Source organism: Rhipicephalus microplus, chromosome 2 (assembly GCF_043290135.1).
Source record: "Rhipicephalus microplus isolate Deutch F79 chromosome 2, USDA_Rmic, whole genome shotgun sequence".
Lineage (NCBI taxonomy): Eukaryota > Metazoa > Arthropoda > Arachnida > Ixodida > Ixodidae > Rhipicephalus > Rhipicephalus microplus.
The window spans coordinates 292430972-292575150 of NC_134701.1; the positions used below are offsets into that span (position 1 = coordinate 292430972).

At 45.8% G+C, this 144179-nt stretch overlaps 3 protein-coding genes across 3 annotated transcripts; 1 reads left to right on the top strand and 2 right to left on the bottom strand.

The window, feature by feature from the left end:
* The first annotated feature begins 5717 nt into the window (after nucleotides 1-5717).
* LOC119178065 (uncharacterized) lies at nucleotides 5718-13195 on the top strand. The gene is made up of 2 exons (XM_037429231.2): nucleotides 5718-6845; nucleotides 12679-13195. Exons 1-2 carry the CDS (start codon nucleotides 5952-5954, stop codon nucleotides 12880-12882), a joined length of 1098 nt encoding a protein of 365 aa, XP_037285128.2. The 5' UTR covers nucleotides 5718-5951; the 3' UTR covers nucleotides 12883-13195.
* A 6568-nt stretch (nucleotides 13196-19763) lies between these two features.
* Prps (phosphoribosyl pyrophosphate synthetase) lies at nucleotides 19764-78300 on the bottom strand. Its single transcript, XM_037429221.2, has 7 exons — nucleotides 77897-78300; nucleotides 69299-69482; nucleotides 62124-62222; nucleotides 60357-60481; nucleotides 44957-45130; nucleotides 23752-23911; nucleotides 19764-20473 (listed from the first exon to the last, which is right to left on the bottom strand). The coding sequence occupies exons 1-7, from the start codon at nucleotides 78283-78285 to the stop codon at nucleotides 20381-20383; spliced, it is 1224 nt and encodes a 407-aa protein (XP_037285118.2). The 5' UTR covers nucleotides 78286-78300; the 3' UTR covers nucleotides 19764-20380.
* A 17470-nt stretch (nucleotides 78301-95770) lies between these two features.
* Nucleotides 95771-130552, bottom strand: Ubc4 (ubiquitin conjugating enzyme 4). The gene is made up of 6 exons (XM_037429243.2): nucleotides 130368-130552; nucleotides 129209-129361; nucleotides 127844-127926; nucleotides 122126-122289; nucleotides 107235-107299; nucleotides 95771-96430 (listed from the first exon to the last, which is right to left on the bottom strand). Exons 1-6 carry the CDS (start codon nucleotides 130428-130430, stop codon nucleotides 96359-96361), a joined length of 600 nt encoding a protein of 199 aa, XP_037285140.1. The 5' UTR covers nucleotides 130431-130552; the 3' UTR covers nucleotides 95771-96358.
* Nucleotides 130553-144179: the final 13627 nt, after the last annotated feature.

Sequence of the window (144179 nt, forward strand, 5' to 3'; positions counted from 1 at the left end):
CTTCGCAAATTCCTCCCAAGGGCGGAAAGTCGTTTGGAAGGCCTGACACCGACGAATCGGCCACTAAGATGAACTGCAGAGTGAAAAGACAGATGCGTAAGCTTTTCGTTGTTTCCACCATCGTGCCTCCGCGATAGCTCAACCACGATTACTAGTAAAATACAGTCGAAACGTCAATGAAGACGTGAGATTTTGTGACAGTATCATCATATACGTGTCAAGCTATCCTCCCTTGGTCCAACTTCAAAGCAGCTAAATAATTACGTCGGCGTGATTATAACTCTTGAAGTATTCGACTCCTGCTCGTTCACCTCCATTAACTGAATAATCCGTGCCCATGAGACGGTGTGTTATGCGATAATAAATACCAGTTGTCGATTTGTTACAGAATTATGTACCTTTATTTTTTCCCTCGCAACCATGGGATCAGCAATGGAAAACTCGGATGCTGTCAAAACGAGTAGTAGACAAAACTGGAAAGCTGCTAAAGGGGTTATAGAATTGAGCAGAGAAATACCATTGCTCTTCGCGGCGAAGAGTTCAGGAAATAGATATGCAAACTACTGGCCATACGCCGCATAAAGACAGTTTTACGCATATTTCTCGCAAAACCTAAAGAAATGGCTCAACTCATCGCGCAATAACCAAACCATGGAATGTGAGTGCATCTTCGCCTATATACGAATATTCATTCACATTATCAAATAGTCCAGTGGTACACGTAAGGTATGTGTGCGAACAAATACAATTACACCCACAGCGCATATCATGAGTCCAAACGCCATTTTTTGAGAGAAATAAGTTGTAATTCGTAAACTTATACATAACTAGATCAAGAGAGCATACTTCGCCGACACACATGCTACAACTCATAATTAAAAATAACTGTCAATCACCTGGTCTTCTTAACTATCGGTTTAGCTAGGGGCACAACACATTTGAATGACTCGATGCTTGTTGTCGAAAGTGTGACAATATGATGCATGCAAGCTCTAGGCCAACTCCATAGAACATTGTTTTGTTTTTGTCTGTCTGTGTGTGTGTGGGGGGGGGGGGGGGGGGGTATGAGCGAAGCGTACATCTCTTGCCACGGACACCGTAGCTGTCGTGCTCTAAGAGGACATGTCCTAGAAATATCTATATATAAAAGACCGGTCACACGATATCCTCCGTGAAAGTGCTCATCCCTCTGTTTACATACTTTCACGCTGCATTATAAAACTGCAGAAATAAGTACGAAAGATTATGCGTTCAAAGACAAAGCACTGAAGGACGAGCCACGCTTCCGCTGCTTGGCGACAATCACGTGCGAAGTAATGCGTCACAGAAAGAACTGGACGCGAGGCCCACCACTGGAGGAGCGCGCGCTGGAATCGCTGTGACGTGCAGTTTGTATAGGATCGCGTGATCTCGCCTCTCTCTGGCGATTGGATGCGTTGTTTTAGGCGCCAAGCTCTTTACTCCGTGAACTGTACGTCCTGTGTGTAATAGTAGCCACCTCTTGTTTAGTCCTTAGAATGCCCGCTGGATGGCGGTACTTATATATGATGAATATATGAGGAGCTTTTTTTTTTTTTTTTTCGAAATGGGCCAAATCCAAAACCAAAACTGGCTCAGATAAGGCTCTGTTGGCACATACTTTAAAATTCACTACGAACATTAATAATAATCTATTAACAATAATGAGTAATTTCTTATTACTGTTTTAGAAGAAAGTTGAAGATATGTGTGTGCCAAAACAGCCTTATTTAGCCAGTTCTGGTTTTGGATTTGGCCCATATCAAAAAAAAGCTTCTCATATGATGATAAGATGTGAGAGGGTGGTACTTGGAGTATTCACTAGATGGACGGACGGATGGACGGATGACAGACCAACCACACGGACAGACCACACGGACAGACAGACCGGTGAACGGACGGACAGGCTGACGGACGCTTCGCCCTACTCATCCTCATTCACTTCATGGATATGCTGTGATTTTTTTTAGCTGCGACTTCGCGGTGTTTTCACTTTTGAACAGCGTTGTTTGCTCTAACTTGATGTGTGCGGACTTCTGCAGACAACACAATCCAGCAAGTCACAGTAAAATTTATCGGCGGCTAGCCACAGTGACGGCCGCTAGCAGTGCGACTGTCACGTCTCTCTTCCTTCATTGCAGTGGTTGTGATTTAAAGCCCATGGAGTTCAAATGAGCACCAACAACGCATGTTCACATAAAAGTAGAACGTTTAAATTTTATTCAATGCAAAGTAAACAAAGAATAATGTTCACACTGAAGAGAGACTCACTCAAGTTCGTCGCAAGGGGGACACACACAGCGTCCGTCGAACTACTCAATGTCTCCCGCACTCGCACACACACATCCACACTATCACACGAACGCGCACAGCCTAGACTTGAGCTATTCGCCCCTAGTCGTGATGCATTACACAGGCGGCGTTAATTACCAGCTAATGCAATAGTTAGCAAGCCTTGGGCCTAATGAGTCATTCTACAACAACCGACGTCCGCCCAGAACCCAGCCTAGGCGCAACGAGGCAGCCGCAAGGAGACATCAGCTCCAGAAGATAACCCTACTGGCTTGATGCACATAGAGTTACTGCATATGCTACCTTTATCTAAAGGCAGCATATTGTTATGCCTGGAAGTCCACACCGAACGTCAATGCCTCTTCAAAGGCAATCAGCGTTAAGTACAGCGATCGAGCCCGCCTGACGCCATCAACTCAACGACGTCATCAAGCGGCGGCGCGGGTTTGTCACGCAACGCACTGCGGGCTCCCTCAGCCCGCGAGCCCGATAAAGCAATCGGCGCCTTCGAGTCTGGGTAGTCTTACGCAATGCATGGCAACATCCCTCGTCCTTGGATGCAACCACGCGCAGCAGCGGGCCCCCATTGGAGGGTTCGGACATCACGGCCAACGGCGCTTCTGGTTCGACGTTGGCGATGCAAAAGATCCACCCGGTGCCTATAAAAAAAGCGAAGCGGCGCGTCCCCAGCAGCTGACCTAGGCGTCAGGGGGAAGCCGACGTATGCGTGCGAGAGAAGGCATCTCGGCTCTTCGAGTCTCCAAGCTGTCGGTCCCAGTGCCGAATTTGTAACGTCTCTATTTCTATGCTGTACATAAACCTTGCCTTAACTCACCGTCGTCTCGTCCGCTCGTCTATCAGCTCTGCGCAGAAGCAGTCGCGAGCTGAGTAACACACGCTACCAAACGGCTGGTGACCTTGGCGGTGGAGTTCGGAGCAGTGGCGCCTTCGGGACCGTGTTGGCGTCGCGCCTTCGTAACAATATACAGTAACTCTAGCTGCACACAGCAACTTACCGAGCGATCAACGGCCACCGTCCCGGACGGTGTCACGACGCCCCGGCGTCGAGCCGCAAGACAAGACAGCAATGACGCTTGACCTCCTGAGCCCAAAGATATAGAAGAACGTAGTTTAAGAAAATCGGACCAACCACGTGGCTTGCTTACTCACTCACTTCGGGATTGGCCTACAATCCTTTGCTCACCCCAGGATGCAGACCGCATGGCTCTTGTCCCAACTGAACAACCTTCTTTAGAACCAACCAAGCAAAGAAACACACACTTGCGAATAGAAAAAAAAATACTCAAAGTGCCGACAAGTTCAAACACGTCACAGCAACCGATCTCCTCGCTCTCAACAAAGCACACCGCTGACCGCTAGCAATGAAAGTGTCCCCAGGCCTACTTTTCCCCAGCTTAAAAAATGGCTGTTCCGAACCGCGAGAACTGACGTTCGATGCTCCAAGAGCTTCCACTTTGGGCAGCTAGTGTGGGGTCTCGATGTGGAGAGCGCCACGCTCTCGGAACACGGACAGAGTAGATGCGGTGGGAATGAACCATGAACGAACCAAAACCTATGCGCGAAAAACGTGCGCCATAGAGGCGCAAACAACTTTACAGGGGTGTGGTGGTACTAGTGGCTAAGGCACTCGGCTGCAAAGCCCCGCCACGGTGGTCTAGTGGCTAAGGTACTTGGCTGCTGACCCGCAGGTCGCGGGACTGAATACCGGCTGCGGCGGCTGCATTGTCAATGGAGGCGAAAATGCGGTAGACCCGTGTGCCCAGATTTGGCTGCACGTTAAAAAACCCCAGGTGGTCGAAATTTCCGGAGCCCTTCACTATGGCATTTAAACTACCATATGATGAGAAATGAAAAAAAAAAAAGTTCAGCGTTTTTTCAGTCAGTTTTCTTATTATACAAATCTCAAATTTCTCAAAGTGGATACGCTCAGCTGGCAGCATCATGCATGTACGAATTCAATTGTTAATATTATTGTTATTTAGTCACTGTAATCGGATTGGCGCACAAGTACTATCTGCCAATTAAAGTAATCGAGCTTAATACCACAAGTATATTGTCTCTCACTGTCTCCCAGGTAATGTTTCTGAATGTTAAAGAAAACGCGCTGGTGCAGTTTCCATTGATACGTATACATGAGAATGTTAGTTAAAATCACGCAACAATATATTTACGCCACCCTAAACAAATACACGTTATTTTACTGTGATCACTCGGCAACCAAGACGGGCCCGATGTGTCGTCGACTGCTCACTCCGACGAGTGTTTGGCGCGCTCGGCGTTCACTCGTTCATTGAAGGTGGCCACCGACGTAGCCGGCAGCGCATCTCAGGCCGACCCTTTACGAAGTCGGCTACCGACAACATACCAGCCATGATCCACCCACCAGTCGTCGGCCAAGGTTGCTTGGGATCGCGACTGCAGGTCGTCAAACTCGCCCGACGGCATCACGACCTCCTCGTTTGTTTCGTCACATGACTTCAGGTTAGTGCGATAGCTATAGGCAAGAGTGCATATGGTTCAAATGAATAGCGATGTGTTTTTTATGCTTTTTGAAATCTAAACAGTAAGCAAACGATCTGGGTGACTGGGTTCCTGTTCTGCGATAGGAATTGTGCGAGCTCAGACTACGCAGAAGCAGTAATATTTATTTCGTTAATGCATTTATGTGCGTTGGATGCGTTTCTCAAATCTTGCAGATACTTTTAATTTTAATCGTGTGATGTGACTATTTTACTCAAAAACTGCAGAAAGGTCCGCAACGCACATTTAAATTACGCGCGTTGGCAGAACGTTTGATCGTGGCTCTCTACTGAAGGCGTCATCGCGAAAGCGACCACCACTCTCTCATTGGTGTGCTGTGAAAATGGTACACTGCTGTAACACTGCCTCATTCCAGTACATCATAGTAATGACCATAGTTTTGCCCCTCAATACGCTCGTGCCGTAGGGGCACAGGAGACACTGCCAAATGATAAAAATACACTGTAGCCCAGACAGTAGCCTCGTACTCATTTCCCTCTTTAATCGACAGCGTGGCCAATCCTCCTCGTGGCTATGAGCCAGTTTCCTCAAGTCGACAAAACAAAACGAACCAGCAAAAAAAAAAAAAAAGCGAAGCGAGAGCGGTTTTTTGGCCAAAAGCGGGTGAGAGCCTCAAGAGAGGATCAAGTATGGAGGAAGGAAATAACTTGGATCAAGCAAGCACGCACGCAAGCAAGTGGCTAGTGTCATTTGACGTCAGCAGGCTGACGTCAAAAACAGAAACCTCGAAGTGGCCGTCGTCGCGTGGGATGGCGCCACCGGACTAACCGGACCCATAGAGTAACACATGCCAAACCTCGGGCGGAAAAAAAATTTAAAAAAAAAGAACAGACGTAAGGCGACGTTGGTGGCCGCGGTAGTGTGTGGCAGCCTCGCGTAAGCAGGACAGGTGTCTAGCTAAATCTTGTGTTTGTCGTAGCCGCGTTGAAACCACCCTGTTTCCGCGACACAGAGAAAGTACGCGAGAAAGCCATGCGGAGTGAATATTGCTGAGATACCTGCGATTTGTCTGTGCTGTTGATGGATGCGCGCGGAGACCGTATGCAGCCATCGGTCCGCTGTGTTCAGGACCGACCAACATGTCTTGGAAAGCTGTCGTCGATAACAACGACGAGGACTCGCAGAATGACGTTGCTTTTTCCGACTCCGAAGCTGCCGGGTCGTCTCAGTACAATCAAGGTGATGACATCGAGGCCCCTTGCGGTGCTGCAGCGGTGAGGAGCCTAGACGGCGCCAACTCGGGCCTGTTGCCGCTGGAGTCGCCGTATCGACTGCCGAGCTCAAGTTTCTATGCTCGAAGAGTGACGCCTCCGAACGTCGCACTGACCGACGCGCAAGAGCCTCGAAACAGTTGCATGGAACAGGACGGCGAGGACACAGCGAGCAGCCCTCGTTCGAGCGTCACCGATTCGGAAGGTCTCTCGTCGCTCAGCGAGGGCTCGATGGAGGATTTGTCCGAGTCGGAGTCCATCACCGATGTGACACCGCTTCACTCGCCTTACATGTGTGACAGCCCCGTGCCTGCAGTGAAGTTGCCCGTTAGCAAACTGGCCATGCAGGCAACAGCTGCTGCCAGCGACAGCAGCAGCGGCAGCGAGTCCGACCGGAGTTCCTTCAGTGGCGCCAGACGCAAAAGCGCCGTGGCTGCTGGAAAGGTCCGCCTGGGAACCAAGCACCATCAGCGGGAACCCGTCGACCTGCAGCTTCTCGTGGATGCCATCAGGCGCCTCGAGGCGCATCAGTGCGAACAGAGCCGGGCACGCAAAGAAGCTCCGGTAAAGGGGCGCAAGAATATGTCGTTCTCGAACGAAGAAGTCCAGCGCATCGACCGCGAAAACCAGCGACTCTTGAAGCGCATCCTGGCTCAACAGAACCGACCGAGGCCGAAATTTGACTCAAGGACGCCGTCCCGTCTGGCGCCATCGGCAATCAACAGGCAGCGGCAGCAGCGGCAGATTGAAGTGGAAAACCTCGTAAGTTCTAGCGCTTCCACCATTCGCTCAATTCGGCTCTCTTGCCGAAGACTTGCATCGCTGCGTCAACGGAGCAAAGTGTCCGAGTGCCTGCCCACTAATGTGGTCGTTTAAGGAATTCCATGTGCAGACCCGATTGGCGAGAGCAGTAGGGAGGTGTCTGACGGTGCACAGCTGATTAAAGCCCGTTGGGCTAAAATTTCTCAACAGTGACTAGCTCCCCCTGCTGTGCAAAGGAGCCCACCATGATAAAGCTCGATATCCAGATCATGCGCGATCACAAGTGACCGTGTGACACCGATATAAGGTTTTATGTCCTTCATTCAAGCAAAGTGCGGATGTGCAAAAGAAGCTAATCGGGTTTACAAAAGTATTTCCGAGAGTGCATACAAAAGTACCCTTTGCATTACCCAAGTGCATAATCTAAAGCTTCCCAGTAGACCCGGGTTGAACACATCTGTTTTGCTTTATTGATTGTAGTTCTGCAGTGCTAGCCTGGTACGAATGTTGCTCTTCATGTTGAATTAGTATGGCAACGAGCTGTTCATCGAAAATGTGATTATTGAACTCCAGGTAAGTGCAATAATGGGTATCACTGTATGTTACTAAATTCAAAGAATAAATCATTATTCATATTATGAAGTCTGTATTAAGAAATTATTATACAGAAGGCTGCAACTAGATGCACTGTTGCATTTAAGATCAACCTGCGAAACTTTGTGCGCTCAATGACCGAGGAAGAAGGAGCCTGTCATTCTTGTCGTCCCATCCATTCCAAACTCAGAATTCAGTCCTACAGTGTGCAGCGAATCACGAATTACAATAAAGATGAAAAACAAAATGCAATATCAAGCATGCTTTACAAGAGCAATGTGAATTTCACTCTCAAACGTAAATTGACGAAAAATTTAGTTTGTTGGTAGACTACATGTTTACTTATTACTGTGCAAGTGCACGCAATAGACAAGGCCAGTGGACCCGCCACGGTGGTCTAGTGGCTAAGGCACTCAGCTGCTGACCCTCAGGTCATGAGATCGAGTCCCGGCCATGGCAGCCGCATTTTGGAGGCAAAAGTGCTTGAGGCTCGTGTGCTTAGTAGACTTAGGTGCATGTTGAAGAACCCCAGGCATCCAAATTTCCGGAACCCTCCACTGCGGCGTCTCTCAAAATCATATGGTGGTTTCGGGGCGTTAAACCTCAACAATTATCATTATTTACAAAGCCACTAGCAACACCGTATAGCGCAAGACATAACCGGAGGTGTACAGAATAGCACTGTAGTGACTTGCATGTTTAATGTTGATGTGAAAAAGTATTACCCATTATATAATCATCAACTCGCAATACTTTCACTATTGAGAGCACTGACAAGGCTGAACATTTTTGCAAAAGCATTGTAGCTGGACAAAAAGCCACGAGATGCTGCCAGCTCTGCTACAGCCATTAATGACTATGGTAGCAATAAGAAACATATACAGAAAGAAATCCTTGCACCAACAAAATTCCCTGATATTTGTTACTACTGATGTCCCTGAAGGCAATTGATCTGGGGCTTTTAACTTTTCTCAAATACATTTGTGTACTTTTCAAACAAGACAAACACAAATGCTTAAAATGATCACTGGCCTTGTCCCCAATTCCTTGTTTCTCACCATTTTTGTGTGGTCTGTACCCGACTTCAATAAAACTTCTACTGGGCCTAGTTTGTAGATGCACTTAAAGTGATAACTTTTGCACAAGCTAAGACGGAGCACAGAGAATGGAAAAGACACGCACTGGTGCTTACCGACAACTGCTTTATTCTTCTCACAGCAACGCATATAAATGCCACCACAGACCTCGCATACTTGTGCTAATAAGGCATGTTGCATACGTAAACACATTTCTCATGTGCTTGCATGAATTTATATTTGGAGGAGTAGAAAGATGTAGACATACACTGATACATTCAGCTCCCTTTCTCTTTAGGTGATATGCTTCTAAGGCAAGCCGCATGTGTTCATTTCTTCTGCCCTTCTGTTCTTTTTAGTCCGTCTTGGTTTGAACTAAAGTTTTCACCTTGAATGCTAAGTACGCAACTGCATAGAGCAGGTCTAAATGCTCTGTGCCAGCGATGACATTATCATATATCTGCGTGCTTAAGGAATAGTCCCCAAGGGCAGCCACCCACTGATGAGAAACGTAACACCCTCGCTCAAATATACATAGACTGTGCTGTTGGAAGACATAATGAGAACTGTCGCCAGAGAGTATAGCTGGGCATTGTTACCATGGTGCAAATCTTACCTACATATGAGAAAGCTGGACGATGCCATTTGTTGATGGCTTACTAAACAAAATCCGTGGAACTGTACAGTGTGCACACTCTTGCTGTGCACAGCACGAGACCAGTAAAAATGTGTGCATAACAAGAAAGGCATTGCTAACTATTCACGGCGAGAACGGGCTATAGATGGTAGCACTGTCCCCGCACAAGTGTCGATAGGCAGTTGGCGGCGCGTATACAAATACATGCAGAGACGCTTCGTTGCCTGCCGTCTGAGCCGATTGTCGGTGGATAAAATGCGTTGACTTCAGTTTACTGTTAATATCTATGTTCTCTACTGAATCGGTGCACTATGCCTATGCAATACTACACACGAGTAAAGCGCATTCGGCCTTACATAGGGATGCTCACCCTGGGTGACTCTCTTCAGGCTTTCGCGCTGAATCACGCCTTTGCTGTGTTGTTTGTACATGGTTAGTTTGTGTTCCACCTTCTACGAACTGCGGTACCGTGACTGTACTTACTTAAATTTTTGTCATCTGCATACTACAAGAAAGAGAGAAAAAAAATCGTAGAAAGCCCGCATATCTGTGCGATTCATTCAGTACCACCGTTCGCAGCTTATACACATGTTTTTTTTTTTTCTCTCTCATTCTGTTCACCGTGAAATGTGGGACAGTCAAGAAGTTTTGTCAGAAAAGCTTAGCGGCTGACGGCACTTTGCGCTACACTGCGTTTACCACGTGTACGCACATGTTCTTGCACCAGTCAAAATATATAAGAAATCGGCAGAAAGTTTTCATCGATGAAGTATGATGGTGCTACAAGATGCTACATGATGGTGCTACAAGAAAGGCCTGGTTAATGAAACAAGCGTGTTTTTTTTTTCACGCAAAAATTACTACTGCCTTCCACCGGTCATTAACAATTCCACACAATCGCTGAAGACAATCTAAAAAGGATAAGATTTTCAGTGAAATTATACGATATTATATATAAGGCATGCCGTCTGAATTAATTTTCAACGTCTGGACTCTTAAAATCTTTTTGAAAACTAAGCGCCGGGGTGTAGTGGTACCGCAGCCAGATAAAATCAACTAAGGCTTCTCGCATGACCGATAAACTACAGTGCCGTAGTTGTACACCTACCAACACCGTGCAAGGGCATGGCCTAGAGCCCGTTTTTTTTTTTTTTTTAACAACTGAGTCACTATAAAACGCTGCATTCTCACACCATTAAAATAGTCCTCATGTTTAGGAGGATGCCAAGAGCATTTTTTGATGTGCTTGAAACGGAAAGCAGCACCCACTTTGAAATTATTGTGGTGAATAGAGGCGACGACAATAAACAGCATTTTGGAAAATTGCACTCGCCGATCTCATTACAATGCATTAGAAGCTGAGCAAGACCAAATGCTTTCGTGCGTCGTTTCAGGCATACATAGAAACGATTACACTTGCGCTGACATTACCAAACGAACCACACTTGGAGAACGTGCATGACACACACGCACATAGAAACACGATGGGGCTAGCAGACGATGCACGGAGCACTCCACAGTACGCCACTTCGGCCAGTTGCCGCCAGGTGGCAGCTTTGCTCAATTTTGCGGCCAATAGTGCCACCATGTATTGAAACATTTGTGATCGTGTTGTTCATTCCAGTGGCTGCTTCAATGAAAACATGCATTCTTTTGCACTTCTTATTTGGGCATTTCTTGACACTGCCTGAAGAATTGCCAAATGCAGCAATTTCAGATTAGCAAGCACTGCTGCGTTCATGGACCAAGTTCTAGGGTAAAAAATGGCAGCTGTTTGTCGCTTAGTGCTTTCTAAAAGTTTGACAAAAATAACCTATCTATTCTTGCTGACTAGAAGGTCGCAGTATCACTGCCGCACATTTGCTTAGCACACTCCTGTACTATCGTGTACTACCTGCGGCTTACTGCTGGTACATAGCTAGCTTCACATATACCAAATTTGGTGTTACGTGACGTGGATGGTTAACAGAGGTATATTACTGGTGCAAACATGATAATCATGAGATGCGTCTCATGTACGAACATGCCTACATGCCACTCTCATGATGCGCTCGCAGCCGTTTCGCTAGCTTCACATATACCAAATTTGGTATTATGCGACACCAACGCATGAAAAAAGTAAATGACACGTCCAAACATGATAATCATGACATGCATGTCATGGCGCTCAAGCGGTCGTTTCGCTGGCTTCACATATACCAAGTTTTGTATTACGGGACAAGGATGGATGACGAAGGTATATGACTGGTGCAAACATGAGAATCATGAGATGATTGACTGATATGTGGGGTTTAATGTCCCAAAACCACCATTTGATTATGAGAGACGCCGTAGTGGAGGGCTCCGGAAATTTCCGCCTCCATCGGAAATGCAGCCGCCGCAGCCGGGATTCGAACCCGAGACCTGCGGGTCAGCAGCCGAGTACCTTAGCCACTAGACCACCGCGGCGGGGCCAATCATGAGATGCGTGTCATGTAAGAACATGACTACTGTGCCCCGCTCATGATGCGCTCGCGACCGTTTCACTAGCTTCAGATATACCAAATTGGGTATTATGCGACGCGAACGAACGACGAAGGTAAATGCTACAATCAAACATGGTCATCATGACATGTGCTTCATGTAAAACGAGACTACATGCGACTACAGTGCACTCACGGTCGTTTCACTAGCTTCAAATGTACCAAATTTGGTGTTACGTGACGTCAATGGATGACGAAGGTATATGGCTCGTGCAAACAGGATAATCATGACATGCGTGATATGCAAGAACATGACAACATATCATGCTCATGATGTGCTTGCGGCTGTTTCACTAGCTTGACACATACCAAATTAGGTATTACGTGACTTGAATGGATGACAAAGGTAAATAACACATCGAAACATAATAATCATGACATGGAAGTCATGTACGGCATAATTTACGTCTGCCTCGTAACGTGCTGGTTTTAAAGTGGCATATCAACCTTTCTCATTCGTGCTTGGTATATCATCGATTCCCACTGTACCTATTATAAAAAAAACTGCATTCTATAAAAATATATAAAAAACAAATATTTAAGTGTAGTTAATTGTGTTCTATCTTGTTACTTATATTACCTGTGTAACTTGCATTAGTTATGTTACTGTTACTGGTAGGAAGGGGCTGATGGAAGCTTGTGATGAAAAGATCCGTGAATAGGGGTTGTGTGTTCGAGCCGATGCTTCGAGTGAATTTCGTCTTCTTCAAGTAAGTTCTAGCCTTGAAGAAGACAAGTTTACTTGTCATACCATCGGCTCTAGCACACAGCCGGTTTGCATCTTTTGTTACTAGTTCACTTGTCAAAGCATCGGCTTTAGCACACAGCCCCTGTGTGGAAGTTTGCTTATGCTATTCGTTTTAATGATGTTATGCCAAGCAGGTGCATGCTAGCTCCTCTAGTTCTGAGCACACATGTCACTTATTCACACAAATGTGTGTGAATAACCGAGCTTATCCTGTGTTTAGACTCTCACACCATGTTGTTCTCTTCACAAATCTCAGGCACTTCTCAAGAAAATCGAGTCTGCCAAGCCATCCCGTGAAGTGGCACCCTCACCAGACCACCTACAGAGAGCACGATCGCATTCACTCTCTCTGACACGTCATACTCTGCAGACTCCTCCCGTGATGGTGGCAGCAGCAGCACCACCACCTCTGGCAGGGGTCAAGCATTTCCCACCGCGTCAGAAACATCACTCACACTGAGATGGCCTTTGTGTAGTGAAAAATGCATCCCACCAAAGTTCCTGTTATGGCATTGCTGCGGACCTATGTACGGCTATTCCCTAAACGTGCATTTGTGATGTTCTCTACTGTTGGTGGCTAGTGCTGTGAAACGGGGCCTGTTCCAAGATGGCGCCGATTGGTCGAGTTCAGTGGTGCAACCTGGCCGAGCTTACATTCTCCTGGCAAACACGCAGTCTTTTAATGGCACTCTCCGATTTTTTTTCCCCTCCAGTACCTTAAAGCAGCACTTGAAGGCCTGGCCATTTATTCACTATGCCAAACTATTTGGATCGTCTTGATTGTGTTAGCACAGATTTCCCACTAGTCATCTAACCATAGTAAATGAGGTACTGCATCATCTACAAGAAATGCGCATTTCTTCCCAGTTATCTATCGATTGTCCATTGTAGATCGCTGTTGGTGTTTATACCTCTCTTTCATTCAGATCCAAAATTGCAGGTATTCAGCGTTCACTGAAACAGTCCAACTGCTTTGGCTGCTCTGGTCATTGGCAACAGTATCATGGTGAAGCGGTTTGAAGTCTGTTCAGCGCTTTATATTCCACGTTTGTATCTCGTCAGAGCAATGATGCAGGTAGTGGAGCTTGTGAATGCTGCACTGTGATCAAGCTTACAATTTGGGCTTGCCCAAAAGTGTTGCCTGAAATGTGCATTGTACACCATGTTTTAGTGTTGTAATGGAGTGTGATCACATTCATTCCCTTTTTTTTGTGCAAGTGAAATTAGCCTGTGCATCTACTGTGCAACATGGCTAGCACACAGCTAAAACCTTGCACCATTGAAGTTGCTCATGTACAGTACTCTATGATTGGAACAGGACAATTTAGGGCTAAGTAACAGGCCTTACTTTCTTTTCCTCCATCTTCAGCCCGGTTATATCAGCATAGTTGCAACTCAAGCATGTAGATTAGAGCCAACATTAGTTTGAGAGACCAGACGTCGCCACATGGTGGGGCAAATCGTGCATACCAGATGTTGTACCAAGAAATCGAGTCTTGTTTGAATCCTTATGTACTGTTCATGGATTTGGTTTACTTACACGGTGTACCTATGCGTGGCTTTTTGCACAGCTCAAATAAGTTCCAGTGGCACAACTGTCCATGCTGAACGAGCTCTTATGCTAAAGTGCTAACGACGTGCTTTGGGGCAATGTTGGCTATAGGAAGACAAGTTACTCTATCGTGCTGACATTTCATTTTGTATTTACATCAGAGGTGGCTTAATCGGACCTCACAGTGGTGGCCACATGCAGTGTTGCTGTGGGTATGGAACAGATATTTTTGGCACTGTGCGAATAAGTCTTGTGTAAAAGGTGTATACAATGTGTTGAGAATGCTGTTGCATAGGCCATAGCAACTTGTAATGTGCATAAATTTTTATCTGCCCATCAAAAGCACTTGTAAATAATGCTGTCCAAACACTTGGCTGCGCTTGTGCTTGAGGCAGCTTCTTGGCAACTGCTTGTGAAGTGTACTTAGGAATTTTTTTTACTTTCTAGTAGCATGCATACTAGAGCTTGGTGTGTGAAGCCAACATTATTTTTGTTCATAGACTTGCCTTATGCTTGCATAAAGTAGCACCCAGGGTTCGCACTTTTGCACTGCTTGTGTGACTGCTATGCAAAAATTGGCGAGTAAATTATTTTGACATCAAATAAGGTAATGCAACTATCACAGCCATGAAGCGCCATGTCAACGCCAAAACTGAACAGAGTATTGTGGAAAGCCAACTCTCAGGGACACAAGTCCACGTGTACAGCTCCAACAAATCACAAACATTGTATTGCACAGCTCTTCCTTCAAGGTACATAGAAAAATCAGCAAGAATCTTGACACGGTTTTTGATTGTAATGGTGATTCTGCACTCGTTCTTGAAATGTTATGGTAACTGCACTTTTTCTGGCCAACAAGCACAGGCTAAGAATGTGATTTCAGAGGGGAAAAAATGCACGCATTTTCTTTGCTATCGTGCCCTTTGACCAAGATGCCAACAAAAAAGTAGAATGCATTTTCTTTGTGAGCTTCACAAAGGTAGGGAAACATTGTGTCAGTTTTAGAACAGAAAAACTATTTTTTGAGAGCTCACAGTCACTGCTAATGCCATTGTGGGTTCATTATTAGAGGAGGAAGTTGTCAAAATTTTGTGTTGGATTTGCACACCTTTTTTTTGGTGCACTTTGGGCGTTGAAATCCATTGCATCATAGCATAACCACCATTTTAATTTAAATCTTCTAAAATTTGCCATGTTAAAACCATGTGTCTCTTGGAACACAATGAACATCTTTAATAACAAACAATAGCGTGTGCCCAAGCAGATGCTGTCCAAGTCTACAATGTCTAGGTTCTCACTTACCAAGCGTCTTCTCACAGTAAGAGTTGTGTGGTCATTCTAAAGGGTGTTGTCCCCAAATGGGAGGCAACTAATGGCAGGGCTAGTGTACCTTGGCCTGATATGCCTGTTCAGGGGTGGCACAGTACTGTTCTCGTGCAAAGGAATCACTGAGCAAACATTCGGTAAGCATTTCTCTCTCACTTTTCTTTAAAACCATGGACATGTGCATGCTCTCTTTACGTAAATCTAGTGGTCTGTCGGTGGTCTGTGCTGTTCAAATTGTACTCATTATGAGTATTTATTTATAAAAAGTTGCAGAACATGAATAGGGAATTACCGATTTGAAAGAGATTAGTACAAGTGATGACTGCTCTGAAAAAAAATTGGCCCCGTATCTGCATGTTTCACTGCAAATGTCGTCGAAAGACGATAGTCTTGTGTCTGGAGAGAGTGAACGAAACGCGTATTTGATGATCTACGCAAGAAGATCGGTGAATGGTATTCTGAAGGCGCTGCGTTGAAGTGCCTGGATGCCTGCAGCAGAGGTGAACGAGCACATCGAGGCATTTCACACCTGAGACACGAGCGCTATCTGGCAGTTATCTTGGAAAATAAAGCTGGCGGCCTGTGTGCCCATCTCGGAAGTGATAAGGTGTAGAACGCAAGGCGACCGGTAGGTGCCACCACCGTGTCGCCTTGGCAAAGCGTAGGAAACACTTGCCTTTTCGTGCAAGCGTTGCATTGTCAGCGCAGCGTGATAAACACTACTGTCTGTACAATTACTTATGTATGCCTTTTCTAGTATAAAGAGATACACAATATTGACGTGTTGTTATTGTGTCTCAGATATGCGCAATAATTGCTTTTCAATCGCCAATGACACAGGTATGAACCCTGAAACATGAGCGATAATGGTGGGCGCTGCGGGTGGGGTTGGATTTTGGCCGTTTTAAGTATCATTTGGGTGGACAAACAGATGTCTACCGACAGACAGACCAAATTTTTTGTGTCGAAGGTCCCCAAGAAAGACTATCGTCTTTAAAAGACAAAATTGGTTTGTCCAAGAGCACCGATTTGTGAGAGCACACTAGGTTCTCCTTATATTCTCCGTCATTTACTAAAAAATACTCTTTCGGGCAGCTCTCAAAGCAATTAAACTAGCAGTTTCAGCCATGTTTGCTTCCCTGTAAAACTGGGTACTTCTCCCAGTACTCCAGTACTGTAGTCATGGTGTACTGTGCGACTGAAGGCACTCATCGACCGAACTGCATGTGCCTGCATCTTCAAATTTTGTTAAGCCTAGAAAAGTGCTGGACTTAAGAAATTAGAATCTGCTCCATATACTGAAGCAAATTGAGAAGTACAGGTGTAGATATAATAGGGCACGAGTTGAGGCTTTAGAAAATTTACGATGGTATAGAGCCATTGTTTTACTTGCAACAGCCCTGGTAGATTTTACGACATACCGAACAGAGAGTTGATCTTGATTGTCCCTTTTCTGTGCTTGTGAAGTATATCACTAGCCGTAGAGCACAAGTCTCTAGCTATTTTCAGTTATGAAGATACAGCTGGCTTTCCTTCCACAAGAACTTAGCCCGAGTGCACAACTGCGAGCAATACTGTTGCAAAATTTACTTGAATGGTGGCCTCCTTTTGCATCAAGGAGCCAGCCACGTACACGAAAGATTATAATCATTGACCAAGGACTCGCTACTTTTACTTCTAGGCTTTCATCAAACTTCTTCAATCGCACGCTCACCTTTGATGGCTGCAATACAGAAACTTGTGTTGGCAAAAAGTGCATGTTTGCAGTGACTTCTTTCACACTTGTGCAGTTAGAAGCATATATTCTTGCTCTCAATATACATGCAGCTTTTTTTACTCGTATCTATAAGCATGACCCGTGAGGCTTATTTGTAAATAATTGTGTCACGACTAAATGAGTCTGAAAGTACAGTGTCAAATTAATGAGAGTCGTTGGCATCATGTTTGGCGCAACTGTTGAGCATTCAAACAGTGGCACAGACTGTTGCCTGAACAGCAAAGATTCTGATGCATGGCTGAATGATGAAGACCACTGGAGAAAATAGTACCACACACAATACAGAACTAGATACACAAGTTCATTATTCTTGTTAGTAGCATTAATTGCAACGGTTGCAACCACTGAGAAAGGCCTTCCAAAGGGGCCTGTAATAGTACGTGCCAGCGATAGGCAGCATTTCATAGAATTTTTCAATTGGTGGTACAGCTAGGTTGCGAGAATTTACATAAATTAACATCATAGCATAGTGTAGTGCCAATGATTTTGTGCAAGGTCTATGAGGCACAAATTCTGTCAGTAAAAAACATTTTTTCTATGCTAGTCAAGCCGATCTTAGTCTCCTCCCTCTGCTGCCACAGTTGTGTATTCGAAATGCACTGCAAGTAAATTAATATGTAATGTTTTACAGGTTACGACAAAAAATGACCGATTCGGCGATGACCATATCCAAGTTTCATATCCAAGTTTTTAATATGCAACCTAACTTTAGCTGGGCATACAAGGCATGCTGTTTGTGTTAGAGCCAAAAAATGTCTCTACCATATGGGAAGGTTTCACAGGCAAAGCATCTGAAAGGGTTAACAAGGAGTATGTGGGATTCTTTGAACGCTAGTGCTTTTGAAGGAATTAATAAAAAGCATTTATGGGTGTTTCCAGATCAGAATGAACACACGCTCCCAGTTACCATTCCAGATTTTGATTAACTTTTCCTAGGCACAGCTCTTTGGCACAGAACAATAATTTCAATGTTTTGTGTCAGTTTGTGCAAATTGTATATTCAAGATTCGAAGCGAATTCTAAGCAAACAGTGATTTGGTCAAATAATTCCAGATCAAATAGTGTATGTCACATCTTATAAACAAAATTTAGCATATTTTTCATAACTCAACTAATCTGCTAATATTTTTAAATTCAAACAAGGCTCGTGCAAATGTCATTAAAGTTCAACAGATGTGGAAGCAACTTGAACTAGTAGCAGAATATAGTAGCTGTTATAATAAGGGTTGCACTGCAAGCACGAAAGAGCTGGAAAAAAAGCGTGCTTGCGCTGCAACCCTCATTATGATAGAATTTAACCAACTAGCCCAAATAGCCCTTCAATATAATAGCCACTAAAACAAGCTTTTAAACTAAAATAATGATGAATCAATAGAGGGCAATATGTTCATTTAACCTTGAGGTGGGGCTTCACGTCCCTGCATAGGTAATTTCACGATACTACTGTACTGAAACCATGTTCACAGGAGGGTTTGTCAGATTAACATGCACCTATTCGTTCATTTCCAATCAAATTGAATTGGAATATTCGAAGTGCTCAAATATTTCCACAAGCCTAGTTTTAGGAAAAGCGGTTTTGTCTGCTTTAAAAAAAATGCAAATCTTGACCATACTTCTCCGCCAACCTTTGAACCTTGAGCACACCCATTGAAATGATGAAATTCGCACCTATCACTATTGTGCCCTACGCCACAAATACACATCACCACGAATCATCCACTCAGTCTGTCACAAGTGACTAACCGCAAAAAGAACCTAACTGCACTATGCAATTGGAGCGACAGCTTTCTTGGGGCTATGAAGTGCAATTATTTTCAAACCAATTGTATCTCATTTTCAGCACATAACTGTGCAACCGCTATGCAGAGTTGGTCCCATTTAATGCAATACAACTTTTATATTTAATTTTATTTTAAAACCAACATGAATATTGTTGAATTAGCCCCAGTTTAACTTCTCAACAGTAATAAAAATGTGCAATGCAAGCATTTTGGCAAAATTAAGGAAGTACATTTTTTTATGGCCAAGATCTCAATTTTTTAGGAGAGCAATTTTTTTTTACCCAGAAAACTCCACAATCATTGGTATAAAACCAGTGCTTAGAGTAAAATGAATCAAAATTGATAATGATTGTATAAACACCTTTATGTAACTATGCTGCAGAAGTTACATTTGATGTAAATGGCCACATGTGTAAAGCTAGAGAATGTGGGCCCAACAGGGAATCAGTGCCAGCACCTTACACACGTGCAGGGAATGATTGGCCATGTGCAAAATTTGCCATTTGTTCAAAGTGTTTTTGTGCGTGTTTAATAAATGTGCATGACTCTCCGACAGTAACACAGCACTAGACAGACTAACTAAAACTCTCGTTTAATGCTGAAGAGAGCGTGAAAGAATGCCCAGTAGGATGGCATCCATTCTAGACTCTAATGGAATGCAGCACGAATGTACAATGCAATCTGCAGCAGGAATCGGCATCACTTGGCAGGTCCTTCGGTGTTAACAGAGCATAAAGAAATGCCATGGTAGTTCTTCAGTATTGCTTCACTGAAAAGTGCTGAAATATCTGTCAACTGGAAAGCAAGCAAAGGAAATAGCAGACACATGGTGCACAACGAAAGCAACATCTCTACAACAGCAGCAGCTTCTGGTGGTGGTGGTACTGTACATTATGGAACACATATGTTGTTAGTCAACAAGAACATGTTTGATTTTATGCTCAGCATAAAGGACAAAAAACAAGGCAACATTTTTGCAAGCTGTGCACAAGTACTAAAAGTTGATGGAGAAAAAGGCCTTGCAGCTGCTGGGATCACCGAGCAGTATAAAAAGTGTAAAAGCAGGCTCGCATACACTTTTGCCATTGCACGACACCAAGAATGGCTCATGCCTAGGTTGAGTAAAATTCACATGGTTCACTAGTATGCATGGCACTCACTTTTTGTTTGTACATACCCTGTTAAAATAAACATACTGCTGCCTCTACAGACAAAAAAAGCAAGCAAAAAGGGCATATGGCTAACTGGAAAGGCACAGAAAATTCACACTAGTACAAAACTTGGTATCAACATTAAGTGTCTTGAAGCCACCTGAACTGGCGCTTCCAAGTAGTCATGAACAGCCTATTCCCACTGGAACAGAAAATTTCACCATCTGCAGCAACACAAAAACAAAAGCCAGGACAGCAACGCAGAAAGAAATTAATAAAACTGGTTGTCATGTGGCATTTAAAAGACAAGGGAGAGGGAGGGAGGAGGAGAGTGAGCAATAAACCCAGTGGTGGTGCGTGTGCCCTTCCATCTACATTGGCACATGACTGAACAGGTACGACACAGACTCTCCGTTGTGTGTTCGACGAATTGCCTCGGCAAGGATCATGGAGACGTCGATACACTGAAAAGACAAGAGCAGCATCCGATATTGCTAGGAGTGGGGACTCAACATGGGAGACAAACAACACTGGAAAAAGGCAATTTTCAGAGGAAAGAAGGGTAACTGCACTGGAGTGACCGTTATATGTAAATGGTAAGCTTTGAAAATACGTAGTTCACCAGACCAACTTTACAGGAATAGGTGTGCACAGTTGGAATCTACTAGTCTCACTATTGAAACCAGAGATAGTGCAGCATAAAGGATATGCTTGCTCAATAAAGCAAGCTTCCAAAAATAGAGGAGGAAAACACCAACCTCAATGGTGGATAAATTCCAATGTCCCAAAGCAACTAAGGCTACAAGGGATGCATAGTGGAAGGCTCTGGATAATTCTGACCGCTCTGGGTACCAAAGCCATTTCGCTTCCACAGGAATGCGACCAACATGGCCGAGATCGAACTCAGTCGGCAGCTAGATCGCCACGCTGGCCACGGCAGATGAATTGTTCAGTACAATGCCTGTATCTTTATTCACAAGAGCGGTGCTCGCAGACTGCCTGTGCCTTACCTTAGGCACGCAAGGCACAGCTGAACACTGGTCCTTACAGCGCCTTACAGGGGTACTGACAATTTTGAGGCACTGTAAAAGGGACATTATTCGCTCTCCACATACCAGAGTCACATATAAAACATTTGAGTGATTTTTAAACTGCTCGTCATTAGTAAGCCAGCCCCCCACAAAGGACATTATGCCAACGACTTTCACTGAGTTTAGCTGCGAACAGTATATATCACACATTAGAAAAAATAAAAATGGGCTCATTTTTTCATGACCCAACTCACAGTGCTTTTTAAAAATCGAAACAAGATCTGTGCAAAAACCATTCTTTATGGTTCAGTGGAAACAACTTTGAATAGTAGCAGGATTTCACTTTCACTAGAATGCAGTAATAACCTGTAAAATATGTTACGTTATAGTGTTTACTATATTTACAGCATATAAGCCAGTATAACTGGCTTTTAAGATTACATATTGGGAGACTCTTAAGCTTTGCCATTAAGAGTTGAACACGATGGCAATATTCTTTCTCTAGTGCGTACTTAACCTAGTGCATACTTTTTATTGTACTTTATTGTTACTCAAGAAGTTTAAATTGTGGATTACTACGATGTAATCGATAAAGTTGAAAGCGGCTCGTGTCAGTGGTGCTTTGGCATATCGCTGAATTCTGGGTAAAGGGTAGCGTGCTTTAAATCATGAGCAATTATGCCGTGGAATCTTCTAAAACTTGCTATGTGATTGATGATGATTGATTTGTGGGGTTTGTCCCAAAACCACCATATGATTATGAGAAACGCCGTAGTGGAGGGCTCCGGAAATTTTGACCACCTGGGGTTCTTTAACGTGCACCCAAATGTGAGTACACGGGCCTACAACATTTCCGCCTCCAACGGAAATGCAGCCGCCGCAGCCGGGAATCGAACCCGCGACCTGCGGGTCAGCAGCCGAGTACCTTAGCCACTAGACCACCGCGGCGGGGCAACTTGCTATGTGAGGGTAATACTGTATTTACTCTCACAATTTGTGCACTTTTTCTCGCAATTTTGGGGCTCTGAGAAGAGGCTGTGCAAATTACGCGAGGATTTCCCGAATAAATACGAAGTACTGTGCTATAGTCGTAACGCACGCAGTATATGCATTTCAAACAACAAGAAATTTGAGCTCAAGCGAAGTGTACTTCTGAAGTTAACACAATTAGCATGTACTCTAACCAGTCAGATCCGGTAACGCGCGTCTAGTCGGAATCACTGATTGAGAGGTCGGATTGAGAATCATCGTCACAACCACTTCACCACCCTCGCACTACCAAGTGCATCGTCCTCAGTTCCGTCGAGCCCGTTCGATTGCCCCATTTCTGGAAGCTGTTTTTGACAATGCTGAGACAAAGTGGATCCCACAACGCGACGACACGGGATGACTTAAGCACAAAATAAAAAAGGCCTTCTTCAATGGCAAGAAATTTGTATTAGCAAGTGCACACTCTTCTGCTTCCTCCCATACCAGTCGCACTGATTGTCACACGTTCAATTTCACGCTGTAGTGTTCCTGTTTTTTGGCAAACTTTTTAACAGCGAGCTTGGAATTTTTTTGTGTATGTAATTGCTGTAGCCCATCGCAAGAGAACAATAATAATGCGACGGACGGATGGCAAAACCTAAACTTTCGAAATCAACTAAGCCTGCTTTACAGCACGGACGCAGAGAACGAGGGGAACATTTGGCGCGACAGCCCTTCGCACTTCTTTGGTGCAGAAGGTTGCACGTGCCACGACACGAGCGTGCAGTAGGTGGTAATAGACAGGTGGTAGAGATGGGACAATAGAGAGAGGCAAACGCTTGAGCAGTTCCAGCAACCCGTCAGCGTTCAAGTACAGTATGAAGTACGTTCGGGCAAAGTCCTCAGATGAAAAGACTTCGCACTCGCTGGCCGTTATACTGCACTCGCCTGCTCGGCAAGGCGCTGCAAGCCTGTCCAAAGCATCAAGGTCCCAAGTCTCTGTGCGCACGCCAATGAGCCGGTGGGAGCAGGTAGGGGTGCGCAAAATATGCGAGTAAATACGGTATGTTCATTTAACTCATTTAACCTTGAAGTGGGGCTTCAAGGCAGTGCAGGTTTCTCCTGCATAGATGTTTTCATGGCTTAGTCCCCTCCACTATAATGAAACCTCTTTTATGAAAGTAACATGCAAACAAAGTGAATTCGAATACAGTAATATTAATTCGAAACATGCACAAATTCACTCGGCGTCGCTTATGTCAACCACACAAGTAGTTGCCGCCTCCCTGTGACATTACACTTTGGTAGCACGTCACTGAGACGCCTCCTCAATATCGAAACCAAGTGTTTCTCTTTTAATGTAGCGATAATAAAACTGTATTCTGAGGCACCACAATACTATGTTTAGTGTTTTTGAAATCAGTGTTTTGACTTAGAGCGCCACCCAAAAATATTTCCGGAAAGATTTAAAATTGACTTATTTCTTCAGTTGGTCACTAAATTATCTGTCTGTTTCACTTGGTAAACACCTTGCCTACTAAGTTGCATATGGCCCCATCTCATTGCAAAAGTACTTTTAGGTGTCGAGCATTGAGCTCATTGAAGGAGTTCTTCAATTAAGCACAATTTGCCTGCCTTGGCACTAAACACTAAAAAAAACAAAAAATGCCACTGTGTGCAGGTGCAGTATGTTATCTCAGTGACTTCCTTAGGCTTCCTTTAGTACCAATATTAATACCAACCTGAATTTTAGGGCACTCTTTCATGTGTTGATCCTGTGGTATGGTGTTCGTTACAACCACAGCCTCAAAGCAAGCATCGTTGATCCTTGATATGGCAGGCCCCGAAAAAATGCCGTGCGTAAGAATGGCATACACCTTGCTAGCACCTGCTTCCATCAACCTGCAAAACAACATCAATTACAACCTGTGCATGTCAAGTTGCTACGAAAAACAAGCCACTGAATTCCTCTGCTAAAGATATGATCGAATACTAAGAACTACCTTTAAAAGTGAGGAATCAACAGTGCAACCACAGGACGGTGAAAAAAAAAAAAAACTCAAGGAGATGCACTGTCCTCGTGTTTTCTTCATCGCATGTTTCAGCTGTTAATCCCCCCCCCCTTTTTTTTTTGCAAAGTGCATCAGTGCTGACATACAGATCATATAAAAGACGACGTTCTGCTGGGGTGCAGCACTTCGAAACTCGTTAGTGGGCTCCAATCTTGTATACATACACTTTTTCCGCCTCCATCGGAATTGCAGCCGCCGCAGCCGGGATTCGAACCCGCGACCTGCGGGTCAGCAGCCGAGTACCTTAGCCACTAGACCACCACGGCGGGGCTTCAGAAGGACCAGAGAGATTGCAGAACCGATACCTCTTCGGTTTATTGTTGACAGAACGAGAATCTAAAAAATATATATCCAGAGCGTGCCCTTGTCACCTCTTCGTCTTCGCCTCTGAGCTCCAGCTTCAATCTGTTCTCTACATCATCCCGCCGGCCAGATTCAAACAAAGCAGCCTTCGCGCGAATACAGCAGTTGAATCGGCCTCTTGACCAGTTTCCCTTCATATGTCTGAAGCAAGTAGGTCCTCACTCGTCCATCCTTGCCTGGAAAAATCTTTTCGACCTTACAGAGTTGCCACAGTGTTCTTTTTCGTGCTTCTCCAAGCAGAAGTACATCTGCTTCTTGTATAACTGTGTGAGGTTCAGTCTTTCTGCTGGCATACTTACTGTATTTACCAGAATCTAGGCCGACCCAGCTTCTGAGTCGACCCCCTAAAGTTCAAAGACCTCCCAAAAAATATTACCTCGTATGTAGGCCGGGTGAAAAGCAAAGACAGCATTCATAAAGAGAAAACATTTATTGAAAATATGAAGATATGGAGCTATTGGCTCATCATCAAGATGTCGCGCTCATTCAGAGTCGTCCCTGAACTCTCTGTCGCTGTCCTAAAACAGTGCGCAATCCTTGGTGCCATCATAAGCATTTGTTTTGCCACACTTCTTGAAAGAGTGCATGATCAAAGTTCCAGTGGTTTCGTCTCAACGCTGCAGCCCACCAACTGACACAGTGGTGCCTGCCTGATGCAGCCTGTCGGCGTCAACTGGAGGTCCTCGGTTTTTAACCAGTCAGTGTATAATCCCCGCCGGCGATCCTTGAACGACTTGTTGATGCAAACATCACGTGGCTGCAATTGGCCCGTCATTCCACCCGGCACCATGACAAGGTTGTAGTGCATTTCAGCCAGCGCAGCCTTGACGCTGTCGGTCAAGTGTCCGCGGTACGAGTCCATCACAATGAGAAAATGCATATTCATAGTGGTATTTAGGGCGCGTAAACAGACAAATGAAAGACAGAGTTATACAGACGAGCGCTATGTTCAAGTACAAATTCGGCCAAATTTCAGTGCTTTTAAATACAATATTCAGCCGCTCCTCCACCATAACACTGGTCATCCAGTCATTTATTCTCGTTAGCCCTGTTGCGAAAGACGGCGACGCCAACACGGTCCCGAAGGCGCCACTGCTTCGAACTCCGCCGGGAAGGTCACCAGCCGTTTTGGTAGCGTAGGTTTCTCAGCTCGCGACTGCTTCTGCGCAGAGCTCATAGACGAGCGGACGAGACGACGGTGAGTTAAACAAGGTTTATGTACAGCATATATACAGAGGCGTTACAAATTCGGCACTGGGGCCGACAGAGACTCGAAGAGCCGAGCTCTCCTCTCTAACACATAGGTCTGCTCTCAAACGGGTCCGTTGTAAAAAGGGGTCTCTCTCTACGCGCCGCAGGGCTTCTTTTATATGCCCCGGGTCCAACCCAAACGTCCAACCCGAAGCGCCGCTGGTCGCGAGGTCCAAATCCTCCAATGAGGTCGCCGCTGGGCCGCGTCCTTCTTTCTCCTCAAATCTGGAGAGGCTGCGCTGCAGGTGGCTGCACCCAAGGACGAGTGACGTCGCAAGGCATTGCGTCAGACCCGCCAGACAGGAAGGCGCCAGTTGTTTACTCGACGGGCTCGCTTGCGGAGATGACTCACTGCATGTGCACGCCAGAAAGGCGCCGTTGAGTTGTTGATCGTGTCAGGCGGGCGACGCGGGCTGGCCTTGACACAGATTGCCTTTTTCAGAGGCACGGACGTTCGTTGTCGACTCGCAGGCATAACAGCACCCCCGCCGCCAGACAATGCGCCGGAAAGACGAGCTGCTTCCACGGGGCTCGGATGACAGGCGCGCTCGTTCGCCAGGTCCCTCCAGGTTCGCCTCCAGGGCCATGGGGAGAATGCAGCTCCAGACTCCGTTCCAGGAACACATCCCATTCTTGAGGACGGATCCCAGCTCCACTGGCTTGTCGCCACAACTTGTTGACCAGCTTCGCTCGTCTCTTCTGACAATCTTTGGCTTCAGCACTTGTCGATGGTTCTGCAACTTGTCAAGAACGGTTCGACAACAGACAACACACGACACAAGCAAGTGCCCTCGGTCACCCGACAGAACACCAGACAAAGTATAGTACAACATATACCTAGCTACGTGTCTATCGGAATTTCATTCCCTCTACATCAAGAGGCACATGTGGGACACAAGACTCTTAAAATGAGAGCTCAATTTTTTTTTCATACAACAACGTAACGAATTAGAATACAACAAAGCTGGCTCCTTGAGCTCTTCTGGACGAGAGCGCTCAGCTCAGGTCGTGATGAGGTCAAAATTTTGCCCCGAATCGCCAGCGAGAAACCGAAAGGTTGAGAAGGTACTAGCTAGAACGCACTGCTCAATGCACCTGCATTAGCGTTAGGCTTTCCCCTTTTTTTTTTTAGCGAACGTCAAAGTTGTGCAATTGGAGCATCATGCTCCACCTCAGTAACCGGCCACTTTTAGGCGGCGATACCTATGCGGTACCAAGAGCGGCTCACACTTGCGACGTTGCACAGGGGAACAACGATACGGCTTGCTACGGATTGACTCCTCACCGCTTAGCTCGATATCGTGTTCGATCACCCTTGTGTTTCCGGGGCGGTCCGAAAACGCGTCTCCAAACTCGGAAACAATTCTTCTCTGGTCCTCCTTCCGGACTTCACTTAACCTAGGCTCTAGGTTTATCTGCTCCCAGATTACTTTCGATCCCCCTTCGATTACCTCACAAGAACTAAAAATTTCTGCTTCCTCTTCCTCTGAAGCATTCAACAGCTGATTTACGACTGCTTGATGTTGAACGTAGGGTTTCATCAAGTTGTAAATTTTGTTCTGCCGCCTTCCTAATTTCACTTCATAATTCGTATCGGGAAGCTTCGATATTACATTGCCAGGCCCTTCCCAATCAACCTCAAGCTTGTTCGTTTTGGACGGCTGCAGCAGCCTTACCTGACTTCCTACTTCAAAAGCGCGCTTCTTCACCGATTTGTCGTTGTACTCTTTCGACAACACTTGTGCAGCTTTCATGTGGCTTTCCACTGGCGCTTTAATCGAGAGGTCCTCGCGCTGCTCTTGAATGGGCGTCTCTCGATCATCCCTCGACAGCTCGCTCCAACTTTCCGCTACAGGCGAGAGCGTTGCAACCCTCTCACTCTGACTCAATGGCGCCATGTCGTCTCCCCCTACGCATACCGCGCCGGTCGCTTCGGCGACGGGCCGCTCGCGTGACTGCTCACATGACTCACGCGGAAAATTTCCTTTCTGGGGTTCCGTCGACCCGCCGACAAGGTCACTTGAGAGTTCACCGCATTGAACAAGATCAAGCTTCTGAGAAAGCTTCCGCACTTGCGATCGCGTGAGGGCCATGTACGCTAAGTTGGAGAAGAACGATTTACCCTGCTCTTTGAGAAGCTGCTCCGAGTTGTTAGAGAAAAGATAAGGAAAACGATCGTTTAGCGCAGCAGACACAGCCGCTTCGGTGCGAAACTTACCGAACGGGCCTTCAATGACAACCGTGGCGATTGGTAAGCAAACACTCTGCTCCTCGGCGACTTGCCTGATCCGCGCGCATTCTCCTGTAAAGTCATCCGGAGACACCAATGAAGGATGGACAACATCCATGGTTGCCACTGAGTCTCTAAGTGCTCGGCACGTTTTCCCATTCACCCTAATTTCTTGGAGATACGGCTCCAACAACCGCATGTTTTTTTCTGATTCTCGGATTGTTGCGAAAGCAAACTTTTCCTGACAGTTTATCGCGATGTGCCCTTCCTTTTTGCAGTTGTAGCAGATTAGTGGCTTCCGTGATTCAAACGCCCGTGTGGTATCAGTGCGTTGTTTAGAAACCTCACTCGATTTTTCCGCTTCTGTTTGCCCTTCCCCTACAGTGTCCTTCGTAAGAGACGGGTCCTTGAAATTACGGTGCGGAGCGGGTTTCCGTTGATCAGGTTTCCTTGAAAAGCCCTCTTTCCTGTCATCCTTTTCAACGCGCACTGCCCTGCTATGCAACTTTCGGCGAGTGTAATACTCCTCAGCTAACTCTGCTGCCTTGTTTAGCTGTACTTCACCAAGTTTGTCCTGCAGCCAAAGTTTGACATCCTCCTCGATGCAGCGGTAGAATTGCTCCAATGCAACGCATTCCACCACTTTATCGCGGTCGTCATAAACACCTTCGCCCTTGAGCCATTCAATTAAATCGGCTTTAAGACGAAACGCGAAGTCAACGTGTGACTCATTCCCCTTTTTAGCATACCGGAACCTTTGCCTGAAAGCCTCGGGTGACAACTTATAACGTCTCAAGAGCACTTCCTTAACCTCGTCATAGCTCTCAAACGCTTCCCTCGACAAGCAAGTTATCGCGTCGGACACTTCGCCGGGAAGAAGAGCTAACAGGTTCTGCGCCCAAAGAGACCGCTCTAACGCATTTCGCTCACAGACGTGTTCAAACTTGACGAGGTACTTCGCCATGTCCTCGCCTACTACGAATGGTGGCAGTTGGTCCCGAATTCTATAACCGCTGACCTGAATCGTCGGAGAAGCTACGCTAGGCGCCTGCGAACACTGTAGGATTGCCAATTCTATTCGTTTCAACTCGAGGCGCTCCTGTCTCTCGGCCTCCTCGCGGCGTTCTCGCCTTTCAGCTTCTTCGCGAGCTTCTCGCCTTTCAGCCTCCTCGCGGCGTGCTTTGATATCCACCCAGGCCTCATCGACTTCCTCAGCCGACACTCCCTCATCCTTCATGATCTCAAGGATCGCTTGTTTTCGTTTCGCACGGCCCAAAGTAATGCCGAGTTCCTCACAAATTTCGATGAGTTCCTTCACTTTAAGGTTCTCCATCGTTCACACTAGCCTCTTGCTGTTTGCCCCTGTTAACAATTTACTTGCCGCACCCACTATAAGTCAACTAGCAAGACGCGCAAGCAATTTTTCACCCTCCCGTGTTTACCCCCTCCGCATTAACTTTGGTTTCAAAGCACTTCGACTTTGCTTGAAACTATCAAAGCTCACTTTAATGCTTCACACAGCCCTTCTCTAAACTACTACAACCTGAGCTAGAGTAGTCTGGTGAACTGAGGGGAAAACATCAGGCACTCACCGCATCGATGTCGCTGACGCCGGCCGATCCCGCAGCTGCCAACCACTGTTACGACGGGCACCTCCGACGACGTCGAAATCTCACCGCTGCAACCACCGTTTCGAATGACGGCGACGCCAACACGGTCCCGAAGGCGCCACTGCTTCGAACTCCGCCGGGAAGGTCACCAGCCGTTTTGGTAGCGTAGGTTTCTCAGCTCGCGACTGCTTCTGCGCAGAGCTGATAGACGAGCGGACGAGACGACGGTGAGTTAAACAAGGTTTATGTACAGCATATATACAGAGGCGTTACAAATTCGGCACTGGGGCCGACAGAGACTCGAAGAGCCGAGCTCTCCTCTCTAACACATAGGTCTGCTCTCAAACGGGTCTGTTGTAAAAAGGGGTCTCTCTCGACGCGCCGCAGGGCTTCTTTTATATGCCCCGGGTCCAACCCAAACGTCCAACCCGAAGCGCCGCTGGTCGCGAGGTCCAAATCCTCCAATGAGGTCGCCGCTGGGCCGCGTCCTTCTTTCTCCTCAAATCTGGAGAGGCTGCGCTGCAGGTGGCTGCACCCAAGGACGAGTGACGTCGCAAGGCATTGCGTCAGACCCGCCAGACAGGAAGGCGCCAGTTGTTTACTCGACGGGCTCGCTTGCGGAGATGACTCACTGCATGTGCACGCCAGAAAGGCGCCGTTGAGTTGTTGATCGCGTCAGGCGGGCGACGCGGGCTGGCCTTGACACAGATTGCCTTTTTCAGAGGCACGGACGTTCGTTGCCGACTCGCAGGCATAACAGCCCGCACAATGACCTTTCGCAGGAAGGCCTCTTTGGCGGGCAGAGTCTTCCTCTTAAAAAAAAACAAGATTTAAGGAGAGTGCTTGTGCCCGGCCGCTGTGCAGCACAGCATCACAGTCACGTGCTGCTTTTCATAGCCCGCAGAGTGCACTTTTACTTCCTTCTTCTGAGACTGTGTACGCCATCGCCAAATCAAAATACACCGGCGTTTGGTCAGTGTTGCTAATTAGCCTAGCAGATACGCTCTCGCTTCTTTCTTCCGAAGCACGAAATGCTGGCACTCCAGCAACTTCTCTTCATAGTCAGCTGGTAACTTTTAGGCGATTGAGGTGCGATGACGGAGGCTGAAGCCACAGTAGCCGGTAACTTTTAGGCGATCGAGGTGCGATGACGGAGGCTGAAGCCAAAGTGCTTCATGAATTTCTGCAGCCAGCCAGCCTTCTCGGGTGGCTTTGAAGTCTGCCGCCAAAACTCCTTCCTCCCTTGAAAGCTCCTTTGCCTGGATGCCCGAGAGAAGACATTGCAACAGAAGGCGACAAAAGCTCTGTTGAAATTTCTATGCGACACGGACTTGAACAAGCGGCTGTAACAGCAATGTCACACACCGCGAAAGACGACTGAACAATGACTGAGTGTGCGCGCGTGTGCTGCCGAATGTGCTGCGTTTCTCTCTCTTCTCTCTCTGCTCTCTATCTTTCATCTCCCCCATCCCCCTCCCATGCGCAGGGTGGCAAACCGGCTGCCTATAGGCTGGTTAACCTCCCTGCCGTTCTTTTCCTCCCATTTTCGTTCCTTCCTTTGCCTGGAGCACTTCTATTGTCACTGGAAGGGCATCCGGACAAAGTTGGCCAATGCCATCTCCATTTCAGGGTGACAGCTTTTCTGTGGACCGGTAAAAGCCATCTTGGTTACGGCGCACACAAAGAGCTTCTCCCATTGGCCCCTCCAGCAACGAAGAATTCTTTTTGTCCACTCCAAGACCCCCCCCCCCCCCCCCCGGCTTGAATGTTAGAGGACGACTACATGGCTAACACAACTTTCCTTTTATACGCCACACTATGACTACGCTTGTTTGGCGCAATTAAGCTATGCCACACACAGCCCACTAGAAGCGGGACTAGAATTGATGAAGGGCTCGCCTCAAACACTGCCTCCTTTATTAAGATGCCTGAGCAATGGCTCGTGCTCCCAGCAGAGTCGGCCTGCCTTCAGTTTTGAGCAAGCACCGCGTGATGGCGCTCGCGATTGACACTATCATCACGGCGTTTTCTATTTTCGGCCCATAGTGGCATGTCAGTGGAGAGTTATTCGAGATGTGCAACTGTATACTACCATTTCTGAGGCTATGCAAAATGTCGACTTGTTGCATCGTCTGCCACAGGTGGCATTAGCGACCGACACCAATCCGAGAAAAAACTCTCCACAAGGATAAAAATGGCGGCCTCGCGAGCGTACTTAAGCCATCTGTTGGCTCGGCTATTAATGGCTACAATACTGTTTAGGTGGCGCTAGCTTTGCATCACTTTTCTCTATGAGAAATGACACGTTTTTCAAAATCCTCGAATCTTTGTCGATCCTGGAGTTTGATACAAAGAAATTCCGAAAAAACCATCGGCCTAGATTCGAATAAATATGGTAAGCTCCCTCAGGTACTCCCTTTGTTATCTGGTCCACCATGCTATTATTGTTTGTTTTCTTGCACTTCAGTAATTCAGCAAACTGCATTCCCTAAGCATTGTGTTCCTGCTGCTAGTTAATTGCTTGCCTGCCTCCTATCACATCCCCTGGTGTGATGGGTTAGGGGTCGTTAAAATCGTCATACACATAAGAGGCTAATTAGTAATTACGCCTTCTGCTTCAACAACCACAGTCCGTAGTTCTTCATCCAAAAGTCGAGCTCCTAACGTTTTTGCCATGGATGTCTGTGATGAGTAAAAGAGAAGCACAAGGAGGCGCGTGCCGAACGCGAAAGCGCGGCGACGGTGCTTGAAGAGAGGAGAGTCACCTGAGTGCACGTGCACCAGACGCGTAGATGCAAGAAGTTGATCGGAGAAAGGCTCGAGGCACGCGACCCGAGCCGAGAAGAAAAATCCCAGAGGATGAGTTGGCCCTGTTCGTTGGGGCTTCCAACTGCTAAGACAGAAGGTTAGCGTCGCTACCACGGCGGAAGCAGTAGTACCGCCCGGTTCTAAGGCTGTCGGCAAAGAGGCTCTGGGAGTGGCTGTCGATATCGGGAAAAATCAAGTGAGGCTGCTCGGACTTGCCACAACCTGTCACAGCAGTTCCTGGCTGGACTACAGCTCCTCCGCTTTGATCCAGAATGTATGCGGCCCGCAGCACAGTCAAAACGCCGTTGACGACTTAGGCCTGAGCCTAAATATACGACAAGGACCGGGAAACCGGCGATGAGAACGAGTGGTTCGTGCAGCGGTAGCAACTAGAGGATGCCCGGACTTGCCGGAACCTGTCAAAGCAGTTCCTGGCTGGACTACAGCTCCTCTGCTTCGATCCAGAATGTACGCAACCCGCAGCACAGTCAAGACGCCGTTGACGAGCTAAGCAGACCCTAACTGAGCCTGAGAATACGACAAGGACCAGAAAACCGGCTATGAGGACGAGTGTTTCGTGTGGCGGGAGCAACTGGCGGCGACCGTAAAGAAGTAGAGCAGCCCGTCAACGATGGGAGACACGATGAAACCTTGACACAGCAAAGGGCAACGAGTCGCAACGAGACAAGCTGTAGGGACATTCCATTGTTGGCGCCATATTTTGGCTTAGGGCTAGCAGCTAGGGCTAGTAATGAATTGGAACTGAGCTACAGCCAGTTTGTGTTTGGGAATGTACGGGAATTGTTATTAAAGTATATATAGTTTTGAGTGTCATTGAGTGCTTTGAGAGTTTTGTGTATTTGCGTCATCAGTCGTTTGTATGAAGTGTGTTTGTTTTGCCACACCGTCTCCCATCTGTCTCAAATCCATCCTTCGCAAGCGCTCCCGAGATAAGTTCGTGACAATGTTCAGTCTTTCATAAAATCCTCCCCACCATGGAGCTAACTCTGCAATATGCTTCCATTTCACTTTCAAGGTATACTGTTGCACCCATTCATCTGCCATCTTTCATATCTTGTTTATCGCTTTTTCAGATTTCTTGAACGCTCTTGCATTGTCACTGTAAATTGTTGTACACAATCCTCTTCTAGCTACGAATCTTCAAAATTATTGTATAAATTCTTCTGATGACATCCTCTTGACCAACTCCAATTATACAGCTCTTGTTACTGCACACATAAATATCAAAATGTAGAATTTCGCTATTTTGCTGCCTTTCTCTTCTCGAGCATTTAGTAGTCCAGCAAAGTCTATACCAACTACGTTAAATGGCCTCATCTGCGTTATCCTGTCAGCCGGTTTCTGCGCCATTGATCTGGAATTAAACCTCCTACATGAGATGCATTGTTTTAAAACATATTTCACCATCTGTCGGTCACAAACACTCAAAAACCTCGTTCTTAAATGCGTCAATATTGCCGCAGCGCCATCATGCATTGTCACTTAATGCGCATTAATTAAGAGTTCTGACAAGAGACGTTCTTTTGGCAAAACAATAGGATGCTTATCATCAATGCTTAAAATCACTGCACTGAAGCCTCCCTTTCACTTTTAGGACACAGCGATTGTCTGAAGATGTTCATGCCGTACAGAATCATGTTCTCATAAATTCGTGTCACTGCGTCTTGTAACGTCTCTGCTATTGCTTTATCAGCACAAACTCTATTTCGCCCAATTCTTCTCCAGTGAGCGAACCTGTTTTACTTTCTTTTCGTCAGTTTCCTATATACCGTATTTACTCGATTCTACCGCGCCCTCGATTGTAACGCGCACCTGATTTCCACGACGAAAAAAAAAAAGTAAGACATCGATTGCAACGCGCACCCATTTTTCTCGCTGGCCTGCACGACCACACCACTCGAAAAAAACTACTCCTTTCGGAAGCGTCTTCCATTTAAATATGAGGTACGGGGGAAGCTTGTGCCCATCTGACGTGTAAGAGAGCATTGCCGTCACTGTAGTTTTACCGTGGACCGATGTCAGCACGCGAACTTGCTTCGCCCCCTTCTTCTCGACGGTTGTGGTGCCAGGCATGTCGAAGTAAAGAAGCGTGTGATCGGCATTCCCGATTTGCCTAAGCAGGTAGCCGTTGTTGTGCCGCAAGTTTAAAACGAACCTCTGAAAACTGTGAAGCTTTTCATCGTACTCCTCCGCAAAACTTTTCGCATATGCCCGTTCGCCTTCGGAGGGAAAAGCCTTTCCACTTCATAAAGTTAGTTAGCCAGCACCTGCTGCTCGCTTTAAACTGGCTCCGCATTAGACCTTTTTCTAAGGCTAATTGCATACCCCGCACTTGGAGCAGTTCTGTCGTCACGGGCCACTTTGCCCCTCGCTGCTCAAGCACATACTCGCCGAGCAGCTCTTCAATTTGCGGAAACCGACCCTGCTGTGGTCCTCTGAAGCATTTGCGTGAAGCTTTGCTGTCGACAATCTTTCTTCTGCTTTTGTTTCCCCCAGTCCCGCGCGCACGTTTCGGGAACTCCGAACGACCGCGATGAGGCCCGATTTCCGTCCGTTTCTGCACACGCGATGACTTTCCTTTTAAAGCGGCATTGTGGTGCACTCGAGTTTTTGGAGTCAACCCTTCCATGTCGTCGACACTAATGCACTACAAGATGACGAACTCATCAGCACACGTACGAAGTGCCGCACATGGGAAACACATAGGCAGAAATGGCCGACGCGCCATGCCGACGCACATAGGGGGCGGCCATTTTGGAAATGCCGATGGCAATAGAATTACTGTATTAATTTTTTTTCGTACTCGATTCTAACGCGCATGCGATTTATGAACTGGCTTAACCGGAAAAAAGGGGTGCGTTAGATTCGAGTAATTACGGTAACGCATCACCCACGCGTCAACTCTTAACGCTTTCTTGTTGATCCAAACCTGTTCACATCAATTATCTTTTCTTGACTCGTGGTGGTAGTTAAGCTTGCTATGGTCTTTTCGTCGTCTTTGTTGTCATCACTGTCCGCTTCTTGCGTGATGTCATAATCAGGCCTTTGTTTTTCATTCTTGATCCACGTGGGGCCTTTCGCCCATAATTCACTGTTCAGCAAACGTTTCATCATCCCCCTTGTCATCAAATCCGCAGGATTTTCATCACATTTAACATATCCCCATTGACTCTTGTTCGACTTGCTCTTTATTTCTGGTGCGTGGTTGCGAACAAACCAATCTTTCGTCTTGTTTGACTTTATCCAGCATAATAAAATTTGAATATCAGTCGAAAATTTGATGCTCCTCACTTTCCTGATGAAATTCTCAGTTATATTATTGGCTACTCTGGCTGATATTGTGGCAGCGAACAACTCCATTCTTGCTAGGGTAATCTTTTTGATTGCAGCAACTCTACCTTTTGCAAAGATGTAAGCCTGATTCACATGCGAGCGACTAAGCGGCGGCGGCGATGAACGGCAGCAGGACGCGCGTTCCGTTTCACATGCGCCACTGCTACCACTGCTGTTTCACGACGCCCGCCGCTGGCTAACCACTGCTTTCAGTGGTATCCAAAAGCCACGCTTTGCTCCAAGTATTCTTCCTTTTGTACTCTTGTGCTGTGAAGTTCATGATCAATAGCCGCTCGACTGTAGCCTCTCCTTGTCTGTACACTGATTTAACTAAGTTTAATGTAAATCTTATCACAAATAAACAACATTTGCAATCACTTTGTTTTGTTCTGGCTCTTTAACGTATAGTTCTTGTTGTACGCTCATATAACTGGCCATGGAGAAGCAAAAGAAAGAGTTTGTAGTATGGTTTCATTAGACAGCTGTTCCAGCTAGGTGGAGAACTGCTCGTTCGCGCAGCACTTCCCGTGTTTCTCCCATTCATTGCTCTTGCTTTGAGCGACTGAACTTTGGGAAATGTTCACTCGAGTCACAATAAACGTTTGTATAAAAAGCCACAGTGGTAAGCTTCGGCCGTGCTTGTGCTCACCCTGTGGCATGTGCGAGCACACTCTTCACTGAGATTTTTCGAATGGTCTACATCTCTTCCGGCGTTCGGATTTGTATGTTTCCACCCTAAATAGTATAAGCTTCTTAGGTTTTTATGATTCAGTAAACCACCTCCGGCAGAGTTTCACCAATGGCAGGTAGCATGATATAGACAAATTCCACTGGACTTGCGTCACGAAAATGTGGTGGCGCTGTCTTGGTAGGCAAAAGACCCTCTGCCTACCACAGTTTCTGCAGGATTTTTAATGGTTCATATGATGTTGTCAGTCAAGCAACAAGAAAAAAAAACGGTATGCCGACAAACTGCGTTGCGGTTGGATGCGAGTCGTATCTCACGACTTAGTTTTGTTGGTTGGCGCACATCGCAGCCCTCAGCGCTTATGGCTTTCACAACGCTCATGGAGTCTCACAACGTCGTTTTGTTGGTGCACATCGCAGCCTTGAGCGCTTATGGCGGAAGTTACACGTGACGTTGTTATAATTTTACCTATAATGTCAACATCGGCCTACCTGTGTTTACAAACATGGAACGGGTCTATATGTGATACACTCGTTGTCTCGGTTCTTTGGCTGCTGTTTATACTCTTGTGCGTGGCCCAGATCGGGGCTATGCAGCAGATCTTGCTTTAGCGGGAATTTGCGTCTATAGATGCTGCGGTGGTGAACAGGAAAGCCGAAGCATCACATCAATTTGCACAACACACCTTTGCCGTCAGAACACAGTGACATTCAATTGCTAGCCTCCGGCCGTGTATTTTAGGTGCATGCCTCTAGGCATGTGTTGCTGCACTGGTCCATAGATGCTGCAGTGGTGAGCAGGAAAGCCGAAGCATCACATCGCTTTGCATAACACACCTTTGCCGTCAGAACACAGTGACATTCAATTGCTAGCCTCTGGCCATGTATTTTAGGTGCAAGCCTCTAGGCATGTGTTGCTGCACTGGAGCGTGAAATCAACAGCTGTTCATTATCTGCGCAGTGTATGTTGTGGTCGTGACCAAACATCTATCTCTACTCAGCCAGCCGTGCATTCCGGCAGCGAGCGTCACAGAGAGCAGCTGGCCAGTGTGGCAGGACCTACCGACAGCCTGCAAACTTGAGCGCTGTGCAGCACCACAGAGGATGCGGACAAGTGAGCCTGGGTTTTAGTGAGAGGTAGAGGTGGTGTTGAAAGGGAGAACACAAATAAAAGGCCCAGGTGAATGCCTTATTTCCTTGAACCGTGAAAGCACACTTCGCACCCCTTCCTTGTTGAGTCACATCATGAAATTCCTTTCCAGTGACCTGCATGCTTGGAATGCTATTTCTTTGTTGACTGCCGGTCAGCTATGCACCCTATCAGTTATGCACTCTGTCACCAAGTTTCATCTTTTGTTAAAGCAGCAACACTTGCTGCGACAGAGAAGTACGGCGTGCCATGCGGCTGCTCAGCGTGGGAGTTAACATTCTATGAAAATTCAAAAAAATAAAATGAAATAAAACTTTAAAAGCCATGTACATACCATTGTCACAATGTTAAAAGTTTCTTTTGAGAGCAACGAAAGGAAAAGAGCAGCATTTCGACTTCACCAGTGAATATGGCCAGCTCAAGCAACGACTTTTATTTCATGGAAATATGCGACTTCTTTAAGGAGCTCCGCAATTTCTTCTTATGCTTGTTGCGGGAATCCTTCATCTTGGCTTCCCCTAAGAAAAGGACGTTTCACTACTTCTGCAGTGGGTAACTCGTTGAAGACAGCGCGAGACATTTCTGAGCCGAAGAGTGGACGAATGTCGTCTGCTACTCAGTCGATGCGAGTCGCTCGCAGCATGCGCGTCCACTCCTCGACTCCGCCCCTAGCAACACGTGCCATACACGTCACTGGATGCTCTGCCGTGAGCGAATTTTTCCAACTCTAACAACATTCACCGCAGCGTCCAGTCGCCACTCAAAGAACCCGTTTTGGGCTCGTGCGAAGGCTGCTGCTCTACTCTTGGGGCAAAATCGCTCGCATGTGACACCGGCTTAAGGGGGGATGCTACACCTTCCAAAAACTCTTTTATTTTTGCGAGTACCTCAGTCAAATTTGGAGAGCCTATGTAGATTTTACTGCTGATTTCAAAAATCTAATTCTTTTTTTGCTGTGACGATTAGTTTTAAAGATATAATGAACTGCGACTTTTTCAATTAAGGCCTAATTAGCTAATTAACTGTAACTTGGATATTGATGTGCAACCTATAGAACCAATTCGGTATGTTAACAGTGTGCAATAAAGTATAAATCATTGTTCTGGGCTATTTCGAAGCAAAGTTGTGGGATGTTGAATATGACATGAAAAATTTCCCCATCTACACTTGAAACAAAAGATCCATTTAGAGAATTTTCTCCAAAAATTATTACAATAAAACTTACTTTACGACACATCCCCTGCATTTATCTTCGAAACAAAAAAGAAATCGTAATGATAACCCAGATAGAACAAGAGATATTGCTCCGGCATAATGGGAAGCACATGAAAATTGTCGTTTTGAGAAATCGAGAAAAAACGTGGGCACACATTTTTATTGCAGAAGATGCAACAAGACAACCTCAAAACGCACCAGAAGCATAGTCTGAATGCATTCTGTGCTCATGCCTCCTCTTCACTAGCTTCCGGAGTTCCAATGAGGCTGTTCTTTTCTTGTTGGAGACAATGCTGCGACGGTGGTCTTTTTCTCTCGCTCTCCTGGCACCAGTACTTGTCGCATTCATGTCCATTTCACCTAAGATTGCCGTTGCAGAATTCAAATTGCCCGTGTTGAAGCGCAGCACTGCTTCTGCAACAGCTGCTTCAACAGCGAACAGGGACGCATGGTGCTCCTTGGGGGCCAAACTCCAGATTACCGAATGTAGGCTCTCGTTGGAGTTCTGCGTTTTGCCGCGTTCGCACCTCTGAAGCAGGGCTCTTTCCGAAAGCCGGGTATAAACCGGTAGTAATGCCTCTGCCACGTCTTTCGGTAGATTGTAGGCATGCCTGGGGTCGGGCTCACCCTTTGCTTTTGCGGCATTGTGCCGACACCATGAAGTTTCACCAGCTGGGCACAGACTGTGGTCCGAGCATTCATCAGTGGAGGTGACGTGGCGGTATGTGGCCATCACAGCCTTTTGCATCTCGCCCACGTCACCTTCATGCGATTTCAGAGCCCGGCCATAATATGTGCTCAGCCTGGTGATCAGCTCACCTGTGAGCCTGCCTTTCCCACCAAGGCCTCTTTTCCCATCGCACTTTTGTTTCTGCACCAGGTTTCTCAATGCGGTGCCCATCCGTTTCTGTACATGATTAATACAGTCTTCCTTCTGCACGTCAATGTAACCATACACCTTGGCGTCTTGTATGGCGCAAAATGTCCTAGAGTCTCCATCAGACAGCATAGTTGTGTAGCGCAGGCCATGGCGTTCAAGCGACCTCTGAAATAGAATTAGAGCCGCCTCCACTTCCATTTGCCCCGCTTTGCTGTTCGTATTTTTTTGGCACTTGTGGTTAGCCTTCCATTCTTGATAGCCCTCACTACTAGGCTTTGGGCCCACCTCGCAGCCTAGGCAAAAGTTGGAAAGAACGACGTAGTCCAACACGTAGCCACTAAATAATTCGATAACTGTGCCCACGCCGATGTGGGAAGAATGGCCTCGCGTCTTCCACGTGCCGTCGTAGCTAACGGCAATATTGCCCCGGTGGCCGAAGCACAAGTCATCATAAATTGTTCTAACCTTTTCCGCACATTCGCTCATAGCGGACTCAGCCGCTCGCGTTGCAGCGGGTGCCAGCGTGTTCTTCAAATGCCGCTGAAACGTCTTGTGGTGCATACCGCGGTGTGAGATGCCCATTGTTGCGAAAATATCGTTCATTTTCGTTTGGCCGTTGCCGGTAGCCACCATCGCCCTCGAAGCGAGAAGATTTACTTCAAACGGATTGCACGTTTTCGTGCCGTTCGCGCGGGGCGAAGTCCATTCATTCGCGATCTCGCCGCACCTTTCACACTGCACTAGCACTTTCACGGCAAGTCCGTAGTCCCGATCCCCTCTGACGATCGTAGCCGGTCCGTGGCAGGCTTTGCAACACAAGGCACCCATTATCGCGTTTAGGATATCTAGATGCATAAGCAGATAAGGAGCAGCGTGGTCCGAGTCCTGTGCGGTTGCCTCGCTACAACTCGCGGTGAAAAAGTCAATTTTCCGTGCAGTTGCTGGCGCCGATGAAAGCCGGTCGAGCGTCGCTTTCTCCCGGGCATGATTTTCTTCAACTTCAGCGTTTGTCACCACCTTGGCGTCGATTCGTAGTCGTCCGGAGTTCGCTTCACCGTCATCGTCGTCGGAGGCAACGCGCTCGGTCGCACCATCGCTGAACGGCCGCGGAGCGTCGACACATCGTTCGTCGAAGTCAACCAAGGGCTCTGATGACTTCGTAGACTTTCTCCCACGACCTTTGCGTTTCCTGCGACCAAATGCGTGCACGGTCAGATACTTTTTTGCGTTTCCAGGCATGGCGATACGATCAGAAGCTTCAGAGTGCTCTGCCGATTTCGAGGCGTCACAGCGGTAACCCTTTCAAAATGGCGTCGGGTCGCGTATGCAGGCGCAAGCCGCGAGCTTCCAGCCAACCGGAAAGCGCCATTTCAGTCACGTGCGCCGTTTAGCCAATGGCAGTGAGCGCGGCTCTTCGTCTTTGAGGCCCCGTTTTTCGAGCCGGGGAAACGCTCAATGTTGCTTACTGAATAAAAAAAAACAGCTGAAAACGCGTTCTTTCAAACAAGACCAAAATGGCGCCGATCGAGCGCGTAGTTCCCGCGTATCGTAGAGCCGAAACCTGCGCTATTCGCCCTCAATTTAAAGGGCAGGACGCCCGTTTTCGGTTTTTTAAAGTTGAATAACGATAAAAGTCGATGGTATTCGGCTATGAAATTTTGTAAATAGGTGCGCAATGATGTCGGGAACGCGAAAAGAAGGTCCGCGAAAACTCGATTTTTTGGCTGATTTTCGGTCCCGAAGTGCCGCGTCCCCCCTTAAGGTGGTAGGCCACCTTCAAAAAAATTTTTTTTGTGAGATGTATTTTTTTCTTTTTGTTTTTCAGCAGGCTGAACATTAAAAAATATGTAGCAATAAAAATTATCCTATCATAATTAGTATGCGAGTTACAGCTACATTTCTTTACCCCGTGATCGTATACCGAAACTGAAACCACATCGTGTTGATACGAAAGTGTTTTTCGCCTATATTAATAATATATAAGCTAGATTTCTATACCCCATGCTTGCATACTGAAACCAAAACCACAATGTGTTGGTTACGAAAGTGTTTCTCGCCTACACTATTAATATTCAAAATACTTCATGAATTCTATATTGACTGTTACATGAGAGGATGTCATTATATATGTTTGTGCCTCTAATTGTCATTAAATCTCTAAAATGGCGACAAGGGGGATGCAAGATGCTCGTGGAATGTTTGTTGTTTACCTTAGCATGTCAGGCATCATTCTGTATTTTTTCCACGTGTAAATGCTACAACGTGCGTGTTCTTAGGCCACCTGGACCATATTGAGACTAGCATCGCTAAGTGCAGAACTCTGATGACAAAGAAGCACAAGTTTGGTAGAAATCGCTACACGACGACGAGGCTGCCTCCTGCAACGGGGGCAAGTGTTTCGGCAACCGCGAGGAAGCTTGCGGACATTACGAAAACATAAAAGTCTCCGCTGCAGAATTCTTCGCACCAAGGGAACAGGCTTGTGGACATTGACATTCTTTTTTCGGTGTTTTTATCACCGACATGCCCTGGGTGCATGAACCCAAAGCTGAAGCTCGAGCAATGCTCTCACCAATGGATATGCTCAACCCGTGCGGTCGTGAGTACTGGCTGTGGGTTCGAGCGTCCATTTTATACGTCTAGAAAAGTGGGACGTGCTAATGAAAATAATGTTCCTCTCGTTTACACGATGCGCCAGTTAGGAAAAGGGCATGAAGGTGCTTGGAAACATTTGCCAAAGTCATGAACATGCCCGCTCCTCCTCGTCACTCTGCTTGCGTCAAACTATTGTCTCTGCGTTCTGCAGTGACAGAAGTGGGGTCGAAATCTATGGCTGATGCTGCTGTGGAACTTCGTCATGCTGTGGGCAGTGCTGAGTGCAACGTCAACTTTCCCAAAAAACAAAACAAAAGTGGGTTCATTACGTGAGTAAATACTAGATGCTCCTTCAGGTGGAAAACATGAGGACTACTAATGCGCACATCAACTGAACAACAAATTGAACTACATATAGCTTATTAACAAGCATCCACAAACGATGACCGTTTACTAGAGTATTTCTAAATACCATGCTAGTATCTAATCTATAAAAGACAGCTTTGTTCGAGAATTTTAACAGGTGCATCATAGACAATGTGCAATAGTAATCGAAAAATCATGTGCACATTAACAGGTTGCACGTGCTTTTACAGAATTATGATAAATTGTGCACAGCAACACTACAACCTAATCTTGTTTTCATAGATAAGAAGGTCCGCAGACCACCAGTGAAAAAACAACTACTGAAAACAGGGTGATGAGTGTTGCCCCGTTTTCTATTCCTCTTTAGCGTTATTCGTTCTGTATCCATGTCAAGAGAGAATCCGAACTGTTTAGTTTTAAGGGGGGACGTGCCTTTCGAAACGAACTTTCTTGTTTCTGGTTAGATCTTGATGAAAATTGGCACAGAGACTAAAAATGACCTCATAATGCTTCCATAAAAATTTCAAGATGATATCATGAAAACTTTCTGAGAAACAAATAATTTCATTACTGGACCTCGTGGAGCGGCTGGAGAGTTTAAAAAATGACATAGAAAGTTGGTAAACACTGTGTGCAGAGGTGAATGTATGCTCTAGGGGGCTGCGTTTTCAAAATAATTGTTTTGCAACACTAAAATTTGTAGTTCATGTTTTCTCCACTGATACTTCAATGAGCACATTTGCACTACAAACAAGAAACCCTACCAAAAATTTTTAAAAGGCTAAATTTTAAAAATAAAAACGCAGCCCCCTGAAGCACAGTTCAAGGAGCATTACAAAAAAAAAAACAGAATCAAAATCTGTCAAGTAGTTGCGAAGATATCTGCTCCACGAGCTGAGCAACATGCCAAAAAAACAGTATTGAGAAAACGAGGTTCAAAGTCTTGAGTCACGGTTTACATGCCTCATAGGCACCAGGGTTGTAGTCCTTAGTGTCCTTTGCAGTGCGGTCCTTAGTGTCCGAATCGTGCTACTAGTGGTGCTGGTAGACGGCCTCGCATCCTCGCGCGAAGTACTTGGCTGGGCATCCGCGATGAATACATCCTCGCGCGAAGTGCTAGGCTTAGCATCCGCGATGTCTGCAGCCTGCGCGGAACGACGAACGGATGTTTCCTCAGACAGCACAAAGCACTGCTCCACAGGCATATGAACAGTTTCGTCGATGCTCGCGGACGATGCTCCATGCGTGCTTGTGCTCGGCTGCAAGTCCTCGTCGTGCCGCACGCCGTCGTCGCTGCTCGCAGAAGTTGCCGGACTGAATTTCTTTTTCACGATCGGCGGCTTCGGCTTACGAGCACCAAATTGCTGCGCAGTCTTGCGTTTCTTCTTTAACGATCGCCGGTCCATGATCGCATGCGGGAACTGATCTCAAAACTGCAATGCGCCAAACTGGATAACAACGTTTTTCTCCTTTCACGAGCACCGGTCTTATCGCAGCGCGATGCGATCTCGAAACCACGCCGCGACGAGCTGAAACCAAATGCAGTAAGCGTCAGCGCTGTCAGCGCGTAGAGCAGACGACCTTTGCGCCGATTGCTACAAGCGACCGCACGAAACCACGCCGCGACGAGTTTAAAACAAATGCAGTAAGCGGCCCGTCAGCGCGTAGGGCAGACGACATTTGCGCCGATTGCTACAAGCGACCGCACGAAACCGCGCCGCGACGAGTTGAAAACAAATGCAGTAAGCGGCCCGTCAGCGCTGTCAGCGCGTAAAACAGACGACATTTGCGCCGATTGCTACAAGCGACCGCACGGGCGACCAATGCGGAGCCGCCGTACAGTCACGTGACGCGCGTCGCCAATCGGAAACTGTTGTGATACTTTTACACTTTGGCTTGCTGTGGGCTTGCTCTTGCCTGGTTCAGCCGGCCGAGGCGGCAAATTTGAAACGGAAGAATCGCGCTATCCATAGAGACAAAGATGGCGGCGCTAGGTTACGTGGTTGCGGAGATATCGCGGTTCGAAAAACGCCGTTTTTTCGCAATTTCCGTGAAATTCATCACCACCCTAGCTTCGATAAAAATTTTTTACGTCATTTCTACGCTGTTTTCAGGGACGAAACTTCGAAATTAGATAGAAAAGGGGTCACAGAATGTGAAAATGAGATTTTCAGAAAATCGATTTCTTGGCCAAATTTCGTGATGCCAAAGCCGCGTCCCCCCTTAATTCTGAGGCAACAGATGCTGTAGATATTAGCCCCTATCAGTCCAAGCAGTGTGGCAGGCACAGATGCTATGCCAGTGTCATGGTGAGCACACAATGTTGTCGGTGTTGACAAAATGTGTGAGCGAGAAGAGGCACCTACTTGTCAGCTGCATGGACAATGGTGCCACAGGTGTCGGCCATGTCATCAACCAATATGGCGATTCGGTCCTTGACGTCTCCCACCAGCACCATGCTGGCCACCTCATTAGCCTTCTTGCGCTCCTTGTGAATCAGGGCGAATTCCACGTTGAGACGATCCGCTATGGCTGTGACCCTGGTGAAAAAGAAGCGCACTGTTACGCCACTGAAACGATTATCAGTAGTGCCAAGTCAAACCTCCCCTCCTTTTTTTTTCTTTACCTATATGAGCTTGTCCTGCCAAGTCAAGTACATGCCTTATTTACTCGCAAAGTTGGCGCCCTTGCATAATTTGTGCACTCCCAAAACTTTACCGGCATAGCTAAAAAAAAATATTTACTCGCATATTTTGCACTCCCTGACTCGCCCGATCCAGCTCGCCGGCCACGCACAAGACACTTTGGAGCTTTCAATGCTTCGGATGGGCACATGCCTCGCCGAGCAGACAAGCAGTCAAACGGGCAAGTCCCTTCTTGCGAGGACTTTTCCCAAACTAGGGTCCCTAGAATACCATACCTAAACACTCAAACCTCTTGACTGGTCACCGAAACTGCTTAAGTGTTTGCTTCCTTCTATCTCCCCATCTCTACCAAAGCAAGAATGCACGCTCGCGTCATGCCACTGACAACTTTCTGCATCGGAGGCGAGCTACAGCCTGTCACGTGCAAAATGTTCTCGTTCTCTGTGTCCGCACTTCAACGCAAGCTTGGTCAAATTCAGAAATAGTTTCCACCATCCTTCAACGACGTACTTCAACATGTGACGATCAGTTTGTGACAAAGCAGAAGAGAGCGCACTTGCTGATGCAAGTTTTCTGCCTTTGAAGGCCTTTCAGTTATGTGCAGCTGCTTAGATCTTCCAGCATCGCCGTGTCGTGAGACCCAGTTTCTCCCAGCATTGTCAAGAACTCCAAGAAAATGGGGCATTCGAGCGCGCTTGACGGAACCGAGGATGATGAGCTTCGGGAGGAACATTACAATTTGCTGCTATCGCATTCATAGCTTCACCCTTTCGATGCAACTGCGGCTTTTATTTAGTTATGTAGAGCCACCCATGTTTCCTTTTTCCTGAACGTGCGAGCGTCCACCAGTGAGTCGATAAGTGCGAAGCCCAACGGCCAAATGAACGAGAATACATGCATATGCTTGATGAGCAGCCATGTGTACCTGTTTGCTATGCTGTTCCGGAAACTGAATCCCCCCCCTCCCCACTTTTTCTGAGCACCATTACTGCCATCCTTCATTTCTGATGATGTTTGATGTTTTGTGGCGCAAGGGTCATTTCACGGCCAAAGAGCGCCAGTTCATCTTACTAAAGATATGGACAATGGTTGTGATAAGCGGCTGTATAAGGGCCATAAAATTCCTCGCGGTAAGGCGGGTAAAAACATACAAGTAATAAAATCATGACCATGCCGTGAAAGGTGTGTGTGGTGTGAATAGATGACAGAAGTTGGTGATAATAGAAAACGATGATGGACATGTATGGCATTAGCACAAGTGCCTCACTCGTTCATACCCTTGCGTCCAAGGGCCGTGAGGCAAGTGCTTTCTTGAGTGTAGCCACCGCAGCGAAAAACTCTCTGGAGAGGTCGTGCTACGGAATGCCCTGGTATATGATATGAAAACTACGAATTTCTTTTAAAAAAGTAAACAATGATTCATGACTAAAAAGTGGTTCCCTACTGACGAACATTGCAGGGTGTAAAGGCATATGTTGTCGATAGGGTAATGGAAAGTGTTGTTTTCTTAGAGCTTCTAACTGTTTGCACTGGATTAAAATGTGAAGAACTGTTAGTGCTTCACAACATCTGTCACACAATGGTGGATCGGCAACGGACAAAAGATATGTGTGTGTCGTGTATGTGTGTCCTATCCTGAGCTTCATTAGTATTACCTCTGTACGACGTGATTTTAATACTGGCGGCCAATGGCCAAGGTGTGGCTTAATAATGTATAGTTTGTTTTGTGTGTGTCTATCCCACTTGCTCTGCCAGTAGTCCCTGAGCATTCGTTTGAGAGACGGCTTCAGATCAAGGGCCGGGATTGATATGGGTGTAGTGGTAGTGCTTTCGTGGATGGATGCAGCAAGCTGATCCGCCATCACATTGCCTTGAATCTCACGGTGCCCTGGCACCCAGCACACTACAACATGTTGTTTGAGTGTGTAGAGTGTGCATAAAATGGAGTGAAGTGAGACGAGGACAGGGTTTTTTTGTTTTTTAAGGGTTTGCAGAGCCGTTACCACACTGAGGAAGTCCGTATAAGTTACTGCTTTTTGTATTTGTAATTGTTTGATGTGTTTAGCTGCCACAAGTATCGCGTAAGCTTCCCCTGTGAAGATACTTGTGCCTGGATGTAGAGGGCCAGCATCCGAAAAAGATGGGCCGACAGCAGTGTAGGACACAGAGGAGTTAGACTTGGAGGCATCTGTAAATAACTTAGGACGTGTGTATTTGTGTTGAAGTTCCAGGAAGTACGTTCGAATATGGGCAATGGGCGCGTGTTTTGTAATTTCTCGGAAAGACACATCGCATTCTATAGTCTGCCACTGCCAAGGTGGCGGGTATGCTACAGGAGCCATTAAACTGTGTTCCAGTGAGACACCAGTTTCCTCAGCTAAACCTTTCAGGCGAACTGAGAAGGGCTGCCTCATCGAAGGCCTGTTTTAAAACAGAATGGAGCTCGACAAATCATTAATAGTAGAGTATGAGGGGTGCTTCTTGTCTGCTTTCACTTTAAGGAAATACACAAAGGACATGCAAGTTCTCTGCAGATGAAGCGACCACTCATTTGACTCAACGTAAAGGCTTTCTACGGGGCTGGTGCGAAAAGCACCCGTAGAAAGGCGGATGCCTAAATGGTGCACGGGGTCCAGCATCTTCAAGGCACTTTGAGACGCAGACTGATAAACAACGGCCCCATAATCTAAGCTGGTGCGAATGAGGCTTCTATACATATTCATGAGACATTGCCTGTCACTACCCCACGTACTACGTGACAACACTTTTAAAACATTCATGGCTTTTAAACATTTTGTTTTGAAATACTTGATGTGCGGTACAAAGGTCAACTTGTTGTCCAAGATTAAGCCTAAGAATTTATGCTCCGCATTAACAGACAGACGTTGACCGTTCAGTTTAATGTCGGGTTCTGAGTGCATGCCTCTCCTTCGGGAGAACAAGACACGTGCTTCTTTGTGGGTTCAGTTGGAATCCGTTTTCCTCTGCCCTTTTGGAGACCTTGTTTAAACCTAACTGAACCTGCCGCTCACACATTGCCAGGTTTCACGACTTAAAGCCAAGCTGGACATTGATTGATTGATTGATTGATTGATATGTGGGGTTTAACGTCCCAAAACCACCATTTGATTATGAGAGACGGCGTAGTGGAGGGCTCCGGAAATTTCGACCACCTGGGGTTCTTTAACGTGCACCCAAATCTGAGCACACGGGCCTACAACATTTCCGCCTCCATCGGAAATGCAGCCGCCGCAGCCGGGATTCGAACCCGCGACCTGAGGGTCAGCAGCCGAGTACCTTAGCCACTAGACCACCGCGACGGGGCGAAAGCCAAGCTGGACGTCGACATATGTACAATAGAACATACTGCGGGGGATGGACAGATGCAAAGAATTCATTTTGATAATAAAAAGTGTACAACTAAGTACACCACCTTGCGGTACTCCCGTTTCTTGGACAAATGTTTGGGAGAGAATACTGCCCACACGGACACAGAATGTCCGATTGGACAAGAAACTCTCGATTATGGAAAGCATTCTACCGCGAGCACCCAGGTGAAACAAGTCTCTTAATATGACAAAATGCCATGTTGTGTCGAATGCCTTCTCGATATTGAGAAACACAGAGAGTAAGTATTGTTTGTGGACGAAAGCGTCTCCAATCTCTGCCCCAATGCGCACCAGATGGTCGGTGGTAGATCTACCCTCTCGAAACCCGCACTGGAATCTGTCGAGCAGATTGTGTGTTTCCAGAAAATGTAAATGTCGGCGGTTTATCATCTTTTCAAAAAGTTTACAAAGGCAGCTTGTAAGTGCAATGGGCCTATAACTCGAAACTGAGGAAGGGTCCTTGCCCTGTTTCAAAATAGGGATAATAATAGCCTCTTTCCAAGAAGCAGGAATGGTGCCAGAAAGCCAGATAGCATTGTATAGGGAGAGTAAAGTTTTTCGCGTTTTGAGCGGCATGTTTTTTCAACATTTCATACGTGACACGGTCGTTGCCTGGGGCAGAAATACTACAGGAGTTTAGTGATGTTTGTAGCTCAGCTAAGTTGAAAGGTTGGTTATATGCCTCGTAATTTGTGCACTTGTATTCTAGTTTCTGCTTTTCTATCCTTGCTTTGTATCTTTGGAAAGCTTCAGTGTAGTGTGACGAGCTAGACACCTGCTCGTAGTGTGCACCGAGGGAGTTCGCCTGATCTTCCAGGCTGTCACCCTGTGTGTTTACGAGTGGGAGTGTGTGTACTTGTCTTCCTGCTACCCTACCAACCATGTTCCAGACTTTAGCCTCTTGTGTATATGAACTTATCCCTGATAGAAACTTGTGCCAGCTTTCTCTTCTGGCCTGCCGACGCACTCTCCTGCCTTGAGACTATTTTCTTAAAGCTGTCAAGATTTTCGGCTGTCGGTGAATTCCGAAGCAACCTCCATGCCCTCTTCTGCTCCTTTCGGGCATTCTGACACTCAGTGTTCCACCATGGGACGCGTCGCTTGCCCGGTGTACCAGATGTTTGCGGTATGCACTTGGCTGCTGCATCAGTAAGAAAAGCTGTGAAGTACTGCACAGCTTCATCTAAACCCTACATTTGTCAGTCCAACATAAACGAGTAGTGTTGTGAAACTGTTCGCAGTTCGCTTTGTCTGTCTGCCATCTGGGAACATGTGGAGGACCTTTTTCTAGTGGTGCATTTAGAATAATCGGAAAGTGATCACTTCCGAAAGGATTGTTGATCACTTTCCATTGAAGTAGAGGTACAAGCGATGGGGACACAATGCTGAGATCTATGCATGAGTAGGTTTTGTTGGCGAGGTTAAAGTATGTTGGCTCTTTCCTATTCAACAGACACGCACCCGAAGAAAAGAGAAACTGTTCGATAAGACGGCCTCGTGCATCGCAGCGAGAGTCGCCCCATAGACCATTATGTGCATTCAAGTCCCCAAGGACCACATAAGGTTCTGGTAGTTCGTGTATCACTGACTGGAATTCGTGTTTTTCAAGACGGTACTGTGGAGGTATGTAAAGAGAGCAGATGGCGACAAGTTTGTTCAAAAGAACCGTTCGAACAGCCACTGCCTCAAGGGATGCTTGTAGCGGTAGATGTGGACATGCTACGCCCTGATCAACTATAATGGCCACAACGCCAGATGACGCTACAGCGTCATTGCGGTCCTTTCTGAACATTACATAACGACGTAGAAAATTGGTGTTTCTGGAATTTAAGTGTGTCTCTTGTACACACAGCACTTTTGGGGAGTGTTCGTGTAAGAGTTCCTGGATATCGTCGAGGTTTCTAAGCAATCCTCTGACGTTCCATTGTATTATTTGTGTATCCATTATTAATGTAAATGAGTGCTGTGTGTACTAAAGAAGTATTGCGTCAAGTTAAGGAGCCTTTTCAGGCCCTGTAATGATGGTTTTTGATTTTCTGGCGCGCTCCAATGCGCCGCGCCTGTCCTTCGGCACCGAAGACACTATTGGACTCGCTGTTGTATCCATCACCTCGGACGAGGTGCTGGATGCCCACTCGCGGTTCACGCGTGCAGGCACGGAGGTCTTAGGGCTATCTGTCAAGACAGAAGGCCCTGGGGATTCAGGTACGGAGGCCTGCAAGCCTTTTGGTGGCGGAAGAGCCTGTGCTACTTCCGCTGAGGGGGTGAATGGCGCTGCCACTCGTCCAATTTGTGTGGTACGTGCGGGCGCCGTGGATTTTTGTGGCACTGCCCCCTTTCGGGTCACCTTTGCAAATGAAGGATCTTGCATTAGTAGACGCCTAAATGAGATGTTTTCATTTACTCTCAGGGTGAGTACTTCTTTCTCATGTTTCCATGTAGGGCATGTACGAGAGTAAGCGGGATGTCCACCATCGCAGTTCACGCAGTGGGTAGTGGCTTCTTCACATTTGTCTGTAGCGTGTTCCTGCGAACTACACTTTGCACAGGTTTGACGGCCATGGCAGCTCTGAGAACCATGGCCGAATCGCTGGCAGTTAAAACAACGTGGAGGGTAGGGGATGTAAGGTAGGACCTTTAACTTCAAGTAGCCTGTTTCAATATATTCTGGAAGTGTGCTTGTGCAAAATGTAAGAATGAGGTGCTTTGTCGGGGTTTCTTTATTATCACGCCTAATCTTAATTCTCTGTACATGCGTTACATGCTGTTCGTTCTAGCGCTCGAGCAGCTCACTCTCTGTCAGGTTAATTAAGTCTTGATCAGACACTACGCCTCGGGAACTGTTCAGGGAGCAGTGTGGTGTGATAGATACAGGTGTTGTTCCAAAAGAGGCGAGTTTTGTCAGGTTTTGATACTGGGTCTTGGTTTGGACTTCAAGAAGAAGGTCACCACTAGCCATACGTGTAGCCTGATATCCTGGACCATGGGTATTAATGTGGCATTTGCAAACGACAAACGGAGAAATGGTTCTTGCGTTCTTTTCTTGCGTTTCACAGTGGATCGCATGGAAGCGCGGGAAAATTTCTTTCGGCTTTATAAATATGTTCAGTGTTGCTTCGGTGCGCCCCCTTTTAGGAGGAGGGCGATCAGACAGTTTAGGAAATGAAAAAGAGGCCATAAAGTATATATAAATTCGGCTGCCATACCAGCCGCCTACGATCGAGCCCAACATGGGGACGCGGCAGCACAATCATAAGGGCATGCCAGTGCCAGCTGTACAAAGCCACTATAACCCAATAATATGTGACCAAGAGAGGGCACATACACAAGGTATGTGCCCTCTCCCTTGCCGCCTGGGAGATGGAAGTAAACAGAAGTGAGGAGATGACAGGATAGATTGAAAGAAAGAAAAGATGAAGATCAGGAGGGAGAGAGAGACAGGAAAAGGCGACTGCCGATTTCCCCTGGGTCAGCCCAGCGGTGCCGTCTACGTGAAGCCGGGGCCAAAGGGGTGTGTTGCCACGGCCGGGGGGCCTTAAAGGTCCAATCACCCAGTGTCGGCTCAGCCCCCAGGTTCCTTTTTTCCCCGGACACGGCAAAGCCACGCACGGCTAGGCGTGGGAGGGAGCCAAAACTCCCCCGTTAGCTCGGGTCCGTGGTGTCGCTACACACCAAACGCCTACTTGCGCAGGCGCCCCTGCGGGGATCCTTCATTTCTTTCCGAATGCTACTATCATGATATAAAAGACAGCTTCACCAGATGGCGAAGCAATGAATGCAATAGCAACAAATCGTAAGGCTAGCAGCTAACACTTCTAGATCAGATATCACGTATTTCTACAAAACGCTGGTGTAACAGCCATGCAAAAGAGAGGTGCTCTTCTCGCAGTCCCTTTGCATTAAGAGCGCAGCAGATAGAAGGGTTCACGAGCTATTCACGTTGATGCCTGCCATGATAGCGTGCGCATAGCAATCGTGACCATGTTATTACGATCAAAGTTCATGGCTGCTCCTGCAGCAATCACAACCTTCTTGAAATCGAAACTACAACTATTTTGGTGAATCGTTGCGATGAAACCAACAAGCCAATGTTTCAGCCACATTTCCAAGCATAGCACTTGATGGCTTTTGCGTTTTGCGGCTAAAATCTGGTGCTGTGGCATAGTACGGCGCTGATAGGCAAGCTTGACGCGGCAGGGGTGGTTCGGCGCAGGATGGCGCAGGTAAGCAAGTTGGGCGCACCATACGCAAATGGTGCAGCTGTTCTACCCCTGTGGTACTGAGAATAGTGCGGGACTAGATTTCCCATCACTGAGGCACTCTGTAATTCTACCTGGCCTACACTTCTCAAGAGGGTTCAAGCACCACCTGGCAAAGTATTTTTTTTTCCCGTGGCTTTGCAAGAAACATATTCGAAGACACTAGAGCTGGGATCTAAGTTTTGCTTCGAGCCAACTCTGGGTTCTGCAGATATCTTGGCCTTGGAACGCTTTGTGGTTGACAGGGTTCTTAAATGTGAAAGGCCAAAGTGAGTCACCAAGGAAGCAAAGGTCGCAGCCACGTTCAAGGGGAGCCTGGCATAAAAAGTGAATTGCTTGGTGGATTCTATGGCCACAAGTAGAATCAGACCTTTGATCTCAGATACACAAGGGTCTTTCGTCATGATGCAAGAAGGCACTTTTTCGGAATAGAGTGAGAATGCTGATACAGGAGCATGAGATGAGTCAGCGACAAGCCAGCAGACTTGAAAAAAAGGGCTACTAATTTACTGTGTGAGAAGAAGCTTGAAAGGCTATGCACTGGGTGTTAAGAGGGAGAAAGAGCAAGTATTAAGGTGGTTCTTTAGAGTTAAAACTAGGCTTGTGCGAATATTTGAATGCTTCGAATATTCGAATGAATAGTAGGGTTTCAAATTTAAATTATTGAAATTTTCGATGTATTCGCAAGGAACGAATACATAAATGTAGTACAAATGTACTGCCTGCAAAGGTAGTTTCACAGCGGTGCGTGGGTGCTGAACCGTGAAAGCGCCTATCCAGGAGCAATCCGTTCTGCCGCGAAGTTCCCCTACAAACTTGAACGGGCCCTGCAACATTTTTTCAGCATTGTCAGAAAACGCTGCAGATAGGTAGTCGAGGCTACCGAGGACACGCAAGCCAAAAATTATAGCCCAGCTCGCGGTGTGCCATTCACAATGAATTCTCAAAGTCAGCTGAATATTGCTCGCTTCTCTCTGCAAATGACTTCAAGAGCTCAGAAAGCACGCATGACCACCGTGCCATCCCTCCCTGCTTTGCTTCCAGCACTTCCGTCGGGACAATAAGAGAGAATGGGCTTGCAGCATGCGAGAAATATTTGCAACTCCACGCACACTGGATGGATTCTAAAAATTTTTGTGGCGGTAAATTCATAAGGCAATAAGCTTCTTTAGTGAGTATTTTTTCATGGCTACTTAAAAAAGTGCCACACGGCCCCTTTGAATGAAAATATTACCCTCAAATCAATTGATTTTATTAGGCTTAAAAGCTTGTTATCATGGCTTTTATGCTGTAAATATAATAAATTTTTAAATGTTACGTATTTTAGGGGTTATGACTGGCATCCTGCTGAAAGTCAAATCCTGCTTCAAAGAACAGGCCCTGCAGACGCCAGCTGTACACCACCACTATAACCGAATATGGTGTATCCAAGGTAGGATAGCCGCCCAGGGTTAACCCTTGCCGCCAGGAAACACGGAAGTCAATTGAAGAGAGTAGAGGACAGGAAAGATTTAAAGTAAGAGAAAAGACGAAGATGTGAGGGGGAAACAGGAAAAGGCGACTGCCGATTCCCCCCAGGCGGGTCAATCTGGGGGTGCCGTCAACGTGAAGCCAGGGCCAAAGAGGTGCGTAGCCTCTGCCGAGGGGCCTTAAAGGTCCAAGCACTCAGCGTCAGCTCAACCCCCAGGATCCCCTTTTCCCCGGACACGGCTCAGCCACGCCACGCACGGCTAGGTGTGGGAGAGAGCCGAACACCCCCCCCCCCCCCCCCCGTTAGCTCGGGTCCGTGGTGTCGCTACACACCAAACGCCTACTTGCGTACTTGCGCAGGCGCCCCTGCGGGGTATGATTTATAAATAAAACGAGACCCATTCTGCATATATTTTGAGAAACTCTGTTGGTAGATTATCCGGACCACTTCCTTTCTTCGCATCTAGCTCAAGCAGTAACTGAAAAACACCTTCGCGGTTGATAATAACAGGTTCCATTGAGGTTGTTGCATTGTTACTGATTGATGCCTCTATCTTATAGCCCCGGTCTAATGTGAATTCTGCGTGTTCGATCTGCTCAATTCTTTCCTTTCTGTCACTGAAGTAACGCCAGAATTTGGATGGCGAGCTTCCAAGGAAGTTCACAAGCGTTTGGCCAAAAAACTTTTTCTGGGAATTCACAGGGCTTCTTTTGACTTTATTTTTATAGCTGCAACTTTCGTCACTCTTTTTTTTACTTTTTCTTAATCTTTTAATTCTCCGTTTCGTATGTATAATGCTGCGTGTTATCCAGGGATTTTGTTTACTGTTTTCTTAATACGAGTAGGGACAAAGCGATCAACGCAAGTTACGTTGGCCCTAAATCTCTGCCACAATTGCTCCACAGATTCAAAATGTGATGCTCGCTCGAAATCATTAAAGTGGAGCTCGAAAAAAATCTATGATGAAAGTGTCATCTGCCTTTCTAAAGTCCTTTACTTTTACCGGAAGGAACGATTTTTCTGAACTGCATCCATTAGTTTTAATGACTAAAGACAACATCTTGTGGTCGGATATGCCAACTAAAATATTTAAAACATAGTCATACGTTTTGGGACAAGAACACGAGGTCTAATAATGACTTCGATGAACCTGTAACTCTTGTTGGTTCATGCACAATTTGTTCCAGGCCATGGCAGAATTTAATTTCCAAAATTTTCTTGCAGCTAATTGTTTCAGTGTCACCCGTCAAAACATTTTGCCAGTCAAAGTGTGGCAAGTTGAAGTCTCTGGCCATTATTAACCTCATGCTCCCAATAACATGGTCACACAAAAAATCACTCAACAAATCCAGAAACTGAGGCTCACACGCAGGTGGTCTGTATACTGAGCCAATAATGTATACTGAGCCAATAATGTACACTCTATTATTGAATGTAGTCTTACACCATACAGTTTCGCGAACCTGACATTGTATCGTGCAAGTTGGGACGGAACTTTTAACAATGATAGCAGCACCGCCGCCTCGTGAATCTCTGTCCCATATGAAAAGCTTGTACCCTGGAGAAACAATACAATCACTGCATATTTCATCGCGTAGCCATGTTTCTGTTAATATTACAACATGGGGACTATGTGCCAATAAAAAATATTCTGATTCTGTAACTTTTTTTACGATGCTACAAGCATTTTGGACAAGAAATCGTAGCTATGATTGGGATTGATTTTTGGAACTACCAGCAGAGCTGTCCGAGTCAAAGGATTCATGTCGGTCATGTGCACTCGATACTGGCGTCGCTTGAACTCTGCTATTCTTCTTATCACACCGGTATTGAAGAAGACTGCATTCATTTTTTTTTTTATCATCCCAGACAAACACGCGCCCGTTTATCTTCAGTTTATCATGCACCATCGAGACCCTCTCTCCCTTAGCTCAGTCTGGCGCTGAAATTTCCCATAGTTTCTTTCTTAGTTCGACTGTTTCTTTTGAGTGATCGCTACTGATCCTGAGAGAAGTACCCTTTAGTTTCTTGCAATTATGCATTACCATCTCCTCATGGTAATCCATGAATTTCATAATTACTTGTCTTGCTTTGCCTTGTCTTTGTTTACCTAATCGATGAATTCTTTTTACCGATTCAACGTCTACCCCTAGCTTGCTTCTGAAATTGTTATCAACAACGGGCTCGCACAAATCTGCCTCGGCCTTATTTCTGGCCTCGGGAACCCCAGAAACGAGTAGATTATTTCTTCGGCTTCTGCTTTCATAATCCACTAGTCGTTCTGCTTGTTGCTGGATTATATTTTCTAACCTTTCGATTTTCTTTTGCATATCCTGCATGGCATTAAGATGGCTGTTCATTCTCTCTGACTTTTCATTAAGTTCGGCAACTTTTCTAATCGCGTTTATCTTCTCATCAGATTCTTTCTGGTTGTCTAAAATTTGTTGCAACAATTCAGCAGTCTTGGGACCCGGATTTTCTTGTACATCCCCCGAAGTTAACAAAAGTAGTAATGACAACCAACACTCCACCGTAATAGACCAAGATCGCCGAGGTGTTGATTTGCTGCTGTACACTTTGAAACAGGGGTGGGGGGGTGGAGGTATAGGCACGGGTGTATGACACCTTTTACCACATAAATGTCAGACTTCAGAAATTTTTATCCTATCAAATTTCTTCTCCATTTTTCCGTCATTTTGGCTATCAATGAATAAGTAACATACATCAAACATAGAGACATGAGCCCTTACTCTTCTAAGAAATTGAAACTTAAACGTATACAGGTTACACCCGCTAAGCTTATCCTTCCTTGGTATCTGCAGACCAAGCTGCTGCGTCGCATAGTTTCACAAACTGTATAGTTCCTTCATTAGCAACCTAAACGGGCCACATGCACTGCACACCACATGTTTGTCAAAAAGTGCATAAGCATGCCTTCAATTTCACTTTCGGACAGGGAAATGGTCTTCCTACATGGTCATGTGTAATGTTGTGGCTAACGCCTTGTATTGTGTTCTCTTCCATTTCTCTTCTTTTGTTTTGTTCATTAGTGCTCTTGTTTTATTTACCATGTGATGCTACGTAATGTTTTGTAAAGTTTTATGTTATTATAGTTCTTGACTATCTCGGCGTACTGCTTCTTCAGGTTGCTCAATAGGGGCTGTTTGGAGTGAATATAAAATGGTTATTTTATTGTTTTATTCTGTGCTAAGCGCTATTTTTAGTGGTTTTTAAACAAAAGACTCTAGAGTACGTTTTCATTTTTTCACGCCTTTGTTGATGCCTGGTGCAATAAATAATAAAAGATAAATTTTAAAAAAGCTGAGCGCACACCTTGGGAATGCGCAGTTTAGATTGTGGTGGGTATCTCTTTTGTATTTTGCCATTTCATCACTTTTGTCATTGTGGTGGCAGTCAATTTTGATTTGATTTGTTTTGGGTCGGCTTTGTTTGCGGCATCTTTGGTTTTGTGCGCATCGTGGAAGCGCAGCGAAGCATGCGTATATATTGGCTTCTAGAAACGACAATAAACAGTTGGTAGTCTGCGCTCTTTCCTGTCTCCCTTGTTTTTCTTCAAGTTTGTGCAGCAATTCAATTTTTCAAGTATGAACCAATTAGTCTGCAAAAAAGTATTGCCACACACTACTGTTCCATTTTGCTCCACTTTCTGTGCCCCGTGGGATCAGATACGTCAGCGCACCATTGCTCTCAATGACATCGTTGTCGAAGCTAATCGCAGAGGCGGCACACATGACGCAGCGAGCAGAAATGAGTAGTTGCCTGCGGCATGTTCTCCGTGCATGCGTTGCGAGACCAGTGAGCCAACTACAGCACTGCTAGTTTTTGGCTGCGTCTAATTCGGAGAGAAAATATCTATGGGAGCTACGACCTGGTTCTAGAAGCAATGGGGTGGGGACCAGTGATGCAGCCGGGAGCTTCAACGGTAGGGTGTGGGCCTAGAGAGTTTCACTCTTAAAAACCAAAGCTCCTTGTTTTAGAAAGTAGAGACACCCTCCTCCCCTCTGGCACTTTCTCTAATTCCTCAACCAACAGGCCCAGCTTCCTCTCCTGAACGGGTGCCAGATCTCGCCGCTTTGGCGCTGAGTTCTTAATTGGGGCTACAGATGAGTCTTTTCATTTTCACAACCTGTCCTCCTCTCGCCACTCAAGTATGTTGAAAATCTGAAGGGGTCACTTTCTATAGGACATTGGCTGTATTTGTCTTTCGGAAGTGCGCGTAGTAAAAATTCCAGTCCGAATCGAATCCAATATCACACTATTAGAAAAATATTTAAAATTTCGAATACTCACACACCCCTAGTTTTCACAGCCACTGTCAAGGAAATATGGAGGAAATAGCCAGGAATCATCATCAAAGTTTTGCTTGGGGTCGTATTCCAAATTTTCCCAATTGTGAGAAAAAAATTTGCTTTTAGGGGCGAAGCTCCTTAGGATGTGGGTCTGTCCATCCTTTGATTGTGTATGTAGCCACCGGTGGCACATACCCAAAAGAGCAGTTCATAGAGTGTCCGCTGGATGAGGGCACTTGTATATATGATGAATACATAATGGAAAGATATGAGATGGCTGTACTTGGAGTGTTCACTAGACAGACGGACATACGCACGCACAGACAGAAGGATGGCCGCACAAACAGACGCACAGAAAGAAGAACGGACGTACGGACGGACGCACCGACGGTCACACGGATAGACGGACATACGAAAGCACGGATGGAGTGACGAATGCTTCTCCCAGCCAATCATCATTCATTCTGTGGATATGCTGATTTTTTTTGTTGAAAGTGGTGTTCTCCAGATAGACAAGTAACTTTGTGATTGTTTTAAGGCATGAAATGCTGCAATTTCGCCATTGGCGACTATTATTCACGAGGTAATCGCAGCTGAAGAACTTTCTGTCCTAACTGACCCAAAATTAACCTAAAACATTGTTAGTGGCCTTGTCGTATGGTTCACGCTGATGACTGTGTAGACTGTGCCACCTTGTTTTTGCTGTCCACAAACGCCATTTTCGTTCCATTGCAAAGTATATTTGCAGCGCTTCAAGCTCAGCATACTGAAAGGGTCATCCAAATTAACCACATTGTGACAAAATATTACCACAACAGGCAGCAAAATGAGGGTGTGATGCCATTGAACATACACAGACTTGCTGGGACCAGAGAACACGTCTCAATCATGCAATTTTTCAAACCAATGGATGTCGAATTGAATTTTCAGAACAGTTACAAGCTCTGTAATCATCAATGTACAGTGCCTCTTTTTGCAAGTTTGGGCGCCAAGTCTATGCAGTTTTTTGGAAACCTGAAGGAACAAGTAATTCTGCTTGCTCCAAGGGAGGACACACAGCACAAGCCTGTGCGAGAAAACTCCGCAGCCAATCGCTAACAACAGAATGCATGAGTGCACCCATGCGCAGCCGGGGGCTGCTGGACGATCTAACAGTGATATGCATGAGGTTCAGTATTAGTTATGTACCACAGAAGATACACTTAAAGTTTCATAATTGTGCTGTGGCATGTGCACAGAATAGCTCAGGTCAAAATTGCATTGTAAAGGGCTTTAAAGAAAGTTTAATGAGGCATTCTGCATTTGAGAGCCCCAATTAATAAATATATCTTGCACCAGCAAGTGGTCAGAATATGCTGTAAGTAAGCAGTTATTTGCAATACATGGAACACCCTCTTTACCATTTCACAATGAAGGCCAGATTGGTCATTTCAATGCTCTAGTTAACAACACCAGCATGAGAGCAGCGTTTCCAGTCTCAGCAGTAACTCAATATTATGAGAAATTCATGTTGATCTAAATGATCATGCTATTAGGGCTTGCAACTGCTAATTCATAACTGCATTCCAGGAACACTAGAACTTGCACTACTGCTGTAGCAAATTGAAGGCTTCAGCCATTTACAGAGCACTGGCTGCCTCAAAATAAGGAATGATCTTGTGGGGCACTCAAATGAAAGTGAAAAAGAAGGACCTCTTGGCTCCTCCAGCGTCGGGGGAGACAATGATGCTGTTGCGCCACTCTGGTATGTTCTCACGAACCCACTTGAGAACAGCAGGCTCAGCATACAAGTTGTCCACCGGAATGTCAAAAAATCCCTACAAAGGCAGAGTACGTTTAAACACTTGTCCACTTGCATAAGTCATTACTATTGTTATTACAATACATAAGTCATTACAATACATAAGTCATTACTATTGTTATTACAATACATAAGTCATTACAATACATAAGTCATTACTATTGTTGGGCGCTCTTAGTAGGCACGGTTGGGACAATCCTAGCTCATCTGCACTTTGAGCAGCGAAGGGGGGGGGGGGGGAGTGCATTGTAAACGGAGGTGGGAAAGAGTGAAACATCATAAGAGGACGACACAGAGCAAACAGCCAATAGAAAAGCTAAGGAAATTCCATAATGCTTTTCGCAAAAGAAGAAAAATAGAGTTACTGTAGCTGAACATGTATTTAGCAGGCAATGTTTTTCAAGGCATTTAAAAACATTGAAGAGCCCAATGACTTTAACAATTTGTTTGAGTTAATGTTTTGAATAAGTGATAGGTGACGAGTCTCGCCGTGATGGGAGGCTGGTAGCGATTTTCGCTATCTTTCGGTATGGGTAGCGCGGGATTGGGTAAGTCTGACACAGAGAAGGCTAATTCGATACTCCGGGCTTAGGCACTTAGGTTTCCATCCAATTCAAGTCGTCTGGAGACAAGTTTTGTATCCATTCTTTCAACAAAACAGAGCATCCGCCTGTTTTGTGCCCGTTCTGTACGAGTTTTGTGGCTATTCTCGTGTCCCGACTCCTGACCATCAGAGGAGCCTTGACCAATCCCGTATGGCTCCCTGACGTCCACTTGTTCCATCCCCACCTCCGTTCTGTGACAGACCGCTTAGAAAATGGCCCCTTCGAAAATGCTCTATGCAGCCTGCCACATTGGCTTACTCACCTGACCATCTTGCAGTTTTTCTTCAAATGGACATTCACAAGTGGTCAGTCTTTTGACCACGACACTTCTTCATTTAATTATTCAGTACATGCTACTTTAAACCACAGAGCCAGGGCTGTGAAGATCCATCTTTATTTCATATTACTGCAATGTCCACAACTCGTGCCCGGGTGTCCATCAAATTGTATAAATAAAATTCCCCCGATTTTTCCAGGTTTACCCTGACCATTACAACTAAGACTCCCTGACCAACGCAATGGATACTATTTCGTAAAAGTTAAGCATGAATCTCAATAAAAAAAAAGAAGTAGAGGACACAGATTTACCTACTGAAGTTGCCCTTATTCTTTAAGTGCTTTTGTATTATGCTTTGAAAGGGCTCATTTCTGCTTCAAAATATATATAGAAGCCTCACATAGTGCTTCAAGAGAACCCTTTTTTTTTTCTCGGTCACTCATTAATCAATGTGATGTTGGCTCCTCTTTCTTCAAGCTTTGTTCCCTGTCTGCCTTCTTTATTGTTTACAGCTACTATTTTAAACATTGTCGACGTGTTGGCAATTTCTAATTTGGTTGCGGCACCTGTTACCAAGAAAGAATCGGGCACCCCTCAGATGCTACAAGCGCATTTTCCCTTATAATTCTCAAAAAGACACTAACAACAAACTTACTTTGTATTTTAATTAACCTGCTTTTTTTCTTTGTATGTATTTTACCACAGCACTTTCATGTGCTTAGCAATAAAGTATAATTTAAAAGTTGACTTGTACTTAAACATACAGGGAGGCACACCTGTATTTGCGACGCATGAAGGTCCATTGTGATGATGTGATCAGCACCGGCAACAGACAGCATGTTGGCAACGAGCTTGGCCGAAATTGGTGCTCTGCTCTGCAATGCGTAAAATTAAAAGTGGTATGTAATACAACTATCCTGTCCTACAATTTCACTAGTACATAAATCCAAGTACTGAATAACTTCCTCTCTGTGTGACAGTATCAACATGGAAACAACACGACTAATTTCACTAGTTCCGTCCCTTAGATGCGATATGGGATTAGGTTACAGCCTTGCGAAACTGCTACTACAGTCAAACCTCGCTACAACGAAACTGACTCGGCACCGAAAAAATTTCATCGAAGAAAAAATATCGTAGTGAAATCGAAAAAAGTTATAGTTGACCTGAGCTAGCGAAACAAAAGAACTTTTATTCCCAAAATAGCTGCAATTCTCAAACGTGATTAGCAATAACATGCTGAAAAGCACGCTGAAACAACGGCCACGACGACTTTCATGAACGAACATAACACTTGCATTAACACCTCAACACCACCAGCTGAGTGCCGCCAAAAGGCATTAGACAACGCCAAGACGGAGGCGTGGAGTGGTGACTTATGCTATTCTTATCCACTAGTCGTGGCTGGCTGGTTTTGCTGATGACGCAGATGAACAGCCGCTCTGACCAGTGACCACACTGGTGAAACAGGAACAGAGCTAAGAGCAATGGCATTAGAAAAGGCATCAAGGAAAGTATGAACATGACTGGGCTTTTCTTCCTATTGCCTACGGCTCAGAAAGCAAGCCAGTGGCAAAAGCAGGGCAGTCTCACTGCCATCGTTGGCGAGTGAAATGGCAGCGCTAATGCCTAGTAGACAGCGGTAGCCATCGAGGAAGGAAAAGTTGAGGAGAGACCCTGACGTCGCTCTCTGTAAAGCTGTGGTGAAGCCGAAAGTCGGCCATATTCACTGGACAGACTCTCCTCTCTTGTTTTAGTGCAGTAGAAGAAAGGAACATCTCCCTCTCCGGCTCGAAAACCATGCGTGCTGCGCAGCACACAATGTGGCAATCCAAAACCAACGAAACAGGGCTCAACGGGGCAAGCGCGATTCCAGTGCTGATATAATTTCGTCTGAGTATTACAGCGAGCAATAGCTCTCAGACAAGGAAGCAAGCATAAAAGAATGTGAGCTAGATGTACTGACTACGGCAGTGTGGTGTCAATGCTTTCGCGACATTTACTTACACACTGTAAACACAACACAATCGGCCGTGCACCTCTTTCTATAGTTGCATTCAGTCTCTCACGCAACGGAAGCAATGCCCGTGCCCATGTTCCATGTAAAAGCTCACCGGTGTTAGCACTGTGCAAGCGACACGGTGACACTTGAATGCGGTTGCTCTAACGCTGAGAGCACACTACTCGGGGGCGAGTATAGCAAGCGAGACAGAAAAGGTGTTTAATGCGCACATACAAGTTTCATTGTGCACATGTCGAAAACGAGAATACATGTGTGCACATGAAGTCTTCATTGCATCTTGTGGGGCACAAATTTTTCGTTCGTTGTCACGCGCAGGAACACTACACAACCGTTACTGACCTGCAAAGTGTTCATCTTGGCTGTTTTAGCACGGCATTTAAACGTACTTTTGCCGAGCAGTTGAAATACTTCATCCGTGTCATCTGCCGCACAGCACATGGATATACGCGCTCTTCTAGAAATTACGGAGCAGAAAGGTGACCACAAGAAAACAGTGTCCTCCTCAAAAGTGAGCTGAAATACTTTCAAGGGTTCACATGAACACGAGTCAATTATTACTGATCTCCATGCAGTAGGGAATTTACAATCTCATGTCAAAACCCACCAAAAATGACTCAGTGCATAGTGTCACTTCCAAGACCACTCGTACGCTAAGTAACACGCAATCACTCTCTTGCACATCCTGCAAAAACTGCACCACTTGAGCTAGATAAAAGGAACTGCATGACACTTGGGTAACTCATAGCACTTGGAAACACTTGTGATTCGGTTCCCATCCTTTAGTCCCGCTAGTGCAGGACAGAGCCAGTCCACACCAAATGCTCACATGGCCCAGTCAGGCTGAAGCCACACAAGCACAAGCCGACACTCACGCCTACTGCAGGACAAAGGCCATGTGAAGCCAGTCAACTCGGTCCTGTGCTTGCTGATGCCACCCTTAAACTTCCTAATCTCACCTTCCCACTTATCTTTGTCTCCACCTCGCCCACTTGTCTTCTCTTGGAATACAGTCTGTGATTCTTTAATGACCAGCGGTTATCTTGCTTCGCGCAACATGTCCTGCCCATGACGATTTCTTCTCGATTTCAACTATGATGTCCTTAACACCCATTTGTTTTCTGATACACTGTACTCCTGTCAACGAGAAGTAACAGCTAACAAAAGCAAAAAGATATGGCTACAATGCACCAATATAACTTTAAAGAGGCACCTTACAACCTAACAAAGGCTCCAGTACGCCAGCGTACACAAAACTAATGAAAAGCTGTGCACTCGTACGATAGCATAGCCCTGCTTACACCTAAGTACCCAAAACAAATTTCTTGTAGCGCATGAGACAACATAGACATACGTAAGGAATTTCTATCACATATTTTAGAGTCCCTTTGTTACTTAACGATCAGGTTAATCATGAATTGTGTCCAGTGCTTACAGACTCAAATGTGCCATCATAACATTTAGCATAACAGGTGGTATGTGCACAATATAACCACGTCATGCTGCTACTATAATGTGCGCACTAAAGACAATGTCCACTCTGATGTAAGCATTCAAGTTGATATCACACCAGTATGCAATGAATTGAAGCTGGTGAAAACAGAAGTATGCGCACTGCTTCACCCACATTGTCGAGTTTTTATCTGTGAGCAATGTACAGTCTGTTTCACACTTGGGGGAAATCTCACAGCGCTGCAGTCATGCGCCGGCAGCAGCTTGTGTGTGTGTGTGCAGATGGGCCATAGTGTTGAAACATCGTCGGCTACGGCGGAGCACACTGGCGAGCAGGCAAATTTCATCGTTACTCCGGAAACTGGGCCAATATCGCTCACCATTCATGGAGCCACTTTGCACCTTACTGCCATCCAAAATGAGCACTATCATTGCTGCCACTGAGGACATAATGAGGAATTGATCGAAGTTAAAAGCTTCATGCATGCATTTCGCCACTAGTGAGCAAGTGCTGCCTCATGTAATGAAATGTAATCGAAGAAGCATGTTGGGGTCGTTATCTTCTGTGAACTGTGATGCACACATAAAGAAGGAATATATGTGTATGCACCGCGGCATTTCGAAAGAGCAAACAAAGTATGCTGTCAAATACTGTTTCTACAACCCCATTATCGCCAATGAAGGCCGAGAGGTTGGCATCACACAACGTTTAGTACATTTCCGCAGCAACCAGCAGCTGCTTGACAATGTGGCTAGTGCGCACCATTGTAGCAGAAGATGTGGTCCAACACCCATGCTCCTTAAGCGTCTGCGCATGTGCGAGCTGCTGCCGGCAAGCGACTGCAGCACTGCAGCATGCCATGAGCTTAAAGATGTCCCCCCAGGTGTTAAACAGACTGCACATACTTTCCAGGATCGCGGGGGTACCAGACAACCTGAACCAAGATTTAAAAAAAAAAAAAAGAGGGAGGGCCCTAGAAAAATAGTACTAACTATATATTATAATAGTTGTGTCTACTTAAAATTGGTACTTTTCCTGACACCTAAGTGTTAATGACCACATTTACTCGTGTAATGAACCCACCATTTTTTCAGAAAAGTTGACGCCAATTTGGGAGGAGGGTTCATTACACGGGAGAAAAAAAAGTTACAGGAGTAGCGAAAATTTCGCGTAATGGCTTTGCTTGTTTTGGCACGTGAAATGCGCGAGAAATCTTTTTTGTAGCCCGAAGCTCTTTTTGTTTCCTTCCATAATGAAAGCGCACGTGCAGATCAACGCCGAAGTGTCGTCGAGCCGCTCAGTTTCCATGCTTCAGCGCATGCTGTTTGTAACCTAGCTGTGTACCTAGCGTACCATCCGAACTCGCCCTATGCGCAGCAGGTGTCCCTACTAAATTACTACAAACTACTACTACAAACCTGACATCAAAAACTCAGCATCTGATGGCGGCACACAAACGTTATGGTAGGCGTTGCAGGTGCACGATGCCCCGTCTGCGCGGTTGTGCTTTGCATAGCCTGTGAGATGGCCACGCGCCCACCATTTCAAAGGCCACATGCTTTGTTTCTGTGCCGCTGTGCTTGCTTGGCGCTTTCAACAAAAACGTTTCTTCTGCATTCGACAGATGGCACAGTGTCGTAAACAACGCGACTTTCAAATTTTGAACGGCCTTGTCCACGCTCGCGCTGCTCGCAACTGTTTAGCATGGTTGCAAAACTATGTTTTGACTTTTATCGCATTGTTATTTTGTGATATAATGGCTTGATTTAGCATTGTTTAGATCATCAATAACACTGGCTATCATACGAAAATAAAGTGAACAGATACATTGAAGAAGTTTTTTTTTCTTTTTTCAAGGACCAAGGTGCGGGGTAAGTTCATTACGCGAGTAAATACGGTGCTCATTTAGTTTATTTTGTTAACTTTTTCATCCTCGCTTGAATTACTACCCTGTCAAAAAGTAGTAGGCCAGCTCTTGTAACCACAGAATCAAGCGTTCATTTTATTCTGAAAGTGGTTTGCACTTACAAAAAAAAATAACCAAAAGTACATGACGTAAGAGAAATATGCAATAGGTGCACTCTGCTGCTTCCGAGCGAACTTTGCATTTGATTGACAACGTATTGTACAGGGTGTCGCCACGTACACTGATTTGATAGGCTCTGTGACCCAACAAGCACCAGTATCTGCTGATGCAATGATGTACACTCATGTAGCACTCAGTATGGCTTCAACCATTCAACAGGCCAAACAGAAGTGAGTTGGGACATGTCACTCATAATGGTAATGAGCCCAGACACTAGGCAAAAGACAAGCGAGAGGACGAAGACGCAGCAAATGCTTAAAACTGAAATTCTGATATAATTGCAGTTGCACAGTTTGCTGGCACCAGGGCTGATGAAGATGATCAATTATGCCCGAATGCCTTTTAGGGCTTTTAAATCACCCACTCATCACAAAATTCACACAGTGCAAGTCTACACTTTTGTAAATATGTCCCATAGATTATTACATCAGTGCTTGCCTGAAATCAGGTGTGGCGTGATGAACGCCATTTATCGTTGCAGTGTTCACAACCTGCTTTTTAACAATGTGATCACAAATGTACTTCTACGAGTCACAAAAGCATAGTCTAGCATTGCCTGTTACTGCAGAGGTACTGCTAATTCATTGCGTACATGTTTTAACACTCGCTGCTTACACATTTTTCACAGATTTTTTTTTGTTAGCAACCAGCATTTCCGATGCCAACAGCAAAATTTCTGCAACACGTGCTCTTTATTGCTATCATGTTGAATGAAACGGGCAGGTCACACCATCATGAGAAGGACAGATAACAACTATGGTCCATTAGAATGCCTGGATGGGTACCACAACAGTACGCCAGTGTTGTCCGACTCTCCAGCCGCTCGAGTGATTATAAATAAAATTGGGGGACCTTTAAGCTTCGCCTTTAAGAGTTGAGCACTATAGCAATATCCTGTCCCTAATGCGTACTTCAACCATTAAGTGCATACTTTTTATTTTAATTGTGGATTACTACCATGTAATAGATAAAGTTGAAGTGGCTTGTGTCGGCAAAGCTTACGCATATGGCTGCATTTTGTGTAATAGGTGACATGCTTTTAAACTACGAGCAATTATGTGCATGATATATTTTCGAACTTGCTATACACCCATGGAGTCTTAAGGGAATACGTGCAGTAACATATGTGCCTTTTGTAATGGGTGACCATGAAGTCGTTATGATAATTACATCTTCTGACGCCCATGGCAATGTACGCTTGCACCCCGCAATACCACTTCAACATTACCGGTTCTATTGTGAAGCCTGTATACAGGACATGTGTGTTTATAACGCATAAAAGTTACTTTCCCTGCATTTCCAAGCAGAGGAAATTATTTTCACTGTATTTCTAAGCAGACACGTGGCTCGTGGCTGCTTGATTGAACCGTTACTTGCCACACAGATGGCCTGGGTTCGATCCTCACTTGGACCCGGAAATTTCCATTTTAATTTTATTTGTATCTTTTGTGATTTTTTTGGTTATGCACAAGATGATTTTTCCCTCACAAATAACAATTCCCATGCCGACACAGATGTCGACATTGGAATTTCTGTGAAACTATCGTTTTAACTCTATTGTGTTAAAAATTCGTTATAACATAAGTGTTCAATCAAATGCGTTGACCCCTCTCTTGCCCATGTGCATGCTGGGAAGCCCTTTTCACGTGGAAAAGGCAACTTCCGGTGACGAAATGTTAGATATATGAAGTGTTTTGGCCAATTTTGTCCAATGTAACTATAAATTTTCCTATGCACGGATGTTAAAGCACTGCCGTGTTTGAATATCACTTAACGTAAAGGATAATTCAATTTGGCCGAGTTAAATATAAATGAAATTGTATCTATGCCTCCGCCCCCCCTGGATTTGCATTCCTAGATGAGCTGGAGGAACAGCACAGCCATTTTTGTGCCTAATGAACCAACCTGCTCCTGTGCTCTATGTAGACCCAAGTGCAAGTTAAGTCTGACCTTTCACCTGACAGGCACCCAAAAGCAAACCATAGTCCTCCATGGCAGTTGCCGCCCTGCAACTGCTCACATTGGTGCAGCTAAATAAAGCTCGTGTGCATGTGATCGTCACGGCTCCATCAGATTTATATACTGAGGCTGTGCAGAACCCTACATCATCAGTGGCCTCAATGTATTTTTAGTTTCTTTCCCCTTCATGTCACACATCGACTTATTGTCTCATATAGTATTCGCGTTGCATATTGCATAAATCCTCTTATTTCACTATAGCATTTTCGAACGTTGGAGGCTGAGTCGTATACGAGCTTTAAAAAGTACAGAAGAAACACCAAAGAAACGAGATCAGGCAGATACCAGACAACCACAACCACATCCCAAAGAAAGAAGAGAGCAAGCAAGGTGTTTGCGTGACCAGTTGCACCTTGTTGCAGCCGGCACTTACCTTGTCCTTCTTGTCCTGCCTTGCATATGGAAAACAAGGTATGACAGCAGTGACTCGGGAAGCAGAAGCAATTTTGCAGGCATTGATCATAATCAGCAGCTCCATGAGGTTGTCATTCACCTCCCCACATCCACTCTGGATGATGTACACATCCTCACCACGAACACTCTCCCCTACCTCCACACTGCACATTCAAAAGAAAGAAAAAAACAGACAATGAGCTTCCTTATTGCATTGCTTTGGAATTGCAGCATTAAATGCTTCAAAGCAACACTGGTGCTATGATATGGAATTGCAGCATTAAATGCTTCAAAGTAACACTGGTGCTATGATATGGTACTATAGTCTACTATTAAATAAATAACGTGCTTGCCTCCTCCTTACAGCTTGGCGCACGAGCATTGCATCAGAGCATAACCAGCAGCCAGAAATCAAGCCTACAAACTCATGCCCAGTATAACTGTTTGCTGGTTTATGCATCCACATATGCAGTTCGCGCAGTGCTGCCACGCTGGACTATAAATACATTTTTCCTCATGCTGTATTCCAATGTTTTATCATATAAAAAATCTCCACATACACTTAAGCACCATTGTCTAAGAAAACTATGCAAAACTATGCAATGCATTGCTGGCATCCCAACTGAGTGAACTTTTCCCACATAGCTTAGGTGCTCCTTTCTGTAATGTAATGTGAGGCGCTACTGAAGGTCACACACAAAGTCTATTTAAAGAGCAAATGAATGGTCCTAACTGGCTTGCTGTGCAAAACAGTGTCTAAGAATGTATAAGTAGTGTCTTTTTTTTTTAGTGGCAGGGGTAGAAGTGGACTTGAGTGTCTTCGAGCAGATCAGGGAGCAGGAATAATGCTGTTTTGGAGCAGGTTTGGCACAGTACAATGGGAGTATCGGAGCAGGTTCAGAGAACCAAAGGGTGTGTTTTGGAGCAACTTTCTAGGGTCAAACATCATTGTCAATCAAAATTATTTCTAGTAAATAAAAATGCCAATGAAACATTCAGTACTAATGAGCTGACCAGACTTACTACTTACAAATGCGTGTGTGATAATGCATGTGCGTGCACGCATCCATGTTCCAGTCATTTTCAAACATCACAGCTGACAGACAAATAATTCGGAGAAAACAAGGGATAAGCAATGCTTATCTCTTGTTTTCATGACCACTAGATAATCACGGCACACTCGCTTCGAGACAATCGAGGCACTCACGCTTCACGATTGAATAGTTGCGCTCGGCGGTAGATAGCAGTCGGCTTGCATATGCTATATCACGGTCACGTCCGCGATGACGCTGCAATAGCATTGCTCCCATGCCGTGCCCACTAGCATCAGTGCGAACCTCGGCTGAAGCTGCTGGATCGAAATTAGCTAAAATCGGCAGTGTTGTAAGGAAAGTCGCAAGCTGGAAAAAAGATGAAGCTTGATCTACGTCCCAGGAAAACGGGGCGTCCTTCAGGAGGTTTGTGAGTCGGCGTGCAATGATTGCGAAGTCCTTAACAAAGCGTCGGAAATAAGAGCACAATTCCACAAAACTGCAAACGTCCTTTCTGGACTTCGGAACAGGAAAGTCCGTGACGGCGCGAATTTTCTCGGGATCCGTGCGGACTCTTGCGGCATCGACGAGGTGGCCAAGTATGGTTATTTGACGATGAGCGAAGTGGCATTTCGAAGAGTTCAATTGAGTTCATCTCGACGAAAAACTCGAAGAATCGCCGATAAACAATCGCGATGAGAGTCGAATGTGGGCGAGAAAACGATAACATCGTTTAAATAACATAAGCAGGTTGACCATTTGAACCCATGGAGCATTGAGTGCATCATTGTTTTGAATGTGGCCGGCGCATTACAAAGACCGAAGGGCATAACTTTGAAATGATAAAGACCATTAGGAGTGATGAATCCTGTCTTCTCACGGTCTATCTCGTCGACGGCGATCTGCCAATAGCCAGATCGAAGGTCGATAGTGAAAAAATACGTAGCACTGTAAAGGCAGTCTAAGGCATCATCAATTCTAAGCAACGAGTAAACATCTTTCTTCGTAATTTTGTTGAGATGCCGATAATCTACACAAAAGTGCCACGTTCAATCCTTCTTTCTGATCAGGACAACAGTAGAAGCCCAGGGACTAAACGAGGGCTCGATTATGTCTTTTGCAAGCATCTTTTTGACTTTCTGTTGCATGACTGTACGCTCGGACGCGGAAACACGGTATAGACATCGGTGAATGGACGTCTGTGAATAAGACTCTCATCACCAGTATTGATGCGATGAGTAACAACACAGAGCACATGCCACTAATGGTGGCAGTTCTCCCGTTGGCGACTCAAACAGCTCGGTTCAAAGCAGGTGTGACAACTTTCTTTAGTCGGCGACGAAGAGCAGCACTTGTGATGGACACATGCGCGCCGGTATCGATCAACGCGCGCACAGATACAGTGTCGAGAGTAGTTGGAACCAAAGCAAGGAGCGAAGGGACGATGATAAAAAGGCTCGGCAGAGCAGACTGCTTGAACAGGATGTAGGCCGACGTTCGATAATTCTTGACGAACGACGGCTTGTATCAGTGAGATTGTGGTCGGTGAAGGATCAGGCGTTGGGAATGAAGTGACTATTGGTAGGGCTGCCTCGACCTCGCAACGAATGATGCGGGTGAGGTTGTCATATCGGGGAACTTGTTGGAAGGAGTCATAGCATGAGGATGTAGCCGCTGTGTCCGTCAGGCGCGTGATGCCGTGAGTGACGCGGCGGGCTTTACCCTGTTCTAAACGGTGGCATTCTGTCAATGCTCGTGACATTATTAAAAACCAGCAGGTTGAAGGCATCGTCAGCAATTCCTTTGAGGATGTGATTAACTTTCTCGTCTTCCGACATGCACTGGTCAACCTTGCTACAAAGCGCCAAGACGTCAAGAATGTATGAGACGTACGATTCACTAGACGTCTGAATGCGAGTGGCAAGTCTTCTTGGCAGCGAGCTGACGACCAGATTAATCGCCAAAAAAGATGCCGGATCTTCGTTTTGAAGAGATCCCAGCTCGTGATTTCTGCTTCATTTCTTTCTAACCATGTCCCTGGCGTGCCATCGAGGTAGAACAAAACATTCACGAGCATGAGCGTGCAATTCCAGCGGTGGGTAGCACGGACGCACTCGTACCGGTGCAGCGAGGAGTCAACGTCGATGGTACCGTCAGCGGAAAAGGTGCCAGGATCCCGCGGGGGCGGCCGGGTGTGACGTAAGTTGTCGACTCGGCTGGAGAGGCCGGTGGTGATGAGGTACTGGCAGTTGAAGTATTCGATGAGTCCCCAGTGTTGCGACCGCTGTGTGTCTCCATCGCAGTACAGCTGTCGTCCACCTCCACCAATAATGTTACGAGTAATTTATTTATTAAACTATATGCGATGCACACAGCTTGGCGAACAAGATGGCACCAGTTCATCAACAACCAGCAATCGTCGTCTTTCACTTTTATGCAGCAAGGCTGCGGCGGCTGTTCTGTATCAACACTATCATAATAGGGGGGGATTTTAATTTTCCTGATATAGACTGGTCGAGCGGTGATCCTGCTGCGTCTGTCACTGGCTCTATGCATTCAGCGTTTTTCAGCCTTGACAGCAATTTTGCGTTTCAGCAATACATTCATGATGCATCACGTGATGACGGCACCGGAAATATACTTGACTTGCTTTCATGTAATGTTCCTAGTATTATAAGAACCGTCAACACACTGCCTGGTTTAACTGACCATCATGTTTTCATTGCCGACGTCACCGCTCAACATGGGTCAGTGCCAAAAAGAGAACTAAGAAAAATTTACATGTATCAAAGGGCTGGCTTTGGGGTTATAATTTCAGCATTTGAGTCCTATTTTTTCACTTTTTAAGCGTTAGTTGATGAATCCACAAGTGAACAGTTGTGGAAGCTATTTAAATACAAGCTATTTGAGTTGAGTGATGCCTTTGTCCCTATTCATGTTATTTCCTCTAGACGATCAAAAGAGAAAGCTTGGTTTAATTATTAGCTACGCCCATTACTGCGAAAAATCAGGTGAGTTTACTTGAAGTATAAGAAAACGCAATCTCAGGATGCTTGGGAGCTGAGACATTTACAGGCAGCTTTCAACACTTAGCTGAGAAGGCTAAGCATACTTTGTAAATCTTGGCGAAAAGCTTGTCGGGGACACCAAAGATTTCTGTAAATTTGTTAGGTCTAACGGTAAAGATAATACTCCCATTCCTCCCTTAAAGAACTCCGAAACCATAGTTGACGGTGATAAAGCTAAAGTGAAACTATTTAGCAATTTTTTTTTTCAGAGTTCTGGCCAAAACTTCTGGAATCTATAACGTGACCTGTCAGACTGACATTAACCCAATGCCTGAGGTTGTATTTGGTGTAGACGGTTTGCGTAAGTTATTACCGAAAATGAAGCCGTCCACAGCATGCGGTCCGGTTGATGTTCTGGCACCGATTCTTAAAGATTGTTCGGGGATATTGTGTTTCTACTTTTCTCATTTATTTCAAAAATGTTCATCTGAGGTTTCATTACCGCACTACTGGAAGCTGGCACGTGTTGTACCAATTCACAAAGGTGGATCGAGAAATGCCGTTGAGAACTACAGGCTGGTGTTTTTGACAAGTATAACATGTAAACTAGTAGAGTACGCAATTTATACTTCAATCATGTCACCTTTAGTGAAAAAGAACCTTCTAAGTTCTTGTCAGCATGGTTTTCGCAAGTTTTCTGATGCTCCACCCAACTAGTTAAATTTTTTCACGATCTGGCTTCAGCGATAGATAAGACGCAAATAATAGACTGCAAATTCCTCGGTTTTAGAAAAGCATTTGATGTAGTTGCACATGATCGTTTCATCTCAAAACTATAATCATAGAAGTTAGATGATAGTTTTGTCGCCTGGGTTGCGAAGTATCTTCGTACAAGGCGGCAGTCTGTCGTGCTCAATGGTTTCTATTCTGTGTATGCTCAAGTGACTTTGGTTGTTCCACAAAGATCAGTTCTGGGTCCCCTTTTGTTTTTGCTTTTTATTAGCGATATTGTAAATGACGTCAAATCTTCATTTAGAATGTTTGCAGATGACTGTGATTCAAAGAGGCATACATAAAGAGAGTGATATTACTTAACTGCAAGCTGATTTAGACAGTATAGGATCATGGTGTGGTAAATGGGAAATGCCCTTAAATCTTCAGAAGTGTGTTCACGACACCTTTTCAAGGAAACGCATATTTCAGTCTTGCACATATGCGCTGAATAATATGACCTTAAAGAAAGCTAAAGAATATAAACATCTAGGTATTTTTATAATGTCTGATTTAAGGTGGAATAGACACATTCGACATATTAAGAACACAGCAATAAGTGCTCTGGGTTTTCTTCGTTGTAATTTTGGTCTGTTACCACAGAAATTAAAAGAGCAACTGTATTTCACGTACGTTCGCAGCATACTTGATTATGGTTGCGTTTGTCGGGATCCGCACACAGCTGATCTCACGGAGCAGCTTGAAAGGGTGCAAAATAAGGTGGTTCGGTTTGTGCTCAACACAGAACAATAAGCATTACGGAAAGCAATCGTACATTATTATGGCATGTTTTGCAAGATCGGCGTAAAAGCTTTAGACAAATTTTTTCATGCTGTATACCATTATAAACCCAGCATTGAACGAGAAAAGTAAGTTACCCACTTACATCTCATCGAGACGCGACCATGCAATGAAAGTTTGCGAATTTCCTTTTAAGGGTTACGTGTTCACGTATTCTTATTTTCCACGAGCCATTAGAGAATGGAATGCCCTGTCGCCCGATGTTGTAAACATTTCAGATAACGATGTATTTTACCACGCTTTGCGAGTGTGTTTGCTTTGTACATTTTTGTATGCAAGTCCCTTGCTATAATGCCCAATGGGGCGATGCAGGTATGCAATAAATAAAGAAATAACCATTACATCTGTGCTAGATAGATTGGCAATAGAGGCAGTAAAATTAAAAATAGAAACGTGGGCAGAGCAAAATGATATCTTGGAAAAACTGCAGAATGGATTCCGAATCGAAAGGTGATGAGACGATAACCTGTTTGTTCTTACTTAGTGTATAGATATATCGTAAATAGAAAACAGGCCCTTATACGTAGCTTATCTGGACATCACTCGAGCATATGACAATGTAAATCGGGAAATGTAGCGGGTCATACTGAAAGAAATGGGCATAGGAGATGACTGTATTATAGCTTTTCAGAGGAATATACCGAGAAACTACAGTTTTCATAAAATGGGAAGGAATAAGTAGCAATGACGGCATTAAAATTGACAAGGGGCTGAGACAGGGATGTCCTTTGTCCCCCCAGTTATTCATGCTGTACATGGTGGATGAAAAGAGCACTGGCAGGTAGCAGCAGTGGGTTTAATCTGTTACATGAACAAGCTGGCGCGATGGTTGAGCAGAAGCTTCCACGTTTATTTTATGCAGACGATATTGTCCTATTTGTGAACAGTCAAGACAATATACAGTGGCTGGCACATATATGTGGAAGGGAAGGCAAGGCTCTAGGGTAGGATTTAGCGCAGCAAAACGTGGGTTTATGGCATTCAATGAGCACAAAGACCAGGCGGTCTCAATACAGGGCCAAGAAATACCAAGGACAAGCGAGTACAAGTACCTCGAAGTATAAGTAAAGAAGGAGATAGATATACGGAGGTACAGGAAAAAATATCGGCAGCAAAGGGAAAGAGGAATTCTTGAAATAATGAAGCACAGAGCGTTATGGGTATACAATAGGTACTAAGTGCTTCGAGGTTTGTGGAATGATGTAATCGTTCCAAGGCTTACATTTGGGAACTCAGTGGTGTGCACGAAGTCAGAGGTGCAATCAGAAATTGATGTTAAATCAATGTACTGTGTAACGCCTCATGTTTGGTGCTCACGGGAAGACGACAAATGTGGCTGTAAAGGGGGATATGGTGTGGACAGGCTTTGAAGTAAGGGAAGCTCAGAGCAAAATGAGATTAGAAGAGAGGCTTAGGAAAATGAAAAAGAGTAGATGGGCAGGAAAGGTGTTCCGGTATTTGCATATAAAGAGCGTGGACACAAAGTGGAGAAAAAGAACTAGGAGGCTCGCCAGTAGATATATATATATGGCAGGCAATGTGGGCGTATGGCAACAAGGATAAGTCAGAGATAAGTGAGAGAGGATTCATTGGATGACAGTGATGAAAAAGAAGCCGGCTCTCGGTAACTACGAAAAGGGCAAGAACAAAATAAGGCGGGAGAGTTTTTATGATAACTATAGGGGAAATGCTTTGCTGTTCGAAGCGAGGTCGGGTTGCCTTAGAATGCATAATCATAATGCGAGATTCAATAAAGAAGAACAATGGACATGCTGTGGGGGAGCTAAGGAAACGAGGGACAAACATGGAAAGCTGAACAGGTCCGCGATAAAAGCTAGTAAGAGACTGTTAGAGTATTGGTGGCAGTTAAGTAGTGATAAAGGACAAAAATAGTGGGAAAATGAGGTCATTCTGCCTGAAGGGGCACAGATATGGAACATAAATTTATATTTTTTGTTATTATAAGATCGATTTGATCAAAGTATAGAATGCATTAGGCCAACATAAAGAAGAAAGTATACTTTTTTTTTTTTCTTGCGAGCCTGGTGGCACACGTCGCCGCTCACAGCATCCATCCATCCATCCATCTAGCCACACGGTGCGGTGTTCGATAGAAGTGGATGTCTTTGTACGTTTCCACCTCTACAATGTATTTTCCCCCGTTCTTTTTTTTCAAAAACGTGTCAACGAGATAGTGCCGTATAAGACTGACAAACTGTTAAACAAAGCCACATCTATCTTAAACGAATCCTAAGTGAAATGCAGCAATATAAACACATTTGTAAACGGCATAACAAGCTCGAAATCCCGGGCCCGGACGACCCGCACAACCATAGTTTCACCAATTTTCATTGGCTTTCAAGGCCAGGAGCACCCGTGGTGCATCGCTTACGGAAAAGTGGTTCAACAACAAGCGATTGCGCAATGCAGCACGTGGTGCGATCGTTGCGACGCCACTCAATCTAATTAGGCGAGAACGGCTGATGGGAGAGTGCCCCAAGCAGTTCAAATGAGATTCCGTGCAGTGCAAAAGGTCGCGACTTTGAGACGAGACATACTTGCATGAGATAAGTTGGGCGCCGAACGATAAAGCGCCGGCGGGCGCGGGGTTATCAGTGCTGCTCGACGGCTGAGCAGCGCCCGGGGGGTTTTCCCGATTGCGACGAACAGCGCGCCCATGAAACAGCTGATAACGCATGTTCCAGCACTTAACCAGCGTGACACGTGTTGCTCTGTAACGTTAACGGCTCGGTATAGCATTCGACAGCGATACTAAAGTAATGCGCATTATTACGAGCACTGCTCATACCACGTTGTAACCCTTCCTCATAAACCCACACTACGAACTTCGTTTCGTCCGCATTCAAAACCCGCTTACTTTACAGCCTATCCAGCATGCAAGCCAACACACCAATTGTCGACACGACACATACTACAACATGCGGCACAGATACGCGAAGAACTTACCATGTCTCTTGATTGCTGAATTTCTTGAGAACTACCTTTCCAAGTTCTATGCCGAGCCTGTCGACCACTTTTTGGGCGAGATCACAGTGCGACGAACCACTAAATACCTTGATGTTGGGCATTTTGCGGCAGAAAGTGACCGGTCCGCTGTGGCAAGCAACGCAACACACTGGCGCTACCCAACCGTTGCCTGTCCTGGTGAACGAAGGCGCCTCTTCGCTCGTCGACGGAGGAGTAGACTGACCGCTGCCGCCGTGGGCCATGGCAGCGCCGTTGCCATCTAGCGAGGGCGGGCAGAAGTGACACCACTCGGTGTGATGGTGTCGAAGAAGGGCCCTCTGCGGCGACGCGTGGCCTGGCCCGTAGAGATGCACGAGCCCGTAATCCATCCTATCGCCGCAATCGGGCCGCCCGCATTTTAACAAGCGATACGGCGGCGCCTGCCAAGGGCACACGCTTGTCTGGGGGGCTCGCGAGCAGCACACGCGATTTGGCGCAATTTTTAAAACGAATCTCTGGCGCTTCTTTTTCGCGAAGAACCGGTATTTCACCTAAGCGACACGGACACTTATTATAGATACCCTCGCTTTCCTTGCGACGTAGTACTCGTCCCGAGGCATCCGGAAGCCCGTGAAGTTTTCCTCGTTCTGCTGCAGGCGATTAATTGCTAAGGCATTCTGCGTCCGAGCCATAAAAGCTCAGCCATTACCATTAATTAAAAGCCACAAAGACGTCTGTAATAGAATTTAAAACGGAACACTATAAACGCTTATACCGTAAAATATTGCGCAAGCTTCTCATGCCCATCTAAACCCTACAAAAACTTGAGGTTTTCGAAACCACCTACTTCACGTCCGAAAGAGACGACAGCCAGGCGAGTTGGAACAGATTAAACGAAAAACTGTTTAGTACAATGCAAAACGAATCAGAGGCATCAGCTACGAGAAGGAACTTAATTTAATGTGTTTCAGAGTCGGCACCTTTTCCATATAGTCACGCAGTGTGTGCACCAACAATACCTTTAATGGTTCCCCATACTGTCAACTCGCTCACTCTAGCTCCGAACTACTAACATCCGAGACATCAATAGAAGGCCTTTGCAATGAACATGAAGTACCAGCCATCGCAGTACTTCCATTGGCATCACATCAGCTAAATGAGAAATACCTGACCAGGCTACATTTATGTGTACACTAGTTGGCCCTGTCACCAAATTGGCTTCAACATCAGCCTTTGTCATTCCTAAGCTGCATTTAGAATATGCCTATTGGCTTGGCCATTTTTGTGTGCAGCAACATCAGAGGTTGTAGCTATTTTATTAGCTCTCAGCACTGCTAACTTGTCAGAGATGCCAAGAAAGCAGGCCTGTCATAACTGATTCCCCAGCAGCTCTGATGTGCACTGAAGATATGAATCCAGGAAAAATAGATATGCATGTAATATATGTTAAACAATCTTTTACACGTTGAACAGTCAAACCATTATGTGGGATTCCAGTGAATTCCAAGCTACTGTGGAATAAAAGGAGATGAAATGGCAGATGAGCTGGCAAAAGCTTCTCACAGTTTTTCCAAAACCAGTCACACTCATATGTCACAATCTGACATGCAGTGAACATGAAGATAAGCAGGAAATGAAATTCAAAATGTGTCAAGCTAGTTCGCATATGGTACGAAATAGCCAATATTATAGGTAGTTGATCCCAATGATGAACACCAGCTAGACCCTCAGCTCCCGTGACCTATCGACACCTTGATGCATACACTACGAGTGACAACAGTTAACGTTAGGCATCCAGAATTCAACATGTGCCCCCTACAGCAGGTTCATGCAGAGAAGAATATTTATCACCAGTTGACTGTCCCGAGCACAACACAGACAGTGACTCGAACACTTAGCTTTAGTGAACCTCGAACGAACATTTCCCATACCAAAAATATTTGGCCCATGGTCATCAATGGTTCACCATAATGTGATGAATGCCTTTCAACGCTTGTTTAAAGACAATAAATGCTGTTGGTGACAAGTAGTCACCTAACTCAATTGCGAGTGTGCATTGTGCTTGTGTATGCCAAACATTAGCAGGCCTCTGAACTGGCAGAAGGCAAAACCTGACTTTTTCTTTAAATTTAGTTTTATTCCCAATAACAAAGTGAAAAGTAGCTGTTGCGAATAAATGGCAACTCCATGCATTTATATTTCAATCGAAAATAACCCCAGACCGGGTGATGCAAACAGTTATGGGGTTCACTTTTATCTTTTTTTTCTCTCATTTAAGAATCACTCCCCCCCCCCCCCCCCAACCGGCATGGAATACACAGCCACAGTGAAAAATGAGAGAGTGGCTTTTCTACCACAGGCACACTTGCATTGTACCCACTAGGCCATAAATCATAATTTTTGTGCAGTAGAGAAGCATCCACTGTGCCATTCTTCGGGGAAGTGTGGTACCCGCTATGCACTTGTATAAGGCATTACGTACACTTCGTTGATGCTTTGGCTCACAACAATGAAGAAATATGCCTTTTATAATGTGCACTCAATGATGCAATCGTTATGCAATGCACACGGTGGAATGCCTGGTTGTTACTTTACTGCTCTAAAATGCTTTATTACACATGTTAATGCGATTCATTAACCGACATGAAGCCTGCATAGGGTCAGTTTGCAACAGAGTTTCAGCTCAGTGTTAGAACGACGGGCTGCCTCACAGAGGACCCAGGTTCAAATCCCATTCTATTCTCAGTATCTTTATTAAGTTAGTTTTTTCTTATTTCACACTGGTTACGGACACAGCAGGGGTGGGCAACTACACAGCCAAAATTAACCTTTGTTGTGATCTCATAACAGCTTTCGCTGTAAAAAACGAGAGATGGTCTTCCCCTGGCTGCATGCCTTAGCAGCTCAATCTTGTTCTTGACATGGTGTATAATTTTGCAACAAGGTTTTAGGCCTACTGGGCGGCATGGAAATGCCACCAACCACTCTGTTTCACCACAAATTGCTTTCGATAGCCCACCACTGTCACACCTGTCCCGTTTATTAGGGAGGCGATCGCCGGGCTAATTCCAAGAGCCGAAGTATCGGCCCCCCGAACCGCACCACGAAAGCGTGGACAATTTAGAAGTGGTCCTTTTTGGTGCGCCAGCGGACGCCGGCTGTGGCCCAAAGAACAAGTCAGAGCCGAGAGTTGATAAACAAACAAATTATATTCTCAATAATGGCAGATCGAAAATAATACACAAAAATGCACACTCCACAATAGTTACATTCAATACGTCACCAATCAAACCAATCAATCAACGTACTACACAGTACAATCAGCCACACTCAAAACAACGGACACGGACAACAATACGCACTACAATGCAGTCGCATGCATTGAACAACCAAGACACTTAAAGACTAAAGAGATAGAAAACCTATCCAGTCCAAAGTTCTTGGAACCAAAGTCGAGATGATACTCTTCCGAGAATCACTCACTCAAAGTCCAGCGTTGTTGTCGTTCCGCAGCTCTCTTGAAGTTTCTCTTCCAGGAAACCTCGCGTCCCAAATGGCCACTCTCCAAGCTTCAAACTTCTTCGCCGGAAATTCGTCGGCTTCACACACGCAGCTGTTGCCCGCGTCTTCGCTCGATAGCGGTAAACCCACGCTCTTGCCTGTAGCTCGAGCCGTCCCTACGGACCAAAAACTTCGCCGACTACACGGCGGAATCTCTACGCACTCTGGCGCTCACTTCCGTCTCCTCCTGTTCTGTCACTACGGGCAGAACCTTCGCCGACTCCACGGCGGAATCCCTACGCGCTCCGGCGCTAACTTTCCGTCTTCTCCTGATGTCTCGTCTCGGCCGCTCGATTAAATACCTTCCGCGCCACCTTCCAGAAATTTCTCGTCATTTCGTCGGCGCGATACGCGGCGAAAGCTGGGAAGAGGGCGAGACGGTTGGAATGCCCTCTCCGGCCGGTGAGTCAACTCGGTATGGCCCCGCCCCCTTCGTTCTAGAAAAATCGCGGGCTTGCTGGGCCGCCGATGTGGGGTGAGGAGGATCGTCTGCGAAGCCGTGCTTCTGCGGGGAGAGCGCGCGCCCGGGAGCCTTGGATGTTTGCTTTCTTTTTTTTTTCTTTTTACCTCGCGGCGTTTCTGCCGCCCGTTGTCGCAAGGATTTGGCGGCGCGCTCTTTTTTAGCGCTCGTTCTGTGACACTGCCCCCCACTTTAAGAATATTATCTCATAATATTCAAACCACACAAACGAGCGCGAACAGTCACCACACATTCTCACAGACTGTAACACAATCCGTCGCTCATGACACTTCACATTCACAATATATCACTCAATACAATCGTACATTGTAGTTCAATTCCACAACACATGAAATATAGCCACAGGTACATGCCTACAAAACTTCATCACACAGTCTAAACAATACAAATGTACAAAGTTCTCTCATTACAACAATGGTACAATACTATACATCACATCACAACACAACACTTCGACACTTGTGACACAGGATAACACAACATTAACACAACGTATGGCACTCAGCACTGCCCAACACATTCTGATTCGACTTAAACACTTATCCTGTGTAGCGCTTGCGCCCCTTTTTGCGGTGCTCGCTCGATCTCTTCTTGTGTTTCCACGTTCTTTTTCGGCGAGCCCTTTCCAACGACGATATCTGAGGCGTCGTCTCAGCCATCGTTGTCTCTTCCGACACCGTTAACGCGTCATTACATTCGACGGGTCCTGTCTGTTTATTTTCCCGTTTGATCATGCCTCTACATTTTGCCCGGCTGGCTAACTCCGTCTCCTTTACACTGTCGGTCGGTTGAGGTCGTGCCGACGTAAGTCCGGTTGCTCGGCCCGCGAACTTATTCGACACGATCGTCTTCTCCTTCGCTGTCTCTTGCGCCGCAGCTTCACCTTGGGCTCTAGTGAGACCCGTCACGGGATGCTCCTCCCTTGTATCTCGCGGCCGCTGTGTTGGCGAGGGCTCTATCTTCGGGTCTTCTCCCAAACATTCTGGATCACTTGGCCCTCGCGCCCCGTCGATGTTTCCGATGACAAGGTCATACAGGGGGGTCGTCATGCATAGAGCTGTAACCTTCCCGCTGAAGTACGGTGTTTCAACCTCAATCTCTGCTTCGGGAAGCATCCGAACCGTACGATCAATTAGGCAAACCGGTTTCGTTCTGCCTGTCAACTGACTTTCCCGTACCAAATTTCTCCGCACGATAACCGTGGAGCTACCGGTGTCTCTTAGAACCGTAATCTTCTTGCCCGCAACCTTTCCAGGCAGCGTTGGCATTCCTTTCGTAACACCGGTTGGCTGTTTTGACATTACAGCACCCACAATAGGAATTTTCTCCCCATTCTTCAACTCTACGAATCCATCAGTGACGGCATTATTATCAGATTTCGGTGCTGCTTGCACACAGGATACCTGGTGAGTTTGACTCACTCCGTTCCGACATGCATCTGCTTTGTGCCCAGTCTGACCACATTTGAAACATTTTACTGCCGTAGGGCTCGTAAAGATCGTTCGACAGTTTTTCGCGCGATGACCCACTCGGTTGCACAGAAAACATCGCGGAATGCTCTCTGGTGCACGCTTCTTTTCTTCGGGAGCCAATTTCCTCGAATCGTCGGGACACTCCTTCTTTACCTTGGCCAAATTAGTGCCACCTTGCGCCTCCAAGAATTGATCAGCCAATTCAAGCATGTCTTCAAGTGAGTCAGCCTTCCTCTCTTTTAAGTACAGTGACAGGCTTGGGTGGCAACTAGTAAGAAATTGTTCTCTAATTAGCAGCTCTCTAAGCTCATCGTACTCCTGTGCTGTCCCTGAAAGTTCAATCCATCTGTCGAAATAATGGCAAAGTCGGGCGGCATACTGCGTGGCCGTCTCCCCATCAGCTGGCTTTCCTGTCCTAAATCTGTCCCGGAATCCTTCCACGGTAAATCTAAATCGCTTCAGCAAAGCAGCTTTCACCTTTGCATAGTTGGCTGCATCGGTCGGCGTCAGCCTACCGTACACACTGAGCGCTTCACCACTCAAGCAAGTACTCAAAGCAGTTGCCCATTGATGTTCCGGCCAATTCTGGCTCCTCGCAATCGTCTCAAATCTGTGGAGGTACGCGTCTAGGTCGTCCTTCCTTTCATCAAACGCTACGAGCAGCTTGCTTGGGTTCAAGCGGAAGCCGTGATCTTCCCGTTCGCTGCTTTCAACTCTAGCTTGGACGGGAGTTTCGCTTCGCTGTTGCAAACGGAGCCGCTCGAGTTCCATCTCGTGCTGCCGCTGCCGTTCCCTTTCAGCCATCTCCGCTTCTCTTTCTTCTCTCGCCCTTTCGGCTGCCAACTTCTCTCTCTCCAGCTCCGCTTCTTTTTCCGCTTTGGCTCTTTCGACCGCCAGCTTTTCCCTTTCCAGCTCAGCTGCCTTTTCCTCTTTGACCCTCTCTTTTTCTTCTTTTTCCCTCTGGGTGACCCACTTCCGTAGTTCGGCGCCAGAAAGACCCATCTTTTCACCAAGAGCAACTAACTTTTCGAGATCCATGGTGTCTCGCAAATAAAACCTTGCCGTGTGCAAAAAGTATCTGCCTAGATCAGTCTATCGGAACACTCCCCTGCACTCGTCAACGAGAACACTGAACAACACACAGAATCGTTCCGATAGCACTATCAACACTCGAGGCTCTTTCTCACTACTTTGGACACACTGTGCACCAAAAGGTCCTGTCGCGGACGCCAGATTAATTGTCACACCTGTCCCGTTTATTAGGGAGGCGATCGCCGGGCTAATTCCAAGAGCCGAAGTATCGGCCCCCCGAACCGCACCACGAAAGCGTGGACAATTTAGAAGTGGTCCTTTTTGGTGCGCCAGCGGACGCCGGCTGTGGCCCAAAGAACAAGTCAGAGCCGAGAGTTGATAAACAAACAAATTATATTCTCAATAATGGCAGATCGAAAATAATACACAAAAATGCACACTCCACAATAGTTACATTCAATACGTCACCAATCAAACCAATCAATCAACGTACTACACAGTACAATCAGCCACACTCAAAACAACGGACACGGACAACAATACGCACTACAATGCAGTCGCATGCATTGAACAACCAAGACGCTTAAAGACTAAAGAGATAGAAAACCTATCCAGTCCAAAGTTCTTGGAACCAAAGTCGAGATGATACTCTTCCGAGAATCACTCACTCAAAGTCCAGCGTTGTTGTCGTTCCGCAGCTCTCTTGAAGTTTCTCTTCCAGGAAACCTCGCGTCCTCAAATGGCCACTCTCCAAGCTTCAAACTTCTTCGCCGGAAATCCGTCGGCTTCACACACGCAGCTGTTGCCCGCGTCTTCGCTCGATAGCGGTAAACCCACGCTCTTGCCTGTAGCTCGAGCCGTCCCTACGGACCAAAAACTTCGCCGACTACACGGCGGAATCTCTACGCACTCTGGCGCTCACTTCCGTCTCCTCCTGTTCTGTCACTACGGGCAGAACCTTCGCCGACTCCACGGCGGAATCCCTACGCGCTCCGGCGCTAACTTTCCGTCTTCTCCTGATGTCTCGTCTCGGCCGCTCGATTAAATACCTTCCGCGCCACCTTCCAGAAATTTCTCGTCATTTCGTCGGCGCGATACGCGGCGAAAGCTGGGAAGAGGGCGAGACGGTTGGAATGCCCTCTCCGGCCAGTGAGTCAACTCGGTATGGCCCCGCCCCCTTCGTTCTAGAAAAATCGCGGGCTTGCTGGGCCGCCGATGTGGGGTGAGGAGGATCGTCTGCGAAGCCGTGCTTCTGCGGGGAGAGCGCGCGCCCGGGAGCCTTGGATGTTTGCTTTCTTTTTTTTTTCTTTTTACCTCGCGGCGTTTCTGCCGCCCGTTGTCGCAAGGATTTGGCGGCGCGCTCTTTTTTAGCGCTCGTTCTGTGACAACCACTCCGATCTGTCTGTTAGATGCATGCCTGAGGAACCAATAAGTAGCAGCAGTGCATGTAAAAAACCAGCGAGCCGTGCCTCTTAACACCTGGTGATGTAAGTATCCTCAACAGGTGGCCTTGTGGTTTCAAAGATCACCAACTGCAGTGGCAGCGCCCCAGCTGCCGTTTTAGGTGTATGCCATTAATGCCAGATATGCTCGACCAGAAATGAAAGTGTGTCAAAAATGGGAAGTTTGAAAGCTTGAAACCTTTCAGTGGGACTGAAAGGCAAGCGAGTTGGAGCCTATACCTTGTTGGGTAGCGCACAAGCAGGGAAGACACAAAAGAAGATGACAAGACAAGCACACATCAACGCACACCTGAGATAGCAGAGGCATAACACATGACAAAAATGCAATAGCTAATTCACAAGTCAGCCATCAGTGGCATTATTGGCACAAGAGACTCATTTTATTGATTGATCATAAGCTTCCTTTTGCTTCATGTTTTCTGTACTAAACTTTTAAATATAATCTTTCAATTGTTGGACCAGCGCTTGTTTCGTATTCGTGTCTTGTCTGTTTGTCAGCTACCCAACAATGGTTGAAATTTTTGGAGGCACAAAACTATTGCATCTTGTTTTCTTGTTGTTATCTAACAAACATGGCTGGAAAGCTCAAGCATGCAACGGTTACTTCGGGGGAGATGCTGCCCACTTGCAGTTTTAGTTTTAGAGAGCCCTGGTTTTTGTGTGAATATAGCTGGCACATGCACATGAGCATTGCAATGATCAACGAAGGCTCCCTCGAAGATGTTGAAAACACGCGTGAATCCCAAAAATGCACTGCCGAGGCAAGGTTTTTTGTTCTCCTGCACAAGCCTGCCCCATCTTTCCGTTAAAAACGCCTGGTAGGAGACAGCACTTGCAAAGACCCTGGCAGCCAACACAAACTCATGACGCAGTTGGTTATTTTACAAGAAAACCAAAGGTGTGTTTTGCATGCGGTGCCATGACACGCACTTCGAAATTTCTTTCCTTATGTTCTAGGCAATATTATGCATTCACACTTTGTAGATTATGCGTGTGTGTCCACATGAATCTATCCCACAAATTATTCTGCGCCCAAACTTTTTTGTCAGTACTTTTAAACTTAAGGAGGCAAATGGCTTTCGAATCGCAAAAAAGGCAAAAAGAATCAATTTTTGAAAATTAAATTTTAGGTTTCTGGAACCCTTTTTCTACCTGATTCCAAAATATATACACCAGAAACCATGCAGAACTGCGTAAAAAAACTAGTTTTTTCCTAGGTAGCGAAAATTCAGCTGAAATGGATGCTTGGGTGTGTTGGCAGGACATGGCAGATACAAAAAAAAAAACGGCACAAAAGACGGAGTACAATAAAAAGAGGACACAAATAACCGTTCTGTTGTGAGTGTCCTCCTTTTCCTTGTGCTCAACTTTTCTCACTGTTTTTCTATCCACTATAACAAAAATTTTTGCGAAAATCGCCAAAAAACAACGATTTTCAAAAACCGACAGGCCTGCATGGAGCCTGCTGTGCAGCGAGGACTAAAGCAGGAAGGGCAGCCTTTCTAGAGCCTTTTTGAATACTCTTAGTGCAACTAACCTAAGCACACTTGCATGGTACCCACTACGGCATAAATCATAATTACTGTGATAGCAATTACATGGACACATTCGGTTGGATTTTGCCGTCGGCGTCGCCATCACTCACCATATATGTATATGTATTTATATATATGAAAACGCAACAAAATATTTAAGAAAAAGACTTTGGCATGCGGAATCGAACGGGGGACCTCTGAATTTAAGTGGTAGGCGTTAGCCACTGAGCCACGGAGAAGTACCTCCTTCAACATTCTAACAACAAGCTATTTATATCTAACACTTATGGCTGGTGGCAGGCATCTGGGGGGAACTATTGCGTTTTAAGCATTACCAGCAAGATGGCACAATGAGCACGTGTCGTCACGATGCGGTGGCGCGCACTTTGAGCTCCCACGCTTACTTTGACCCGTAGAGAGGGGGCAGGGTGGACCTCAAGCGTGCGCTTATCTCCCAGTGGGGACAATCGTACCTCTTGGCTGGCCTCGGGCTTTCACTGAAACGATTCTGTTGTAGTTACTGGGCTGGCAAAGGTCACTACAATCGTTGCACAGTCTCTGTTTGTGGAAAGGGCAAACTTTTTAGACACAGCGAAGTAATAGCTAAAACGCTTATTTGCGTTCGTCTGTACCTGTGAGTAGGTTTCGTACGTCATTTGTGCGTGAGAAACCCGGGGCACGTTTCGATCTGCTTGCTATTCTGCGCCTGACCTTCCAATTTATTGCTATCGCGTTCATTGCTTTGTCTTTGCAGCAAAGCTACACGTTTGTGTAGAGGATAAGCGTTCACTATGCCATTATTCCTCACTCTTCGGAAAAGTGTGGTACCCGCTACACACTTGTCAGACATTACGCACACTTTGTTGATCTTGTGGCTGAAGACAATGAAATAATTATGCCCGAGGCTTTTGTAATGGATTGGGGTATTGAAAAAAACCACTCAATATGCAATTCCCATTGTGTAATGTCTGGTTGTTACTTTACTGTTTTAAAACGCTTTATACCCTATTTCGACGAGATTCCTTACCAGATATGAAGTCTGCATAGGGTCAGTTTGCAAATAATTTCAAGCACCAGCGTAGCTCAGTGGCAGAGCACTTGGCTTCCATGCAGAGAGCCACAGCTCAATTCCCATTTCGTCCTGGGTATTTTTTACTTACTAGTTTTTTCTTTTTTGGTATTTTTATAGTGGTTATGGACACCAGTGGCGGAAAACTACAGCTGCCGGAATCGGCCCTAGTTGCTATTTTTGAACCGCTTTCAATGTAAAAATTATAGCTTGGCGGTGGCGTGTCCAGGAACCAGCTTCTTAGGCTGATTAGAAAGAGAATTTCTCCGTGTTCGAATTCTCCACTTCAGCTGGCTCCTTTATTTAGAAAGAAGCGCTCATAAAGCAAACACTTGAGGGCCACTCCAAGGACGCCGATTGGCCACATCCTCCATGTTGCCTGAAGCTCGCCTGGTCATTGGAGATCGCTGTCTGCTGCTTCAGGTCGCGAGCTCACGGCTGTCAAATATTGTGTTGCTTCGTGACGAATTCATGACTCGACAATCACTTAAAATATATTGGGCCTTTTTCAGGTCCAAACAGCACATCAGTGTAGATCACCAAAGTCAAAACTGGGGGTCGTCCGTAAGCTCCACATGCATCAAAAAATGCATCAGAAGGGCACGAAAGCAAGCATAAAAAGCCCAAGAGGCACCGCATCACACAAGAAACCAAGAGCTATGATGCTGCTGCATTTGAGATAAGTGGAGGTAAGAAAAAACTTCTTGAGCCATTTTCTCAAAAGTGTCTTTTTGCATGCCTGCCAGGTATGTGCAGCCATTTTGCTTTGTAACTGTTCCGCCCATCTTGACTTTTTTTTTTTGTCATCTTTCTTAGTTTGACTCTTTATAAATTTGGGATGTGACTAATTATTCATCCTTTGAGCGTGCCTAATGTGAAGGTAGCAAAAAAAATCGCGATGCACAAATTTTGTGGCACAAAAAAAAAAGAAAAAAAAAGCAGGAATGTTGCGATACTCAGCATGCATTCAGCTAGGCAGAAAATATTCATCTAGCCTCCAGTGCATTCTGGAAACTTTTCAGTCATTGCACAAAGCGCTAAGGATTGCAAAAATAAAAATTTAATAAAAAGTTACAAAAAGTAAATATTCATTTAATCAAAAGTTGTAGAAATATCTCTCTGAAACATTTGTGGAATCATTGGGGAGACATGCTGAATATTTGTGCCAATTTTCATAAACATCTGTCAAGGTTTAAGAAAGTTAGTTCTCTCATGCCACCCCCCTCACCTTTAAAGGCACACTAAAGAAAAACAATGAGTTGTTATAGATTGATAAACTGCACTCTAAGAACTCAAATGTCATAAGTTTCACTGTCATAGGTTCATTATTTGTGAAGAAACTCAAATTTGAAGTTTCATTTTTAAATATCGCGCTGTGCATGACGAAAAAGACCCACAAAGCATTTTTCGTATTTTTGCGGTATTGGCTTGATGAAATTTTCTGAGTCTTTGTATGCTAAATCTATGGCACCCACAAATTACATTGTACTTCAATTTTATCGATTAGAAGCTAGTAGACACCCAGTAGACACCTTCAAAAATTGATGACGTCACAGTGTTTGGAGCGGGAATCGCAAAGTGGCATTTCCAGACGTTTTTTTTTTTTTTTCACACATTTTCAGGCTTACGAAGTGTTGTGCTGTGGTAACAGTGGTGTTTTTGGGATTGTGAAGTTGTATTTTGGGATTGTGAAATTGTATTTTACTAACACTACGCATTTTTGCTCTTTAGAGTCCTTTTAAAGACATTTTCTGTGGTCTGACATAGACAGGGGCCTCCTCTAGACGTTGCAGAGGTTGGTGTCAAAGAACATTTTCGGGGCGTGCACGATACCCCGACTGGCACCCAGCGAGAACTATTGTTCGTCACTCCTTTCTTTCTGTTGTCAGCTCCTCCCAAGTTGATTTTTGGCTGCCTTCGCTAGGAATGCTTTTCCCTTTTCTCGGCGGGGAAACGCTCAAAGCATCCACATCGTTTCATTCTGGACCACCCACGGGTGTCCTTATTTGAAAACAGTGTGTTCGGTGTTACCAAAAACTTGAGTGCACGTAGTCTCAGGTGCTGCCCTGCTGGGGGCGATAGTTTCTTACAGTATTTAGGTGAGCGTTTCGCATTGACATGAAATTGTCTTGAATTAATGACGATGGCATTAATTATGCAATGCACTGGAGCAATCACGATTCAATTTCCATATTACCAGATGAAAAGCTACAAACTACCGTAAAAACCACAAACAAGACTTTTGCTGTCAAGGGTTTTTTAAGGGGGACGAGGGTCTTAAAAAAAACATCCTACCGTCATGAAAATTACCATGCATGTGTATGTACCATTGAATTGGGATTTCCAATCTGCAAACAGATCTCAAATATCTCATTTAGAGAAAAAAGTAATGACAAATGTCCTCATTATAATTAGGTAATTTTATACGGGTCATTATAGTAACTCACAATCAAGGAAGTTGGTTTTCAAAACTACATGTTTCCTTTAAAAGGTTCATCCCACAGGCTAAAGCAAACTAGATGTCAGAACACCTATTTCTGTGATGAGAAATATTTTTTAAACTAGGAAGGTAAAAATGAGCTTCCAGTAATTACTTGGTATTTATCATATAATTACAATTCTATCAAGGCTGAGAGAAAAACAAAAGCTTTAGTTTGTAGTTCAAGTGCTGCGAAAAAAATTGCTCTAAGTTTGTTTAGATGTCTTCACAGAAACCTGATCAAAACTTCCGTAAGGCAGATTCACTTCACAAAAATAACAATGCCAGGAAAATTATGTCTACTTTTAAAAACATTTGTAATTTCATATATTAAGCTTTTCAAGAACAGTAAATGGTATTTTGCAATAATATATAATTTTTCTGAAACATACTTTCCACTATAAATAACTCAAATTGCAATTTTTGAAAGTCAGTATTTTTTACAATTTTGTGTCATTTCAAGACCCTCGTTCCCCCTTAACATCAAATCCCCCCGTGGAGAACCCTGTGCTGGGATGAAGCATGCACAGCCTGCCTCGATGCTCGGCTGCTGACCCGAAGGTTCGACGATCCCAGCTGTAGTGGTCGCCTTTCGGTGGACATGCAACGGTAGAGGCATGTATACTATATGATGTCAGCGTACATTAGAGAATACCAGATGGCTGGAATTTTCGGAGCCCTCTACTACGGCATCCCTCATAATAATATTGTGGTTTTGGGACGTAAAACTGCAGATGGTACAATCAATAAAGCTTGCACCAGTGAACTTCCAAAGCTTTCTCACACTGGTAGATTTACATTATTTTGTGAACCTTATACCCCTACTCAGGACATATGCAAAACAAATGCCTACAAGCAGCGGCAAAGACAGGACGAGCACGCCAGTGTTTATTTGGATACCCTAAGGGCCCGTAGGCCATTACATAAAGGGGGGGGTGGGGGATTTACAAGAAATACAATCACATTTCAGGTATACAGCAATTGAAAAGGAAAACTAGAAATATAATGCAGAAACAATAACATTTCACAAATAACTAGTAACATTTCACAAATGAACGCAAAAGATCAGTATAAGATACAATGAAGTGGCCTATTGAAAAGTGTTATCACGCTTGAGAAATGATTGAAGTGCTAACTAAAAAGACTGATGATCGTTGATAGTGGCAATGCAAGATGACAGTGAACTCCATTGATCTATTGCTATTGCAAGAGGTCAATTCCAGTATTTTTCAGTGTGAGCAAAAAATGGCTCGACCTTATAGCCATGGTCTATTCTATACGAGATTTGGTGCACGGGTATAATATGAGATTGTGAAAGAGACATGGTGCTATGGTAGAGGGTGTGAAAGAAAGATAACAGGCTGAGTGTTCGACGCAAGACGAGTGAATGCATGTTAAGAGTGCTTTCTAGTTTTGTGACACTTTGAAATCGAGAATAATATGATAGGATGAACCAGGATGCTTTGTTTTGGACCGCTTCGAGGTGATTTGACGAAGTGACATGATGTGGATGCCAAATAATAGATGCGTATTCTGAATGAGTGAGTTATAGGCTGTTGTGACCCTTGACAGTAGGCACCATGCTATCCCTGAGAAACGTAGCCAGGCAGCGCTCCCACGCCCGGAACTCCAGTTCTCACGGCACTAGCGTCCAGCGGCGGGGAGCAACAAAAGGATTAGAAGACGGTCCGTGAGCCCTACAAGCATTTCTTCCAGGCTGGCTTGTTTGGGGAGATGGCGAAGCAGATCGACTGCACAGGTCATGCCTACACGATTGAAGTATCTACTTCTTGGCTACCCTTCCAGGGAAAGGCGGAAGAAACAAGCCAACTGTCAAATTGTTCTGGGAAAGAACCCGATTCCCCTTCTCTTCAGTGAAATTCGGACCAGAGAAGCATTGCATCAGGAGATGCGGCCCCTATTCGTGACCGGCGTGTGCATTGACTGATGCTATGGAGAGCGGTATGTAGTGTGTGAGTGGTGCTTCAGTCAAGGAGGAGAAGCCCGACAGGATTTATAATGACGCTGCAAAGTGCTGGACATTGCTCTGAACGATGGTTTTTTAACGTTTTAACCACCACGCTCATGGTTTGTGCCACTCCTAGCCTCTCTATGCTGTAAATAAGTGTAAATAGTGCCATAAACCTGCTTCTTCTTCGTTTTCCAACTTGTCAGCGTTGGTTTCCTCCCCTGGAAGTTGCACCACGCTACCACAAGTGATCGGGACCGACGCAACCCTGACGTCTCGGCAACCCATGTCAGTGGGGAAGCGTCGGGTAGACCCCAGTTCGCAACAAGGCTCATAATCTGGTGTACCGATTCGCGAGTTGAAGGAGTCGTTTTAAGAGGCTGAGCTTCTTTAGGGCTTTAGAAGTTGTGTACTCTATGTGGTTATTCCAGGTCAAGGTAAAATTAAATATTACATCTTGTATTCATAAGTAGAAATTGTGTCATTTTTGATATTGTCAATTGTGTTTGGTTGGTCTGAGAATTTGCTGCGTGCTAAACTTAAAGTGCTTTGTTATATCTACACTAACTTGCATCTGCAGTACGGAGCACCTATCTGTCAGTTTCTTGAAGGCGGACTGTAAGAGAATGATGTCGGTGGAAGAGGTTATTTTCGTATATATTGCGCAGTCATTTGCAAACAATCTAATGCATTCATGTCGGTTGCTACATCGTTAATGTAGATCAAAAATAAAAGTGGACCCAGCACTGACCCCTGTGGTACCCCCGATATTACGTGTTCGCTGTTTGATATATGGCTTTGAATTTTGACAAACTGTTTTCGGTTTTATAGAAAATGTTCCATCTATTTTGTTTTGTGGCCAAGCTGGAGATGGCGTACTTTTAGAATCAAGCGGTTGTGAGGGACGCAATCAAATTCCTTCGAAAAGTCGATGAAGATTGGATCGACGTACAGTGATGAGTACAGTGATTGATGAAGATCTGTTACTAATTCAAAAAGTTGGGTCGATGGATAGATGAAATATCAGTGAAAGTATGTAGGCTGACTGATGCTTGATTAGCTTTAGAAGTTGAGCACCGATTCCATTGGGACCTGGACTTGCTTTAAACGGGCGCGTGCTATTGCACATGGTACGCCAAGTGCTGTAACTATGATGGGTGTAAAAGGAAGTGCAACATGAGTTTGAGGGAGATTAAGTGAACTATTCAAAGGTAGTTGTCAGTAAATACCTCAGCGAAGTTATTGTTGAAAGCCTCTGCACATTCACCTACTGGTAATACAACGCCGTCATAACCTCGAAGCGTTGCCACTGGGTGATTATTCTTCGAATTTACGACTTCCCAAAATTTTTGAGGGTCGTTTTTAAACATGTTAGAAAGCGTGAAGTTGAAGTACTCATTTTTGGCGTCATGAATAGCTTTTTGTGCCAGTAAAAATATAGATTTGCAGTTTTTCCAGTCAGGTGGGTGTTCATTTCTGACGCTTTCTTGTATGACCTTTTTTTTTTCTTATTTAAACATCTCTTTACTACTTGCGTAAACCACTGATCATCGTCACGCATTTTAGGGGCAAGCTCCTTAGGGCGTGAGTCTGTCCATCCTTCGTCATTGTCGTTCTTAGTCACCAGGATGCGAGATGGGAGATGGCAGTACTTGGAATGTTCACTAGATAGACGCACGGATGGACGGCCGCGCGGAACGGGTATGTGCCACAGAAGATGCAAGATAGCTGTACTTAGAGTATTCACTAGATGGATGCGCGGACGGACGGACGGACAGACAAACTAGAAGACAGAGGAACAGATGGACGGTCGCACGGATGGTCGCACGGGCGGACGGAAGCAAGAACGAACATACGGACGGGCTGACAGAGGCTTCTCCCCACTCATCATCATTCACTCCGCCGATGTGCTGCGATCCTTTACATTTCGACACGCAGGAATCCTCCATCTCCTTTAATTTATCGCGAAATTTGACCCAGTTGAGATTAGTCGAACGTTTCTCGAAATTTTCTTGGAAATGGATTAAGAATGCCTGCTGCAGTTGATTGATCTTCTCATTGTCAGCTCGCACGTAGTTAAGAATGCATTTTTACTGCCTGTTTTGCCAGCATGCAGAAGTGCGAAAGAGCACTGCACTACGTTATGGTCACTAATAGATTCTAGAATATGTGTTTTGGCAATATCGGGGCTGTTTGTGAACAAGATACATAAGATGCGATTACCACGTGTAGGGTCATGAACTAGCTGCGTGAGATCATGATAGTGAAGTAAGTTTATAAAAGAAAGGTGTTAAGCCTGTTTTGACTGTGAAGACACAGTTATTGTTGGCCAGTCTATCGCAGGGTAATTGAAATCACCACCTATTATTAAGAGGCAGTCTGGAAACCTGTTAGTAACCAGCTCCAGTGCTTCGTTGAATAGGTCAGTGAAATCTGGACGGCAGTCAGGCAGCCGATAAACTGCAATAAAAACACCACTGCCTCTAGAAACAGTCCTATTTTTGCGAAATATTACAAACGATGAAGGGAGCGCAAGGTCGGTATCATTAATATCATCAGAAAGCCATATTTCTGTGCCAAGAATGATATCTGATGAAATAGAATGATTGATCACTTTCAATGAGCCAAGTTTTGGAAAAATACTGGGAAAGTTGGCCAAGAGCAGCGATACTGGGTTTTCTTTAGTCTGCGCGTGGTGTGTAGAAGCATATTGTCATTTGGTTGGACGTTTGCTAGGCGCTCCTGTTCCAAGCTTGCAACAGGAATCGTGAATTGAATTTCACATTGCTTTGACACAGAGAAAACAGAGCATGTAATGGTTTAAAAGCACACCTTTAATGCACAACGACAAAAGAAACTGGGCAAAAAAGGGGCCATCTTCAAGTTGCTCAATAGAAAAATAGAATTTCTGCTGCAGACTCTTAGATAAACATTCACAAAAGGGAATGAAAATATGTATCAAGTTCATACAAGAGAGCCTCAGAACAAATGATCCCTACTTTCAATTGCATGCAATCTATAACATAGCCTTTTTGCAATGCCATTTACAATTGTGTATGTATAGTGATTCACAATATGCACTCACTAGTTATGAACTAAACTGGCACAAGAGCCGGATTAGCAATGAAGCTGTAAAAACAAGGATCAAGCAGGCAAAATCTTAAGGGACTGATTTCTTATCCTACTCAAATCATGCAATTTTTTAAAGTGCTCCTCAGTAGACATGGTGCAAATGCTACTGGCATCTACGGCTGTACACCAAAGGCACACCTCTCTCACACTCCGTGTATCCCCAAACGACAAGAATGAAATGTGCTTTCTCAAAGCTCTGCCGGCTTAATTGAAAGCACCCACAGAAGAGAAAAATATGGGAAGGAGCAACAGTCCAGGTTAGAACAGCTTTAGCTGAAGATGGCTTCAGTGGCTTTCTCGAGGTCCCACGAGTATGACGACAATGCGACACGTGCACGGTGCTGCATAGAGAAGACGTCACTGAGTAAGCGACAACAGGCACACATGGCTCCACTGACTTGGAGGCGTACTGGTATTGCATAGCCACACAGTGACCATATTTATTCGCGTAATGAACACACTTTTTTCTAAAGAACCGGAGCAAATTTGGGGGTGCATTTATTATGCAGAAAAAATTTTATGGAAACGTTTTCTGTATGAGCAAAAATATGCGGTAATTCGAAAAAAGTTAGGTCGCTCAGCTTGTTTGTTGCACTTATCTAAGCTGTTCCCACGTGCCGCCCTTGCATGCCATAAAAGCGTTTTGCGGCTATCTTTTCTCGCAATCATTTAACCACAACAGTGCTAACTGCTGTGATCTTTAGGGGCGCCCAGAAGCGTGTGCTACGATGCTACGAAGCACTTTGCTAACTTCGTGGCAACCGCGCACAACGACCGCGCCGCCGCAATTGACATTCTAGCAAGCAATCTGCATTGCCGCAAGGTACCACCAATGCATGATTAGTACAAGATTAACAAGATTAACAAAATACAGAAGCCGCTCTAATTGCAAACAAAGCGATAATCGGGGACAATGTTGCGGATATAGTCACAATCTTTTCTTTGCAACAAGCGATTTCTTTCTGGTTTTCCAGAAACCTGCAACGCGATGGATACGAATGGCTCTTCGCGACAGCTATAGTGACAGCAAATCCTGTCATCATCGCAAGGGATGTGGTTGGGCCTTAAGGTTTCGTATTTGCAGGAAGTGACCGTCGGTTGGCGCGGAAAGGTTCGTGACTTTCGCTCGCTTTGTGCTTGTCAGCTGCGGTGTTTTTACACTCGCACGATTCGTGAACCCCGCTGTGGTGCATAGATCAAGCAATTTATGCCGCGCACTGAGAGAAGGAAAAACTATAAGACACGCGGCAGCGGGCGAATGGGGGGAGGGAGCGAGCCAAAATTGGTTGGCATGATCATAAAAAATGAACGAGACCTAACAGGTAAGGAGGCGTCAAGTGTAGGTTAGCGGGACTGCACTGGACAAATGTAGGGGTGCATTTGTTATGCTGGGAAAAAAAATCAAAATTTTGACGACTGAAGTTGGGGGTGTGTTTATTGTTTATTGTGAGAGTGCGTTTGTTACGCGAGTAAATATGGTATTTTGATTAAATGAAACTCTAAACCATAGAGTTTCTTAATATACAATAGAGGTAACTCTGGCGCTAGTGTCTATGGGAGCTGCAACGCATGGCACTTCAGCGAGCATGGGATTAATTGGTAGTACACGTATTTGTCTCATCTTTCTACTTCTAGCCTGCTTCTGGCTCATGTGTGTTTGTGTGGCTTGGAGCTGTTTTCTCATGAAACAAAAATTAGCAAATGTTCAGCGGTTGTGCTTCACCACCTTAATCTTTTAGGCTTACCATTTCGATTGATTTGTGGGGTTTAACGTCCCAAAACCACCATATGATTATGAGAGACGCCGTAGTGGAGGGCTCCGGAAATTTTGACCACCTGGGGTTCTTTAACGTGCACCCAAATCTGAGCACACGGGCCTCGACATTTCCGCCTCCATCGGAAATGCAGCCGCCGCAGCCGGGATTTGAACCCGCGACCTGCGGGTCAGCAGCCGAGTACCTTAGCCACTAGACCACCGCGGCGGGGCCTTACCATTTCGAATCGGGTCACAAAGCTTAGAGGCTTCGTTCATTCCTTCAAAATGAAACCGTAACCAGCAATAAATGAAGCCCCGCAAATACGATTCTTCGCCCGCAAGTACGAAGACTAAACAAATGTGTGTACTACCCACTATTCCCATGGTCACTGAACGATCACACCGGCAGAGTCCCCTCTAGTTAATTTTAGGAAACTCTATGCTCTAAACAACATAATAGCAAAACGTGCTGGACTGTGCCACAAAAAATTAAACTTGCTTCCTCAGACCAGTGCTAAGGACATAGCAATACGCTGGCTTGCTCCATGTCACACGAGAGCACGGTATTTTATCAGTAAGTGCAGCACTTCGATTGGTTTGAAGAGGTTATAACACAAGTCGTCATTGTTAACATCGCACTTTCAAGCTGAGCCTAAGCTAGAGTATAAGAGCTTGTTTGCTGCACATGTTGACTTATTGCATTTCTACAAACCATTGCCAGCCAGAAAGTTACATCAAAACGCAGAAAGGGTGGTGCTTACTGGATAACACTAACTAGTAGAAATATGTATATAACAGGCCACTGCATCAGCACACATTTCAAAGAGCATGCAAATTCTCTGGGGAAGGAAAGCTTTTCGCGCTTGTCTAATCACGGTAGGTTTGCCATAGTAATCTGCTTTTCTGTGATATCCTGTGTTGGCTCATGATGATGACTGTCAGCGCATGTCACAGCTTTCCGAATAAACTTTCAGTCACACACTTGTCCTTGTCTGTTTAGCCTTCCTATTTCCTATGATATTTCCTGTTTCCTCCTAAGATAAATTAATTCGTGAAGTCACGGAAGCATTTATTATAAGTAGGGGTAAAATGTATCAATCTGTAACGACACTCAGTCCAACTCGCTGATAAAGGTTTGGCTTTTTAATAAAATTTTGTGTAATTATTTGCTTTTTGTTCGCAAGCCCATTACTCACTTCATACACGCTCCATGCTGATTTTGCTGCTTATATGTTTAGTCCTTTTCAAAAAAAAGTAAGCAGTTGTGAGTTTGCGCTTATTTGTCCCTCCTTCTTGAGTCTATAAGCATCATCGTTTGCAGCTTGCTGATGAGCTCCAGCACAGCGCAGCAATTCTCATCTGCTGAGAAATAATGCCGTTTTATTGTTCTCCATCTGTCGTAAATTTGGCTTTGATTGGTTTTTGCTAAATATTGTGATCACTCTGGCCCGACTTCTGCAAGGTGCGATGAAAGCCACATGGCCCCCAGTTTGATTTAACCGCTGTGAATATAAAGGCGCTCGAATTATTGGAAGTTTTGCCCCATACACAGGGCTGCGCCGAGACAAAGGCATCAGTTTGAATTAGCTGTAAGTTCAAATTAACTAAGCTCAAATTAATGAGCTTTCACTGTATTTGTGCATCAAACTCTTTTTAGAGAAAAGGTGGCCAAGAGCTTGTACCCAATGGGAATGATGGGAAGTACGGGCTTCAAATGGGTTATGTTCTCAAGCTTTGCAAAGCTGGCTTGCCGAGTAAAACAAAGTGATCTGAAGTTATATCCAATGGAAACTTGCTTCATTCTTTTGTACATAAAACTCACTGCAAAATGTTTCGTAACCATAAGGCAGAAGTGAAATCTGGGCTAATTAAACCACCAGCGTATGCATTACTCTGCCATTGCGCTCCAGATTTGGCATCAAATATAATGAATTACCTTTTACAACACTTGAAAACAAACACACTTTTTCCCCTTGAAAGTATGCATTATCTATTTATGCATATAAGAGTACAGCATTAAATGAGAAACACTTCACGTTTTGTCTGCTGCAATGCCCCATGTGTGTGTCAAAGTGGCCTGCCCTAATGCACCTCTTGTTTGGTTATGAAGTCAGAGGAGCGTGACGATCATCTAATTAGCTTCAACATCGTTTTCCAGTCAATTTAAATGAGTTTTGGCAAAATTCACTTTTGAAAAAAACATGAACTCAATGCAATATCATGATGCTGCATCTATGCACAGCAGTGAGCAGATGATGCTTCACTTAAGCTTTCTAATATGACTTGTAAAGCTCCAACTTCGCAGCAAATCAAGACATCTATTGGTCATCAGCCTTTCTGAACAACAAAGGCACAGCTTCAGTGCTCTACACCACTTCCACCTACCCACGCTGCACGAAGAACGAAACAAACTGCAGAAAAAGATCCACAGACAGTTCGCTTACGCTATCCAACCCGAAGCCTGTACTTCCCATCATTCCCAAGGGAAGTACAACAATTGCAACGCCAGATTCATCTCTAGGTATTATAGTATGAAACTCTATGAAACGCACCTAAGCAATTCTTATGGTGTGCAAATTGCTTGTCCCTAGTCCTAATGCGGTTTTCCAATTTCAGCATGCACCAGCAAGCCTGCGCTAAGGGCCTCTAACCGCAAGATGTTTTTTTGCAATTTATTTGCAATTTGTGAGTCCGAGTCTTGTGATCCTAAAATTGAATCGTAAATGCTGCATATAATTAATGCCAGCACTATTATTAGTGAACAATCATACATCACTTTGAATGGCCCGCCAAAACCATAATAAATGAGCACATGCAACTCGGCGCAAGTATTTTTCTCTGCTCATTTTGTGTTTGCTTTCACGTCATCTGCTCCCAGTGAATTCAACTGTCAGGCTTTCCTAAGCTTGGGCGCCATGTTGCTTCTGGCGTAGTTACTGCGTTTCTGCTGCTCGTTCACTGAGCCATTTCAGTTCCTGTCGAGCGGGCTGGCGAGATCAACGCAGCGCCAGGCACCTGCTGCGAACTACCATGCCCAGCAGTAATCGGCGAGTGGTGCCCGTTCGGAATATTGTCTCCTCTTGGTCTTTCCAGCCAACCTTCGCAGTCGGTGTTCCAGACAGAAAAAGCACAGTGCCATCTTAGTTTCTTCCCGTACTGGGTACCCCAACGACCACGCCTGAATGCACCTCGGCGTCTTCGCGTATGTGAAGCACAAGGACAATGTGACCGTGTGAAATGTGTCAGTGCTGTGCATGGACAAATGAGCCCACATGCTGGCTTCCTGTTACCACCTCCAGCCGATCATGAAGCAGCATCCTCTTGAACACCTTCCGATACGGGTAGCTTTGGTCGAGTTGTAACATATACAGTGCTCGCCTCTTGTTAAGTAGCGGCATTCAGATATGATTGCCGCGCTTGCTATGTTATCTTGCTTTCGTTTCTTTCTTGCGAACCTCCTATTGGCTGCTTTATGCTTAAAAACTTGTTGGAAACTGAATAAAGGGATTCGTCTTCCTGGTACTGCTTGGGTCGCCTGTCTCTTGGGCCGGCTGTCGTCCAGCCGCCAAGTATGTCACAGTACACATGCACAAGCTGGTTCTCTATTCTGAACCTATTTGATAACTGGTGTGGCAGAGCAAGTTTTACTGCCATGCCCTACAGCAACGAATTGTACAGTGCTGCCAGCTAGTATGTATTACACATGTAAGCAGGTACAAGTTTTGTTTAAGGAATGGAGGATAGTAATTTGCTCTCAGTCATATAGGAAGGCATGATGCATGCAGTATAAGCATACAATAAGGATGACGACGCTTCGCCCCACTTATCATTCATTCCATAAGGCATGCAAATGATAATATTGACTATATATATGCCATGCCAAAAAAATATTTTGGGAGGGAGGGGGGCACATTCCCTATGTGAAGCAGACGGATGGACGTACAGACGGATGCACGAACGGCACACATACAGACGGAAGCAAGGATGACGACGCTTCGCCCCACTTATCATTCATTCCATAGGGCATGCAAATGATAATATTGACTATATATATGCCATGCCAAAAAAATATTTTGGGAGGGAGGAAGGCACATTCCCTATGTGCCGCCCCCTCCTGGCTATGCCACTGGCTGTCCCCGTCATGTTCTGTGTAATATCCCATTCAATAACATCCCTACACGCATCGTGTGTTTTACAAACGGGCAAAAGCGCGCGAGCAGGAGTGTCGAATGCAGCTAAAGCAGAGTCAAAAAAGTCAGCTTCGCCGCAAGGGCAAAGCAATGAATGCGATAGCAACAACTTGGAATGTAACACTGAAAACGACAAACAGATTGAAACGTGCAGCACGCTGCTCACGCACAATTGACGCATGAAAACAACATACACAGGATGATGGCAAACTAACAAAGTTTACCGCTCTACACTTAACGCGCTGTTTAATAGGAAAAAACAATGCACGAAACGTAGTCACAAGTACAGAGGAGTGCAAACTAACAAGTGTTCCAGTTGTTATACTTCGCTGTGTACGAAAAGCGTGCTCTTTTCGCAAACCAGGCCTGTGCACCCAGCAAAGTGACCTTTGTGTTGGGCCTGGCAACTAACGCAATCGTTCCGATGAAAGCCGAAGAAAAACGATTCTCCAAACCAAAGGATAAGCGCGCGTACAAGCATTCTACCCCCCCCACCCCACATTTGTGGGGCAAAGTATGTGACAAGCGCGCATCGGCGCATCATGACGAGCTGGGCGCTGAGTGCGGGCGGCTTTTTTTTCTTTCTTTTTTGAGTTTTTATATTCATAGATACGTATACATATACAGTGAATGACGGCAGTGGCAAACAACCAGCCGAGACTGCCCACTCTTAAAGACAACCATAAAGTTTTCAGAATTCACGGACGAGGTAGTAAACGTAAAACCTGCAGCAGGCTCGACATCGACGACGCTTTTCTCCACAGGAAACTCTTGAGCGCGGTTGATAACGAAGGGATCGCACGTGCCATATTGAGCTGCGCGCTATACATGGGGTTCTATGTATAGGTAAACGAGAATAAAAGAATACTGCATTGTACCCCGTCCTGCACTATAAGCAGTTGCGTTATAAGTGGTCTACACTATATAGGGTGAAAACGACCACGTGTGGATGCTGCACTCCGTGGTGCAATCTTGCACGTGTTCCGAATTCTGACGGAGGCGTTCTGTTCCATAAAGTCGCACGCGATTCACCCATTTGAACCGTGACGAATGCCGTGACGTTCTATGTCACGTGAGCCATGGTGCCACGAGTCTGCTTTCGTCCATTTTTCGGACGGAGGCGAAGGCATGGTTAGAGACACCCTGAAACGAAATAGATGGATTGAAAAGGCGGCGAGGCAGCATAGATTGAATTGAAAATTAAGCACTTCGCAAGTTTTCAGTATCCGGGCATTTGGAGAACAGGGAATTTCCTTTCTCTGCCACGGTTTTTCGCCTCGCCTGTGCGGTTTCTGCAGCTGAGTAGAGACGACAAAGCAAGGTAAGCGATACATTCGAATAGTTGACTGAAAAAGAGTTCCCCCAATGTTTTCGTCAGTCAAAACAAACAGTGCGTGTGTTCTGCGACAAACTTGACCCTATCAATAGATACCGGCGAGCCAGTGGCCTCGAAATATACACCAATGTCAAAGAACAAATCACTCAGACCACTGGATGGTCACTCACATTAGTGCCTCTTTGATAGCAATGGCGTCGCAACGGGCCTCATGCACTTGCATTGCGGCTCAGTCCCTTCTCCGTTGTCGTAGCCACCCCGCCGTCTGTCTGTCCATTGTCATAGACAGACAGACAGAAGGTCAGATGAATAAATAGACAGACAGATGAACAGATAGACAGACGGACAGAGAATTCACTGTTTACCGATGAAACCCCTTCAGGCTTCACCCCACTCATCATCATTCACTCCGGGGATAGGCTGTGATTTCTTTGTCTGGGCAGGCCCTTCATGGTTAAGCATGTCACTTAGCTCCTGCCACAGCCCCTGCTGGTTGGTCATGGTGAAGCCGTGTCCCAGCGCGATGGCTTTTACTGCAAGCTGGGGCAACACCACTTAGACTTTTTTTCAAGGCCTCGGCAAGCCTCCGTCTCGTCAGCGTGACGTCACTGCTGCGAGATCTGTGAGAAAGCAACGCTCGACTGGCTGAGGTCGGAATGGCTTGCGGATTCTGTTCGCCAAATAGACAGACAATCTTTTTTGCTTCGAAACAACTTTTCAGTAGGCAAACTGTAGAAAATTATTACCTACTGTCTAATGAAAAAAGCTTAGCAATATTCTATCTTTCAAATGATGTACTTATTTACCTAATTTATTCACGTTTTAAACATTTTTGTGCACAGCCGAGCGAAGTTGGCAGCGCATGACAGTGCGTCTGGCCACATTGATCTTACGGGCTCGCTCGCTCTGCTGGCTGTTGTGGTTGTAGGCTAGTTGCATTTTGTTACCGCTCACGCTGTTTTTTCTTTCTCTTGTGCTGTGTGAGCATGGTTGGGTAAACTACGCAATATGCCTGGATGCTGCTGTGCACCGGAGTGCAACTCTAACTGTGCTCATGGACCTAAAGCGCGCGTCTATCGGTTTCCGATGGACGCCGACCAAAGAACCGCATGGACGCCAGCTTCCAGGCAGATCTCACACTGATGACGTCACGTAGGCTTGAGGAGGCCTGAAAAAAAGTCTAGGTGGTGTTGGCTGGGGATGCTCCACCATGAAGGCGAGCATCATCGCGCACTGAGCCTCGGAACCGCGGAGACGCTCTTTTTGGCTACCGGTTGAGGTGCTCTCTGCCACGAGTTCACTCGACTGAGCCAATAGCTTCAAAAAACTGCGCCGTTTGAATTTAAACAGTGATGGAAACATCAGTAGAGCAATTGCGTGAAACAGGCTTGTACCTAGCGCCATCACTAAACGTCCCATTGAATGACAGCGCCACTTAGCATCATTTCAAAACAATAACGAGAACATTGTGCTGCATTCCATATTCAACGTCTGAAAATTAGTGCCAACACATTTTGGTAGTGAGCAATAATAGTTAAACATTAATCAATATGTTAGCAACACTTTGCAACTTGCTATACGGTCCCTAAGACGACGTTCGAATTGTAACACAGGCCTCTATTTCTCTCATTGGCTGTTTGCTTCCCGTCTTCCTCGCAACCGATGCGGAAAGTCCACTTTTTGACGTAACGAACGAAACGCATCCGTCCAAATTCGGAACGCGTACAAGATTGCACCAGTGCATCAACCATGACCGGACTCTGTATAGAGCTGGCTGCCTTGATCGAAATGTGCAGCTGCAAATGTAATGAACGTTATCCTAGCTATTTCTAGTAGCTTAAGAGACAACCATAAGGCATGTTCGGCTGGCGGCACTGGTGGTGTTTTCTGTGCACTCGTGCGGCGTCATACGTTCGTCTGGGTACCAGCGTGCGGTGCCGCATGCTCGGCTGGGCCGGCCACAACACGAGTGCACGCCACTGCGAAGCTGGGGAGATCGACAGTGGCCCGTGGTGCAATCGCATCAGCCCCCGCGCACTCGCAGACGATGCAGTGATGTTCCATCATTGCCGGCGTAATTTACAGCTGGTGCTGCCGCAGAACACGGCTGGACGAGACGGTAAAACATGATTGAGCTTACATCGTCCGACCGTATTCGTACGAGGCTACTTTTGCTGCTGCGATTCCACTGGACACCGAAAACGAAAACCCTGGTCGAGTTAGTACAAAATCAATGCAGCTCAGCCGCCTGGAGAACAGACACGCACACACTGGACACATAGCGTCTCGCAAGTGTCTCTCATTGTTTGATTTTTCTGTATGCTCTCTCATTACCAGCACAAACAGAACGCTGGAAATTGTCTGCTACATGGCGTCTGTCGCATACAGCGCTGCTGTAGCGGATTCGAGTTTTGTGGTTCACACGTTCGTCTTGGCCAAAGTTAGGCGTGAAACTCGGAGGTGTTTGACGTAGTTTCCCTTCTACCGTAACAATGCCAGTGCACCTCAGCCGAAGATGCTATTAGTGCGAAAAATGATACAGACTGGATGTCCTTGCTGCCCTGGACCTATAAGACTGTTACACCGAATCCCACACAACTGAAGCTTTTTTTAAATGTGGAGAATTTCTTAGTCGCACGATGTCGCACTTTGGCATAAGGGGTGGCGCGGTCTACACCCCCACTGTGCATGTGCCCCAACTCTCCTCCTTTCCTTTCTCCCAACAGCTGCACCTTACACTCGCCACTTCTCTCCTACCACCTGCTTGCACTCTCCGTATCACATCACAACGCCGACGCAGCGTGTGCTAACCCACGCTAACCACATTGCCAATGTGAATACACCCTCTCTCTGCTCTCCCTTCAACGCTGATGCAAGCAGTGTCTACTAGCAAGTTTCTCAAGTGAAAAAACCGACTGCTCGTGCCGCACAACCCTTCACTGGCCACCCCATTTACTATATATAGGCGATGGATCTTGACCTCCAAGGTAGTGCCAGTGGGAGATTTCCCCTGTGCGTTGTTGAAATATAAAATTTGCAGCGTGTGCATTAACTAAAAGCAGACTGCGGGTCTCTGTGCCCAATCGATGTCTTCTGTCTCTCATTACCCATTATGAGCGATTGGCATGTTACAGTAGGAAACACTGGTCCATCACAGTGTGTTTTGCGCTTCGTCAGGTTTCTCTCCGACGCAACGCCGTGATGAGCGCCAGGTCAACATGGCCACCACTGTAAGCGTTAGTGCCCGCTGCTTTGCATCTCTACATGGTTCCCTTCAACGAAAGATGATGCAATTTTTAAAAATGTTCTTTATCTCCCAACACTTCTAATATATGCATTGCATAAAAATTTACAACACAAGCGTTCACATAAAGCTTATTCACAGCACAATTAGTGTGCAGCAACAAGGATGCAATATACACCATGAAAAACACACCAATAGCAAACAATTTATAAACAACCCTCCACGTGTGCAATAAAAGGGTGTTACGTTGACTGCCAGTGTGTCTTTCTACTGTTCACTTTGTCCTGTAACTTGCGTCGTTTTCTTGACATTTTAACAATAGGCAACTGGCCTAATTCAATACTAAACTTCTGAAGTGGCTGAAATGATGCAGGAGTAATGCTTCCAGGCTGTCTTGCTAGCACACTAGCTAGTCTATGAGGAAAAAGAAAAACATTGCTCAGCTGCCTCTATTTCTATTGTAGAATAATTGTGCTCTTGATTCATGGCTTGTACTGCATTCCAAAAGATCACTTTGTTTCCTGAAACTGCTCCAAACAACATCAGTTTTCAGTTTAGTGTAAAAACCCGCTTTATGATGTGTGCAGCTGGCTTTCAAAGGCAATCAGATGGAACAAACCTCGTCCACTCCCATGTCCAGTAGCCTCTTGATCTTTGCGTCAAAATCAGGGAAGTGCTTTGGACCTGCAGAATTCGAGTTAGCATCAGGGCCAAGCAAGAAACCTTTAACCAAACGCTAGTGAGCACTTTACGTTAAGCAAATTCAATGCAGTGGTGATTCAGGCAGTTGAGGATTTGGAGAAATTTTAAGAGCAGTAAAAGTGCTTTTTTTGGGACAGAAGAATTGTGTTATGAAGCAGATCTCAAAGAAAATTTTAGTTTTCAAGCTGAAAAAAAAAAGGCACTTTAAATCAGTTTGAGCAATAACTGGTGCACACTCCTAACACTGTGAGTAGAGAAAATAGAAAATGGTGCTGTACAGCAAGAGCCATTCAACAGGCTCATCTTCACACAAAATGACATATGCTGAATTCATCATAACCAGAGTTGGCAGATGTCACAGGTTCAAAAGCCAGTACAGTAAAAGCTCATTAATTGGTCCCTTGTTAATTGGCAAGATCTAATAATTTGAACACAATCTTTGGTGCCCCGGCAAGCACACTTGTTGGTTTTAAAGGGAATTCGGTCACCTCCTTACTTAAGGAGTGCGAAAGCAATGAAGAACAGGTACACGCAGGTCCTGCATGTCTGCATGTTAGAGCACTGCACTGGCCTCAATTTCTGGCCAAGAAATTTGTTTAAATTTACCTGCTTGAGCCTGGCTCGCCGACTGGACCTATGCTATCCTTGCACATTCCAACGCTGTTGCGACAGTATCATAATATCTCACACTATAGCGCACAGGTCTCAAACAAATGGCCTGAGGCTCGCACACTTTATCCTTTTTTTTTTTCTTCTCAATATATGACCTTAAATTACATAGGCATGACAGGTCTTGTGATCCACCCCATGTATCTAATAAACGTTGATTCATAACTGTGACCGAAAGGTCTATATTTCAGAAGCAGCGTCAAGGTTTAAGTCATTCTGGAGATAGATATAGAAATGCTGTTGGAATCTTGCCACCAAATACCCTTCAGAACCGACTGATATATGACATACGGGAGAGGTTCTTCAAAAGGCAAAACTAGGTGACATTTCGTACAACCTATTCTTCGCATCCATTCTTCCTACCCATTGTCCTGGCCCTTGCGGTAGTAAATTTTCTTGAATAAAGACGATTAGCTGATGCGAGTTTGTAACCTTTAATATAGCGAAACAAGACGAAAGCTTAGACGCTAACAAGGTGGCCGCACTAAAGCAGAATTTGCAGGTCAATCCAATTTACATGACCTCTGGGAGCTGTGAAACGCCATGGAAAACAAATGCCTTTATAAATGTCTTTATAGAGATTTTGTGTCGCAAGACTCCATTCAGTCCTTTAGTTTTAATATAGTTATAATATTCTAGAGTGTTTCCAAACTTTATAGCTCTTGCGATGATTAGTTATAAATTTTTTTATAATACTTTAAACACTGTGATCACAAAATAACATTTGGGAGACAAAACAATGAAGACTACGAAAGCCCAGAATAGCCAGATGTTTACTATGTAAGCGCATGGTCTGTTTACGTTTAGCTCGCCAGTTTCCGATAAATCAAGTAGCCGCCTATGCAAGAAGTAAAAGAAGTTCCGTACAAATTCATCATAAAACTTTAAATAGCTTCCCCCAGATAAAGGAAGCATTGCTTTTTTTTATAAAATGTGAAACATGTATGTGTGTGCAACATTTGGAACGAGCTTAGAGAGACACAAAAGGGAAGAATAATTTTTCTATTATCAGTGAATTACTCTTTTACTTACAATTCCAAAATAACCTCGTTCAGCGTGACAAGTTTTTTGGTAAGCACGAAAATGTGCAAAAAGGAAATCTCAAAATCCCTGCAGCAGAAGTGATAGATTCTGACGAAGCTTGCTGGGGCCTATGTAGATCATAGTCAGTAACAGTCAACTAAATTGACCTTGAAATGGTTACAGACTTAAGATACCAAATTTCAGGATACTTTGAAGAACCAGTGCCCCCGAAATACAACATATCCAGTTTCAAACACGCCGGAGATTACAGCGCAGAATTCTGGAGTGAAACTGTGCCTTTATTTTATCTTGTACCCCTAAACTTATGGTGGTGAAATGAATGACATTCAAGTTTTCAGAGCACACTTTGTAAGTTAAAACAAAATCAGCACATCACCTCAGTGTTCCTTTATGAACTGTGCGAAGTCTCAGCCCAGCCTGATCGGAGCCCACCACTTCAAACCCTGGCCCAGCGCTAAGCCCGGAGCTTCAGGCCCGAGCTCGGCCGAGGTCTATCGTGAAACCCACTTTACCTGGCGGGCTTGAGTTTTCCTGCAGGCCCAAGCCTAAGCAGTGCTCTACTCTGTGCATCAATGCCTGCCCTGCATGTATCTCTTGGTCGTCCCACTGTTTCTTCTGCAAGAATGAGCAGTTTCCAACTATGCCAAATAGCCATGCTGCTACAGTTTGGTCACGTTTGGCTGCAACCCACTTAATCCAGATGATCCTCAGAGTGCAAATATGTGACACAAAAGAGTGAAAGCGGCATTAAAAGACAATCAATCAACAATTGGTAAAAGACAATGAACAATTGGCACACAATTCTCGTTTAGCAAATACCACGCTTTTCATAAAATGACGAAAAATAGCATAGCGAATGCCAGCCTACTACCCCAAGATTATTATGCTGTAGTGGGCATCAAGCAAGTGTGCTTGCAGCAGTTACCCAATGAGTGTTTAGAAAAGGCTCTGAAAGGCTCCTCTTCTAGCTTTCGCTGTGACAGTACTGCACCTTCCGCGCAGGCCTGGCGTTTTTACTCCCCGCAAGCGAACTGCATGGGCGCTATCTGTGATCACATCTATAGCACCTGTTTCAATACTGCAACAAGTAGTATTTTGAGTTTTCGCTGCATGCCTTCAAGACTGCGTATTCACCACAATAGGCGTGCGCAGGATTCCCCTTCAGAAAGGGGGCCAAAAGTCAATTGCAGTGCACTTCCCCTACACTTATGTCAATGTATGGGTCTGACTTTGCACCCCCCTCCATATTATGCCAATGGAAAGGGTTGACTCTCGAGTGACCGGAGAGGGTGGCCTCTGTGAAGAGTGTGGTTCGCTTTCCAAGTTAGTGCCTATGAAAAGCGCGCGTCACAAAAAAAAAAAAGAAGAGATGTCAAAGTGCACACGCGGTGCTGCTTAGATGACGACAACGGAGAAGACGTCGCGAGTGAAAGCACAAGGATGCGGCACGACGTGAACAAAAAGAAAAGAGAACCAATGGGCAGTGACCACGAAGTCTCGACACGACCAATCAGGACGAGACAAGTGGGCCGAAGTTCAAGGGAGGTTCGGAGCCACTGAAAAGCAAGGGAGTTCGAAGAGGACGTGGCGAGTGGAAGGTTGTCACTGGACCAAGTGCGAAAGATGGGCCGCTGGGCGTCGGACCCGAGCCTCTAAGACTTCAACCGGCCGGGGTATCCTGCCCTTCTGCTCCCGCTCGAGAGTACCGTGGCCATCCGGTACTGAACTTCTTCCCAGGGCCTTCGGACTTTGCTTTCTACAGGCGAGCAACAGCCGTGGGGCTACGAGCCCGAGCTGAGCATCGAGCTGCCTGACCAGGTCGACCCTGGTTTCTTGACGCGTGGCCTGCAGCAGCCAGCTTTTCCTCAACACCAGCCAATACGCCTCCTAAGCCAGAGCTACCGCGTTCCTGTTTGTTAAACGTCGCCTAGCTCTCAACGTGTTGGTAGGACTGAAATACCATCTTTCACCTCTCCACCGCTCAGCCACGTCAGGACTATTTTCTGTAGACTAGTGTTTGAGGTTTAGTTTTGTGTACCATCAGAAGTGTTTTACTGCGTGTGGTGCATTTTTTATGAAGTGTTTCGGTTTTGGGGTTTTTTAATACTTTTACCTCTTAATTCAACATTTTGTGTTGGTTTTGTTAAAAACCAAACTGCTTTGTGTTTCTCGGAGATTCAGCGTTAGAGAGCTTTTACTGACATAAAAAGAACCTCCATCTATGATGGAGAATGAGCGAGCCAGGTTTCCCCGGCAGCACATGCGGTGCTCAGCAGTTTTGTTTTGGCCTCGAGTGTAGGCCATGCTCACAGCACTGCGTGGATGCTATGATCGCGTTGTTAGCAGCTATGGTTTAGTCCACCACAGATGCAGTACTCAGTCGCTTCATTTTGACGAGGCGAGATGTAAAAAATGTGAAAAAGATGGAAGCTGTTGAACATAAAAAATTTTAGCAACGATCTGGCACAAACAGTCAGTTGCTGGCTATTGTTCCAGGGAAAGAACTGTCATGTGCATGTAATGTTATTGGTGGCTGTACATAATAAGAGAAGGGTTTAGAGCCTGTTTCAGGAAAAGACAATGGGGACTCGAGGTGCAGTCACCTTGTGAACGAAGTTGTATAAGTGATGAATAGATATATTCATAAAAAAATTGAAAGTGCCTTAGTAAAACCAGGGGCTCTCGAAGTCAGTTCCGCGGAATCTAAGGGTTCCTTGGGACTCCGTAAGCATCTGATAAATTTTCTCTCTTTCCGCACTCGCCAACTCAACTTACTTAGATGGCGATCTCGAGGTGTGATTGATCTAAGGAACTTCCATTTTTCACGCCCGAGCATCAATAAGCACATTTCAGTGCATAACAAAAATGCGCAAGCAGCACAATAAATCTTGCCAGCAGTTTGTAGCCAGCCAGACTCCAAAAATGTAAAGCACGGAGGCTTAAATCTTGGGGAACTTGTACTACAACCATGTGCATTTCAGCTATTTGAAGATAAGTGCCACTAGTGTACGCAGAAAGTTGGAAGGTATAAAAAAGAAAAACAAAAGATTGCATACTGAATTCAGCAGCTGACATGCGGTTGGCACTGAGTGTGACTGAACCTCAGATCAATTTGTTGGTGCAAGGAAAGTGAGTTAAGTTGCATGTTGGTGAATAAACTTTTTATACATATACCTTTACTCTTGAATCTATAGAAAATAAAAATGATAAAAGCTTCCTTAGCACTTCTTAGCAAGGTTCCCTGGCACACACATGCTTGAGAAACCCTGTACTGGTTCATACAGCTATTTTCCAGCCCAGTGAATTATAATGAACTTCTATGTTAAACTCAAAAGAAACACACATTCAGAGGTGTGACAATTAGGAAGCCAAGAAAAATGAGAGTTTACTAAATATTTTTCTTCTTGAAAATGGTTTAAATATACACCTCATTCAAAGAAAGACCTTATTCCATTTTCAACTCATCATACTAAGCAAGTCAAGTGCATTAGCACACTTTCTGCTATGAAGAATGCTAGGACATGTCCTCATTAGGCCCCTTCAAGCTTCGCCAATGAAGTTTGAAATAGGATGGCTTTTCAAATCAATCCTTGTCAGGGTTAGCTGAAGTCATTCTGATGGAGCACTCTAAGGCAGCGAGACCTCGTGCTGTAAATGACAGGGCAAGAGTGGCAGATATTGCCTGTTTGCAGTGTTCTACATAGGATCATTATGGCGACACACACTGTCCTCGAATTGAAGCAACTTCTTAGTTTGTTTGTTTCTCATATTTCAATCATGCACTTTAACACCCGAAGCTTACCGAAAAACTTTGATGATATGGTTAATTTCATTTCTTTAACCGATCATCACTTTTCGCTCATATGTCTATCAGAAACATGGCTATCTGCAGCTGATGATAACATGTTTTCCATTCCGGGCTATTGTGCTGAATTTTTTCATCGCCTCGGTGACTATCATGGAGGATCAGCCATATTCATTTCTAACACATTGTCATATAAACGACGTACTGATATCGCGTTTTCTGTATCGAAATGTGAATCAGTCTAGCTCGAATTTGACCGTTATTTCCTTCCGTCTAACAAAAGAAGTATCATTGGTTCAATTTATCGGTCCCCATCATCATCTTACGGTGACTTTTGTGTTGAGCTTGATAATATACTAAGCTCGTTTATTTCCGAAAATTATAACGTGATCATTTTAGGCAACATTAACATTGATATCACAAATATTAACAACGGTTCTTGTGCTCAATACTCTAACTGCTTCATGGGTCATGGGTTGACATCTCTGCTGGATTCTCCGACACGATGTGCTCCTTCTGGTCGGAACATGCTTATTGACCATATACTCAGTAACGTTATGTCAGTTCAGGAGGCCGGTGTGGTCAATTTTGATCTAACAGATCATTATCCAATTTTTCTGTTATTAAAAACACAGCCTAATTGTAAAAATAAAATGGTCAATGGGTGTCGTTTCGATTCTGCAAAATTCGTTGATTTGGTATCCCGCTTTGACTGGGGGAAACTATCGCAAAAACCTTGTGTTAACAAAGCGTTCAGTACCTTGACTGAGGAACTAACAGGTATCATAAACTCGTGTACATCTGTATCCGCCACATCGCGTTGGTACTCCGCTCCTAGAAACCCGAGGATTACTAGAGGACTGCTGCGTAGCATTAATAAAAAATATAACCTTCACAAAAAAGTAAAACTTCAGCCGTTCAACCTGTCCCTCAGGACCCGCTTCAAACTCTATTCACAAACTCTTATTGTCCTACTCAAAAAAGCCAAACAAACCTACTATCAAAATAAAGTGCTCGAAAATGGGAATGACAGTAGGAAAAATTGGAACGTAATTAAGGAATTCTTACATCTTGATCAGCCAGATGCACTTGAGACCGAATTTCGGATGGCACCAGCATTCTAAATTGCCCTGTCACTATCGCCAATTCTTTTAATGAATCATTTTTCAGCAATTCAGTATCGACTGTCACTAACTTGCCTTCGTTGTCTCGATTGCCTCACTCTTTCTTCTTAAAACCCACGTCATCTGCTGAGGTTCTTTGCACAATAACATGTTTGACGACGACAGGATGTGGCATTGATTCAATTTATCCAGATAAAATCAAACTTGTTGCTCGTGAGTTATCTTCTGTGCTCTCAGAGCTTATTAACACCACATTTCATTCAGGCATTTTTCCTACAATCCTCAAACAAGGAAAAGTAATACCTTTATTCAAAAAGGGAGACCGAAAAGTTTTTTCTAATTATCGCCCTATAACAATCCTCCCATTCTTTAGTAAGGTAATTGAGAAGCTCATTGTGAATCGCCTAATGGACTTCCTAACAACATTTAACCTTTCGTCACATAAGCAGTTTGGTTTTCGTGCTAAGTTTTCTACCGAATTAGCACTGATTAAACTAACAGATAACATAAAACAGTCCATCGATAAGGGGCTCTGGGCAGGGGCGTTATTTATAGATTTAACTAAAGCCTTCGACACTATAAACCACTCTATTTTGTATGCTAAACTTAATTCCTTGGGCATCTGTGGGCCTACTTTAGCCCTTCTACAAAGCTACCTTGCTAACAGAACCCAGGTTGTCAATTATGGCAGCGTTTTATCCTCACCAATAATAACTAACCAGGGAGTCCCACAAGGCTCAATTATGGGACCTCTCATGTTTCTTATCCACATTAACTACTTACCATCATCCCTTAACTCATCTGACTGCATTCTTTATGCTGAGGATACCACGATATTTGCTAGTGCAAAGATCTTAACAATCTACTAGCAAAATTAAACACTGATGTTGCGAAACTTGTTTCATGGTGCAAAAATAACTTATTGAAAATCAACCCTGTTAAAACAACTTTTATGTTATTTCACTCGTCCGAAAAAAGCATTACGATTTCACCCGAAATATACATTGATAACTGCGTCATCACCCCATCAAAGTTCACTACTTTTCTAGGTGTCACACTAGACCCTCAACTCAAATATAACATTCACGTGAATTCTGTCATCAAGAAGACTGACTGCTTTTGGCAGCCGCATACACATTGGCACAAGGCATTGTTTTCAGCAACACATTTTAAAATCACTTTACTATGCTTTCATTAACAGTCACCTAACCTACTGCATTTCATCCTGGGCCAATACCTACGCCACACACCTAACATCTCTCATTCACCTTCAGAAAAGAGCAGTCCGAATTATCACACATAGTTCCTACACAGCATCAGCAGCACCTCTCTTTAGCACTCTCGAAATTCTACCGTTCATTTCCACCTTTCAACTCAAACTTGGAATTTTATTATTCAGAAGTAGAGTCGGTGACATTCCCACTGACATACTTCCCCTCACACATCTCCACAATACTAATAACACACGGTTTTCTGAAAATAGTAACCTTCTGCTTCCAAAAGTAAGCACTAACTACGGCGAAATGACAGCCTTGTTTTCTGCAATTTCTTTCTGGAACTCACTACCATCAATTATAAAATCAAGCCTCTCATTACATTGTTTCTGGCGGCATCTAAAACAGTTCTTACTAACAACATGCGACACCTGAATATATATGTATGTGTGTGTGTATATATATATATATATATATATATATATATATATATATGTGTGTGTTTAAATACGGTTATATGCATTTATGTGTACGTGTATAGGTTCTGAAGTGACACTGTATTAGTTAGTGATATGTATGTGTTATGTTATAGTCATTTAATCCAATTAGTTATCTCCTGTTTTATCACTTACATGTAAATATTTTTACTACCATAAGTTTCAATAATAATTTTCATTACGTTCATTTTGTTTTATTCGCTTGCTGTTTTTTCCTTAGTTGCCAATCTTTGTTTTATATTTTTATACATGAATTCACAGGAGGTCCCCCTGACAGTTTTTACTTTGGGACCTTCTTCTGTATTATATCAACTTTTTACTTGCACTGTATTGTACTGAATAAAAGAGCTTATAGCAGTTAAAAAAAAAAGAATGCTGCCACACAGGAAGCTGTAAGGACTGTTTTGCAGTTACGAAGAAAGTTGCAGTTTTGCTGCGAGGGTGAAGCAATGAATGCAATTTGAACAAACAGGAATGTTATACGAAGTAATCTAGCAGCCAACTCCTTCAGGATCTGATATAGCGTACAAAACACTAATGCAAGGAAGCAGCACTGCAGCAAGCAACATGACTTTCGTGCTATCACTTCAACGCAAAGTTTAGTCCTAGTTGGAAATTCCTGCCAGAGTAATACAGCACCCCTCTTGGCATCCCTCTATGTGCCTTCAATCGATGAAGACAACTGGCACATCTAACCTCTGCTTGAACCGGGACTAGTGGCAGCCAACGCACAGTGTGTTCTATCACACACAGAACATACGACACATGGGACGATATTTTAGATTTGGACTACATACCATAGAGTTTCTCGCATTGTCTGTGAGGCTTGTGTTGACTGGCATGAGCGAGGCTTTCGCTAAAAAGCAGATACAACTGCGCAAATAAAGCTTCCCTAAAACAAACCTTTATAAGCAGATCTCAGTCGCACGTATTATATTCTAGAATCAAAGTCCACTGACCTTTGGCATAACAGCAGAAGAAAGAAACGAACAACAAGCAATAGCAAAGTGAATACTGGCTATGTTGTCTACCTTTTAAGTATAGCGGACATTGGCTACTGTAAAAACCCACGCATAACTCAAGTGTTTTTTTCTATATTTTACTATGCGAAATTTCTGCCCCGCACTATATGGGGATCCTAAGAATTTTGGGCCCGAATTCATGGTTTTGGTTTTGTCAATACACCTATCATCATCATCAGGTGTCGACACGTTTCTGCAATAGGTAGCGTTGTAGCGTTAGTGACGCTAGTCCTACAGGCATGTAACAGTTGCCATTGCAACCACTTAATGAACGTAATAACGACCACAATTTTACATCTGTGACTTTACGCCATGCCAGCTCCGCGAACGCAGTATTTGGCTGCCTTTAAAAGAAAAGCCATCTTAGCTGCTGAAACCATCAATAGCTGTGCTGCAGGGCGACAGTTTGCCGTGGACGAGCGGTGCATTTGTAGCTGGAGGAAGCAGAGAGAAGGGAAGCAGAGAGAAACACTGATCAGGCGCCTGTGAACCTCGATATGCCCTCGGCTCTGACAGTTCATGAAAAAGGCTCTAGGCAAGTTACCGTGCAATCAACTGCGAATGAGAAAACACTGATGACTGTAATGCTGGCCTGCATGGCAGATGGGTACAAGCTGCCCCCAACATTGTGTTCAAACGAAAGACGCCACTGAAGGAGAAAAAGTTCCCAGAGAAATGTCATCCGCTGCCAGGACAAGGGGTGGATGGCTGAGTTGCTCGTACTTAACTGGATCATGTCCGTATGGTGCCGACAACCCGGAGCAATAGGCTTCCATCGATGCTTGTGCTCGACGCATTTCGGTGTCATCTGGCGGACTCCGTGAAGCGATTCCTGCACGTCTCTCGCAGCGAGCTCGTCGTTATCTCGGGAAGAATGAAATCCCCGCTGCAGCTGCTTGATGTGTGCCTCAATGAGCCATTCAAGGACCACATTAAGCGCCTGTATATGGAGTGGATGACGTCCGGAGGGCCGGAAGTGACCCTTGCCAGACGACTGAAGCGGGCCTCGCCAGCGATGTTGTGCTCCTGGATCGCTGAGCCTTGGGCCTGCATTCCCGAGGCCCTTGTTTGCCGTTCCTTTAAAGGGTGCTCTATCTCAAATCTTCGATGGCACTGAAGATAAGGCGTTGCTGGAGCAGATGTCCGACAAGGAGCTTCGGATGGGAGCTTGTTAGATGACGAGAAGTTGAGTCTAAATAAATGAATTTTTTTTTGTTTTCCTCGGTATATATTCTGGTGAAAACTTTTTTTCTCACTTGCTATGCCCGAAGTGCACCTCAGACTATATATATATATGCAGGTCCGATCTATACGTGGATTTTTACGGTACTTTTAAATGTGAAGCACTTCTTTGCATACTGCAGGCACTTTTAGCATCTGTTTACGTGTCTATCTAGCCACCTTCGTCAAGGTGCTCTTGTGATTGCCCCCTTGGCATGGGGTACACCAAAGTTATTATGTGAGGGTAAGAGGGTTTGATGAATCTGACTCACTGGTCATGACATGAAGAATGTCGAAATTCGGTTGCGTACATCGTCAAACACTTTCTGTCAGACACGTGTGGAGCATACCCGCATGCCACACGCGAGTATGCACCACTGGTATGCAGGTATGTGCCACAAGTAGGCTTGTGTGAATATTCGAATGCTTCGAATATTCGAACGAATATTTCAATACAGTCGAGCCCACATATAACGGCCCCATTTAAAACAAACTTTCGCTTAAAACGAACAATATCCGCGTGATCGTCAAAATATGCATTGGTTCAATGGCATAAAATCGCACTTACAACGAACGTCTCCGAGCGCCGCTAATCGGTTACAGCTAACGCAGTCAGCGGTCTTCCGACTTCCCGGGAAACCAATTTCGACCCCCGATCAGGCATTGGCGAGGTGCCCATACATTCTTATTGTTAAATGCCAATTCTGCCTCTGCGCCCCTCTAGTTCCTGCTCTCCCCGACCGTTTTTGTTACGCACCTCTCCGTCATTTGTCCCCCTGCTACTCTGAGCACCCCGCATCGCCAGACGAGGATCGTGTTTTCACACTGCCACCGATCTTTCGAAGACCGGTCGGCCATGTACCCTGTTTTTGATCACTGGTACTGTCGGTGTCACCGGTCTGGAGTGACCAGATCGTTTGCCAACATCATTGGCCACCGACTGTATCCGATAGTCTGCGTCTAGTGCACGCGCATACGCTACCTCACAGACTAATAATTTGCAATTCGTCTCGTGTTTAGGACTTGTTCTCGCTCACTTCGCATTCAGCTCAGCATGCCATCCGCGTGCGTGCGGAAGCGCGAAAACGGCTGTTAATTTGTGCGGAACGAATCCCGAAATATCGAAGTTCGTGAGGCCACTCAAACCCGCCGGCGCAAAAAAACTATTTTTTGATCACGGCCACCGATTCTTCGAATGCCGCCGCGCGCACCGAACGAGGCGGTCTTGCTATGGTGGCTAGCCATGCTTTGACTTCTGCGCGCGCTGGCACTCTTTCCAAGTTTTTCTATGTGCAAGTTTCACGGACCTTTCAAGCAAGCTACCCAATCTGCCTCCTTCCCGTGTGTTTTGGTTTTCAAGGTCGCCCTCCCGCCGCATCCTCCCCTCTCCTTATCGCACGGAGGAAGGAATCTCATTTCTCCGTGCTTTATCACAACTCCTTGCCCTTTTCTCGCAAGTCTGCTCTCCTCTCTTGATCACAACCCCTTCAACCATCTCCACCGCTCCGCGACGCCCGCCACGCTGGCTCGAATTAGTTTCGTTTTCCGACTGGAAACGCGCCCAGAGCTGTTCCACGCGTGTGTGCGTCTTGCTCGCTCTTGGTGTGCGTGTGTGGTCATGATGGCAGACGGGAGGACTAGCACGCTTTTTCGTGCCGCTCAAAAAAACGTCGGAAGTGTGACTGCTTGGCTTCAGCGTAATCCGCGTATTAGGTGCCGCGTTGCGGAGCGCTTGCTCATAGCTGTTGACCATCTGGCAGCCAACTTGCCGCTTCGGGCGTCCCGGTATTCAGCTGTGGAGATGGTGAATATTTCGTGGGTGGCGGTGACGGCTACATGTGCGCAAAACTATTTTCGCGAGGCTGGCTTCATCGATCGTCGACATATCAGGCCCGATGCCGAGCCTGAAGCTTCCGAACAGGACCACTGCGGCGGCAATTTGTGGCAGCGCGTCGTCGACTCCGACCTGGGAGAGCGGGTGGGACATCTGTTGCGATGATTCAATTACGGCCGATGATGATGCCGACACTGTGGAACTGTGCACGGATTGGGGCATTGTGAATGAAGTACGCGGCAAGAGCGATTTGGAGGAATCGGATTGCGAGAACGACGAAGCTTTGGAGCCAGCGCCTCATGCAGCTTATGCCACGGGCTTCGGCGAACGAGCAGCCTGCCCTTTTAAATGAATTCGAGACCGCCCTTATCGTTTCTGCTCTTCGAAACACGTGCATCACGGACTATTTGGGGCAAAAAAAGTTTGTGTTTTCACTCCCAACTTTTTTTAAAAGCTGTGTTTCATTTACTACGAGCTTCAGGATACAGCAAACGGATGCCTCGTCACGCTCAGGTTCTTTATAAGTGGGCTCGACTGTATTTGAATTCGCTTCACATCAAATTTAAGGTAACTAAATCTCGAATTATTCCAAACGAACGAATAGGTGCATATTAGTCCGCATGTGTCACCCTGTAAAAGTGGTATCACTGCAGTGAAGCAGTGCAAAGCGGTGAAAGCACATATCCAGAGAAAACCCGCACTGCCACGAAGCCACACTTCAAGGTTAAATACGGATATTGCCCCGACATCGATTCCTTTTTTTTTTTTAAGTTTAGAAGCTTGGTATACCTACTCATATGCTCTAAGTATAGCAAATTTTAAAAAGTAACATATTTTACAAGCTATCGCTTGCATTCTAGCAAAAGTTAAATTATGATACTATGTAAAGGTGTTGCCGCTTTCCTTGATGCAAAAAAATTGTATTTACTGAGGCCTTCTCTTAATTTTTTAAAATATATTGTACAGATTTGTTAGGTCATGACAAATATGCCCATTTTTCTGTGTAATATGTGGTATATATATTATGCGAATTCGATTCGAAATTATTTTACCAAATTCCTATTTGCTTCGAATTCGCTTCAAACCTGAAATTGACTATTCGCACAAGCCTAGCCACAGGTGGTTTCGACAGCTTATATCTACCTAGGAATGGCGAGAACAGACATTGGTACCTTTAACACAAGAGCTTCAAGAAAAAGCTGACATCGGCAGCATTAACCCAACAAATGCAATTAGTAAATGGCAGTGTCCCAGCAGGAATCGAACCTCAGCATTGGGCGTGGCAATCAAGTATTCTACCTGCTGAAATACAAAAAGACACGTACCATCAATGAAAAAAATTAGGGACAGAAAGGGCACCCTTCCTGTTCTGTCCGTTTTCCTTCTTTGAGGGTACACGTCTTTTTGTATTTCAGTAAGGATGTACCAACTAGCCCAACAAAAGTTTTATGAAGTATTCTATCACAGAGCTACGCTAGGCCTCAGAAGTGTTTTTGAAACAGACCCTCAAATTCGTGAAACGTCAATTGTGGTTGCAGCGCTGGCCATTTAATTTTATTAACATTACATGTGTACTCCTGTGATACAGCCCTCACGTTGGTTTAACAACGTTAAGCACCATCCAGTGAGGTTGATTTATGTAGCAGGGTCTAGGGCGACCATCCTCCCAAGCACAAGTGCTACACATAAGTTTACTGCTTCTGCAGTTTCTAATATCCATGTTGCGGTTGGTATCATTATGCAACTGTAAACAACTGGTCATAAAAAATATATGCGACTGTTACACAAATGTCTGTGAATACAGCATTTGCACAAATATTTAACGCAATTTTGTAACATTTCACTCAAAAAAAAATTGCAACACATTCACCGTCACTCGGCATGGCATACTTCGCATAACATCGATTCCCAATGAAGAATCTGCGAAACTTCGTAAAATTGTACATTGACGCAGACGTTTTCAAGGTTAAATAAAACAAGACAAATTTCTGTGCTATGATAACAAAAAAGCTAATTATGTGTTCGTTCAGTAAAAAATCAACAAGGAAGGCATTAAAGCCGGAGACATCTGCCAGATGTGAAGGACGCAAATCGAAGTTCAAATCTCACATATCCCTACATTCCCATGCGTACAACAGCTCACAGCTGCAGTTTTTCCTCTAGGAAAGTGTAAGAAATACTATGCAACTAGTGGCAGCCAATGCACACTTGCAATTGCACATATGAGACTCTGGGTGATATATAAATTTAGACAGCCCAAATGCACCTGAACTGTTCACATAAGTGCTACTCCAATAAATGTTTTTAAAGATCAGCCTTTGACATTCAAGCGCCCTTTCCTTTGGGAGTGAGCCATGTGTAACAATAGGCAGTTGTACCTCCAGCATAGACTTGCGCCCAATGCTGGGCTGTCAGCTTGAACATCTCGGGGTTCTCCTTGAACTGGCGAGCCACCACAGCGTCCTGAGGGTCATCGGGCTCAGCAGCTGCCAGCAGAGCTTGCAGGGACAGCAGCACCGTCCGCAAAGTCATGGCCGCAGCCCTGATAATAGCAGCCAAAAAATGCAGCTTGAAGGACGCTTTCCACACCTTGCGCATGTCATCAGCTGTTCTCAAAACAAAGCTAGAAAAACTGTCAACAGCACTTATGTGCAGCGTGATATCAGAGGGCACAATATTTTTTACTCCTTTTTTTTTTGCTTACCTTTGCACCTCTGACTTCAGTGGCATCAGAATGATCAGTTTTGTTTATAGTTTTTCTGTGCAACTCACAAACTGTGTCTTCATGTAGTTTCCAGTGTCTACTAGGATTTTTTCATTATTGTTGCTATACCATGCTACATGCAAATATTGCTCAATTTTAATTCAAATTGCATTGTGATGCCCAATCAGCCAATAGCTCACACAAGGCCTGTAAAAACCTTTAATAAAACTAACAGCTTCAGTATTTCAGAGTTATGGTACTTTGTAATCTAAACGACATGAAAACAAAGTTTTAGCTCGATTCTCATTACAAACCGAATCAACAGGAGCAGCAAATAAAGTCAAAGTATGACTGAGATACCACGGAGGAGTGCGGTCGTAAAAAGCAGTTATTTGCTCTATGAAGCGTGACTTTGTTGCACAGTCGCACATGGCTTGACAATTGTTTTAGGGGCGGAGCACCTCAGGGTCACACAATGTTCGGTCAGTGTCAGACTCGTCACCGTGGTCCGTAGTCAAAGCACGGGTACAAAACAGCCATGGGCAATACAGTCTACAGAGCGTATATGAAGCGCACATTATTTAAAAAGAAAACAAAACACCACAACACCATAAAAACACCGTCATTTAACCACCCATCAATCAAAGCATATGACAGAGCGAAACGTTACACACAGAGAACAAAATAAAAGGCTCTTAACTAGAACAAAATACAAGGCCACACTATCATGAAAGCAGTAACGCCAACAACATGTGAACAAACCAAAACATCTGCGAAGAACAAAAAATGATATCAAACGGCTGTTCACCAATACGAACAAAATACATAAAAGGTCACAATACTGTAAAAACACTGACATTTAACCACCCATCAATCAAAGGTTAACGACAACAAAATAAAAGGCTGTGTGTGCACTTGAACAAAATAGAAAGCCACGATTAACGATCCGAAGCACACTGCTTCACCTTACCATCAGCATTCACTTCGTGGATCTGCCTTATTATTTTTTTACTGCTTACACTTTGTAAACTGCTTAGGAGTATAAATGGCCCTTCCAGCTATAATGAGCACAAAATCAGAGGCGGCACTTATAGCGCACAAACATACTCGCACCTAACCACTGTGTTATTAAAAGGGCCAGTAAACAACCTCGCACTCCAAAATCTCTAATGGAGAAATAACTGCGCACTTGCACGTGAACATGCTGTCACAAGAACTTTGGAAATAAGCGCTGTATTAGGGAAGCTATAGGGTATAGAACAACCTCCGTTGGGTAGCCTTGGTTCCTTGCTTGTCTTTCCCACCCTTATCTCGCAACGCAGAGGGGTAGTGACTACCCCTTTGTCACAACACCTACTTTGTCAACGTTATAAGAAGTCAATGATTTTGTCATCAGCACGGAGCCAACAATTGAGCAAGGCTTCATTCACGAGCACATGTGTCACAGCAGCGCGGGGAGGAAGCACGATGTGAGGAGTACGCAACACTAGTGAGGTATGCTCCATTCCCCTACAGTATCAGTAGCTAGACGCCTCTTCACCTCAGAGGTTTTCGTTCTGGCAATACCGCTTGTCCCGCCAGTCTCCAGCTCTACAAAACACTAGGGAGCTGCACAGGAAAATAAAACTGTAGACTGCGCAGTCAAAACTGCATCGTCCCAGTTCCAAGACGCTGTTTTGTAGTTTAGTGGCACAAATTGCTGCCTGTAAGGAGAATTAGACAGGCATAGGAAAGAGGCATTGAAATTATTTTCGTCTAATAATGGGTCTGCGCCGTGCGCAGCACTGTAATTTTCACAAAATATGATTGCTGCACTCTACTGTACAAATTAGCATGCTTGCTTGGGGGTGTAAAAAATAACAGAAGCCAGAGCCTGTTTACTGACCCTTTAACACGCCTACTCTCCGACAGCCACCCCGCCGCGGTGGTCTAGTGGCTAATGTACTCGGCTGCTGACCCGCAGATCGCGGGATCAAATCCTGGCTGCAGCGGCTGCATTTCCGATGAAGGCGTAAATGGTGTAGGCCCGTGTGCTCAGATTTGGGTTCACGTTAAAGAACCCCAGGTGGTCGAAATTTCCGGAGCCCTCCACTACGGTGTCTCTCATAATCGTATGGTGGTTTTGGGACGTTATACCCCACATATCAATCATTACTTTCTGATAGCCAAGGCATTTCGGCGTGGTCATCCGCTTGCGATGACGCATACGCAAAACTACGCCATTTGTTGACATCTCCACCGATTCTCCGCCACTTCAATCTAGATGCCCCTACCGAAATCCACGCCGACGCTAGTGGAGTTGGCCTTGGCACTATTCTTGATTAACGCCAAGTCTGGCTCCGATGAGTATGTCGTTTCTTATGCCAGTCTCGCTCTTACTAGGGCTGAAGAGAATTATTCAGAAACAGAAAAGGAATGCATGGCCATAGTTTGGGCAATCACAAAATTTTGACCCTACGTCTATAGACATCCATTTGACGGTGTGACTCATCACCACGCCCTCTGCTGCAATGTTAAAGAGCCACTCACCAGGTTTGACAATTTTGAGCTGACAAGCGCAATGCGTAGATGAGGCGTTCGTGATCACGCCTGCCAAAATTTGCAACGTTACGCGCCGCGGAAATGGGACAAATTTCAAGATGAACGCTGCTTCCCCTCCCTTCTGCGGGTGCGCGCCCAGAGAATGAGGGCATAACGTGCGCGTATGAATGGCCCAACCTACACGGCAATGCAGTGACGTTAGTCCTCTACGTAGACGACTCTGCTCTGACGTTGCAAACAGTGGCACGTGACAAGGCGAAAATTATTTAACACGGCATGCGTAGTTTAAGTAATTTGTTGCTTGAAAAGATTAATAAAATTCCAGATAAATAATGAGATGCAATAAGGAAATGTGAGCGTCTTTTTTTTTTCATTTGTCTCCCGTGAATTGCAACCAGATGCGGGGCTAATGTGCCGGTGTTTCGCATGCGTTCGTGTCCCCACGGTCAGTGCATCGTGCAGACGACCGCCGTAGAACGCTCCTACGCGTTTGCGCACTCATTGTGGTCATCTATTCTACCACGTCGAAGCCAGCGTTTCCAAACCATCCCGCAGAAACAGGCAGAAAACCACAAAATAACGCTGGTCAACAAAGAAATGCCGCTGGCATGCTTGGGGGTTGAGCTTGTTTGGGCACGTCGTGCGCACGTGACCTCTTCGTCAGATGCTGGAGAGGGTGGGGAAGAGATACGGCTTGCGAATGCTACGCGGAGGAGCGGCAAGGGCTTCGAGCTCGCCTCCTCTCATGCTCCTTTCGCGCCGCTTCAAAAAACCTGTTTTTGTTGCTCATAATAAACCAATTCAAAAAATTTTTGTGGCAAAATGTTCCTCATCGGACACCCAAACTTCCAGTGTCCAAATAAAATTTGGTATGGGGCCTGGTGAGTGGCCCTTTAATAGAACCAGGTCACTTTCGCAGCTCCCCGTAGGCATGCGCTCTCCGAAGTGGCCGCGGCCGCCGACGCCTGAGCTAGTGGCGCTGTTGTGCCATCTTGCTTCAAGCTGCGCGCGTCGTCTGCTGCAGTGCGAATGATTCGCATTGTCGTCGCAGCTCCAGCCAAGCGAGCAACTTGGTCGGCACAACACGGCCGAAGAAATTTTTGAGCCTCAGAAAGTGGCACAAATCACACACCTGTCGTTGACGCAGGCAGGCCATCTCATCCTACGAGACGCAGGCATTTGCCCAATTTTTCAACCAGAGAAAAGAACACAACTTGGTAATGACGTGAAGAAACACATTAGGGTTGAGCCAATCCCCCGCAACGTTCACCCTACGTTCAACAAAGGGCGAAGGAAGGACAGAGCGAGGGCGCTCATAAACAAGGCAAAAAAACACAACACGCACGCGCTATTCGTAGATGCCGCCCGCTACTATGGCAGAGAGGCGTTTGCCATAGCAGTCGTTGATATAGACGGAAACCTCATAAAGGCGGCAACCGTCCAAACAAGCCATGTCCACGAAGCAGAGGAAATGATGATCGCGCTAGCCTTGCAAAGCTGCCAAGCGTACTCCACAATATACACAGACTCTAAGACGGCGGCACAAACGTTCATGGCTGGCCTAGTCGCTGGAAGCACTGGAAAACTCACCGTCAACGCAATAAGAGAGTACGAGAGCAAAGAAACCCTTGTTAAGGAAGAGAAAGCTCAAGTCTACGTATCGTGGTTCCCAGCCCACATGAAACAATTACCGGGACTCGACCACTGCAATCCCAACGAAGAGGTAAACCGCCTGGCGCGTGAGCTCACACGCTGCGCCGCGGACAACGACCCCTCGATGAGTGAGCAGTGCGGGAATCTCTGCAGCCAGGACAAAGTACTCACATACCACGAGATCACTTCACATTACCGGGGACAAAGACGTGCCTTCCCAGCACCGCACCCAAAACTTAATAAAGCACAAGCTCTCTCTCAGAAGATTGCAAACACGTACGTACATAACACCATCCACCTTACACAGAGTCGACCCCGACACACCACCCGCATGCTCCCTTTGCAACCATCCCTATGGCAATTTCGAACACATTCTCTGGCTGTGCCCTACCCAAAGCACAGCACAACTGAATACCCAAGAGGCTTGGCAGGAAGCCCTCAAGAGCAATCAATACAAGCTGCAACTACAGGCAGTCCAGAGGGCCCGGGACATCGCTAGAAGCCTTCGGCTGCCAGCGCCATCCTGGGCGGAGCCTCCAGGTTGAATTAAGGGTCGGAATGGCCCTTTCTCAGCCTCCTCAGGATATGTTTAAATAAAGTCAATCTCTCTCTCTCTACTGCCAAAATACAAAGGCCCCTACCGAGTCCTGCGTCAGGCTTCGCCGGTCAACTATATTGTTGAGCCGGTTTAACCATCGACAGACCGACATCGTCGCGGCCGCGAGACTGTTTATGGCGATCTATTGAACCCGCACTACGGTCCACCTGTCATACCCGTTCCATTGGTCGCCATTATGGCTCCTTTTTTGGGAGGGAGTGATTTGTAGCATTGATATATGGCACAGGCAGGAGCGACAGCGAAGGAAGAGTGATGTTAACAGCTGGTCAGTATTACCTCAGCGTTTTCTCCTATAAACGTGTCTTTGGCTGACCGCTAAAGGCGTAGTAACAACAAAAAGAAAATAGGGGATCATTGCTCAAATTTAGGTGGGGCCAAATTTTTGAGAAATACAGGTTCGAGCCATGCTGGAAGAGGAAGGAGACTGAGGAGATTCGTACATCATGCGTGACTGCACAAGTTGTGGCACTCGACAAAATACCAGATCAAGAGCATTTTCATTGAGTCCACATGCCTTGTGACTTGTGAAGGTGTGCCACTAACACTATTTCACAATGACAGCATTAGAAACGTCCTCACCACTGGTCCTTGAGAATGTCCAGGCATATAGCGCCCGTCACTGAGCTGATATTCGGATGCCAAATTTTTGTAATGAAGCGAACCTGCATCAGGAAGCAAACAAAATTAGTTCATAGAAGAAAGTGGCACTGATTATGTTACTTTACAATGAAACACCAGAATGACATGATTAATTATGAATTACAATGGTGTCCAGCTCACTGGCATGCGTTTCTGCAAAAACAATGGCTAATAATTGACAGGGAAGCATTCCGGTATAAAAACATTATTGAACTGCATAGATGCTGTCAGTGGTGACCATTGTGTAGCGACGGTAGACATACATTACACTATGATCCTAATGAAGGAAAAAAATGTGTAAGTAAGCATTTGCTAAATTCATCGTGATAGGAAAATTGAAGCAAGTCCCCTGTAACAGCCACACCTGTGAAAATGTGATTAGTCGCAGGACTGTGGTGCAATGAAGTCGGATCATAATAACATGCCAAAAAAAAACTGTATGCATGGCCATGTTGCTTGAGAAGATACTTGAGTCACCGAGTGGCAGAGAGGAAATTAATGGTGAAACTAAGCACTGATGGCCACCTCCACATGCCAGAGCTCTGTCTGTGCATATTTGTCATGCCAGAAGTAATGACGTTTCTTGCAGGCCCGGAAGCCCATGTGGCTTTCACAAAAGGCTTCTTTTAACTTTCCCATTACCATGAGGCTACTAAGCATGTTAGCATAACGATATAATTGTTCCAAAAGTATCCATTGTCATGTGGTAATCACCACTAAATAGTTCAATTATTTCATTGTGTGAAGAAAAAGATAGCCATGCAGAGAAGCACACTGGCTGCACCCTGTATGCGGGTGCTACGATAGTTGCTGAATGCCTCAATAAACCCCTGTAACATGAGATAAAAATGGCTATTGCACATTACTATTTTTATGCATTCTGAAGCCATGTGGTACAAAAAAGTGCACTGAATTATTCGACAATGCAGTGAAGAAGTCAACACTGCAGTTTAGGCACAAAATTGAATACGGTCAAGATTTCGTTTCATCTACCGGTAATTAATTTCTTCAAGTTGAATGGTTGCAAACGGCCTTGAGACAATGCTTACCCATGGGTGACTTATTTTTGTAACCATGTTACAATGAAAGCATATAGTGAAGCACTCTGTAAACTGCGCTTTAGTGCTAACACAGCCTCATAGTAAATGTTCTATAAAACAAAACAGCACATGTGCATGCAAAGCCCACACAACGTGGGAGTGTTTGGACACAACATTAATTCCCTCGTTCTGATGGACAATGGCCCCAGATGGACCTGCCATTCAGTCAAGTTATTCCTCAAAAAAATACAAGCAGCCACCCGACCTTGGGTGGGTTGAAAGGGTACGTCTCGGGGACATGGATCTCCAGGACAAAGGTGCCTCCTTCGTAGGGCGTGTCTGGAGGGCCTGCTATCTCTCCCCGAAGCTCTGTGTAGTTGTCATTCACCAGCTCTACTTTGATGGCACACTTGGCAACCTGTAAAAAATAAAAGTGGATAACTGCAGCATATATCCAGAAAGTTCAAAGCACTAATGCCCACATGAGAAACATTCCACATTGTGCCACAATAGCATAACAACACATTGTAAGGGTGCAAATGTGATGCTTCAAAAGAAAGCAGGTTATTACGAGGGTGTATGTTAAAAAAAAAAACTTATGAAACTGGCACCTGGCCAGAACTAGTTGGATTAGCTTTGCCTTAATTGCAGCAAAATAGGGACAGTAAACGCTGCAAAAGAAAAGATGCCTTGTGACTGTACTTGCACAGCTAACAGCCCCACGTACCCTCAAACACAGAAATGGTACATGCATTTTTTTTTACACGCTACTCATAATTACTCCCAACACCCCCTCATGTGATCAGAACGAATACCGGAGGCGAGGTTGGCGGCGTAGCTACTATGTCCCCCCGGAGTAGCATCACGCTGGTAGCTGACCACCTCGAACGTAAGGAGCAATTTCAAGAGGCCTCTACCGAGCCCAGTTCAGCTCACCTTCAGTCTTCCGTTGATATTGCAAAACGTAACGCAAGCTTTCGTCCCGATTCAAGCACGACGTTCGCACGCATGCCGTCACGGCCACTTTTCTTTCACGTGTTACAGATGAGGCCCAGCGTCCGACAGATCAAGACCACGACAACGGCCGAGTATGACCACGCTGCCCACCAGTCGGCTTGCTCAGATATCCCGGCAATGACACTACAAGAAATGCACGCCTACCGTAATTGGGTGCCTTCGATACCCTGCGAGGCAACCAAGTCCGCGCATATTTTTTTAACGCGATGCAGCAACGGACACCGAACTAGTAGCGGGTCCTTTAAACGGTTCAGTGCTGAGCGCCTGGCGCAGTGCTGCGCTAACCTGTCCACACTCTCATCGCGATAACTATCCGGCGAATAACGAATATATATCGGCGGGGTACGGTATTAAAAATGCCAAAGAGCTTTAAAAACGCGACGACTACGATCGACATGGGCGCTCACCTCTTCGCTTTTGACGACTTCCTTGAATTCCCTTTTTATTCTTTGTACGGCGATGTTTGCCATCGTATCGTAGAATCCATATATGTTTTATGTGAGAGCTAAAATCGTTCCAAGGCGTGAAGCAACTCAGCTGGATCGGCTGGGTTGACGGCCTTCGCCGACAGCCATTAACAAAACCCGAGGCGAACCAGTGCTCCTGTGCGAAAGGCTCAAGATTTTACATAATCACAAATGCCGATTTATTTTATCACTTTTTTTCTTTGCTTCTCTGTGCAAACGTTTTATAGTTTTTATTATTTTTTTATTTTTATAACATACACAAACAAGTTTTGGGTATTTGTTTGCCATAATATTTGAACACTTGTTTCGACTTGGCGGTATTTTTAAAAGGGCCATGAAACAAGTAGATGGATTCAATAAAGGAACTTATTGCCTGACTAATTTACCACCGCAATTTTTTTTAGAGCCGAAGCTCCCAAAGGCATAGATCTGCCCATCCCTTGTATGTATGTATGTATGTATGTATGTATGTATGTATGTATGTATGTATGTATGTATGTATGTATGTATGTATGTATGTATGTATGTATGTATGTATGCATGTATGTATGTATGTATGTATGTATGTATGTATGTATGTATGTATCTACCTACGTGACCGCCTATAGTTCCACTATAGTGAACTAGACCTATCTGATTCACTATAGTTCCACATACCCTTGCCAACTTCCCACTACTTCGTGCTTGCAAACATCCCACTACGCCCCATCCCCGATCCACCACTTCGGCGACCATAAAGCAAATACTGTTGAGAAGTAGCCAATATGAAATGCAAAATGGACGTGTACTTGTATTTAGGTGTGCGTTAAAGAACCATACATTGTCCCACTGTGTTCATCCCTTGTTTGTACGTGACCGCCTATAGTTGCGTTTTTGCAAACTGCTCACTACTTCGTCCTTGCAAACATCCCACTACACCCCATCACCTATCCACTAATTCACCGACCATAAAGCCGTTACGATGACGGAAAAATGGAAGCGACGTATAGCTACCACTTACGAATAATAAAATTTGTTGGATAAATATATACCCGTTTTTGTGGTTGAATTTCTGGCAGTAGTGCTCGCCTTGCGCGAGTTGGATACGGCAATTACATTTATAATAACGGATTCTCTATATCTCTGTGCGGCACTTTCTGTTAGGCGTTCCGTGCACTAGTACCTGTGCATTTTAGAAAAGTCTGATTAGTTTGGGTGCCTGGACATAAGGGTTCTTTCTCAATGAAATGGCTGGTTCCTCAGCTAAGTCGTCAATAAGTGGACCGATTTTACTGTACTTTCCATCATCCGCTTATGTGACTGCTGCTCGATTCTGTAGGCGTGTGCTTACGGAAGTCTTTGGAGACACAGCACTGACAAACTCTGCGGAATATCGTCATTTATTGTATTCCTGTCGAAAAGCTTTTTGCAAAACCCGTAAACTAGAAGTACCCACCACGAGGATGCGCTGCAGGGTACCGAATCTGAATTTCTACAAACACAGGTCTGCACCTTCGCCACTGAGCGCGTTGTGTGGTGAACTAGAAACAATCGATCATTTCTTTTCGACTTGCAGGCGGTTTGCTGCAGCTCAAAAAACCTCTTCAGAAAAGGCTGTACGTGTTATTGGTATGGATTTATCTGTGCCTGTCATTTTGAGTTTTAGGCTTGAACATATTTAACACAGTGCATGACTACGTGGACACAAGAGCAATGACTCACGACTGATTTTTCATTGGAAAAACATGAACAGAAAAGGAACGCTTTAACCTTCACACGCATATGTGACCACATTAAGGCAAGAAAAAGCAGATCAGCTAACATTTTGAACAATAAAAAAAGAACCTTGATACGTCCCACGTGCACTCCCCAACAGCATGTGTGGAGATAGGTTTGCACAAGGCTTACCTACTATGCGCAACCGTGTAGGGATGCGACGTCCTCCACTGCCGCTGCGTGCGAAGACGTTACGGCCGCGTTCGTCGTTTTCTCCGGCACGGCGCAGAAACCACGCACTAGGCAGGATAACAACAACAACGGGTTCATTAACCCAAGATGCAACGCAATGCGACACTCACGGGCTTGCAGGCCGTATAGGGAACTCCACAAGACCGAGCAAGTACGCTTGCCTAGGGCGCGACGACTCCCGCACAAAGGCCGAAGTCTAACGCTCGAACGAGAAGCCGCCTCCTAAGCAGCGCGTCAACCTCTCGTGGAGGCCAGAGAACATCTGCCGCGACGAGCGAATCGTCGGGCGCAACACAGCTCGTAGGAGAGGAGGATGTCACGCGCGCCCAATGGGAAATGGCGCTGCCTTGTGACGTAGGCCCGCGCAGCGCTACGGCGTAGCTTGCCCGGACATGCCAGCGCGGGAAGAGCCGACGGTTGACTGGCCCAGACCAAGAGGCGCCCTAGCAGCCATCTTGGCGGATGCCGGTGCTTATGCGCGCCCGGGCTACGCTGTCGGCGCGCGTGCGGCAGCTGGGAACGAGGCGCCAAGTAGGAGGGCGCTCTCGATTCCCACACATGAAAGTTAAGATATCGTGCTATCTAAGAACCTAACCTCATTATCATGTAGGGCTATAGAAGGCACGCTGATCCATCGTTTGCTCTCTTTTTTTGTATTATATGCTTCAATTATTTCTCCTGTGGTTTTATTTCTGTGTGCCGATAGAACTTTTGCTTCATGAAAGCTATACCCAAATGTGTCTCAACAAGTTGCGCCGTGTCATTGCGCACTTATCTTTCATGAAGAAAAAGTTCTATCGACCTATAGAAACCAAACCACTCGAGAAATAATTGAAACATATAATATCAAAAAAGGGGCGAACAATGCATTAGCGTGCATTCTATAGCCCTACATGATTGTGAGGTTAGGTTCTTAGACAGCACGATATCTTAACTTGTATTCTGTTGGAGAGCTCACGTCGGGTGTATCAAGGTTTTTTCATTGTTCAAAATGTCAGCGGATCTGCTTTTCCTTGCCTTAGTGGGGTAACATGGGTGTGAAGGTTGAAGAGTTCCTTTTCCGTTCATGTTTTTCCAATAAACATTCAGTTGCGAGTCAACGCTGTGGTTTGTCCCTTCTTCTATTGTGACCGTGTAGTCGTGCACTCAGTTAAAATATGTTCAAGTACTGTTACCAACTGGCCCGGCTTTCAGTCCTACTTGTCCCTTGGAGCCTCTATTTCTGGGTTCTCCAGTGCGAAGGTATGCGCGGCTGTCAGGTACTATATTAATGAACCTAATATACGTATAAAATATCAGGGTACTGCTCTAATTTAAAGAAAACTATTTTTAATTTGAATAAATAATCATATCCCAGACAACACTCGATGTCCTGCGGTCGTCCTCAAATGGTACAATCGTCCTCGCACAGTTATAATTGACCTCGGTACTGTTATGCCTGCGAGTGCGCAGCGAACATCCATGCCTCGGAAAAAAAGGAAATCTGTGTCAAGGCCAGTACGCGAGCCCGCCTGACGCGATGAACAGCTCAACGGCGTCAACACGCGACGGCGCCTTTCTGTCGCGCACGTGCAGTGAGTCACCTCAGCAAGCGAGCCCATCGAGCAAGCCATCGGCGCCTTCCTGTCTGGCGGGTGACGAAATGCCTGGCGACGTCACTCGTCCTTGGGTGCAGCCACCTGCAGCGCAGCCGCTCCAGATTCGATGAGAAAGAATGACGCGGCCCAGCGGCGACCCCATTGGAGGAGTCTGACCTCACGACCAGCGGCGCTTCTGGTTGGACATTTGGTTACTCAAAGAATCCACCCGGCGCATATAAAAGAAGCCCTGCGGCGCGTCGGAAGCAGACCCATTTGAGAGTAGACCTATGTGTTAGAGAGGAGAGCTCGGCTCTTCGGGTCTCTAAGCTGTCGGCCCCGTGCCGAATTTGTAACGCCTTTTTATATATGCTGTACATAAACCTTGTTTAACTCACCGTCGTCTCGTCCGCTCGTCTATCAGCTCTGCGCAGAAGCAGTCGCGAGCTGAGAAACCTACGCTACCAAACATCTGGTGACCGTGTCGGCGGAGATCGGAGCAGTGGCGCCTTCGGGACCGTGTTGGCGTCGCCGTCTTTGGTAACAGTGGTTGCAGCGGTGAGATTCGAGGCGCCCTTCGTAACGTCGTTGGAGGCGCGCGTCGCAACAGTGGTTGGCAGCTGCGGGATCGGCCGGCGTCAGCGACATCGATGCGGTGAGTGCCTGATGTTTTCCCCTCAGTTCACCAGACTACTCTAGCTCAGGTTATAGTAGTTTAGAGAAGGGCTGTGTGAAGCATTAGAGTGAGCTTTGATCGTTTCAAGCGTAGTCGAAGTGCTTTGACACCAAAGTTAATGTGGAGGGGGTAAACACGGGAGTGTTAAAAATTGCTTGCGCGTCTTGCTAGTTGACTTATAGTGGGTACGGCAAGTAAATTCTTAACAGGGCCAAACTGCACAAGGGTAGTGTGAACGATGGAGAACCTTAAAGTGAAGGAACTCATCGAAATTCGCGAGGAACTCGGCATTACTTTGGGCCGTGCGAAACGAAAGCAAGCGATCCTTGAGATCATGAAAGATGAGGGAGTGTCGGCTGAGGAAGTCGATGAGGCCTGGGTGGATATCAAAGCACGCCGCGAGGAGGCTGAAAGGCGAGAAGCTCGCGAACGTGAAGAAGCTGAAAGGCGCGAACGTCGCGAGCGTGAGGAGGCCGAGAGACAGGAGCGCCTCGAGTTGAAACGAATAGAATTGGCAATCCTACAGTGTTCGCAGGCGCCTAGCGTAGCTTCTTCGACGATTCAGGTCAGCGGTTATAGAATTCGGGACCAACTGCCACCGTTCGTAGTAGGCGAGGACATGGCGAAGTATCTAGTCAAGTTTGAACACGTCTGTGAGTGAAATGCTTTGGAGCGGTTTCTTTGGGCGCAGAACCTGTTAGCTCTCCTTCCCGGCGAAGTGTCCGACGCGATAACTTGCTTGTCGAGAGAAGCGTGTGAGAGCTATGAAGAGGTTAAGGAAGTGCTCTTGAGACGTTATAAGTTGTCACGCGAGGCTTTCAGGCAAAGGTTCCGGTATGCTAAAAAGGGGAATGAGTCACACGTTGACTTCGCGTTTCGTCTTAAAACCGATTTAATTGAACGGCTCAAGGGCGAAGGTGTTTATGACGACCACGATAAAGTGGTAGAACGCATTGCATTGGAGCAATTCTACCGCTGCATCGAGGAGGATGTCAAGCTTTGGCTGCAGGACAAAATTGGGGAAGTACAGCTAAACAAGGCAGCAGAGTTAGCTGAGGAGTATTATACTCGCCGAAAGTTGCATAGCAGGGCAGTGCGCGTGGAAAAAGATGAAAGGAAAGAGGGCTTTTCAAAAAAACCTGATCAACGGAAACCCGCTCCGTACCGTAATTTCAAGAAGGACCCGTCTCTTACGAAGGACACTGTAGGGGAAGGGCAAACGGAAGCGGAGAAATCGAGTGAGGTTCCTAAACAACGCGCTGATACCACACGGGCATTTGAATCACGGAAGCCGCTAATCTGCTACAACTGCAAAAAGAAAGGGCACATCGCGAGAAACTGTCAGGAAAAGTTTGCCTTCGCAACAATCCGAGAATCAGAAAAAAAAAACATGCGGTTGTTGGAGCCGTACCTCCAAGAAATTACTGTGAATGGGAAAACGTGCGGAGCACTTCGAGACTCAGCGGCAACCATGGACGTTGTCAATCCTTTATTGGTGTCTCCGGATGACTTTACAGGAGAATGCGCGTCGATCAGGCAAGTCGCCGAGGAGCAGAGTGCTTGTTTACAAATCGCTACGGTTGTCATTGAAGGCCCGTTCGGTAAGCTTCGCAACGAAGCGGCTGTGTCTGCCACGCTTCTCGATCGTTTTCCTTATCTTTTCTCTAACAACTCAGAGCAGCTTCTCAAAGAGCAGGGTAAAACGTTCTTCCCCAACTTAGCGTACATGGCCCTCACGCGATCGCAAGCGCGCAAGCTTTCGCAGGAGCTTGATCTTGTTCAATGCGGTGAACTCTCAAGTGACCTTGTCGGTGGGTCGACGGAACCTCAGAGAGGAAATTTTCCGTGTGAGTCATGTGAGCATTCACTCGAGCGGCCCGTCACCGAAGCGACCGGCGCAGTTTCCGTAGCAGGGGGAGACGACATGGCGCCATTGAGTCAGAGCGAGAGGGCTGCAACACTCTCGCCTGTAGCGGAAAGTTGGAGCGAGCTGTCGAGGGTTGATCGAGAGACGCTCATTCAAGAGCAGCGTGAGGACCTCTCGATTAAAGCGCTAGTGAAAAGCCACATGAAAGCTGCACAAGTGTTGGCGAAAGAGTACTACGACAAATCGGCGAAGAAGCGTGCTTTTGAAGTAGGAAGACAGGTAATGCTGCTGCAGCCGTCCAAAAGGAACAAGCTTGAGGTTCATTGGGAAGGGCCCGCCAATGTAATATCGAAGCTTTCCGATACGAATTATGAAGTGAAATTAGGAAGGCGGCCGAACAAAATTTACCACAGTAACTTGATGAAACCATACGTTCAACGTCAAGCGGTTGTAAATCTGCTGTTGAATGCTTCAGAGGAAGAGGGAGAAGAAATTTTGAGTTCTAGTGATGTAATCGAAAGGGGATCGGAGGTAATCTTGGAGCAGTTGAACCTAGAGCCTAGGTTAAGTGAAGTCCAGAAGAAGGAGCTGAGAAGGAATGTTCCTTTTTATGAGAAATCTGGACTCCCATATTGTAGTTACACAGATGTGCAACGTCGCAAGTACGAGCAGCCCTTAGTACCGCATAGGTATCGTCGCCTAAAAGTGGCCGGTTACTGAGGTGGAGCATGATACTCCAACAGCACAGCTTTGACGTTCGCTACAAAAAAGGAAAGCTAAACGCTAATGCAGATGCATTGAGCCGTGCGTTTAGTTAGTACCTTCTCCACCTTTCGGTTTCTCGCTGGCGATTCGGGGCGAAATTTTGTCTTCATCACAACCTTAGCTGAGCGCTCTCGCCCAGAATGAGCTCAAGGAGCCAACTTTATGTTCTATTCTATTTCGTTACGTTGTTGTACGTGTAAAAAAATTGAGTTCTCATTTTAAGAGTCTTGTGTCCCACATGTGCCTCTTGATGTAGAGGGAACAAAATTACGATAGACACGTAGCTAGGTATTTGTTGTAATACACTTTGTCTGGTGTTCTGTCGGGTGACCGAGGGCACTTGCTTGTGTCGTGTGTTGTCTGGTGTCGATCCGTTCTTGACAAGTTGCAGAACCATCGACAAGTGCTGAAATCAAGGATCGTCAGAGACGAGCGAAGCTGGCTGGCAAGTTGTGGCGACAAGCCAGTGGAGCTGGGATCCGTCCTCAAGAATGGGATGTGTTCCCGGAACGGAGTCTGGAGCTGCATTCTCCCCATAGTTCTGGAGGCGAACCTGGAGGGACCTGGCGAACGAGCGCACCTGACATCCGAGCCCCATGGAAGCAGCTCGTCTTTCCGGCGCATTGTCTGGCGGCAGGGGTGCTGTTATGCCTGCGAGTCCGCAGCAAACGTCCATGCCTCGGAAAAAAGGAAATCTGTGTCAAGGCCAGCACGCGAGCCCGCCTGACGCGATGAACAACTCAACGGCGTCAACACGCGACGGCGCCTTTCTGTCGCGCACGTGCAGTGAGTCACCTCAGCAAGCGAGCCCGTCGAGCAAGCAATCGGCGCCTTCCTGTCTGGCGGGTGACGAAATGCCTGGCGACGACACTCGTCCTTGGGTGCAGCCACCTGCAGCGCAGCCTCTCCAGGTTCGATGAGAAGAATAACGTGGCCCAGCGGTGACCCCATTGGAGGAGTCTGACCTCACGACCAGCGGCGCTTCTGGTTGGACATTTGGTTACTCAAAGAATCCGCCCGGCGCATATAAAAGAAGCCCTGCGGCGCGTCGGGAGCAGACCTATTTGAGAGTAGACCTATGTGTTAGAAAGGAGAGCTCGGCTCTTCGGGTCTCTAAGCTGTCGGCCCCGTGCCGAATTTGTAACGCCTCTTTATATATGCTGTACATAAACCTTGTTTAACTCACCGTCGTCTCGTCCGCTCGTCTATCAGCTCTGCGCAGAAGCACTCGCGAGCTGAGAAACCTACGCTACCAAACATCTGGTGACCGTGTCGGCGGAGATCGGAGCAGTGGCGCCTTCGGGACCGTGTTGGCGTCGCCGTCTTTGGTAACAGTGGTTGCAGCGGTGAGATTCGAGGCGCCCTTCGTAACGTCGTCGGAGGCGCGTGTCGCAACAGTACTTCCTGAGGATGACACGAGCTGGTTCGACCCGTAAACGTCTTTTCGGGTGCTTTCTGAGGACAACAACTTATCCTGAAAAAGTCATTTCAAGAACATTTTGGAGATGACAAAAGCAATGCATCAGTGCCGGGTCAAACGAGTTTTAGAGTGGTTTCTGAGGGCAGCAATTGGTCCGGAAAAGGTCCTGCGAAGGACCTTTTTCGGATGGCAGAAGCATTGCACTCAGCGCTTGTATATGCTTCCTCAAGACCTTTGCGCACCACGTAGATGCACATCGTACGTGAAAATTTCCTCCACACGTTCGTTTCATAGTCATAAAGCTATAATTCTCTCCTCGTTTGCTTCTCTTTTGGTAGAAAGCTTTTAAATTTGCGTTTCGCTAAATGAAAGACGCGTGATTAATCAGCTTGGGTATTGAACCTGGTATTGCGAAATGTTAATTTCAAATAGTGTGTTTTTTTCTGAAATGTTACAGCCCTAAATTAGCCAATATACGCCGCTGTAGCGCATATTAACAAACTAGCAGCTGGCACCCATTGATCACGGGTGCCGTTCTGGATAGTCAAGTAGTCAAGTCATTCCAAGTCAAATGAGTCTGATTGTCAAGATAGGATCTGTTAGGGAAGGTGTGGTGTACTAGTGAAAGTTCGTGTCCTTTGTTGTTTTTGTGCATGGTTAAAAGCGAGGTATGTGTGAGTGTAAACCGTAGGCGACGACGAGAGGTCAATTGCCGTGTTGATGGGTGCACCGGGTGTGGCGCAGGGCGTCGACGCGTGCGTCATGGCATCGTTAGTGCCACCAGCGCCATTTACCCTCCTTGGCTATATGCTCATTTAATAAATGTTATTTTGTTGTCAGCCATCGATGCATCCGGTTGTTTGCGCGCTGGCTCGCACAGCCTCTCACATGGTGTCAGATGACCCGACGAAGTAGGCCTAGCTCTATCGGCCTAATCAGAAGCCTTCGCCGGACATCTAAGCACCCGTGCTGCCTTGCCATGGCTAGAGGAACTGTTACGTTTTTGCTCCCAGCACCGAAGCCCCTGGATACGACACAAGGTCTTTGGGTAGCGTGGAAACTTTGGGAAAGTGACTACAAGCTCTACGCCACTGCGACTGGACTCTCCGGTAAGCCGAAAAAAGTTCAAGTGGCAACATTTCTCGCACATTTGTTTCTCGCACGTTTATTTACCACACGTTTATTTTGAAACCGAAGCAGACCGTAATGACGTAGGCAAGCTGTTAAAAAAAATTGAAGAACCCTGCAAGCCCGTCGTCAACCTCGCGTACCACGACTTCGTTTTGGCACGAGAGATTAAAAGCCCGGAGAGCGTTTCAATGAATGGCTCACAGAACTCCGAACGCTCGTTCACAACTGCGAGTATGGGCTACTTGAAGAGAGAATGTTGAGGAGTCGCATCATCCTACGTATAAAAGACAGGGGTCTGCAAAGCCAGTTAATCAACGACAACCCAGATTTTTACAAGCTCGTCGAAATTTCTCGCACTAGAGAACGAAACAAGCAGCAAATAGAAGAGATACAGAGAACGACCCAAGAAAATCACGGCAACGCTGATAACGCCCGGACAGCCCTGAAGAGGTCAACTTCGTCCAAAACGACAAAACATGCACGAAATGTGGATACGCGTTCCACAAGAATCAGTCCTGCCCCGCAGAAGGCAATTAAGACGTGCAAGAAGGGCGGGAAACGCAACCATTTCGCGCGCCTCTGTCAGTCAAAGAAGCCCAGCAAGAGGAACGCGACCCAGACAAAGACCCGAAACGTTGATAGCCTCGAATGCGCAGAAAATTACTTTCTTCATGCAGTCTGGAAGTCCGCAAGGGGGCCAGGCAAGGCTGGTGTGCCTCGCATGGGCTCCGTATTCTACGAAGTTTTTGTTGAACCAAGACTGCTTTTTTGGTGCCAACAGTGCAGTGGCCTCTCTTGAACTTCAGCAAGTTGCCGACGCTGCTGGTGAGTGCCTCAAACCTCTTTGTTCTTGAGGAGCTTTGCAAACATCAACTCTTGCTGAGCGGGGGAACGCCGCCTCGTTAGCCCTAACGCCACCGGCACCGGCGTCGGGCTCGCGCTTCGACGCGCGTGCACAAGTTCATTCGGCGACGCAATGGCATACATGGTGAGTGGCACGGATTTACCTGCCACAGAATTCAACCCAGAAGAATGGAGTGTAGTCCTGAATGCCCGACAACGCTCACCTCGACAACAGTCAAAAGAAACTGAAGGAACGCAGTCAAGTAAAGCGGCGTCAGCTGCCGAAACGCCAGCACGCAAAACGGAATCACCGCCCAGCGTTTCATCAAAGCTCGACAACACAGCTGTGGCGCGTACTCGCTTAAAACGACTGCCACGGTTGCCAGTCGATGACTTCAAGATTGTCTTTCGTCCGAGTGCGGGCGTAGATCTGGCCCAATACAACGACGTAGAGTTACGAGCGGCTGTAGTCGCCAAAAGCGGACTGCACTCTGTGGTTGCCGACGAAGATCTTGTGTGCACCAATCTAGCCAAGAATATTTTCACCGTGTCCACATCTTGCACCGACCGAGTTGCCAACTATGCAAAAATACGAGAACTCACGCTACGTGGTAAAAAACTGGGATTTCACGCGTACATAGCTCCCCCGGACGGGGCACGGGCAGGGATCATCTACCGCACTTGGAATGGTGAATCACCTCAGGACTTGCTTCAAGAATTACGTCGGGCGAATCCCCTTCTACCAATAGTCCAAGCAAGGGACATGGGGCGTACCTCACGCTCAGTGCTCATTCACTTCATGGCTGAGGAGCTTCCTCCGTCAGTCAAAATGTTTGGCATCCTCTACGCCGTTTTCAACTTTCGAGCGAAGGTGGAAGCATGCCTAAACTGCAGACAAGCCGGCCACCGACGAGATGTATGTCCTTTGCCAAATCGCCTCACTTGCTCAAGCTGCGGACAGAAACACCCGGAGGACTATCCCTGCACCCCGCAGTGCGTCATCTGTGGGGACGTTCACAAGACGGGTGACAGGGCATGCAAGCAACGCACTCTCGGTCACGACAAAGGCCGCAACAAGAGAACCAGCAGGAGCAGCCCGAGTTCCAGCTCAAGGAGGAGTTTTTTCCAAGCATCGACGATAGAAATCGTAGCAGCAGAAGCAAGAGTCCCGTACGAAACCGTAGCAGCAGAAGCAGGAGTCCTGGACGAAACCAAGGTAGCAAAGGCAAAAGACCTGGACGAAGTGCATCACAAAGCCGCGACTTCAGCACCAAACCCGAAAAGGTGAGCTGGGCAAAGCAAGCCTCCTGCTCCTGTTGTATGCTCTCTGACGCCAAAGAAAATTCTAAAACTCAGGAGACTATCGAACGTCTAATGCGAGAGAATCAAGAGTTAAAGCAACAGTTGGCTCTGGTGCTGGAACGTTTAAGTACACTTACAGCTGCCCCACCCGCGTCTTCTCCACCCCTATCTATCTCCCCCTCTGTCATAGAGCCTGATATGGCAGCAAAATCAGGGACCGATATTATAGAATCCTCTCCACAGCCAGCAAAAAAGAAAAGGACAGAGCAACCCTAGTCATCGGAAGACGATTTTAAAAGCACCAGTCAAAAAATTCGGAAAGAACACCGCGAACTCAAACAAAAGGTTGATTTAGGCTTTACGCAAATTGCTGAACGCTTCAATAAGATAGAGAGTATTCTAGACGTGTTAGTTGCTCGGCTCGAATCTCTCCCACAATCTCAACCCTCTCCAGCGCCTTCGCAGCCATAACCCCCTCCTGCACCCTTGCCTTATCTTCACCCTCTTCACTCTGCATATGGCAATGGAATTGCCGTGGATTAAGAAACAAGAGAGACAACCTCTCACTTTATATACAGCGGCCTACACGGGCCCCTGATGTCATCTCCGTACAGGAGCCTTTAAAAGCTTGCAAACTCCTCGGCTATCAGGCTGTACATTCGCATCCTAGCTCCCCATGGGCTACCACATATATACAGAGGAATATCTCGTTTATAGCGTATGATCTTTCCGATCTTTACAGTGACTGCCTTCTTCTTGAACTTCTCCACGTCGTACAGGACAAGGCACATATTTTATTTTGAATATTTATTCTCATCCTAGAGATGGCCTCACTGCTGTTTTTGAAGCAATCGATAGGGCCATTCAAATAGCAAACTTTGCTCCCATAGTTGTAACGGGTGACTTTAATGCCCCGCACGTAGATTGGGGTTACAGGAGAAACACTCGGAAGGGCACCAGCCTTATTCAATACATTCAGCGAAACAGGTGCACTCTAGTCACTGACTGCATGCTACCAACACGAATTGGCAACAGTGTGAGCAGAGATACCACCCCTGACCTTACTTTCACTAAAAATGTGCGACAAGCTAACTGGACCCACAGTGGGGTCAACCTCGGCAGTGATCATTACATCCTAACAATTACACTGCCCCATGCCAATTTTCGCCCAAAGTTTCATTTAAAACATATTGTTGACTGGGATAAATTTCGCGAAATCCGAGACCAAAACCCGAAAAAAGAAATTCAAGACTACAAAGACTGGGCGTCTCAGCTTAAACAGGATGTAGCTCTTAGCGAAAAAGTAGCCCCAGCAGCACATATCCGTGATCCAGTAGACAGCAGGCTACTCCACCTATGGGAGGCCTATCAGAGCTTGGAGAAACGATGGCTCAAGCAAAAATATAATCGTAAACTAAAACGCAAAATGTCACAAACACTCCAACTTGTAACTGAACACGCGGCCGAACTTTCATCGCAGCAATGGAACCAGATATGTAACCGGCTCGACGGTACTCTACATATTGTAACGCGGATTGAAAGAGCGAGGAAGAAGAAGAGATCGGACGCGCTCGAGCGATGGTGATTCGGCAGTGACGGTAGGGCGCTGACATTTTTCATTGAAAATAAACCCATCACATCCGTAACAGCTTTGGTGGAGCGGTGCTGGGTAACTTGCCATCCTGGACCCCGCAGCAGAAGTTCTTCGAAGAAGCAGACGCTTAGCTGGCCTACCTCCGGACAACATCAGCATGAACGACGACACAGCAATTCCATCGACGTCCTACGCTGCTGCATCCACCAGTGCCACCGACACGGCACAAGGTGGCCGTCGACCTCGACAACCAGACTACTGGGCACCTGAGCCACGAATTTTCTCAGGTAAAACTGACGAAGACGTGGACGCTTGGCTAAAACACTTCGAGAGAGTGAGCCGCTACTACGAATGGGGCGCACCGGCGAAGCTCGTGAACGTAGTATTCTTCCTTGCCGGGACAGCCTTGCTTTGGTTTGAGAACCATGAACATGTCCTCCCCACTTGGGATATATTTGTTAAGGAACTGAAGGCCTGCTTTGGGGACACGAGTTCCATGAAAAAGAAAGCTGAGCAAACGCTGTCACGTAGGGCTCAGTTGCCCGGCGAGACGTGCACAACCTACATTGAAGAAGTGTTGAAGCTTTGCGGAATTGTCAACGCAAATATGTCTGACGAAGACAAAGTCGG

Excerpts from the sequence above, each read along its gene's own strand:
- LOC119178065 (XM_037429231.2), top strand. The coding sequence starts at position 5,952 with ATGTCTTGGAAAGCTGTCGTCGATAACAACGACGAGGACTCGCAGAAT. Across the intron at positions 6,846-12,678 it reads AGATTGAAGTGGAAAACCTC|GCACTTCTCAAGAAAATCGA; the intron begins GTAAGTTCTAGC and ends CACAAATCTCAG.
- Prps (XM_037429221.2), bottom strand. The coding sequence starts at position 78,285 with ATGGATTACGGGCTCGTGCATCTCTACGGGCCAGGCCACGCGTCGCCG. Across the intron at positions 62,223-69,298 it reads GGCAGGACAAGAAGGACAAG|AGCAGAGCACCAATTTCGGC; the intron begins GTAAGTGCCGGC and ends TACGCATTGCAG. Across the intron at positions 23,912-44,956 it reads ATTGTCCATGCAGCTGACAA|GTTGATGGAAGCAGGTGCTA; the intron begins GTAGGTGCCTCT and ends GTTGTTTTGCAG.
- Ubc4 (XM_037429243.2), bottom strand. The coding sequence starts at position 130,430 with ATGGCAAACATCGCCGTACAAAGAATAAAAAGGGAATTCAAGGAAGTC. Across the intron at positions 107,300-122,125 it reads GGCGCAAGTCTATGCTGGAG|GTCCAAAGCACTTCCCTGAT; the intron begins GTACAACTGCCT and ends CGAATTCTGCAG. Across the intron at positions 96,431-107,234 it reads TGGACATGGGAGTGGACGAG|CACCGTGCACGTGTCGCATT; the intron begins GTTTGTTCCATC and ends TTCTCTATGCAG.